The 144179-nt window shown below is 38.6% G+C and overlaps 3 protein-coding genes and 1 long non-coding RNA gene across 7 annotated transcripts; 3 read left to right on the forward strand and 1 right to left on the reverse strand.

The window, feature by feature from the left end:
- The first annotated feature begins 3663 nt into the window (after positions 1-3663).
- Positions 3664-17772, forward strand: kat5b (K(lysine) acetyltransferase 5b). 4 transcript variants are annotated; one of them, XR_013821228.1, is made up of 16 exons: positions 3664-3729; positions 3838-3904; positions 4498-4566; positions 4722-4858; positions 5027-5095; positions 10192-10365; positions 10518-10589; positions 11148-11210; positions 11590-11838; positions 13114-13203; positions 13957-14097; positions 14467-14560; positions 14757-14916; positions 16020-16101; positions 16242-16822; positions 17660-17772. XR_013821228.1 is itself a non-coding variant. In XM_079870967.1 (15 exons), exons 1-15 carry the CDS (start codon positions 3715-3717, stop codon positions 16374-16376), a joined length of 1617 nt encoding a protein of 538 aa, XP_079727093.1. In that variant the 5' UTR covers positions 3664-3714; the 3' UTR covers positions 16377-17772. The 4 variants fall into 4 exon arrangements, 3 of the variants coding, with proteins under 3 accessions (XP_079727093.1, XP_079727094.1, XP_079727095.1); XM_079870967.1 differs by having other exon boundaries at positions 16242-17772; XM_079870968.1 differs by lacking the exon at positions 11148-11210 and having other exon boundaries at positions 16242-17772.
- A 2854-nt stretch (positions 17773-20626) lies between these two features.
- On the forward strand, positions 20627-42466 carry LOC307159408 (phosphatidylinositol transfer protein beta isoform). The gene is made up of 11 exons (XM_079872757.1): positions 20627-20696; positions 24677-24707; positions 25595-25740; positions 25898-25989; positions 26353-26360; positions 27325-27399; positions 28290-28373; positions 30945-31022; positions 33219-33329; positions 33810-33932; positions 40927-42466. Exons 1-11 carry the CDS (start codon positions 20671-20673, stop codon positions 40972-40974), a joined length of 822 nt encoding a protein of 273 aa, XP_079728883.1. The 5' UTR covers positions 20627-20670; the 3' UTR covers positions 40975-42466.
- On the reverse strand, positions 25052-39938 carry LOC307159409. The gene is made up of 3 exons (XR_013821371.1): positions 39857-39938; positions 35554-35683; positions 25052-25183 (listed from the first exon to the last, which is right to left on the reverse strand). It is a non-coding gene; the product is annotated as an uncharacterized lncRNA (long non-coding RNA).
- A 6081-nt stretch (positions 42467-48547) lies between the features above and the next one.
- mn1b (meningioma 1b) lies at positions 48548-63333 on the forward strand. The gene is made up of 2 exons (XM_079872693.1): positions 48548-53225; positions 62030-63333. The coding sequence occupies exons 1-2, from the start codon at positions 49727-49729 to the stop codon at positions 62236-62238; spliced, it is 3708 nt and encodes a 1235-aa protein (XP_079728819.1). The 5' UTR covers positions 48548-49726; the 3' UTR covers positions 62239-63333.
- The last annotated feature ends 80846 nt before the right edge of the window (positions 63334-144179 follow it).

The raw sequence follows: 144179 nt of genomic DNA on the forward strand, positions 1-144179 counted from the left end.
AGAAAATGTGTAAATTACCTAGATAACAGTATATTGGGTAGGTTAAATAAAAACTACAACTCCCACCATTGGACTACAACTTTCCCACCTGGCTTTCACAGGTGTGGTAATCACTCTTGATTGTGTATGAACACAGTTAAGTTGATTGCTACATTCATTGTCTGTATGCCCTGAGGATGGTCTTTTGACCGAAAGCTTGGTGATTAAATTTGCTTAAAGGATTTAAGTGTGCAGACAGTTTATTTTTTGAGATCTTCCGTCTTGTTTGTCTGGCACCTTGGTGATCGTGAGTGCGGTATAACTCCTTCAAATCGTTTATTCTATTGCCATTGTTATTTACTGTTATCTCTTAATTTAATATAGTTATTGTTGCTGCGACATGATGTATGGTGGTGACCTTGAGTGATTTGAAAGACGCCTTAACCAAAATGCATTATTATTATTATTATTAAACAAACAACGTGGGGGGAGCCAGGAGCAGGAGGATCCAGATGTTGGTCCAGAGACCAGCCAGGGTGAAGTCGAGGGAGGGAGGAGCCATTATGAAAACTTGGCAGACAACACCCTGGGGATGACCGGTGGAGATGGAGCTGCTGGAGATGATGAGCCGAAGCACCCAGGGAACTTCGATGGCACTGGAGACCGAGGTGGAGCTGTGGCGACGAGCATCCGAGGTGGAACCAGGGAGCCTGACAACTGCGGCTTAGCCGGTGGGACTGAGGACGAAGGTGGAGCCGGGAGGAAGACGGAGCTGAAGGTGCCGGCATGATATAAATATAAATAAATATTATACATAGGCCATATAATCCATTTCCACAGTGGCGGGGATGTGAGCGGGGCTTGCTTCCTAGCCCTCGAACTCCATAAGCACTCCCTCATCAAAGCACGGTGTTGCGGGCTCATGCATCTGCTGGTGCTGGTATCCTGTGGATCATCTTTCACTGTTGATGACATCACTCCAAACCACTCCACACCACTCCAAACCCAATGCCCAGCCAGAACCCATCGGTCGGGATAATGCATTTTGAGCCCATGGCGGGCATCAGTTGTACACTCATTATAACGGTGCATTGTGGGATTGAATGAGTGCACTCACTCAGTAACGTCCACTATGGTTTCAGACACTACTACAAATGGCTGTCCCCTCAAATAGTGCCCTGTTTAAGGGAACAGGGGGTGATTTCAGACACAGCCTGGGTCAGATGACAGGCACAGGGAAAACAGAACCGCAACACAATCAGAGCATACAAGTTACAATAGTTAGTGTTTTTGTTTTATTATTATTGTTATTATTATTATTATTATTAAGGGGCAAAGCACAGAAGGTGCAAAGACACATATTGTTTCCGTTGGTTGTCGTCCTCTGATTCCTCGGGTCATGTCTTTCTGAAAACCCTACTTTTTCGCACGTGCACTAAACATTTAGTCCGATTTTCACCCAAATTGGATGTGATCATCTTCAGACCATGCTGGCAAGAAGTTGTTCAATTGACCAAACCCACTCGTATAGCACATCAACAAATTTGCGCTGGCATATTGTGACGAAATTTGGTGGTACTTGTCCAACAATCACAATCATGGGTAGGCTACTTGCAGTTTCTGCACAGTGCCACCAGTTGGTGCCACCAGTTGCTACTTTTCTGTGATCACTGTATTGCGGGCTCAGCTCACGCATCTGGTCAGACTCTCCGTGTGCAAATATGTTTAAACTATGATACATTTCAGCATACAGATGTTTAGACTAAAAATGTTTGTAGATGTGAATGCAGCTCAGTAGGAGCAGAGCCATATATAGAGCAAAGAGTATAGAAGCCCTATAATTCTTCTATACTCTTTGTATAGAGAGAGTCTTGCGACAACGGAAGTTCAAAATGCTTGGTTGTCACGTGATTCGCATAGACCTCAGATAGTGGAAGTGCTTCGGCGCCAATTCAAATCAATGGAGTTAGAGAGCAGAACTTCGATTTATGAATTATATGAATTGATTTACAATATGTATATAATACACTGACACGTGAATGTAGTTACAGCAATGTCATTTTTAAAAGACAAAAATCTGCTAATATTTAATGTTTATTGTGGTCAACCAGCGTTGCCTGCCTTTGTTAACATATTTCGGGCTAACTTTTATTGGTTAAAGACCGTGTTACAGTTGTTTTTAAGTATTTTTGTTCTTAAACTTGTATGTTATTTAAGGAATATCACGTAATGTTCACTATGGTTTCACAAGGACAGGAGACTTGCAGGTAACAGGTGATTGTCTTTAAAAATCCATTGCAGACAAGTTAAATGTAGAATTGAATTAAGTGAAATTTCATTAATCATGTTTACAATGATTATGCACCCCTTGCACCTATTACTATATAAATTAATTTATATTATAAATTAATTATATTCAATTTTAAAACAAAACATGATTACACACACACACACACACACACACACACACACACACACAGACAGAGAGAGAGAGAGAGAGAGAGAGAGAGATTATTTCCTAAGTGTCCAAGTGCATTATATCCTTTTAACATAATTTGATAAATTCATGACATGCATCACTTAGAATCTATAAAACCTATTTAGCTTAAATTCATTTTTAGTGCATTTAAAAAATACATATTTTACATTTTGTTATCTTAAACCCCCAAAATGTCAGGTTGTGCAACTGTCCGCACAACTGAACAGTCTAAAAATCTATTTAAAATGGTGTCTTAAGAATAAAAAATTAAAAACGAAATTCTATGGAATCATTTGAACCTTTATAAACAAATTTTATAAATTTCAGTAGTTTTAAAGCTGTTGAGATAATTGAAAAACTTTTGTCCAGCAATTTGCATGTCAGGGTGGCACAACTGCAAACATGGTTCTTTTATTATGGTAATTACAGTATACATGATAATGCATCGTCGAGGAACCTTAATGATGAGTGAAAAGGTTTTTCTCTCAAATAGGCCTACTGGTAAAAACTGCTTTCAAGTATGGGTAGGTTGGTACACTTTCCATGTCAGGCGAATTTAAACTCTTAGAAATGTTTACAACTGAAACTTGTTTAAATTTCAAAAAGTCAAAAATATACATTACATCAGTTTTGAAAAGATTTTTAAAAAACACCTTTTTTGAAGGTTTATTTGTCAATGACCTATAGAGAGAGAGAGAGAGATACTTTTGCACTGATTTAGCACAATGGGATTTATAAATGTCTAATAAACTGCACGTCAAGCATGTTGTCTGTCCTTTCCTCTATGTTGTTCTTGTAGTGTCCAAGGAGAAAATATGCTCAAGTCAGCAGGAGCAAACTAAATAGAACAAAAGATTTTGTGCTAAATTGTGCGCTAATCATACTTAGGTGTATCTGCACTTTTTCACAAAGACCAACACTGGGAAGTTTAATGTTTATTAAAAATAAGGAGCAAGGAAAGTTTTGCAAAATCCAAGGAGCTGAAGGTGAGGGTAGCCTACAGCGTCAATGCAGGGAGTCTTCCACTGAATCCCCTTTGTGCTTCTTGTGTTGAAAGAGATAAAGGAGACAAAAACTGGATAAATTATATACAGTAGTAGTATATAATACAGTTATGGTATTTAGTATCTCTATATGGCTCTGAGTAAGAGCTGTCTATGAGTAGTACGTACGTCAAGCGCCCCCTGGAGCATCAATCCTGCATTCTCCTTTTACCCACAATTCTGTGCGCCGGAGGTGTTCTGTGATTTAACAAGATGGCGGACTCCTCGGTAAGCATCTCCCAGTCAGTGTGGTTTTGTGTATTTTAAGTGATGTTTTAAAACATGTCTCTGTTGCATTTGGTCGCTGTCGTTTATAATGGCATTTTGTCCCAATAGGTGGAAATCATTGAAGGCTGCCGTCTTCCCGTGCTGCGAAAAAATCAAGAAAATGAAGACGAGTGGCGTAAGTAGGATCCGGACAGAATGTAAACAAAAGACTTGCAGTCCATATTAAACTGTTTATTTAATTAGGGACTGTTCTTCTTACCGAACGTTAATCATTTGTTATTAAACGCAATGTGGTGATGGTATTAGCTGATGCTTTACTGTATCTGATATGCAACTGAATGGTGTGTGATTTAACGTACATATTTCAAGATTCACATGCAAAATACCATTGTTGTGCTATAGTACGTTTTGTTAGAGATAGAGGGCAAACGTGTTTTTTTTCTTTTTTTTTTTGGTCTGCTGGTGATGTGAACACATGACATTGTCTAATTCCTTATTATTAAGTTAAAATCTTAATCCAGCAAAAAAAAAAAAAAAAAAAAAAAAACCCAGCCTGTGGTTGTAGCTGGTTTCACATGAGTTCAAGCTGGTCTAGATGTTTGTGTTGCTGGACTATCAGCTGGTGGGGCCAGATAGTTGACATCTAGTCTGAAAAGCAAATTTCTAACGGGATTCTTCTGAAATACAATTTTCCTTGTTTGATATGAGTGGATCTGATTTAAGCTTTCAGCTGTTTGAATGCTCCTTTATCCTTTTATTCCTTCAAAGCATTGGCTGAAATTCTCAGTGTCAAAGACATTCCTGGGAGAAAGCTCTACTATGTCCACTATATCGACTGTGAGTATCAAACATTTACCTGCCAATTAGATAAATCAGTTGTAGCTGCCTTACGAATACAATTATATTTTCATATTACGATTCTATTTGATGCAAGATTTGTTCAGCCTGTTTGCTAACTGCAAAGAAAATATACATTTTTTTTTTTTGGAAAGTCAACAAGCGACTGGATGAATGGGTGACTCCAGACCGGTTGGACTTGAAGAAGCTCCAGTTTCCCAAAAAGGAGGCAAAGACCCCTACGAAGAACGGCCTGCCGGGGTCTCGCCCCAGTTCTCCAGAGAGAGATGTGGTAAGAACGTCATTTCAAATCTGCCTACGATGTTAGGATTTCTGAGATTAAGTGTGACACGCCCCCACCTCAGTGATTGACCTTCATTTTGAAACATTGTGTCTCAAGCAGTTGTTTACATGCCATGTAATCCTTTACCATCCTCTCTTCCTTTCTGTTCAAATTCAGAGGAAGAGTCTAGATCTCAACGTTCAGTCTGCTTCAGCTCCATCAAGAGGCAAAACCCTCCCCACACCGGTACAGACAAACCTGCCTATTTACACTAATAAAACTCAATCTGTCAAACAAGAGCTTTTTATCAATGGGCTGAATTTAGTTCGAAAAAGCTCATATCTCATTTTCCAACAAGTGTGAGGGATGCAATTTTTGCCTCGACTCAATTTACATTGCCGATTATCAAGCAGCTTGAACATTTTATCTAATGATAATGTTACCACTATTAAAAGATTTTCGTTCACAAACATTTCTGTCATCAGTTATCCTCATGCATGTTGTTCCAAACTTTCTTCTGTGGAACACAATAGAAGGTTTTGTGTATGTGTATGTGTGTGTGTGTGTATGTGTGTGTGTGTGTGTGTGTGTATGTGTGTGTGTGTGTGTGTCCATCCATGCAATGAAAGTCAGTGATGTTCATTGTTGTTTTGGATCTTATTGACTTCTTCTATAAGGACAAAACTCTTCAAATTATCGTCTTTTTTGTTTTCTTCAAAATATCTTCCACAGATGAAAGTATTACAGGTTTAGAACAACATGAGAGTAAATGATGACAGAATTTTCATTTTGGGGTGATCTGTTATTTTAATAAGATAATATTTTAAACAGTTTCCATGCCATACAGTTCTAGATATAGTATCTGTTTCAATTCATAGTATCTGTTGTAGAGTTGTTGTTGTTTTTCCCCTCCTAAAGAAAATCTGTTCAGTGTTGTTTTCCAAAATATATGTGCACTAATGGTCAAAAAGTCTCTTATGCTACCAAGACTGCATTTGTTTAAACAAAAATACAGATTTTTTTTTAAATATATTGTGAAATAGCATTACAATTTAAAATAACTTTTGTAATTTAATGTATTTTAAAATGTAATTTATTCCGGTGATGAAAAGCTGAATATTCAGCATCATTACTCCAGTCTTCAGTGTCACATGATCCTTCAGAAATCATTCTAATATGATGATTTGGTGCTCAATGATTAATAATATGTCTTTATATATTATGTATTTATATATTTGTCATTTATTATAAAAGTATTTATATATTTAAAATAGGGATGCACCGATGTGAAAATTGTGACCGATACCGATAACCGATATTAATATTGCTGTTATGGCCGATACCGATATTTACCGATGTCGATATCTCTGTATAGAAAACAAATTTTAATGATTATCAAATAAAGAGCTATTTTCCAAAACACATTTTTTTTACTTTAGAAATTACTGATATTGGGCACCTTTACCTGTGTGCAAAATATGTCACACATAGGACACACATATGCATTATATTGCATATAATGTGTGCTGGTCAACTTGTCTAAAATTAAGAAACCCTTAGAAAACAGTAAAAAATATATATAAAAAAGGAACATGTGTACAATTAAGATAGGCTACTTCATTTATTATTCCAATATCCAAATATGATACTAAAAAATACCACAGGGAAAAGGGCTTCTTGTGACGTGCTGTCTTTGCGTTTGAACATTGCACATTTTAAACAGGACACGCATTAGCTGAATAAATGTTAGCCAATACTAACATATTTATAGAAAACAGTCAACAATGAATAGACAGGAGTCCAATAATAGCATAAGAATCACTTATTCTAAAAATAATAACAAGTAGGCTATAAGACAAATCCGACATATGGGCTGTGTTAACAGTAAAACGTCCGTCATTTAACGAATTTTAAAAACACGGATGGATAATACAAAATGCTTTGACATTTTGACAGAAAAAAAACAAACAAGCAAGAACAAAATTTAAACTTAGCCCGTCAATTTTTCATTTTACAATTATTCTCTCTCTCTCTCTCTCTCTCTCTCTCTCTCTCTCTCTCTCTCTCTCTCTCTCTCTCTCTCTCTCTCTCTCTCTCTCTCTCTCTCTCTCTCTCTCTCTCTCTCTCTCTCTCTCTCTCGGTGCGTGCGTCCGTGTTTGTGAGGGAGAGCTCGCGCAGCACTGATACAACGGTAGCCTACTTTTTTAATCCATAAGTAACGAACGCGCTAGTTTTCATACAAAAATAAATATGTAACATAATTAGGTAGGCTACTTTAGTTATTATTAACACAATAACACATGAAGTCTACATTTCTCAACACTGAGAATGAATAAATAAACGCCTGTTTCTCACTCGCGCTTATCAGCCTAATCCACAAATCACACGTGCTGTCACTTTTGAGAAAAACAAAATTCGAACGGGTATCAAATATCAAGCAATATATTCAAATATCCACGAGTCAAAAAACGATCAGTCAAAAATGTGCCATGAAGAGGAAAAAAACATAAGTCGCACAGGACTGCATTAACAATGTACGGACGGGCGGCGGGCCAGTTCTCCGTTACAGACGTGAGCGCTCTGAAAGCGGCACTTAAAAACTGCTTTAAAACTTTCACAGAGACCTCAAGCAGAAAGCACAAAGCCTGTCTTTAAATTTAATTTCGTTTTGTATTAATTGTATCTTAATTTTGATCAATGTTTCATCAACGAATTGCCTGGATTAAGTAAATATAGTAGAAAATATTTAATCAGGACAGAGGCGACGGCGCGTGAACCTGGAGCAGCGCGTCTCATAAATGAACCGAAACCTACCTGCCTCACAGAACCGGGAACATATAGAAAGCTTGAAACTTCTATTTTTAAACAGAACAATTCAAAAGGAAAGAAAACAGACTGTTCTCTGCTTATGTCATCTGTATGAAATGTGTATTTCTCTCAGGCGCATTCTCTACATCAACTTCATCTTCAGCTTCACACGTCAAATATCGGCCTGTTCACATCGGCCATATTTTGACATCGGAACGATACCGATGTGTAAAAAAAATGTCCATATCGGCCGATATTATATCGCGGCCGATATATCGTGCACCCCTAATTTAAAAATTTTACTGTAACTTTTGATCCATTTTATGTGTCCTTACTGAATAAGTGTTTTCTTTTCTTTTTTCTTTTGTTATTTGGTTAAAAAATATTAAGCAGCAAAAAAAAAAAAAAAAAAAAAAAAAAAAAAATAATATCAACATTGGTAATAAGAATATTTCTTGAGCACCAAAACACTGAACCACATATTAGAATATTTTACGAAATATAATGTGAGACTAAAGACTGGAGTAATTATGCTGGAAAAAATTGCTTTGCCATCACAGGAATAACATTTTAAAATAAATTTAAAAAGAAAATTGTTTTAAATTGTAATGATATTTAACTATGTTACTGTTTATACAGCATTTGATCAAATTCTTTGCAGCCTTGGTGAGCATAAGATGCTTCTTTGAACAATAGTAAAAAAACCTTAATTTAAATTTTAACTGGTAGTGAATATGTAAGCATTTTCCATATTTATCATATATTCTCATCACTCATTACCAACATACTCATTAATTCCTGTAATGTCTCTTCAGGTAAGTGACTGAAATTTACTCGCATCAGCTGTTAGTTGTGATTATTGGTATTCATACTTGGGTTTAAAGGTTTGTTCAAGTCCGTAAACCTAAGTATAAATAACAGTTGGTGAATACAATCCCATAGATTTACACTAAAGGAGAGACCCAAGCCATATCCAGGGACCAGAATATATGATAATATCAGGTTCGGCGCTCCTACTGGTTTTTGATTTGACTGTTGTCGTAGGAGAGGTCACACTACAGGACTGTGCATCTAATCTTCTGACACTGACAGAATTTTGTCGGAAGTAAAATTTGATTAATTTGTTTTGGTGAACATGTCAGACTAACGATTTACAAAATTAGTCTCTGACGGCCAAATTGTGGTCAAAATCGTACCGTGTGAACCCAGCCTAATGATGTGTTCAAGTCCTGGGAAGTTCATCTTTACGAGTTGGGAAGTTGTTTACGACGTCAGGTGCGTTCAAGTCACTTTCGTCAGAGCAAGATGGTGGCGTACCTTCTCTTATTTAACTACACAGAAATACAGCCAGGTTTTTAAGCTCTACTTCTAGAAAAAGTTCTTGAAGAACAAATAATGTGCATCAGGTGTGTTTTGCTCTTTTATGTTTTGAATTAGTTTATGAAACCAATGTTAACTTTGTTACATATTATTTTGTTATATTACAATGCTATTATATTTTGTGCAGGCTATTAGCTTATTTTGTTATAAATCAAACAGCCCGACAATGTCTCTGCTAAATACCTATAAATATTGTGGTATTCCTCCATGTTTCTCACTGACACACCTCCAACTCGTAAAGATCGGGGCTTGAAGAAAATCCAGAGCTTCCCACTCGTATTTACGACTTTGTGGTGGCGTTCATGTGCGTTCAACTTGTAAATACGACCTTTCTGACATGTCTCGAACGCACCATAATTCTGCCTTCACGTGCTGTTGGAAACTTCTGAAGTTGTGATTACGAGCTTGTCGCGTTCAAGTGCTTTGTTGTTGGACATAAATCAAGGAGGACACCAGGTACAGTCTTGGGGGACTATTTCCTATTTCTTGGGGAAATCTTATTAAAGCCAAAATGATTTGAAGATATTTAATTTTAAATAAAATGTAGTGCCCCCTTCTTTGTCAACCATATAAACATTGACTGTGCTATCTAGAGAGTTAGCCTGCTGACAATTCTGGATTTTCGGTCAAGTACATGCTATTTTTTACTGTGTATTAAACACAATATGCTTCAAATGGTTATTCATATGTAAATATGAATTACTGCAAATGACAAGACAAGGCGATGTAGCTGTTGTGGAAAAAAAACAAATAAAGAATACCAGTCAAGCAGCAATCGTTCTCACCTTGGCTATGTTTAAAATTTATGGCCAACTTGGAAACTCAAAATTGTCAGATTTTTCCAGTTAGTAAATATGACTTGAGAGGGCATTGATGTCCAAATTCTGACTAGGAAACTCGTATTTACGATAATTCCGATAGCACATGAAGGCAGCATAAATGTGTCAGATAAGAGACATGCAAATGTGCAGAGTGGTGAGTTTCCAGGAACAGAGTTGAAAACCACTGATCTAGAACAACCTAGCGCATCTTAGATAACATATAGAAATGACATTTTTCTTTGTTTTTTTATTATTATGGTGTTATTTTAAGAATTTTGTGTTTCATTTTCTTTGCAGAGAAAAAGTGATTTGTCTTTCTGATTGCTCTTTCAGAAGAGAAAAGCAGAATCTGTGTCTTTGGCAACACAAGTTACAGCAGCGATTCCAGTGCCTTCACTTCCTAGCTCTGCAGAGGCAAGTCAGGCCTCGGTCTATCCCGCCATGAGGGACTCCTCCTTCAGCATTAAATCCAGAGAAGAACATGAGCCGCTCGCCTCTCTCACCACGGTAAAAAAAGACCTTTTTTTTGCGTTGAAATGAATCATGGTGTTTGTTGGGTTAGTCTGTCACAAGAGTTAAATAGCTGTTATTTAATTATCACAATACAAAGAACTTGTTGAGAGCTTATTCATTTTGACTTTGCTTTTTTCTTCTTGAAGAATGGAACAACACGTCGTCTTATTCCTTCTCAGCCAGGGAGAAAAAGGAAAAGTTGTGGAGGAACGGATGAGGTAGTACCGGCAACTCGATTTAAAGATTTTTTTTTTTAGCACTGCATTTTTTTAATCTCTATCAAATCTTAAAATGGCTGAATCCCTTGATGTTCATCAAGTTTTGAATCAATGTTTTGATTATCACTCATTTTTAATACATTCTTACAAAAATCACACATTTTATTTTTATTTGCCTAGAAGTTGCTAGCATGAAGTTATCATATCTTGTTGGTTAGCATGAATCTGGGGATGTGTGTGTGTCTTCAAAAGAAGGTATACAAGTAAATATAAAGTGATCTAAAAAATGTTGAATGTGAGGGTTTTGGTTCTTTTTTCTTTCTTTCTACTTGGGATTTAAAACGCTACATTTCTGGACTGTTAAAAGAAAATTAAAACATAAGGCCGCAAGTCCCATCGTCCCCTAATCATCAAATATATAAAATGTTTTGTCTAGCCTACTCATAATTGTCTTTTTTTTCTTTTTCCTTGTTTTTTTTTTTGTTGCTATCACCTGTTTTCCTCCACTTTCAAGTAAAATGTCCCAAAGCTTTGCCTCCACTTGTGTTTTTCTGTTAGATGGTAAAGGTGTTCCAGAATAACAACCCTCGCTGCTCCACCGTCTATTTGCCACCAGGAGAGGTCCGGCTCCTTTACTTCCCATTGCCTTGATTGTGTGTCTGTTAAAGTGGAGGCATTTAGGAGAGGCTTTTTAGAGAAAAGTATGAAACTCAAACTATAGAAATTTAGCTAAAAAGCCATTGGATCTCATAAATGCCAGAGTCAGTTATACTTAGGCTATGGAAGATAATAGTATTTCTTTTCCTTTTTCAGTTAATTGGGTAATAATAAACGAGTAATTCCTGATATTTACAGTGATAGCAAGATTTCCCTAGAGATATGATAAAGTTCAGAGTTTTTTTTTATTTTTATTTTTTTTATGCACAGGACATCTGCTTTTGTCATTGACTGCTGTTAGATGCCGTCCCACTATCTCTCTAACTCTACTCTCTGCTATCAGGATTCGCAGGACAGTTCTGATGGTATCCCCTCTGCCCCTCGCATGACTGGTAGTTTGGTTTCGGACCGCAGTCACGATGACATCGTCACGCGAATGAAGAACATAGACTGTATTGAGCTGGGCCGGCACAGGCTAAAGCCGTGGTACTTTTCTCCATACCCACAGGAGCTCACCACCCTCCCCATCCTCTACCTTTGTGAATTTTGTCTTAAGTACCTCAAGAGCCTCAAGTGTCTCCAGAGGCATCTGGTAAGAGCTTAAGGACTGTAGTTAGACTGCTTTAGATAAAATGTCAAACCCTCTTACAGCGTCATATGAGAGTCTGTTTCCATCTCAGTAAAACTGCACCAAAAGAAAACATACACTACTGTTCAAAAGATTTTGAAAAAAATATATAATAATACTTTTATTCAGCAAGAACACAGTTAATCAATTAAATTGATCAAAAGTGATAATTTATGTTACAAAAGATTTCTATTTCAAATAAATGCTGCTATTTTAAACTATATTCATCAAATAATCCTGAAAAATATATCCCAGTTTCCACAAAAACATGAAGCAGCAAAACTGTTTTCAACATTGATAATAATACATGTTTCTTGAGCACCAAATCAGCTTATTAGAATGATTTCTGAAGGATCATGTGACACTGAAGACTGAAGTAATGATGCTGAAAATTCAGCTTTGATCACAGGAATACATTACATTTTAAAATGTATTCAAAAAGAAAACTGCTATTTTAAATTGTTATAATATTTCACTCACAATATTATTTTTTTAACTGTATTTTTTATCAAATAAATGCAGTCTTGGTGAGAAGAGACTTCTTATTAAAATGTTAAAAAAATCTTTTGAACAGAAGTGTATCTTTTGTAATAAAAAAATAATCCATCATATTTTTGTTTTGATGGTTTAATGCAAGGAATATTGCACATGAGTATCATAACGTGGGGAAAAAACACACGGCATATAGTCTACCTAATTTGGTTCTAAGGTAATGTTAATGTTGAACAGTCACAACAAATGTTTTATAGACTGTTCCTTATTTGAATTGCTTATGTCCTTTATTTGTGCAGGTCAAACTATTCTTACAGTTCAATTTGTCAAGCTGTACTTGCATCTGGTGATGTTCTTACATTATTTAGCTGATTACATACAGGTATTATAATTATTTCAGTCTAATGAGATGTTTCAATCACAGTTAATCAAAAATAACATACATATATATATATATATATATATATATATATATATATATATATATATATATATATATATATATATATATATATATATATATTATTTATTTATTTTATTTATTTATTTTATTTATTTATTTATTTATTTATAAGTTTACCATAATCAGTTTAATTTTTTGAAAATTAACCTTATTTGCCACTTACACTTCTTTTTTCTGCTGAAAAGCACCTGAGCACAGACACACTTAAAACAACAAGCTTTAGTGTGCTCTTGGCTTAAGCAACATGCCCTCAGATAATTGTCACCTGTCTATAACTATTACAGACAAAATGCAACCTTCGACACCCTCCAGGAAATGAGATCTATCGCAAAGGAACTATATCATTTTTTGAAATAGATGGCAGGAAAAACAAGGTGGGTAACCTCTAGTTTGTTATAATTTGCTTTGAACTGACTGATCAGGCAGAAGTGACGTGTGTGAGAGAGTGTGTGTGAGAGTGAGCGAGAGAGAATAATCATTGTGTATTTCTATTTGAATGGGTGGAAAGATAACCATTTTAACTGAACACATAAATGTCAGGGAATAGAAATATATTCATGAATATGAGACAATTGCCATTTTGTCTAAAATCTAGCGCGAAGCGTCAGTTTAACTGTACATTAAAAGAGAGTGAGGTAATGCATGTCAACTGTTTTACGATAGAAATGTGAAACGACCGACAGTAACATCAAGTGATGCAAACTACTCGACTTTTACTCAAATATGGCCGTTTTGGATTGAAAACGTGATTCATGTAATTCCTTACTGAGTATGACGAGACGAGAAACGTTTTACTTTTCCGGCATGTAAGGCATACAAATAAAAGTATGTGTCCATATTTCATTGCAAATTTATGCAAATATTATTTGCGAATGGTTCAAAATGATAAATATCCCAACTAGAATTAGATCTAGAATTTCCTTCACTGTTCTATTTCTTTATGCTCAATCTTAAAAGATTGTTGACCCTATTAAACCAAGAAACGGTTACGGCCCTAATTTACTGGATCTAGTGTGGTTAAACTAGCATGTTGGTTTAGAGGGTTAGGGTTGTGAGGCACATGTTTATGGAAATATATTTCTTGATGGCCTGTTAAAATCAGTTTTTTTTCTTCTTCCATTGCACAGACATATTCCCAAAATTTGTGTTTATTGGCCAAATGCTTCCTGGACCACAAGACCCTGTACTATGACACGGATCCTTTCCTCTTCTATGTTATGACAGAGTATGACTCGAAGGGTTTCCACATAGTCGGCTACTTCTCCAAGGTATAATATAACTTTGCTTCCATCAATGCGCTGATATTCTAGGGCCCGGTTTCACAGACAGGGCTTAGACTAAGCCAGGATTAGACCATAGATCAATTAGGACATTTAAGTAATTTTTATAAACATGCTTAGAAAAAAACATTACCGTTGTGCATCTTAAAACTAAAAAGGCACTGATATATTTTTAAGATCAGTCAGTGCAAGTTTATTTCAGTGGAAACAGCTCAGACTTACATTTTAGTCTAGGACTAGTCTTAAGCCCTGTCTGTGAAACCAGGGGTAAGTGTTCTACAATTTTGGCCAGTTCCCTTTTTTTGTTTGATAAGCTTGCTTGCATTTCATTGGCTGTGTTTTCCCCTCCCATTAAAGGAAAAGGAATCAACAGAAGACTATAATGTAGCCTGCATTTTGACTTTACCACCTTACCAGAGAAGAGGCTATGGCAAACTACTAATCGAGTTTAGTGAGTAATCATACAGTTATGTCTTTTTACTAAGGAACGTAGAATGTGATCACATAAGGATTTCTTTTTGTTATTGTTTATTTTTACAATGCGTTGAAAGTTATTGCTTGCCATCTTAGAATAATGTGTAGGTTGTATAAGCAAACCTTAAAAATAAATAAAATAATAATATTTCATTTTTGTTCACATCTGTCAGGTTATGAGCTCTCAAAAGTGGAAGGAAAGACAGGGACTCCAGAGAAGCCTCTGTCTGATCTGGGTCTGCTCTCTTATCGCTCTTACTGGTCTCAAACTATTCTGGAGATCCTCATGAACCTCAAATCAGAGAATGGAGAACGGCCGCAGATCACCATCAAGTAAGGATCTTCGTCTTTAACCTCACTATCAAAAATCTGAACCAAAAAGTGTATGTGGGTGAATTTGACTTAATCTCACACTCTTTTTTTTTTTTTTTTTTTTTTTTTTTTTTAAGAAATTTACATGAATATTTTTTGCATTATGACATTATCGGCAAGTAGCATACACCCTAGTGTTCTCTCAGACATCTAGATGAGACTCACTGCACTGTGTATTTTAATTAAACAAGTATATACTCTGTTGCGCTGCGTGTTTCAGAGCGTCACCATATTGTTAAATGCGAGTAGCTTATGATATGGTGTTTTAAGAATCTCAGAGTGGTTTACATTAGATGCATCGCACTCCAACTCTGCAAGTGCTGAGAGTTTAACATGCATTTGGGAGCATAATGTGCTGCAGTTATGCTTTTTCACCTTTCGCATAATTTCCAACTTTTTTTGTAGACATATGATTATAGCAAAGATTTGTAATGAGAAGTGGATGTAAACTTAGCATAGACACTTAAAGATCTCCCTGCAGTTTTCCGCCAAAATAAAGGCTTGAGGGTTTAACTCTTGCAAGTGAAGAAATTCAGTTATAAGTATTGTAATTTTACTAATTAAAGTAGTAATGGTAATATTCTTATGAAATGTATATTTTTTTCATTTTACAATGCAGTTGTATTACAATAGTAATATACAATATTTCTGTCTTAATATAATAATAATAATAATGTTGTGAGGGATATTGTACCAAAGTTCAGTATTGACACCCCACCTCTAATTATCATTACTGTAAGGATTCAAAAATCTTTTTAATTTGAATTTTATCAGAGATATATTCAATTGTAAGTGTACGTACATTATAATATTATTTGTACTGCCTTTAGTTTATGCAGATTTAAAAAAAAAAATAAAAAAAAGTCTTGACCTGATGATTCCCATGATTGTTCTTAAAATAATGAGAATCTAATGCTAAACTTGTTTAATGTGTTTACGATGCGCAATACAACTTTCTTCCAGAGATTTACCACATCCATTATGATGGCTCATTTAAAAAAAGCTTGTAATAAAATTAGTTGGGCTGGTTGTTTTGTTCTTAACGTTATTTGTGATTCTCTCAGTGAAATCAGTGAGATTACCAGCGTCAAGAAAGAGGATGTGATCTCAACACTTCAATACCTCAACCTCATCAATTATTATAAGGTAAGCGATCCCAAGCGGATGTCTGCTTCAGTTTCAGATTTCCCATCCACCCTAATTTGATGTATTGGTGACAATTGGTGGTTTTCTAATTTTTGCTTAAGTCGAGTGTGGTTTGTTGAGCTTGATTGATCTCCTTGCAGGGTCAGTATATCCTCACCCTATCAGAGGACATAGTGGAAGGTCATGAGCGGGCCATGCAGAAGCGTCACCTCCGTATCGACTCCAAATGTTTGCATTTCACTCCTAAAGACTGGAGCAAAAGGGGCAAGTGGTAAAGACTGTAGGAGGACTGCTAGCAGCCGGCTAACATGTCACATCCCGCTCACAGAGGAATTCAGTTCAAGAGACTGTAGCTGTTCCACAAACAGACTTGAGCTGAAAATGTGTCTGTACAAGAAGACAAAAAAGATTCCACTGTCCACATCTGCATGTTATGTGACTGACTTTTACACATTTTTATATGTCTGTTATTTGTCTTAATGTGGAATGGATGATTGTATTTTTAATGTTGTTTTCTCCCACCATTTCAATAGATCCTCTTAGATGCTTATATTTATGGTCTGTGCCATGTTTTATTACTCTGACCAACAACCGTATTCTACACACAGTTATCAGTGCTCTGCAAAGTGACATGACCTTGTTCATTTTCATTGACTTCCGTGATGCAAGCGACAGAAACCATTGGTGACAAGGATATAGGTTTTCCCAGCTATGTGACAAAGTTAAAAGAAACTTTATGTAAATAAGCAGTGATTTTTCAGGAGCAACTTCAAATGGCAGTGAAGACACATGATCCATCTCGTGTGTCAAGACAGAGAAGTTAATCGTATATCAGTTAGTGTATGTAGTTTTTTTTATGTTAAATCAAGGCTACTCGCCACATACAAAATTGCCGGCTTTTGGCTTCCCTCCTGTTTTCACTTTTGCAATCAAACTGAGTTGTTTCCAGAGTACATCAGACAGTCTTCTAGCCTGAATGGTCTCTTGGATCCGGATAGCCCTCGACTTGCTCTTTGGCTGCATATAGATGGGCGCAGTGGCAAAGAGCACACACAGTTTCTTCTTATATATGTTTCATGCACTGATTCCATTTTAAAAATTCTTTTTCTCCAGAAAGTCTTTTACGAGAAAGAAAACCGATTCGATTTCAACAACATGGAAATCTGTTAATGGCTTAAATGTGATTAGGCAACTAATAGTGGAAACACCTACTAGCCAATGTCACATGCAGTAATGGCTATGAATGACATTTACGAATGTTATTCCATGTTGTTAACATGTTTTTTTTTCCGCTAAAGAAAAAACATTTTGGAGAGATAGGGTTATTTAAATGGAATCTGTACATATATAAGATATTAAAAAGAGAAACTGTTTGCAGGCTTTGTCATTGTGGCTATGAATATGCGGCCAAAACAAGCAGAGACGTTTCCTATAAACAACTGACAGTTTGGTTGTGTTGAATAGCCTTTATTTAATATAAATTTAAACTACTACATATGCTTACGCTTAACGTCTCTGTCTTGCCTACACATGAAATTCGCTGCTTGTTTGCATAAAGTTAAAGTTTTGTCAGCTTGTCTTTGCTGGGCAGGCCTTCATCCTGTCGCCGATGGTCACTGTTGCTCGTGTCGCTGGAAGTCGGCAGCTCTCCATGGAAAATGAATCCAATCACTTTATTGCGTGTCACTGGTGGAGTGAACTGGGCTAGAATGGTGCTTTACAATGTCATTGTGTCTGTACATAATACACTACACTTAAAATAAATGTCTTTTCTACACTGGTATGGTATGTATCTAGGATCAAATGCGCATGGATGTATTTGGATACCTGCACATTTATTTTTTTTATTTTTTTTTACTGAATGTAAACTGGCAAACTGCACAAAATTGTTTTATTTTAGGTAAATATTTATTTTTAAAATCTTGTGTATTGTAAGATATTTTACTTAAAAGATGTTTACATTTAGTCCACAAGACAAAAAATAGCAGAATTTATAAAATTGACTCTGTTCAAAAGTTATGTACCCTTGATTCTTAGTACTGCGTGTCCTTACCTGGATGATCCACGATGGTTGTTCTTGAGTCCCTTGTTTGTCCTGAGCAGTTAAACTGCCCAATGTTCTTCAGAAAAGTCCTCCAGGTCCTGAAAATTCTTCAGTTTTCCAGCATCTTTTGCAAATTTGAACCCTTTCTAGCAGTGACTGTATGATTCTGAGATCCATCTTTTCACATTGAGGACAATTGAGGGACTCAAACACAACTATTAAAAAAAGTTTCCCTGATTCTAAAAACATTCACAAGAAATATTTGGACATTTTCATCCTGTTCAAAAGTTTTCACCCCCCGGCTCTTAATGCATCACGTTTCCTTTTGGAGCATCAGTGAATTTTTAAACCTTTTTTAATAGTTGTGTTTGAGTCCCTCAGTTGTTCTCAGGGGATTTTTCTGAAGAACATTGGGCAGTTTAAATTCTCAGGACAAACAAGGGACTCAAGAACAACTATCGTATAACAAAAAAACAGTTGTGGATCAACCAGGTAACGACAGTGTTAAGAATCAAGGGTAGGCCTACATAAACTTTTGAACGGGGTCAATTTTATATGCTATTTTTTGTGGTTGTTGTCTTGTGTACTATATGTAAACATCTTTTATGTAAAATATCTTATTCAGGACAGTACTAAATAAAAAAAGAATCCTCTTTTATTCCTCACATTTTCACAGATTCTGCAAGGGGTGTGTAAACTTTTGAGCAGCACTGTGTAAATGATACACAGATAACAAAATGGAGCTATACTTTCTTCTTAATTTTGAACTTTGTGCCCTGCAAAAGTATTCAGATCCCTTAATTTTTCACATTTTGTTATGCTAAACGGCTTTAAATTCCCTTTCACTTTCTATGAAACCTTGTTAATGCATTATAAGGGTATTCTTAAGGCATTATAATGCATAAAAACCTTCACGTATCATCTCATCGTAACAGCAGTTTAAATACATTCTAAAACTTAGTAATGTGTGCTTATAACTTTTAACAATATGATGTTTTATAACACAAACACATTATATCTTCTTAAATTAGACTGGATTATCATTCCCAGAGCATTTCTATATTCTAGGTGAGCTATTCCTCTAACTTACATAAGTGTAAGTCTCCACTGCCTGCGTAGTAACAGCAAATCCTACTGTGAATGTTGCACAGAATCAGAAAAGCTGATAATTCTGTTAATTCCAGGTTGCAATAGCTCTGCCCTTACGTGACTTCATGGGGTTATGAGACCTTTTACACTTTAGACTTTTAGTTCATTATCAGGACTGAAGTGAAGGACCTGGACTCGCTATCAGGTGATTTAAGTGTTTTCTCATAACCACAAAAGAAGACATTTAGTTTGTTCTGTTCCATCTTAAAATGTATCATCAGTAATTTAAGTTAATTTAAATCTCATAAAACTCATAACTTTACATTATAATAGTGCAGTATTTTGTCCTGTCAAAGGTTTAGACTTTTAAATTATAGAGAGATATATATTAGATATTTCCTCCATGAAAAAGATTACACAATGGGAAAAAACAAAACAAAACACTTTTTCAAAGCCACACGTGACGTGTCCATTCACAAAGGCTTTTCTGTTTCATGCTCACAATAATCTTCTTAACAACAGCAGCTTGTTTGTCAGAGTCCCACATCCAACAGAAACTTTCAAACACACGCTGTAAAGGAATTCAAGGAGCTGCAATCTTTGATAACAACCATATTCCTTAGTTGTCTATCACAACACAGGACAACATTTAATAATAATAAGAAGAAGCCATGCGTTTTTGAGAACTTGAATATTCACACTAAACCCACGCAGTGGTGATTTGATGATGGTATTTGAGCATTTAGTTTTCTTTTCTTGCATGTATAATACATTTAATCTCTTTTGATCACAAAATGGATTCAACTCTATAAAACACGACCATAGTGATGCACAAACTTGCGTTTATTTAATTTGTCAGTGTCCAACAGTGCATATACATACATCACAAGACAATACTGTCATTTTTGTTTTCTCTAAATCATGAATATTTTCACCACAGTGTCATTTTTCTATAACATCTCATTCTGTGGTGAAGTAGCCATCAGTGGTGGAAATGACATAAAATCATGGAATAAAATGGCAGACTCATCCTTTTTGCTAAGGTTTCTACAAATCCCACCTTGACTGTAAATGACACACTATAAAGACATTTGGTTTACATAGACTATCTCATATCTCACCTCAAGTATATCATCTTTACTGACACTGTTGTCTTTTAAGTAAACGTAAAAATAAATAAATAAAAACTTTATTGGGGGCAAAATAGTTGTTGAAATTATAGTGCAGCTGAGAGACACCCATAACTTGTGTAAAACTTGACGTAATAAATGTTTTTGTTTTTACAGTCTACTCTCTCTCTCTCTCTCTCTCTCTCTCTCTCTCTCTCTCTCTCTCTCTCTCTCTCTCTCTCTCTCTCTCTCTCTCTCTCTCTCTCTCTCTCTGAACAGCGCCTTTATAAACGCATGTGACGTCAGTCGAGCGGCTCAGCCGCGGGGATGAAGATGGTTCTCATCAAAGAATAGTGAGTTACATTTATTTTACTTATTTATTTTATAGATGTTTATGTTGCCTTATTTCATATTGAATAGTTTGTTTTCCAATTTACCTATGCTGCTAGAGTCTCTACATAGTTTGCGTGACTTTTACATGTTTTGTGAACAGTGATGATGATGATGATGATGATGTGTGTGTTGCGGGTGAACTCGGGTCTGGCCTACCGGCTCTGACAGCAACTAACCGCACGCAGTTGATCATTTACCGTAACGTTCCTCTATCACATGAAGTCATTTACATACCTCACGTGATCACAATAAAAGTGTCGCCGTGTAATTATGACATTACAATTAGCTCATTTGTAACTTTGTCTACTCTGAAGTTTTGTTTTAAGGTGGACCGAGGCTAGTTGTCACAGGGATTATAGGCTAAACTAGCTATGATGGTTTGAGTCAGTCTGCAAATTCTTGTTTTCTCTTGCAGTGGTTTGTTAAGTAAGTAATTTTTTTTAATAAATTCTGAACCAAATGCATGTATATAGCTCGTTCAACTGAGTCAACAAAATATCAACTGAGTGAGTCTATCAGATGTATCGAAGTTGGCCATTTTAAATTTCCTTTTTTTTTCTTTTTTTTTAAATTACCTTTAGTATTGGTATTGGAAAACTACCCTTTTGTAATGGTACACAAAAATTATAAATTAAAATTATATATTATAGAACTGTATATAATTACATAGATTATACTTATATGTTTACGTAAACATCAGTATCTCAGGATAGTTCTGGCTCCTTGGGACCAACAATTATCTCTAGAGTACAATACAACAAGACATATGTACACATATAAACACTTTGTACATTCTTGTTCCTTAAAGGAATAGTGCACCCAAAAATGAAAATTCTCTCATCATTTATTTACCCTCATGCCATCCCATTAGGGATGCACGATATATCGGCCACCATATCGGTATCGGACGATATGTGTTACTGATATCTTAAAGCCGATAAATAATGGATTATTTCCTTCAGATTAGACACTTCAGATACACACTGTTCGCCTTGAATTGCTTGAAATGTGATTGAAATCACTTCAAAAAAAGGGAAAAACAGTTAAGTGCAACATGCGCAGCCAGCGCAAGTCTGTCATATAGGCTACATAACATTATAATGAGAACATTATAACTGTGTGCTTGGGACATGGCTTTTCAGGGTGAGACTTTTATTTTTGCAATCAGGCTCTCTAAAATTATATAAAAATTTGGATTTAGATTTATAGGCCAATGTATTGGTTATCAGCTTTCAAATATAAAGAATTATCGGTTATCGGCCAAAATCTTCATAGTGGTGCATCCCTGAATATTACATTGAATATTACAGGTGTTATTTTTAAACAAACTGAATATTTTGTAAATGAAGTCTGGAAGGTGAATGTGGATTATTGAATTTTTAATAATGATATTGTGTGTGAAATATTTTCAGTTTAAATATTCACAGCTTAAATGTGTAGAATTTCAGCCCCCCTAAATGCAGGCTTTGTCATTTCAGGAAAGTAACCATTAAAATCCTAAGTAAAAAAGAAATGACTGAAATTACGACTCATAGGGAATAACAGTTCATTTTATACATTTTCTGAAATGAGACATTCTCAATGATTCGGCCGACAGCCTTTAATATGAGATACAGCTACTGGAGTTGCACACCTGACACGTCAACAAACAAAAAAATATGGTCCAATATGATAGTTCTATAATATATCTCTCTATACACATATACATACAGTCATGTGAAAAAGAAAGAAAACCTTTAGAATTTTAAGGTTTTACATATCAGAACATAATAACAATCATCTAGTCATTAGCAGGTCTTAAAATTAGGTAAATAAAACCTCAGATGAACAACAACAAATAACATTACACTGTGTCATTATTTATTTAACAAAAACTAGGCCAAAATGAAAAAGCCATGGGTGACATACGAAGTACACCCTATGATTCAATTGCTTGTAGAGACACTAGAAGGACCTGCGCCTGGACCCGATTCCCGAATCCCTTTCCCACTCTACAGATAAAGCGTCGTCGGGAAACTCAATTTGCGTATCTACCCCGAATTGATAAAATAAAATAAAATTCTGTATCAAAAATTATAAGGAAACACCAGTAATTTGTTTAGGCTTGGTTTCTAGGGAATAACAAACCTGCGCACATATATTCAAACGCACATAACTACAGAACCAATTCTTAATGCGCATATGAACGCCATCAGCGTTTCTCACAGGATCGCGTTTAAAGTCTGTGTAGAGAGAATGGTGTCGTCTTAGCGGCCCCTAATTTAATAACAAATGATCGTTGCAACGGAAGCGAATCAATCAAAACAAACTTTAGCTGTAAAATAACTTAATTAAAGAACCGCTATAAAGTCAAAACAATCTTACCTTAAATTATACGTTTATCTCTGTAAAGCTGCTTTGAAACAATCTACATTGTTAAAAGCGCTATATAAATGAAGATGACTTGACTTGATTTGACACTTTTAGCAGCAATAAGTTGAAGTTATTGTGTTCTGTATGACAGTATCAGTCTCTCGCATCGTTCTGGAGGAATTTTGTCCCGCTCTTCTTTACAACGTTGCTTCAGTTCATTGAGGTTTATGGGCATCTGTTTATGCACAGCTCTCTTAAGGTCCCGCCTCAACATTTCAGTCGGTATAAGGTCTGGACTTTGACTGAGCCAGCCATTCTGTTGTAGATTTGCTGGTGTGCTTGGGATCATTGTTCTGTTGCTTTTAGGCCAAGCTTTAGCTGTCAGACAGATGGCTTCACAGTTGACTCTAGAATACTTTGGAATACAGAAGAGTTTATGGTCGACTCAATGATTGCAAGGTGCCCGGGTCCTGTGGCTGCAAAACAAGCCAAAAATCATCAACCCTCCATCAGCGTTTTGCTGATTTGCTGTGTTTAGTTTTCACCTAACTTGGCGCTGTGCATTATGGCCAAACATCTCCACCTCAGTCTCGTCTGTCCAAAGGACATTGTTCCAGAAGTCTTGAGGTTTGTTCAGATTCAACTTTGCAAACTAAGCCGTGCTGCCATGTTCTTTTCAGAGAGAAGAGGCTTCCTCATGGCAACCCTTCCAAACATGCCATACTGGTCCCTTCTTTTTCTAATTGTACCGTCATGAACTTTAACATTTAAAGTTAACTGAGGCCTGTAGAGTTTGAGGTGTAGTTCTTGGGTGTTTTGCCATTTCTCTGAGCATTGCACAGTCTGACCTTGGGGTGAATTTGCTGGGACGTCCACTCCTGGGAATGTATTCCACTTGTGAATAATCTTACTTGCTGTAGAATAATGGACTTCAAATTGTTTGGAAATGGCCGTATAACCCTTCTGAGATTGATGGCAGCAACAATTGCTTCTCTAAGATCATTGCTGACATCTTTCCTCCTTGTTATTGTGTTAACACACACTTGAATTCTCCAGACCAGTAAGCTGCCCAAACTTCTGCTTTTATAGAGGTGGTCACACTGATGATCAGTAAATCAAAGACATTTGATTATCAGTGCCAGGCTACTACTCACCCTCTTGATTCCTATGGAAGTTTAGTTTGTCACCTATTGCTTTTCAATTTTGGCTTAATATTTGTTAAATAAATAATGACACAGTGTAATATGTCAATACATAAAATGTAACGCATTTTTAGTTTGCTATTGGTGGATCTCATGTGAGTGACAGGTTGTCCCACCCTCGCACCGATAAACACGTCATTAGAGAAGAACCAATTTTTGGAAAAAAAAAAACCTTTGTGTTCCATAGATGAAAGAACATAGAGGTTTGGAACAACATGAGGGTAAATGGTGAGTAAAAAGACAGAATTTTCATTCTGGGTAAACTATAGCATCCCCTGTGCCTGTCATGTTCTTTCCTCACCAAGAATATTATGTATAAATTATGTTGCATTGTCTTTTTTTGTGTGTATGTAAGTCTCACTTCAGTATCTCTCGGTGTGTTTCAGCCACATTGTTTTGCCATGCACTGTTGAAGAGGTGAGTTTATTATTGCTTTTCATTTTTTTTTTAAAGCAGCTGAATATAAATCTATACTGTCACATTATACATTCTTTAACTCATGCCTCTTTGAAAGACTGTGAACATAGGTTGTGGTTTTACTACAGCAGCATATGGAAGTATTTACAGTAGCACACAGTCAACAGTTTGGACACCTACTCTTTTATTTGTACAATTTTCCATATTTTAGATTCATAGTAAAGTCATCAAATCTAAGAAATGACACAAACTGAAGTATGGGAATTATGCAGTGACCAACAAATGCTAAACAAACCTAAGCAATCTTATATGTTAAAATAAAAATATGGTATAGTTCAGTGGTTCTCAACCCCACAAGGGGGCCTCAGCAAACTTCCACGTTGTTGGAGCCAGACGGGCTGGTCTGAGTGTTTCAGAAACTGCTGATCTCCTGGGATTTTCAGGCACAGCCATCACTAGGGTTTACAGAGAATGGTCTGAAAAGAGAAAATATCCAGTTAGTGGCAGTTCTGTGGGTGAAAATGCCTTGTTGATGCCAGAGTTCAGAGGAGAATGACCAGACTGGATTGAGCTGATAGAAAGGCAACAGTAACTCATATAAGCACTTGTTACAACAGAGGTCTGCAGAAGAGCATATCAGAACGCACAACACATCGCATCTTAAAGATGGGCTACATGTCCATCCCTTTTTGACCACAGTCTACCGCCTTCCGATGGTTATTTCCACCACGTCTCAAAGGTCAAATCATCTCAAACTGGTTTCTTGAACATGGCAATGAGTTGACTATCCTCAAATGGCCTCCACAGTCACCAGATGCAGTAAGCAGTGTGGTAGAATTCATTCTGAACATAGCCTAAATGTTGTTGGCTATTATGATTTGTTTCAGTATCAAGTAGGGCAGCTGTACTCTGTGGCAGAAGCCAGCAAGAATGAGACCGGCGGAGGAGAGGGCATAGAGATATTGAAGAATGAGCCCTACGAAAAGGATGGCGAGAAAGGACAGTACACGCACAAAATCTACCATCTCAAAAGGTATGCAGATGTGGACCTGTATGCATACCAGTCAAGACTGCATGAGAAGCCTGGCTTTCAATACAATTTGACAGCATATTTATATAACACGTTTTAGGAACATTTAAGTAATTGAAACATCATTTGTGTTTTTCGTTTTGTATGTTCTGCTGCCCAGCAAAGTACCAGGCTTTCTAAAGGTGATCGCTCCTGAAGGTTCGCTTGTGTTCCACGAAAAGGCCTGGAATGCCTACCCTTACTGCAGAACAAGTGGGTGGAAAACTTTGAAACAAGCTTATCGGTTATGCATCACAGACTGTCAGGTTAGAGATGTGTACAGGAAACATATGCACCAACCAGTGAAATAAATGCTTTAAAATGGTTCATTATAAAATCATATGTATTTCTTGGCTTCATCGGTTAATTTCTATTCTAAACATTCAACCTAAGTAAGTTGCACTTTCATTATGTATGATTAATCATGTTTAAATTTTTTAGGTTTTAAGAATTTAAATGAACATGAAGTTTACTTTTAATATGTAGAGACTTTATTAGGATAACCGGTTGTAATTCATTGGTGTAACGTCTAATCGTATCTGTGTTTTTCTCTTATTTGACATACGTTTGCCACAGTTGTAACGGTAAGTGCACTGAAAACTTTGTTGGTTCTATTAAATTAAAAGACCTCTTTTTGTTTATCACGTGTAAGAAATGCCAGTTTTCAAGAACCTGTGAAGTGATAAAACGACAAACACAGTTTTCTTGAAAAAGTGCTTATGTAAATGTCATAGTCTGACATACCCTTAATTTGCTGTTTGCTATTGCTAGTCGATGACTGGTCATTCTAAAAGGCATTTTATTGGACAAAGATTTGGCAAGCATGCATACAAGATTATTTGGCCATTTTCCTGAAAGACTTTAAGTTTTAGATTTGCTACAAGTTTATTTAATCAACTTTTAGAAAGTGCATTACCATTTAGAATGCCACAAAGTTAATAGATATTGACTAAAAGTCACAAAGCCTGTTCTTGATCTTGATTTCACTGGGTCTTTAATGCTGTCAATGGTATACGGTTGCCAACTGATAAATCACATTAAATGTTGATTAATCAGACACAATTGCATAATAATCTATCTCTCTATTATACAAGTTATTTTTTGGATAGTAGTCATGTACACTAGTAGTCATGTACACTAATCTGTAAGATTAAATGTTTTTTGAAACACGTTTCCTGTGCTCAACAAGTCTGCATCTATTTGATTTAAAATACAGTAAAAAACATGTAATATTGTAAAATATGATTTAAAATAACTTTTTTTTTTTTTCAAAGCTGAATTTCCACTCTTTAGTGTCACATGATCCTGTGATATTAGACTGATTAGGATTAAATCAATTCTTACTGACCCCAACCTTCAGAATGATAGCTGATATAGATCTCATTAATTCACCACTTTTGAAATTGAACCTTTTAGAAATGAGATCTTTTAGAAATGTATCTGTTTTGAAATATTAGCCTGTATGTTATTTCATATTGTATGCACATAACCTACCACATGTTCATTTACTGTAAAGACAATACAATGCTCTGATTTTTGTTCTACCAGAATGAGTACATGAAGGATGATTTTTTCATCAAGATTGAGACATGGCACAAACCTGACCTTGGAACACTAGAGAATGTGAGTGCATTTGTATATATTCTGTGTTTTCATTAAAAAACATGCTATCTATGAATTTAATAGGCTCATGAGAGGGAATACCTATTAAACCGGATACATCCAGAGGTTGGGTAAGAGTCAGTGTAAAATTATGATATCAGATCAAATTCCATTTTAACTTTATTATTAAGGTGAACGATATACCAGTAGACACATGAAACTGGTAGAAAACGTAAACAATTGTTTTTGGGATTATTGTCACGTTTTCACAAAGTGTCACAAAGGTTTATCCTTTGAATGTGTTTTTAAGGCTTGTCAGATTAACTCCCGGTTTCAAAGACAAGGTTTAAGATAGTCCCAGATGTTTGAGCTGTTTGAACTGACAGTGCATTGTTTTGTCTCAAGATACACACCAGTCATGTTTTTTTTTTTTTTTCTTCTAAGGAACATTTATAAAATCTACTTAAATGTTGTAATTAAACTAAGGCCTAATCCTGGCTTAATCTAAGCCCTGTCTGTGAAACCAGGCCTAATGGCTTATTGGACTTAAAGGGTCAAATACACACAAAGTAAAATGCAGAAAAGAAAGTCGGATGTATTATAATTATTCCAATAATTATAATAATTTAAATGTATTCGTTTGAAGAATGCTGGGCAAAATTACATTGATGTAATATACATTCCATGTACATTCATTTTTTTTTAACGCACAAACCTCACAAAGGGAACAAGAGTTTTGATTAGATAAACTCTCAATGTTACAATCAAGATAATTACATCCCAGGATGTAACAACCGCACTTTTTTATTGAATGGTTAAGGGACACAAACAGTATAGCTTTGAAATATTTGTTGTGAGCATTGTTGTACTGTTTTGTTGTGATCATAAATCCTCTAAATTATGAATAACAGGTTCACAAATTGGACAGTTCTACATGGAGGTCTGTGGAGGTCACACCCATTGACATTGCAGACAAAGAACAAGTAGCCCCTGGTGTAAGTACCCTGTTCTATTGAGCTGCTAAACTCAATACAGACTCAAATGAATCTTCCTCTTTGTACACCTATTACATATTTAATCACCAGGGTTCCCATGAGCAAAGAAAACCTTGGATTAACAAGGAATTTCACAGGTGTATTTTCCAGAAAAGGTTGTCAAAACTAATAAATTCTCTATTAATACTTTGTAGATGATGCAATATTGTAGACTACAATGAAATTTGCTTGCAAGCCAGCCAGCATGATAACATCAGTCGATCTGTTGAGCGGAAAAGACATATCAGTTGGCAAATGTTGTTATAACGGGTTCCAGTGGGACACATATCCTTCACTGAGTGACAAGATGTTTTTTGTCTTTATTAGTGTTCAAATGTTTTTAATTAGTCTGATAGATAAAATACTATGGTGTATTATTTACATGTATGCATTTGGCAGACCTTTTGGCAGACCTTTCATATTCAAATATATCTTATTGCATTGAAGGTATACATTTTTTCAGTTCATGTAATCCTTGGGAAACAAACTCGTGACACTGATGACACTAACACAATCTAAAAAAAACAATTTTCTTTTTTTTCCCCCCCATATTTCTCATTCGTTTACTATGCAGCAATACAAGTATGACCTTTTAAAGTAAAATTTAGCCTTTTCCAATCTTGTTTTTCCCAATATTTTTTGTCAAGTGCGACTAAATTAATCACCAAGTTTTGTACCATTCTGATGAAGTAAAAAAAGTTATAAAATAAAAAAACGTACCTTTTGTTTGGTCGCTGACAACCAAAGAATACCCGAGGTTAAAACCATGTGTCTATTGTGCATTGTTTTCCAAAAAGCCACTTGGTGGTACTGTAGTGCTTGGGCCTGTCATTGCTGCATGCAACTATATTTATTATACTTGTTTCAAGGTTTCAGAGGCTTTTGAGGCCCTTAACATGCTCAAAAACTCATGAAATTTTGCACGCACATCAAAGCAAAAGGTAGCACACGTAAGTGGCAGATAATCTGACATCAGTTTACTGCATGCAAATGTCTTGCAGGATTCTGCAAAGAGCCACAGGGAATGAAATGCAAACCACGCCAAAAGCTGTCAAAAATGCTTGTGCTTGAAGCAAGACACTTTTTTTCTTTTTACACACGAGAAGCTTCTGATCTTGTGTTTTCAGTGTCTAGGAACAGCTCAGTCTGCTTTAGTGGTGCTCCATCTCTGCAAGTGCACACCAACTATCATTTCAAATTTGTAAATTATTAATAGTACTGTTGTTGTTGTTGTTGTATAGTCATATTGAATGTGTTCATAAACAAATTAGAGGTAGGTTTTTCCATACATCTTATTTATCAACTGTAAAGCCACATTTTAAAACTGATATAAAAAAAGTCTGTCTATTTATTTATACATTTACATATGTATATATGTATATGTATATATATATATATATATATATACACACACACACACACACACATACACACACATATATACAGTATATATATATATATTCTTTTATGCCATTTTATTACTTCAGATTTAGCTTAATGACGTATATGAGAAAGCAAGACCAATTTAACAAGGTCTGCGGTTTCAAAAATCATGCGTATAGGATGGAAAATAACTGTAATGTAATGCTCCTCTCTGGCATTGATTAGCTAGTTAAGAGTGTTTGTGTGAGGGGAAGGAGGGATTATGGTCTAATGAAGCAGTTTTCTCTGGTGTCCTGGCTGTCCGTGTCTTTGGGCCCTATCAGACTCTGGCCTCAGGCATGGCTGCAGGCGTTGTGCTGAGAACCGTGACTTGGGTTCGAGTAATTAAGGGCTTATATAGCCTGGCACACAAACAAACCTCTGCTTTACATGAATTCACACCAAGCATTGTTACCGTATCATCACGCTTTGGCCTCCAGACAGCACACTTGGTATTAAACAGGTCGGTTTGTTCTCAGTGTGACAGTGGTGTGTGTATTTGTGTGTGTGTGTGTGCGCGCACACACAAGCCCTCAATGCCTGTTTGCCTCACTAACTGTACAGAAACTGAGAAGTTGTTATTTTGCCGGAGGCGTATCATGATTTATTTACAATTGCGAGGCCCTGGAGGTCCAGTTAAAATTAAATGCTTTTCGTCCATTTATTTTACCAGCAGCTGTTTTTCTCACCATCTCTCCCAGTTTCCACCATCTCTGGTTTATTAAGTCTATTCTTTTTTTGTTCCGTGTTTTTTTTCTTAACCTCTCCTTACCTCACTGCATCTGTCCTTGAATACTTTTTAATGACTTGGGCTCTATTAGGCATAACCTCAGTCTATAAGGGTGTACCTGACTCAAGTTTTGACATATATTCCCTGATGAATCTGCTTACTAAGGGTTTAAATTTGGCAGTTTCGAAGTGTAAATAAGCTCTAAAAAAAAAAAAAAAATCCAGCAGCTTTCCAAATGTTATATTGGTTAAGAATGTGAGTATCCACAAAATGAAGGTTTATAGTTATTCACTGATGATGATGAGCAAGTCTAATTCACAAAATTTTTGCATACAGTATACATTTTAAACTAAGGTTGATTTTTATCTGTTAATATGCAGGACTACAAGGTAGATGAGGATCCAGCTATTTTTAAGTCAGTCAAGACCGGCAGAGGACCACTAGGACCCAATTGGATGGTAGGGACCCTTTTTCTCACCCTTCATTCTACTTTTCCATCAAAGGAATGAAACATTTTGAAGAATTTTTTTTTCCCCAAGCAGTTACAATGAATGAATACCAGAGCGTTTAAACCATCATATAAACCAGATGCTCTATTTGACTCATGTATATACTCAGATTCTTCTAAAGTCTTTCAATATTTTAGTGTGAGGACTGAAGTTTATGTTGTTATTTACTGATACTGATTTACTTGTGGCCTGGTAATCTCTGCATCTGGATCGATTTAGCAAACTAAACTCAACAACCAGGGCTGCGTTTCCCAAAATCATCATGAGCTCAGTTGATCGTAGAGACCGTTGGTGGAAATGGTTCTATGATGTACTTAGGCTTACAGTGATTTTAGGAAAGTGTCTTCCAGATCAGTCTGCACTCTTCAAATAAAGGTTTTCGAAATGATGCCATAGAAGAACCATTTTGGCTTCCCGTAAAAGCCTTTTAGTGAACAGTTCTTAAAAGAATCATGTTGTTCTTGGTTTAAAGAACATTATACTAATATAAAGAGCCTTTTTTTGCAATGGAAATGCTCCATGGCTGTTTAAAGTTCTACGTGGAACTGTCAATGCCAATAAAGAACTAACTTATGATTTCAACTGTTAATCATTTTCAAACATTTAAACCAGGCAGGGTTAACCTTACAGTAGCGCTCAACACTGATTACTGTCAGACTTTCAAAATCCTTTATCACTTGAATTAAGATTAGAATAATTTACAGTGTCCTTGTTACATATGTTACATGTACTTACTATAGTAATAACAGTAAATTAAATCCAACTAACTCTTAACCAAAACCCAACCCTAAATATGAAATAAAACAGTTATCAAATAAGCATGTGCCCTATTCTGTGTCCTAAACTCCTGAAACATTAGTGTCTCATATTTTAGAGCAGTCAGTGCAATTTGGGAAATAAATAAATTAAATGTGTGTGTGTGTGTGTGTGTGTCTGTTTGATTAAATTAATATTATTCAACATATCCTAGCTTTTTACAGAAAATATTCAGATGTAATCCCTTTGCAATCGTTAAGATTTTCAAGAAATAAATAATTACAATTATTTAAAAAAAAATTCTCAGTAACTAACGAATTACAGTTACATTTATGTACATGCACACACGCACGCATGCTTGCACACACACACACACACACACACACACACACACACACACACACACACACACACACACACACACACACACACACACACACACACGTCTGGTTCACTATCTTTGTGGGGACTCTCCATAGACGTAATGGTTTTTATACCGTACAAACTGTACATTCTATCCCTTTACACTGCCCCTGCCCCTAAACCTACCCATCACAGGAAACATTCTGCATTTTTACTTTCTCAAAACAACTCATCCTGTGTGATTTATAAGCCTTTTGAAAAGTGGGGACTGCTGGCTGGTCCCCACAATGTAGGTGATCTCAGGTTTTACTATTCTTATGGGGACATTTGGTCCCCAAAATGTAATATAAACAAGGGCACACACACACACACACACACACACACACACACACACACACACACACACACACACACACACACACACACACACACACACACACACACACACACACACACACACACACATACACACACACACAACAGGGAGAGATGGGCTGAATATCAAGGTTTTCAGTGAATAATGATTTCAGTCTGTTTTTTGTCCTGGCCTTGTGAATTTAAACAGCAGCACAATCTCAAAAGATACAATCTAACATAACAGTTCAGTAAAAATGTACAGTGCTATTTCTACAATGACCTCTGAGTAAGTTACCTCTGAGTGTATTAGTGGAAGTGTTTTGCAGTTAAGAGCTAATGAAGATGAATCACTCCGCTTTGATGGACCGTAAAAGGCATCACAGTGATTGGCACAAACTAAGACATGTGCGTGTCCACATGAATATGAATTAGAGATGTCTTCATTTGTGTGTATTGAAGACTAGATTAACCTTCCTAAGGCTTGTTAGATTGTGGCGCACCTAAAATGCTTTTTTACCGATTATTACCGCATCTATTCTGGAGATCTTCTAAGAAAGGCATCTGCATAATTTGATTTTAGGACCTCTGTACTGTATTAGTGTTTTACGTTAAGATTTAATTTCTGCATGGCCGACATAGCTTCATTAATTTATGTTTGAAACCTCACAGAAAGAACTGGTTAATAACCCTGACTGCCCACGAATGTGTGCTTACAAGCTTGTCACGGTCAAGTTTAAGTGGTGGGGCCTGCAGAACAGAATAGAAAGCTTCCTTCACAAGGTAAGATCTCCAGAAATGCATTAACTCAGATATATTAGAAATGGTTTTAATTTAACTCCATCTAAAGTGAATTTTTATTGTATATTAGGAATAAAACTGCAGAATTTCACCTTTCTGAGATATTTGTTATAAGTGATTTGGTTACATTTTATTTTAAGGTGACGTCGTTACATTGTACTTACTCTGAGTAATATTAATTAACTACATGGACTTACTATAGAGTTATGGTTAGGGTTTGGTTTAGGTTAGTTACTTGTAATTATGCATAATTTACTGTTATTACTATAGTAAGTACATGTAAGTGCACGTCACCAACTATAAAGTGTTACCAATAATTGTAACATTTTAATGTTGACATTCATATTTAATATTTTGCTATGTAATTAGAGCAGGTGTAATTCCATCCTGTAAATGTACGGTGTTATAATTCTGTGGAATGGTTTGAGATTTATGTGCTTTGTTTTTTGGTCATTTACTAAGCAAGAGAAGAGAATCTTCACCAACTTCCACCGGCAGCTGTTCTGCTGGATTGATAAGTGGGTAGAGCTCAACATGGAGGATATCAGAAGGATGGAAGAGGAGACACAGAAAGAGCTGGAGGAGGTGCGTACACTCATACACATTACACAGATTGTGCTGAATCTGTAGTCAAACCCCAACTTAGCTGTCAGGAAGAAAAGCACTTGTTAGTGTGAATTTAAAAAAAAATATTTTAATTAGTTCCCTGAGGTTTACTTATAATGCTGATAAAGTTTTTATCACACAAAAAAATATATGTAGAAGAATAATTTTCAAGCATCGTCTATGAATGTTTTGAAGGGGTGGCACTTTCCTTTAAGGTGAACATCATTTCACAAAGCACAGCCTGTTCCTGGATTAACATCTTTGTTGATCCTGGAACAATATTCCAATCAACCAATCAGATATGAGAGACAAATTTACCGTTTATGTCAAATTTAGGCTTATAACCAGGGTTAGGTGCTTCTACATCAGTGTTATTCACCTATCATATCCCTCTGATTTTAGGGGTTACTTATGGATAGGGTTAGGTTTAGGGGTAGGGAAAGGGTTGGGACAACATTTTTGGACAGGAATGTTGTTCCAGGATCAACAAAATATGTCTGACTTGGCAAATTCTCATGACCTTTTCTTTAACTATCAACTTGACAAAATAATCTTCATTTTTTTTTTTTTAAAGAAATGTATATGTAAACAGTTTTTCTGAAAATCTAATTTCAGCATCTAAAGGTTTTTTAATTCACTCCAGCATGTCAAAACTTGTAACTATTAGTGTATTAGTTGAACACATCTGCAAACTGTAACTGCTTAGTGGCCCTTGGCTTTGAATCCGCAGTGTTGGGGAAAGTTACTTTTAAAAGTAATGCTTTACAATATTGCGTTACTCCCCCCCCCCCCCCCCCCCCAAAGTAACTAAATGCATAACTTAGTTACTTTTTATGAAAAGTAATGCGTTACATTACTTTTGTGTTACTTTTTTCTCACCTGGGCTTGGCTTGTTTGTTTTTTAATAATAACAAAAAAAGTTATATTTTTGGCAAATGTTAAGGCCCTTTCACACCAAAAGTGAAGTGAATAAGCCTCAGGCTGAAGGAAATGCATATTTACTCCTGTACAATAGAGGGCGCCACTCAAACAAACCTTTCAGCCATTCTGGATTAAAGAACTAAAGGATACAGGAGAAGAAAGTTCAACACTGCTATTTTTAAATCTAATCTAAAGTCATTTTTGCTTATTAATGATGCTTATGGTTGGATTAGATCATTGAAGGTCAGCAGCAAAGACATTGGTTAATAAAGTGAGATTAAATACGTAAAGTATATTTGTGTAATTTAATATAGTTAATTATAAAAGTTTTGCGTAAAAACATTTTACTAATTTTATTCATTTTGAGGAATACTGAATGTTTTCGTGCAAGTGAGATGAATGAATGCATGTTCACGTATAGTCTAGAACTAAAATAGCCTAACACACACACACACACACACACACCAGCTCACTTTATTTCTCTCAACATGAGGACAGGAGAGCTGTCAGTCAATAAATGTGAAAAAGTAATGTGTTACTTTACTAGTTACTTGAAAAAGTAATCTGATTACGTAACTCAAGTTACTTGTAATGAGTTACCCCCAACACTGCGTATGACGCTAGTAAAAAGTCAGATTTTGTGCACTGGCCTGTAATCGTTTGCCTAGAGACCACCCACCCTTCAGAATGATTCCAGACAGAACAAAAATATCATTGTCTCGTGGCGCTTCCAATCCTAGAGTGCTTGCAGAGTTTCTTTGGAGTGCAGTCCAAATACAGTTCTTCTGCCATCCACTGACGAATAATGGCTAGAAGAAAGCAGAAGAGAGAGGGAAAGAAAAGAATTTGGAAACAAAGGATGCGATGAAATTGAGCAGATGGAGGCGTTTGGAGATGTCCAAATAATTGACAGACTCTGTTTTGAATTTCAGATTAGTTAATATTCAGATATATTTTGCAAATTCATTTATTTATTCAAATTTATGTATGCGGTGTTTATAAAAGGATTCAGCACAGTGTATTGTTGGGTCATTCTAAAATTGGTGGCACATGCTGTCACTCGCTTTAAAAATGGCGACAAGTTAAACAATGTACACAATTCCTTTAGAAACCTATTCCACACAATGAAGGAGTCTATGAAATACGTTTGTAAGAGGTTTGTGTAGACATTGTGATCACCATTTATGTCCATCTGAAAGTTTCACAGATATAACTAACATTCATATATAAGCACAATTACATATTTCAGATTATTTACTTCAGAGTGTATATATAACTCTGCATATCTTTACAGAGATATAACTCTGCATATCTTTCTATGATGTTACATTATATCATTAAGTGTCAGATGTAGCGGCTGACTCTTGAATATTGCTTTAAAAAAAACAACTAATCTGGGATGCACTTCCCAAAGGCATCGTTAGCCAACTATGGTTGCAAGTTCATTTGTTACCAGCATGGTTAAAAAATTATGTTTCCCGAAAGCATGGTTTCAACAAACATTCACAAACCGCATCGCAAAGTTGTGTGATTTGAACTACACATCTCGACTTGTGGTTAGAAGCATAGGGCCAGATTTACTAACAGCTTGCTCCAGCGCAAACACTCTTTTGGCATTAAAAAACTGTCAGGATTTACTAAAGACACGCAGTGAAAAATTAGCGCGCTGAAAAGGCGTGGGCACAGTTATTTTTGTGGCCTCATTGCCTTTGCATTTGTAGGAGTTTCTCTTTCAGATGCAACATTTTCGGGAGGAGAGTATTTAAATTAATCATGAAAGGTGATTTACTAAGGTTGGCGCTCATCAATTTACTGGTGGTTTGCACCATTATTTACCGCCCAAAAAAAGCACGTCTTAAACCAGATGCTAACTCGTAGATTGCATTGGTCATTAGGGAAATTATCCAGAGCTTTCCACTCACATTGCGCTTTTTTGGAATTCCGCTCTCACGATAAATTGCCCTGTTTCGTAAATCTGGCACATAGTTTCTTGTTATGATGTCAATACATAGATCATGCTCTTGAGAAATATAAGAATTAAAGTGCTGTTTCTGAAGAGCGCGCATTCGCGTACGTGCTCTGGTATGTTGGGGGAACCCCGGAGTGAGGTAAGGGGGAATTTGCCATTGATTGAAGCATCTGGAAATAAAGCAAAGTGGTCTTCAGATGCCATGTTCGATATTTACAGTCAGCAATAATCGGACATTAATTCAACCTAGAATGGATTAATTAGTAGACGTTTTTACTCCACCACCTGTGTGACGTCTTTATATTGTTGAACCAACGTGGTTTGAAAGACGGATGTGCGACAAAGTTATGGTTTCGGGAAACCGTTGTGACTTTCTCCAACAATGGTGATTAAGAAGCGAGTCATGTCGTATTCAAAATGTACCCCTGATTGGATGTTATAATCTTTGAAAAGCTATAATCCTATTTGTGCGTGCAATCAGATGTTCTTTGAATAGGTGATTGTGTGTTATTGACCACTGTTAAAGGGTTAGTTCACCCAAAAATTTAAATTCTGTCTTCGTTTACTCACTCTCATGCCATCTTTTTGATGAAATCCGAGAGATTTCTGTCCCTCCATTGACAGCTACGCAACTACCACTTTGATGCTTCAAAAAGATCATAAAGAGATTGTAAAACTAATCCATATGAATCAATCAGGGGTGCGTTTCTTGTACAATGATGTAACTCACTGCTTAACTACCATAGTACGACGCATTGTTGAAGAAATCACCTAGTTACAGAGAGTTAAACAGTTTGGATTGACCTGGGACCTATACCATGAAGCTGGTTTAGGTGGCTAGCCAGGTATGATTCAGTTTAGTTTGCACCAACCCTGGTTTTTAGGCACCATGAAAGTTCATAGCTTCACTGCTTATATCTTCTGTGTACAAGATGTCAAACCGAAATTGAATCAGCTGTGAGCAAAGTTTATTCTTGTTGTGTAAATGCATTTATGTTCTTCATATTCTTCAATCTCTTAACTTTTTCCCCAATTTTATTCTAGCTTTATGCATTCCTTTTTGTTTAATCAACACTTGAATGTGGGTAAGTTTCATTAACGAAAAAGCAACATTTTGAGCAAAAAGCTGAGAAAATATTTTTTTTTAGTCAAATACTACATCTGGGTCAGATTCAGAACGATGATCAAAACACAGATGGAGTAGATAGAGTCCATCAACAGCCCCAAAGCTTCACAGTCCTATAGCTCATCCTGGGTCGAAATTTCATGCAGAGTTCACACTTACATATAATTTGAAGGGGTAAAGTTTAATGCGTATTTGGCGTGCTGTCCGGAGGGAGGGCTCTGAGCTCGGAGTTCGGCCCGAACCCAGAGTACTCCCCCCCTATGTAAGTGCTTAGGACTAGAAGCGTGGAGAAGGGGTGGTGGAGGGATGCTGCAAAAAACTGTCAATGGAATGAGGTGAGACTGCTGAGTGTATATACACCTCTTACCATTGATTGCTGAGTGCTCTCCACTTGTGTTAATTATCTGAACGTGCTCCTCCCGAACTTTGTTAATAAAACATCATTTAATATTGATGATCCCGTTATTTTACATATGCATCTGCTTACATGTGATATTGTTTATTTCTGCTTCTTTTTTTGTCTGTGTTTTGATCAGGAGATTCTGTACTCTTTCAGAAGATGCATAATAGCGGTCCCTATACCATATAACAGTGAAAACACGGAAAGCCGGAAATTTCCGTCAATGGTGGGGAAAGTGTTCATCTTTGGCAGAAGATAGAAATGAATGTTGCTGATTCTCTCACGAGAATTGAATTGCAGTTTCTTTATGATTCAAGGTGTAACCGGTCCTATTGACCCACTCCGAGCGGGATTCGAATTGTGGTCTTGAGATCAGGGGAGTGAGGTTTACACGCACAGCTCTTACTGGCCTACGACAGTTACACTCACCCCCCTAAACCTCACTCCCACCCGGGTCACGGCACGCGCTCTAACAAGGAGGCTAAAGACTGCAGCCGCTAGCGTCAGTCGCTAGAGTGCCTCTTTAGATCAGGGGAGTGAGGTTTACACGCACAGATCTTACTGGCCTACGACAGTTACAAAGGCATGCGATTTCGCAACTGATGTCACACTTTCATGTGCACATGCTCTATGAACTCAGGATCAAAGCCTGAGGTGACAGAGAAAGTTGATGCTCAGCGTCATGGTACAATCAAAGCTTGATTGAATTGGTTTGGTTTTGTCAACTTGAAACTAATCCCATAACCCTTTTTCAAGAGTTTATTCAACTACCATCATAATTTAGGCCCCTGGGGAGACCAGCCCCCAAATTCGATACTTTTACAAGGGGAGATAAAACATGGTGAAATAGTTTTGTGATTTTGTCCCTTTTCAAGTTCAAAGCAATCCTCCCACGAACACGCAGTACAATTAATTTGGCGAGAAGGAATTTCTATATAAACAAATGCTAGTTCGATGTAAAAGATGTCTGATAATATGTAGACCTTAAAATATTATTCTATGTTAAATGTAAGCATGGTTTTTGGCAGAGGGGTTGCCAAAGTATATTTATTCAGTCAGTCAAATCAAACTGTCTAAAAGAAAACATTTGTTGTGTTGTGAGCACAGTGGGACATCAGAAATTCATCTAGGATGCGTAAAGGATTTTTTGACAAATGTTTAAGAATTCTTGCATTGTCACCAAAACAGATCAATGAGGAACAAAATCACAATGGCTCCATGGCACATTCTCACTAATGTGCAAGTCAAAGAAAATGATTAAATAATGCAACTGCCCTTCAGACAAAAATATATTTTTAATCAAAACAATAACTGCAAAGTACAGTTTCATGGCCAGCAAGAAATATTTATGCCCAGTAAATTTTTCCAATTCACTCTGCATTGGCAATAAATAAATAACATTTTTATATACTTCACGTTTAATCGTGGAATTAATTTATCACAGTAGAAATGTATATCCAGCATGCTTTCAACAAGAAGAAACTCACCCATATCAAGTAATAGAATTTCTTCAGAGAGCATTTTCGTCTGGAGAGGGTCAATGGATAAAAGGTAGAATATCTGGTCCGTTGCCTGGGAAAGAAATGTCTGTTATTGACTAACATTGACTCGTCCAACCTCTGACAAAACTCTCTGACTGTGTGACATAACAGCCTCTGTCTGTGGTTTTCTGGGGCTCTAACAGTCTGTGTGTGCTTGATGTGTGTTGAGCATGTGTGGCATGCTTCAACTTCCTTGAGGGCTCATTAACATACAAATGGATTTCTGCGCTTGAAAAGCACCTGTGCCATGATTCCAAATGAGGAATGGACGGGTTAGTTCCCACTGCTATCTGCTCAGGTGATATTAACGTTTGTCTGTTTAAGAATTCTTGCCGAGCTCCACCAATTTCAGCCACTAATTGGCTTTGTCACGACTTGAGCTCAATGTCCTGAGACCTGAACTCAAGTCTGTTCTTGCTATACGTCATTTACACAGCAATACACAGGGGGAAAAGTCTCTTATGCTCATTAAAGCTGCATGCATTTGATCAAAAATACAGTAAAACAGTAATATTGTGAAATATCATTCCAATGTAGGGGAACTGCTTTGTATTTTAATGTTTAAAATGTAATTTATTCCTGTGATCAAAGCTGAATTTTCAGCATCATTACTTCAGTCTTATGATCCACCAGAAATCATTCTAATATGCTGATTTGGTGCTCAAGAAACATTTAATTCCAATGTTGAAAACAGTTGTGCTGAATTATTTATTTATTTATTTATTTATTTTTGGAAACTGTGATACAATACCATTCAAAAGTTTGGGCTAAGTAGCCTATGATTTAAAAAAAGAAGAAATAAATTAATACTTTTATTCATCAAGGATGCATTAACTTGTTGCATTAACTTGTTGAGCATATAACTTCTTTCAAAAACATTGAAAATCATAATTATTCCGCAACATTTGAATAAGTAATATACTGTATATGTTAAAGTTTTTTTGTGGCGACTACATAAGCCATAATCCATGACTCTGTCCAAACACAAACATCTCTTTCTGCAATTTCTTTTTTAGCTTCGCAAGCAAGGTCAAGTGCGAGGAACCAGCGCTGCTGATGAATGAGACCAACCACGACCACAATGGCTGAGGACAGCAAAGCTTTCCTCAAGAAGAGAGACCACATCGGCCTGTCCAAATCAAACCAACGGAGCCAATCTCATTAGGAGCTCTACATTTAGATTTGTTACTGATATTTTAGATATAAACCTCTCATCCCCACAGTGCCTTTATCACAAATGCTGAAGCACAAAAACAGAGTTTTTCTTGTTCATTCACTTGCTCATTTAAAGCAGTTTCCCAGACGTTTCCCTCAGGGCAGGGCCAGGCTTTACATTTCACTTCCTTCACTCTTGTCTTGTCCTGCCTGGGCTTTATTAAGAACAAACTTTGGGAACAGATCATTTACAAACACTTTTGTCAATTGTACAAGCATATATATGCACACACACTCCCAGGTGTGAATTCCCATGTGTTGATTTCCCACGAGGCCTTTAAGGTTGAAGGTTGCTTTCAGAGCGTTTAATCGCATGCTTCTTTTCAAAATCTTTTATAACAATAGCCTTTATGGAATATTGCAGGTAGTGCTCAAAGTGCTCAAAGATTATGTGCTATGCTAAAGAAAAGGATCAACCAAAAATGAAAATTTCTGTCGTTGGAATTTTTTTTTTTTTTCTTTTTTTTCTTTCAGGGAGCTGTATTACATGAATGTTATTAAAGACCCAGTGTTACAGTACATTTGGTACTCTTATACTGTTTTCAGGATATTAACCTCTGAATATGTTCCTCCACACTTGTACTGACTTGTCCTGCCTTACTTTCCCCCTCTGTGCTCTAAAGTGTCCCTTCATACCATTTTACCTCATTGAAAACATCGAAAATCCGTTTTTGTAATGTAATGCTTATTGTTTTACATAATATTCTGAAATGTGTTGCATGGTGGCACATTTAGCATCTTTTGATCAATGTGATGTTGTAGAATACATAAGCAGTATTTTTAAGCTTGTAACAGCATAAATGACTGTTGAATCAAAACATGAAATCCTCCTATAAACTGCCTACAGAGTTTAACTTCCTGTAATGATAGAGCTCTGCGATATTTGCAAACTGCATTGAAATGTAGTTGAATTTTGTTATGAAGATTAATTGACTTTCAGAGGTGCACCTTTAATAACAATTCCTGCCTATGTGATGGTTATATTTCAATTTCGCAAGCGCTTGCTGTCAGATATGCCTGCTTGGATAATCATTTCTCTGCTTGTTGATGGCTTTTACATTCCTACTGGTCAGAGAACAAGCAGTAACTTTTCACTCTCACAAACTCTGAGTACTGTATTTCCTGACTTCAGGCAAATGTGTTATCAGTGTATTGGGAGTGTATAAAATCAAGTGTTTAATTCGAATTTCGGGAATTTTAATGCTTATATAAAAGTGATTTTAAATGCATGTGTGTAAATTCATCTGAAATTCAAAATAGTGAGAATGTTCTGTGTGTGTGTGTGTGTGTGTGTGTGTTTAAACATTAAAATACAGTTGAATAAATTTCAGCCTAATTTTGCCTCGTCGTCTCATTAGTAATTTTTGTGAAGCCAAACATCACTATTATTGCTCACACAGAGTTACAGACTTGAACAAACCACACAACCAAAGTTATAGTTTAGATGATTTCTGGAGCATTTGCTTGGGTCTCTTTGCCATTTATTCTAGACAGAATGTTCCACATTCCAATTTTTCTGAACTTCCGAATTTAAAAATATAAATTACCTTGATCTATTCTAGACTAAAGCCTCTAGCTGTTCTGACAGATCGAGCCCTTTACATGACCAAATCCGCTGTGCTAATTCTGGCCTTGTATTAGAGCTGTGATGTTCTTCTTGCGGTCTCATGCAGGATGAGCCCAGGTCCCAGAGAACATTTCCTGTGTGACATGGGATGAGGAAATACCATAAAGTGCCAAAAAAACAAAACAAAAAAACTTTGTCTTAATTTTGAATAGTATAAGAAAAAAAGGGTTCAATTTCATTCTATATAGAACCTTAGAGTTCTTGACTCAAAGAACCCTTTACGTCAAAAATGTTCTATAAGGAGAAATGTTGGTTACACTTTATTTCAATGGTCCACTTTAGACATTCTACTAATTATAAATAACTTTGCAACTATACAAAGTAGTAACTATGTCTACTAACTCTATTAGTAGACTGTCAGGTTTGGGTTCAGGTTGATGTAGTTGCAAAGTTACTTAAAGTCAGAAGAATGTCTGTTGGGGAGCATCAAAATAGCAGATATTAAACAGAAAGACTAGTAATACTCTAATGACTTAGTTATAACAAAGTTACTTATAGTTAGTAGAATGTCTAAAGTGGACCATTGAAATAACCATGTTACCAAAATGTCTTACATGATTGCATAATACTTTCAAGTTTCAAGGTTATTTCATATTTTCTTGTGATAATGTATTTACAAGCTGTTTAATTCATAAAAAAAAATAATTTACATTTTTTTTATTAATTAATCAATTAAAACAAAATTAATAAAATGATCCTATGATGGGAATAGCTTTAGGTTCTAAAAGGCTCTATATATGAAGCGTCTGACGGAACATTTAAGGTTCTATATAGAAACTTTTCTTCTAAGAGTGTATATGGTGTATATTTTTATTAAATATTTTTGAATAATTTACTTAAAGTGTGTTTGTGCTATTTTATTCTTGCCGCTTGGTTTGATATTCTGTAGACTCAATGGTAGGTACATTTACCTATCAGGTCTATAGGTAAATAATTAGAAGAAAGTGCTGTAGATGGTAAAAAATATTTGCGCTACACACCAGATAATGAAATGAAATATGATAACAAATAACATTTGGCAATTTTAAGCAGTATAATGGACTGTTTTTGGACAGATAAAATAGCTGGAAGCGAATGACAACGGAAGCCTCACACATTCAAGTTTCAAATGGCTGCACACGCTCTTACATAAAAAAAAAAAGGTGGATATGTTTGGGGCTACTTTATAATCATTTTACTGTAAAAAAAAAAAGGATGCTTTCAAAAGTATACATTTTAATTGTTTGCATTTATCAATTAGCAATATAGAAACTGTGTAAACAGAAAGACAAACTTATATAAATATTGTGACCACTTTCAGTGAACTGCCTTTTGTTTCTGTTAATGTGTTTGGTCTTGACAGATCTGCTACGCTGCTGCTGACTTGCTAATGCTGATAGATACATAAACACACTGCTGTGAGCATGTAAGATATACGCTTCTGCAGATCTAGGCAGGTGGAGCTGGGGGAGGTGGAGGGGTTCAGAGAAAGCAGGACTAGAATCTCATTGGCTGCAGGATCCAATCAGCTTGTATCATGTGGTAATGATGTGATTGCTTGCAGATTGCATGTAAAGGACCTATCAACTAAATATACAGCCTAAGTGTTCTATCACTTTTGCTGCACCTCATTTTTTTCCCTCTTTGAACAATTGCTTTCCTTTGGATGACAGATGATGCTTAAACCCTTGACCTGCAGCTCTAAACGGACCACTACTGACTGACAGGACTGGATATTCTTCAGAGAAAGGGTTGCGTCGCACTACTTCCCCTCCACAAAGGAAGGACAACTGTGAGCAAAATAATAATAAAAAACTGAAAGAATCTTTGGATGTCATCAGTTTTAAAAACAGCCAGTTTCAAAACAATGTGTTAAGCTTTGCTTTATACCACGGCCAACTTCTCTGTTCTAAGAGTCATTGCCGATTCAGAGTTGTATTTGTATTGGTCCCACCTATAAACTGCCAGAGAGATACATTATTTTACCAGCTTATATTTGATCCTTGTTATTTTAAAGAAAGTTACTTTTGCAAGAAATAAATTAAGGAAATTACTGGTCTATTTCTTTTTCACCACAGTTTTATTATCTGTTAAAGTAAGCATGGTATGTCCCATTTATTAGACTATACACACTTTTTTTCCCAATTGTCTTTTTTTGCAATGTATGTGTATTATCCAAAAATAAATAAATGATAATAATACAAAATTACTATTTAGTGCAATTCAGAATGAAAAGAAGCATGGAGAAGCATTAAGGCTTTCAACCAGATGCAAAATTGAAACAAATACATGTGATAAACTGTTTAAACGTTTCAGTCCATAATAATCACTGATGATAGTCTTTATAGACTTGGATATTAGACTCAAAACCTTAAATTCTCCTCCTTTTGCATTCAACATTTACAATACAATTATTTTGTCACAGTTTTCAACCTATATTTAAAAAAAACTGGTGATTTGTTATGGAATTCTATTATATTCCATTCTATTCTATTCTATTCTATTCTATTCTATTCTATTCTATTCTATTCTATTCCACTTCATTTTATTACATTTCAGTTCTTATGTTTCATTTTTGTGCACTGCTTTTCTTCATTCTATTGTCATACTCTTTCTGTGCTTTCCATTTTTTGCCAAATTCTTTGCAGTCAACTGTGAAAAAAAAGAAGAAGATATAGTTGTGTTGTTCCAGCTAGTGTTTCCGACTTCATCATGTTCTCTTCAAGTCTTTCTTCCACACCCCTCCCACTCGTGCCCACCCCTGCCTTCCTCTTTATTTTCTCAACAGCTTGTAACATTGCCTTTGACTGCCTTGTCATTTGGCACTGATTAAATTCTGGGACAAAACAACAATCTCAATTCCAAGTACCCTTCCAGACACCGAATGGTGATCATTTAATTTCATTTAATTTAATTTAACGATTTATTTATTTATTATCTCTCTGTTTTGCTGCTATGTTTCTAATACTCAAATAGCAATTAAGCATTTTTGATTCAGTCATTGATAATATTCTCACGACCAAACTTAAATATAATACACAAATGTAAACAATAAACTAATCAGTATATATATATATATATATTTTTTTTTTGATCTTTCACTTAACCATTTTGTATAGCTCACAGTGCAATAAGATATCAAATTTAACAGAAGAATGTTATGGGTTGCAAAAAAAAAAAAAAATTACCATTAACAACCCAGTGTGCAGTTTTACTCAGCGTTCTGAAGATGCTCACTGCACCGACCTAAATTAAATATTTATAAAAAAATATTAACAATAAACAGCATTTTAATAGTTATGATTATTTTATTTGTATTTCATCATACTTTAACCCACGCTACCCAACAGAGGATAGGTGGTTTGGAGAATGGATGGATGGATAGAAGGAAGAAAGGAAGGAAAGAAGGAAGGATTAACCATTAGCTAGTGAGACTCGTCTCACCTACAGACTAACAGAGTGTTTGGGGCTTGAAAGGATCATGCGAGCTGGTTTAAAAGTAGCCTACTTTTTTTGTTCTCAACCATAACTGTTATGAACACATACTGTTTTGTACAGTTGCATGTTGTTTATTAATCGCTAGATGGCACTGTGTCTTTTTCACCGAATTTCCACAGCGAAAGCAGTTCACAGAAAAATACATTACCATGGCTTCTCATTTTTGTTCTCCTTTAGGAGAAAAATGTATTTCTTTAGAAAAGTCAATCTGTTCAACCCAAGTATTTGTTGCTGAGACGCCTATGCACGGCATTACATCGAGATTTCATAGTTGTGTTATGTTAGGGGGCAGACGATGTTTTAAATTGACACTTTTGATGTCACTTAACACTCATTTATTTACATTGTGTGTGTTTTTCCTCATGCATGATTAACAAAGAAAATTACAAATGCTTGTAGTAAATGATTAGGTCTGTGGTTAGGCCTACTCATCTCGGCAAAATGATTTGCTTTAATTAGGCTATTATTAGGCCATTATGATTATGAATGTTATTATTAGTATTATTATTATATTAGAGGGGACAGGAGGCGATGTTGTAAATTGTCATTTAACAATAATTTATTTACACTGTGAGTTAGCCTAAATGTAGCCTACAGGTCATTTGGGTGGAATAACAAAAGCTTACTAAATGGGTGGTTTCTCATCTCGGCAAATCGTTAGTCTTAATTAATTAATAATTATTATTATAAAGCAGCTGTGTTTAACATGCGTCTAGGGTCATATACAGAAAGAAAAATAATAATAATAGGCCTACTATAGGCTACCTAACATGTTCACTTCCGTTAGGTAAAGAAAGAAAGAAAGAAAAAACTCTGCTGCTTACAAGCTCCTGATTTAGGCCTATTAGTGTATTTCGTAATTAAAACGAGAGAAATAGACAATAATAGGCTACTCTGAATAGACACTCTCTGATTCTACGAGTCGTGTACGTTCAAATCTTTACTTTAACGGTGATCGTGAAGTTAGGCTAATATAAATCAGTCGATGTAACAACAGCACCGACGGACGGGTTTCTCTCCTCTTCTGGAATAATATTATTAGGGGAACTGAAATGCATGCAGTTTTACACACAAGCGTGACAGTAGCTAGCTAAAGAGAATAATCAGTTTTCACACTTTATCCATTATTACTGTGGGCAGCAGCAATGCTTTACATAGGGTTCATGAGGCTTTGATACATTCAAAGCTTACTTCATCGTTTGATAGATAGATACTGTAGATAGATAGATAGATAGATAGATAGATAGATAGATAGATAGATAGATAGATAGATAGATAGATAGATAGATAGATAGATAGAATGTAAACAGAATTATGTTAATTGGTCAATTAATTTGAATGGAAATGTTAATTCGCAGTTTGAAGTGCACTAACAATGCAAACTCCGGGTGGTAATTATGCCGCGCATTTGCGCTTTTGTTAAGCATTTGCATAGGGATAGACTGAGGCTCCCTACAAATGGATTTTTTTCAATGCTTTTCCATTCCACAGTATCCAGGTTTTCACTACGCTATATTATCGAAAATTCTACAATAAATGTAAAAGCATCACAAAACTCTCATAGAGCTGTTCAGTTATCAGCAGGCGTAAATCAAGATATTAAATGCAAAAGAATCAGCCTAGCCTACCAGCTGTGGTTGACAACGATTTGATTACAAGATGCCATTTTTTATGTTATCTACTGCACTTTCTATGTTTTAAAACTGTATGTTTTACAGATCATAGAATTATATAATGACAATAGCCTATACCAAGCTACTAAAATCTGTAGAATGTGCTTAATGACTGTAAAGCCAAAACAACAGTGTTAGACTCATGACACAAAAGCAATGCATTATTTTGCTACACTAACAACATGAAAGCCAATACAAAGCACTCAAATTTACATAACTAAAACAACATAAGAAAATAAATGTTTAAATAGGCTACCTACAATCCCAACAAACTGCATGGATGTTCTTCGTGGGAATTCTGGAATGCTCCTTTCTCCATAAAAAAGCTAGCCCCTTTTACTTATGGAAACATTGTTTTAACAATTTGACCACCTTGTTAAAATTTCAAAAATGATTATCATAATTAGGCTATATCATTATGAAGTAAAATTACATCATTATTACAGTAAAATTAAATGCATTGTACCATTTTTAGTTAAAAGAAGTTTTTTTTTTTTTTTTTTAAATACAATGAGTGGATTTGGATCCAAAAAACCAAACAAATAGGCCTACTTTCTCTGAAGCACCTGAAAACCCTTTCTCGTAAGGCAAACAGACAAATCCTGGACTACCTTAAGAGATCGTCCCTCCCTCGGCACGTAAGCCATTGGCTGATGTTTGCAGCGGAGGACCTTGCTGAAATGCAAAACTTGTTGCTGGTCCTTGCGGTCGTTGCGCGCTGTGCTGAGCGTCTCATACATCAGTATGTGATCTATCGGTGAATCGTTTCCAGCTGGAGTGGAGCAAATCTCAGAACTGGTGCTATTAGAACAGGACTCCCTGAATGTGCAAGTGTTGACTGTAATTGAAATTGCAGTCAAGCTGTTCGATTGTGCGGAAAATGAGCAGGACCGATGGGACTGTGTTGCCCAGCAGCTCTGTGGTGGCGGGCTTTGGATAGCGCGTGTGCTGCCTATCCCTCGGAGCTCCAAAAGACGGGCGCACAAAGACGGGAGTTCGGGGTTCACCCCCTAATTCACGGGACTTTCTTCTTGCCTTTACTTTTGTGTCATCGCTTGTGTAGCTCAGCCCAAGGGAACTATTTCTTTACAACTTATGCAATTTGAAAGAATCTCACCCATTTCTAAAAGAAAGTGGATACCAAATACGCTGTTCTGGATTCATATGGACTTGGATATTTTTGTGGTACCTTGGAAAGTGTTGTAATATGCGTTCAAAATGGATTTTTAAATAGAACATGTACCTCACTCTGGACATTTGACAGCACATTGGAATTATAGTCTGTGGAGGATGATTTGACGGAACATGTTTTCTATATTTTTTTCTATATGTGTTGTAGCTGTCGTCAGATCGTCAGGTGAGGCTGTTTTTGTGGTAAGAGAGTAGTTTTTATAGCAGTCGTGTTTAGAAAATTTCGGCAAAAAATTTGTTTTTTGTTTGTTCAGTCCAAATATTCCACATAGTAAATAATTGTATTTCTTTTATATTTTATGTAATACTTTTAAAGCAGTGAAGAAACAACATGGAACAGATTATGGAATAGACCTTGAACTTTAAAGTTTTTGTAGAGCATTTCGTATTACAATTTCAAGTTCATTTACAATATCATAGACTTTCTCAGTAATTAATTATTCATTACTGTGGTTTACAACTACAAACATAGTTTTTTATTGATGGCAATACCACATTTGAAATTTACCCCTGTATTATACAACTTGTTGTTGATATTACTTGAGTTTGCCAAAGAAAGAAAATAAAGGAGACAGTAGACACTGCAGTGGAGCCAGGGAAGCTGGTTGTCATGCGGGATTGATTGTGGGAAGTATGTTTGGGCTGGAACAGTTTGGTCCACAGATTAATAACAGAAATTTTGGCCCCACTGAGAAAAACTTTAACCAGCCAAGAGTAAGCATGAACTCTCATTACAAGAGCCCAGGTTTTCATGCTGGAGGCCCACAGGGGACAGTTGAGCCTGGTATGGGCCCACTTAACGAGCCTCCAGTGATTGAGATGAACATTAACATGAATGGAGGTGAACAGTATGGTGGATTCCAACGAGGACATTCTGAATTGCATGTGGGGAATCTCCAACAGCAACAACAGGCCTCAATGCATGGATTTTTTAACCCTCAGCGACCTCATAATAATCCCCATGGACATCAAACCCATTCACACCAACACCATCAGCACTTTGCTGGAAATTTTGGACCTGAACCTGGGTCCTCTTGCTTACACAGCGGAAGGATAATGGGTTACAACAGCGGTATGGGGCTCCAGCAAGGATTTACGGAGGGGTTTGACCCACTCTCTGAGGGGCAGTCAGCAGATGGCTTCTCTCAGCAGCAGTCCCAGCAGCAGCAAAGGACAGGCTCCATGCCTGATTTTCAGCACCATGGACCCCCCAGCGGAAATCACCCTGTACCTGCCCCATGTCTCCCATTGGACCAATCACCTAATCGTGCTGCCTCCATCCATGGCCTGTCTTCTTCATCCTCTTCATCAGAAAGTCACAATCTAGAGCCCAGACGAATGCCCCCACCAGGTGGTGTTGATGGACTGGACTACAACTATTCCAATGAGCCCTCATCTGGACATTTTGAAGTGTCTGTGTACTCCCCCTCTGAATCTGATTCTCAGCTTTCTCATTATGGGCCTGGGCGTCAGGTGCCAGGGCCCAATTTTCCTGGAAACCCAGGGTTGTCTCGTGCTCCTGGAATGCAGGGCATCTCTAAAGAACACCCCCATGCCCCCCCTCAACAGCAGCAGCCCTCAGCCCAGCACAATGTGTTCTTTGAACGTTTTGGGGGTGGACGCAAAATACCAGTGGGGATAGAGCCTGGATCCAGGCATCCTCTCTTGCAACAGCAGCCAGGCTTGATTGGCAGACAGAACACTTGCCCACCATCTCTCCCACAGCCCCCACAATCAGAGACGAGTTCCGCAAATGCCAGCATGCAGGAGGGAGGCGTCATGATGCCTGGCCAGCATAATCAGTTTGAATACCCTATTCACAGACCAGAGAACAGACGGATGCATAGTTATGGCGACCCCATGTTCAACATGCAACAGCAGCCACCCCCTCCTCAGCAGCCTTCCAATCAGAGGCTGCAACACTTTGATTCTCCTTATTTAAATATGGCTAAGAGGCCCAGGTTTGATTTTCCAAATGCCACTCATGGTGGGGAGAGTTGCGGCAGTTGGAACAGTGGTATGCATAACCCGCCTGGTATGGAGAATAATCTCTCTCCAGCAGCCTACCCTGGCCTGCCAGGAGAGTTCACCCCCCCTGTGACGGATGGCTTTTCAACAGGCCCATCACTGCAGCTTACAGGGCCTGAGCAGCAGTCAATGCAGCAGCAACAAAATGCAGCATCGATGATCAAGCAAATGGCCTCTCGGAGTCAGCAGCAGAGGATGAGACAACCGAATCTACAGCAGCTGGGTCACCACAGTGATGTTCCTCAAGGGCCCCTGGGGCATGGGGGCCCGGTGGGAGGCATGCCTCAGTCAAGCTTCGAGAGAGAAAATGGTGGGAGGATGGTGAACTTTGATGGACGAAACCCACACATTACTTTGGAGAGTGGCTGGTTTCCCGGGCCGCATCCACCTGGGGAAATGCTGGGCCATCGCATGGGTCCAGGTAGAGAGGTGGGGGCTCATGAAATGCAGCAAAACGGTCCTGGCATGATGTTCAGACCTGGTGTGAATGGAATGGGCATGCAGGAGCCGATGAGGATACCGGGGGAGGGCCATGTGCAGCCCTTACTTTCACCCAACGTCCACTCACAATTCAACAGTGGCATGGGAAACCTCTCACAGATGCAGTCACCCAGTACAGGTGTTGGATTGCCCAATACACCATCAGAAAGGCGCCCTAATGACTTTCCGGGACCACCCATGGGTGGTCCGTCCTCTTTTCCCTATGGAGGGTCTAATCGACAGGGAGCCTCTCTCTGTAACTCTCAAGGGGTGAGCACCTCACCAGGGAGTTTTACATCCCAATCAGACTTTCCCACTAACCAACGTTCCTCAGTCAGCAAACTTGGTGGACTCTCCTTAGGGAATTTTAGCAAAACGACTGGCAAGGACAATGTTTTTGGACAGAGCTGCCTGGCAGCCCTCTCTACTGCCTGTCAGAACATGATTGCCAGCCTGGGGGCCCCTAACCTCAATGTGACATTCAACAAGAAGACTCAGGGAGAAGGGAAACGAAAGCTGAGTCAGACAGAACAGGACCTAAATAATAGTGCAGTTAATGGCACTGGGAATGCTGGGACTGAATATTTCCCAAGCATTACTTCCCCCCAAAATGGGCAAATGCCTCCAGCTGGAAATAGCAACACTAAACCACCAGGTCAAAATCAAATGGTGCAGGGGGAAGCCAGCACCCTCTCCCCAAATTACAATATGGACACTACCCCTTGCAGTGAGGGGAAGGCAGCGACAGGGAGTGGGAGAGGGAGAGGGAGGAGAAAAAAAGACAGTGGCCATGTGAGCCCTGGGATATTTTTCCCCTCTGAAAACAGTAACCCTGTTGTAAGTCCCGGCCAGCAGGTGGCCTCAGCAGCTGGTGCCGGGGAGAGATGTACAGGCACACCTCAAGAAAAGTCCCACACCTCTCCCTCATGGGGGAAAGGGGGTGACCTGCTGCTGGCAGATCAGGCTGATCTTATGTCATCTCTTGACAGTGGCATTCAAAGTGTATCAAAGTCTGAAGTCTGTTCCCCTCGCATGGATTTTACAGATGACTTGGGCACACATTATAGCAATGAGGATGAGGTATCATCAAGCTCAGATGCTCCATCCACTGTGAAGGCTGGCCGCAGCACTTTGTTAGGCTCGCCCAAGTTGCAGAGAGACAACGGACTAATAGGTGGGCAGAAAGGGCAAGGCGTGGGCCTCTCCAACCACACTACCTCAACATTGGATGGCTTTGGTGGAGTGAGCCATCCGGGTACACCAGGCATGGAGCAAGCCCGTACGCCCTCTAGCACCTCTGGCCAAGATGAAATTCACCCACTAGAAATTTTGCAGGCTCAGATCCAGCTCCAACGGCAGCAGTTCAGCATTTCAGAAGACCAGCCTTTAGCTGGAAAAAATAAGAAAAAAAGCAGTGACTGCAGTGGTCAAAATGGAGATGGAGAGCTTTCTAGCTGTAGCCCGGATGCTGGGAAGGGCTCCGTGGACACCATTGATCTGGACACACTCATGGCTGAGCAGCATGCCACCTGGTATGTGCCCAGTGACAAGTCTCTGCTTGAGGATTCAGAGGAGGAGAAGTCTGTTTGGGAAAAAAATAAAGTCCAGGGAACCATCAAAGAAGGTAAATATTTAAAATTTTACTACAGTATATATTTGAATTTATGCAAGTAAAAACACTGCATAAAATGTATGATGTGGCAATATTTGTAACCCCTCCCCCCAAGTTTTAAATGTATAGCCTTTAAAAAAAAAATATATTTTCACTTTCTCTCTCTGTCTTGCTCACACACACAAACACACTAATGTAGGCCTACATGCAAAAAAATGCTCTCCTTTACATTATAGTGTTTTTGAGCAATGATGTGACTCTTTCTTGAGTTTTTCTCTCTGTTACATTTTTATTAAAAGGAAAATTACATATAGATCGTTTGGATCATTTTAAAAAATATATATTTTTTTAAATAAATTTAAATTTAGTAAACCAAATTTAACAGAACACACATAGTTCGTCACAAATAGAATGTATCATATAAAATGGCTTTGTGAGAAAAAAATATGAAAGCTTCATAAAAGTACAACTAAAAGAAAAATGAGGTCATGATTTCTATGTATTAAATGCATTTCATTTAATAAAGTACCTACCTATTTTCTTAAGGAAAAACAAAAGCAAGTGGCTCTCTAAGCATTTGTAAAATCCAAGTATTTATTTAAGGATTTCGTCAGTTATATTACATTAAAAGCTACATTAAATAACAGAGGCAAAATATGTCCTGTTGATCTTTATCTCGATCTTCACTCACAACAATACTCTATTAATCATCTTGATATGTTCTAGCCACATGGTTTTAATCTTTCCATTATTATTATTATTATTATTATTATTATTATTATTATTATTATTATTATTATTAATAAATTAATTAAACGAACTCTGCTCAGAAGTCTTTAATTGAGTTCTTAGTTTAGGCCACTGTTCTGACACACTCTATGATGGGTAGAATAGTTTAAGAATTTTTCTTATATGCTCTATAAAAAAAAACTCGAATTGCCAATATTTTTACTAAATATGTTTTTTTTAAAACTGTAATGTATTTTTGTATACATGTTCCATGTGTGTGAAACCTAAAGACCATTAGAACAACTAATGAAGGTTGGAGCTGTGTAATAATACTAATACCAATAATAATAATAATAATTATTATTAGTAGAAGTACTTTTATTATTATTACTACTATATTAATAATAATTATTAATAATAATTTCTTATACATCAACATTAAGCGGCATAATTATGTAAACCATAAGCTCATATATTTGATGTGTGCATCCTTCATTTGGCACTTGTCCTTTAGTTTAATCAGTATATAAAACGGTAATTGTCTTTACTGAAAAGGCAGCGGGACGGACACGCATAATTGAATTGCCACAGCCGGAGTGCGCTTTCACACGTGTTAATAGTTCGCCCCCGGTGTGCATTATGTGCCCCTTTGTTTGGGCTAACTGCAGGTGGGAGGGTGCAGGGGGGAGCTTTCAGAGAAGGCAACCTTAAGTCAAGGTCCATTGTTTAACGTGCAGTGTTGTCAAGTGCACCATCCCCATCTCTTGCAAACGCATCCACCACCACACAGCCAAACGGATTCGTTGCGCATCTGTCTATGCACTCAGTGTAAACCAAATGCAAAACATTGTATTTTCTTCTCAGTATTTCCCACCTTTCTTTTCCCCCACCAACTATGCATTGCTGTCCTCATTCTGCAGTCTCCTTCTCTCCTTTTTTCCCCCTCCTCCTTTCATTCAGCCCCCCGAGCTGTAAACGCAAGTTGTGCTGGTGCGATCGATAGCTAGTTAGCACAAATCACCAGCCTTGACAGATTTTCATTTGAGTGGCGTAGACAGCAGAGATGAGAGAAGGGTTACAAAGTGTTTGCGGCTTGTGAAATTGCATCGGATGCATTGCACGCCAGCACACAAGGGGACTGTTAAATTCTATAAGAGGTTCATTCACACCATCATTTTTATAGGCCTTTATAACACTTAACTTTTAAAGCATATGAATGCTTCTAGTAATTTTAATTAGGTGACTAAGGTGCTTATAGGACATTGTTAATATGGATTTATAGGAAGCAGTAATTTATTTACGAGTCTCAGGATCATTTTAAGGCGCCTTGGAATTAATTGCACTGTGCTGTACGAAGTGAAAATGTGTAGTTGTGAACCTAAGGAGCTATTTCTTGCAGATATGACCACTACCATTTTTGCTTGGCGTAACCTAATGTACAGTCATATTAGATCATATTTTTGACTTAATAAAACCAGTTTATTTCAGTGTTAGGTGCTGAAGCAGTGTTAGGTGTTTTTATTTCTATATAAGAGTAAACACATTTCCTGTGAGTAATTAGTATTAGCTCACAATTTATCTCTCAGGAATATATCCTTAATATATATATTTATATGTTTGATTATATAAATAGTCTGTCTTTTTTGTTAGGTCTTCATCAAATAACCACAAATACAGATCACCTTATGAATATACACAGATTCAGCTGTCAGCAGCAGCGCAATGCGGCAGTGTTGTGTGCATCAATGTGTAATTTTACACATTTAAAAAATAAGACTGTAAGAACAATTTGAGTTAAAGATCTTAACAGGTTACATCATTTTTTGATAATGTGCAAAAAAGAATTTTAACATAAAATTTTAGATTTTTATTACATTTTCATGTAATATTGTTTTATGTTAGAAAATGATCTAAACAAAACATCCTTCTTAACCTTTCTTAAATCCTCAGCCCTTACAGGCGTCAAACACACACACACACACACACACACGCACACACGCACATGCACACACACTAAAATTTCACTACACCTTTAATAGCCAAGTATGCATAACACATACCAGCACACTTTTTGGATTTGATTTTGGATTGGACCTTTGAATTTGAAATTGGACATCTTTGACTGGGTTGCAGGATATTCATATTTGTTCTTTGTTCTGTATTCTGTGCTGTCAAACACCAGTAGTGTTGAGTCCTCTGATTTCAAAATCACAATGCAACTTAGTCACTATTATGTATACAAACTCCATAAGTGCTTTGATAGAGTTATTTTCGGGTCATTTAGTGGCCCAGCTGGTGTCCCTGTGCTTCTGTGGTTGTCGCCGTCTCTCTGGCTTCTCTCTCGGGTCTCCTTCTTGTTAGTGCAGACTAACCTTTGTGCAGACGACCTTTGCTCGTTAGATGGAGCTGAGAATTAAAAATGCTGGGCCCATCGGATATCTTGGATATGTTTTGTACAATCTAAAATATATATTTATTATCAGAAAATGTAATTACATTTTTGGGTTCATATTTCAGTAAAAAAAAATTGTTTAAGTAGATATAAACTTGTAACTAATATAATTTCTTAATATTAAGTTTTTTTGTGACAGGTTTTCTTGAGCAGCAAGTGTGAATACATTGTACATTAATGTTGTGTGTGAGGTTTTGGTTGTCATCAGTCATTACTGGTGAGGATTTCCTTGTGGCCCCCTGAAGTGTTTACTGCAAATGGTACTAATGACCCCCACTGGACTCTTTGTGGACATGATAAATGACAGAGCAAGTTAGGCAAGGTTTTATTACGCCTTTCTAAGATGCGGACAATATTTCTGCATTTAAATGGATCAGTTCTATACAAGGTAAAATCAGCTGTGTTTGTTTGTGCACCTTACGTGCCCACACGCTTTTGTGGGGAATGGCTTAATATATTGGTGGAGTGTACCGACTGGTCACCAAACACCCAGTACACTTATTTTTGTAGACAAATGGAAAGAGTGAATTTTCCTTTTCTAACTCATGGCAGAGTATAAGCATACCACTTTACTATTTCATTTGTGACAAGTTGCAAAACATGAATGATTTTAATTACTTTCCCTGGCTTGCTTTTTTGTTTCTTTCGTTCCATTCCTAACACCCAAAACAAAGCTGTGATTCACATTTAGTGTAAAATGGAAAAACAGCTCAGGGCAACCCATGCTCTCATTCTGTCACTAGCTTGCTTCTTATTGACTTTCTCCAGAACTTATTCATTCGCCAATTTTTCAATCATTTTATCAGTGGTTGAAAATAAGAAATGCTCTTGCACTAATATTACAACCCATACACCAATACATACACACATACATGTACATACATACATATATTTAAACAAAAACATATATATTTTTAAAAATGTATTTGCCCTCCATATTTTTCAAACCAAGAAAAAACATTATTTCACATTTAAAGAAAAACTTTATTTGTTATCTACAGTACATGAACATATAAGACATCTGAATAAAAATCAGTAATTAACATACTTATTATATAATGTAAAAAATAAATAATATAATTCTAATTGTCATAAAATCTAATCGTGGCTGATCAGTGGATTTTAAAATGTAATTTTAAATGGTGGATACAAAGTTTAGTACTATTCCATTCACATTTGCATACAGCCTAAATGCAGGCTACTGTAAGATTGGAAATGTAATATCTTGCCCCTGAAATAAATTTTACATTTTGAATTTCAAAAATATATTTAATTTAGCTTCCCTGTGTACAACATATATTTAGCACATATTTAAATATATTTTAGACAGATTTATTTATTCATTCATTTATTTATTTATTTATTTGCAATATGGCAAAGAAATTATAAGCAAAGCAATATTAATATTAAATACAGCAGGATTTTAAAGGAGAAGTGTGTATTTTGTTCCCCAACGGTGTGACCAAATGGAATTGCAAAAATTACAACTGTTTTCCTGAACTGTTTGCTTCCAATATATCCCCAAATTCACACCATTGGTAAATAATTGTTCCTGTTTTGGGCATGTTGGAAGCCTCAAATAAACCAAACAATACTTTTATAGCCCTTCAGTATTTATGCCTTTCGGTGGAATTAACCTTCAGATGACTTACTTGTCCTAGTCTCTGAAAATTAAGATGGGACAGGAGAGAGTATTTTGATTTGATGATTTTTATACTGTACAAACTGTATAGTCTAACCCTAACCTACTGATCACGGAAAACTTTCTGCATTTTTATATTTTCAAAAAACATCACTTGGTATGATGTATAAGCTGCTTTCCTTATGGGGACCAAAAAATACACACACATACACACACACACACACACACACAGATAAAAATACCTTTAAGGTTTTTAAAAGCTTTTTGGATATCCAGTAATAGCAGGACACATACTACAGCAGAGCACATACTGACTCATGTGACAGTTAGACTTAAAGCCTGCCTTTATAAGCTGTATACTTCAGTTTACTTCTAGAAACTTCCTCATTATACAAGCTTACATTTTGTTTTCTTCTATGTTTTCCAAATCTTGTTCCGATGCTCTGACTTCAGCCCTCTTACTGCATGTGTGTGTGTGTTTAAAGATGTTACCAGGCAGCTAGAGGGAGTTATGTCGTTTGGGATGCAGGTTGTTGTCTGGGAATCATACTTCATTTTTGGGAAAAATAGCAAATGGGTTGTGATTTTAGAGCAGCTAACTATTAGGAGAGAGAAAAAGAGAGAAGAAGAAGTAAATGGCCATTAGATGGTTCATTGGGTGCGTCTCAATCAGCTCCCGAGGTCGTCAATTCATATATCTTACACATTCGGGCACTGGTAAGGACAGTAAGGAACCAGGGTCGCTATATATTGGGACACTGATAGTGACATGATGACAACATGTACAACGTCACTACTGGTTTTTATGAACAACAGCAGAACTGATATTTTTCGGACATTTATTTTTTAATGTTAATTTTAAGTATATTATGATAAATACTTTGTTACATATACCTATAAATGTTATCTAGATTATGTTCTGTACCTGTCTATGAATTTATGTGCTAACATGAACATTATAAGTACATTGTACCTTACATTTTTTATTTTTTGATGTAAGTACATAGTTGTTAAAGACACCTAATATAAAGTGCGACCACAAATGTTTTAAAATATAAACATAAGACCAGACAGTTATGTCATTTCCTCTACTGAGGAGTAGAGGAAGCCGGACTTGCTGAAGATTTATTATTGCAGCAGTAAATCATGTATTAGTTTCTCAAGTATGTGTTCTCGAGGAGGGGGAGGGTGGGGAGAGAGAGAGAGAGAGAGAGAGAGAGAGAGAGAGAGAGAGAGAGAGAGAGAGAGAGAGAGAGAGAGAGAGAAAGAGAGAGCCTGTGCCTGCCTGAACTCAGAATCCTGCAGGAAGGGGAATATAAGCTTTCAAACCTTCAAATATAAGTCTTTTGCAAATTCTCTTGTGGATAGCAATTAAAAGATCCAGCATGTAGATCAAAATTAGCATATTTTCAGTGGAATCCCAAGGTCCTTGAATCAGTGCATTACGCTGTGAACAGAAGTAATTCCTGATCAGAAATTAATGGGACCATGTGTGGGGAGTAAAATGTAGATTTTTTTTTTTTGCAAACTCACAATCTGGAGTAATTCTAAACAACAACAACAACAACAACAATAAAGGAATAGAAGTTAGAAGAAAACATTTAGATGCACTTAAAATTTGTGTGTGTGTCTGAACAAACTGAACAAAATTAAAAATGTATCTTTCATAATTGTGATATTTTAGATCTTTAGATTTGCATTTTGTGTAGGACATACCAGTAAAAAGTATTATATAGTTTTAGGTAAGCATTTTGTTTGAGACTAATGACGATTGTGATTGTGACCAATCACAATTCATGCAAATATCGCTGATGTCATCTCTGTAAGGTTTCTGAGACAAAAACTGATTTTCTGAGGATTGAGGAAAATTAATACAGCATTGTAATAATATAAATTACAGATTTTAAAAACATTATTAAGGGTTATGATATGTGTGGATTTAATGTTGAAAGTGCTGTGTCAGGTTATGTGTGTGCTGTGTTTGTTATGTTGCAGTGTTTTGGGATAGACACCGAGTCTCTTAAATGTGTGACTGTGTTTTGGGGTTGCACAGTTCTCACATTGCTGTGTGTGTGTTGGGGGTAGCAGCAGGAAGCTTGATGGCTGCTGAGCAGTTTGTGTGTGTGTGTGTGTGTGTGTGTGTGTGTGTGTGTGTGTGTGTGTGTGTGTGTGTGTGTGTGTGTGTGTGTGTGTGTGTGTGGAGAATGCTTGGTTGCTTATCCAGGCCGTAGCCCAGCCTGCTGTGCCCAGCTACCACGGACTATTGGCAGACTCTGCAGGGCGTAAGACAAGAGAATAGGACTATGTGCGTGCATAAGTGTGTGTGTATGTGTTATTGCCTTAGGCGTGTGAAGATGTGGGGGAGATGTTTATATATTTCACACCATATAATAGATTAAGACTTCATATAAAGATATGATGATCTTTTGTTTGTCATCATTTATGCAGTCCCACCGTTGTCTTTTCTTTTTACCACTAATGTCTTTCCCTCCTCTCTGGATTCCGTTTCCCTTTATTTTTGTTCCTCTATCCTTAGGGTTTGGGGGATGGGGTCGGGTTATTGACCTTTCCCTACACCTTACCATTTTTTTTTTCTGCAGTACTGGTCCAGACAGGCTCGAGGGCGAGACCAGGCGCCCGTCTCTCAAAATGGCTGACACACAGCATGTGTGTGTGTGTGTGTGTGTGCGTGTATAGGTGTTTCTCTGTAGGGGGTAGAGCAGGGATAATTGTAACACATTTGAGTTTTTTGCAGATTTATTCAGAAGCCTAAAAATGATTATCCTAAATATTTGATATTTTACCTCAAATGTCTTTGGCGTGTCAGTAGTCATTATCCATGTCAGTTAAATTTATAACATAATCAGTTCATATACCGTTAAACTGGAAGTGCATGAAGGACAGGTGTTACATTCCTAACACTGTAGCGTAATTATATATATATATATATATTTTTTTTTTACATTAAATGAAAAAGAGCTTGTCCATATCTGATTTAAAATTTGATTTTATTTGTTATAAATAAAATTACAACACTAAAAACTAAAATGTCTAAAGATGTTTTTACTTGCTTTTTTATATCCATTTTTATGTACATCTGATTAAAGATGTGAACTGGGTACAAAACTGATACAATTATAGTGTTTTGAAATGCCATTTTCTCTATTTCTCTGTCTATCAATCACTTCTTCTCTTGTATTGACATTTCAAATGCAACCCTTATAAACCTTTGTATGGATTTTGTTTTGTGCAGTAAATGAGATGGGGGCAGGGGGTTGACTTGTGTGTCAGTGCTTTAGAAGGGTCATTATGCAGGTAAATTAGGTCAAACAGAGTCAAAGGTCAGTTTTCCCAGAGCTTTGTGACTCCTTTACTGAAGGGTCACTTTGTTTTTGTGCAGTGGAACGGGGTGAATGGGTCCTAAAGCCAATGCTAATGCATGTGGTTCGATGGATTTTAAGATCACACTTCTCAAATACACAGTCTCAAACCATTCACACAATTGCCTGGAAAAGACAAGGGCTTTCTTACTTTTGACACTTAAAAAAAGAAGAATGACCAGCGCCTACACACACACACACACACACACACACACACACACACACACACACACACACACACACCTGTGTAGGCCAATCACGAAACACTTACTGTACACAATATTTACTCAACAAAAAGGTACATTAAAGGCTTTTTATTTGTTGACAGGCATTTTGAAATTGATACACTACCACTTAATCGGCAAAATCTGGGACAGTGATCTACCAATATTGGCCAATGCGAGTACTTGAATTAATTTGGGATGGATTATATATGGTTCAAAATTTCAAACATTTAAATATTGTGGTGGCCAAAAATCACTTGATTAATTGGCCTATCACAACACAAGACACTTAAAAAATGCTGTATATAAATTAATACATAGATTGCAATGACCAAATGTAATGGTTACATCAACATATTACATTTCTTCCCCCTGTGTTTTTCTTTCAGAAGTAGACCTGTCTCAAAGTAAAGGCACAGGAGGAGCAGGTTCCTCGGGGACCACTGGAGGTATGGGTTCTCATCTCCAGTGCCTGTCAGTCCACTGCACAGATGAACTTGGGGAGTCTAAGGGGCGCGGGGGACCTGTTCCTTCCTGGCGTTCCCTTCACTCGGACATCTCAAACCGTTTCGGAACATTCGTAGCTGCGTTGACTTGAAGAAACAAGAGCAAGAGAAAAGAAGACCTTTTGACTACCAGGATGAGGATAAGAAACCAAGACTTCTTTTTTTATATATGGAGGAAGGATAAATCAGTGTTTCTTTGTCAGGAAAATTTGTGCCATTTTTGTAGAAAAAACAAAACAAGAAAAAACATGTTACACTGAACTTACTGTAGGATGATATTAAAAGACAAGATGATGGTATACCAGTACTGATCCAGACCTCAACATTTCTTTATACGTCTATGCATTCTGATGGCTTTTCTGTTCATCCATTGTTGTGTATTCTATGCTTTTCTCATACCCAATTTTTTGCCCTGTCTGGAGGTCTCTTTTTTTTTTTTTTCATCTTTGAAATAATTATTGTTCCTTCTTATAAAAAAAAACCCTGATTCTGAATAAGATCTAGGGTCTTTTCCTGACCCTCTAGCCCTCAGGGCAGGTAATTCTATTGTCATCAAGAGACACAAGAGGGCTTTGAAATATGTGGTCCTTGCAGGCGTGCTGCTTGCTGCCTTCTTTGGAACCAAAAGGGAGTGGTCAGGGGAATCCTATTAGAACATGATTCATAGAAATTCAATGATGTGCCATGTCTTTTCATGCTGTCTTAAAATGCTTTAATGCGGATCACTGGCCCTCCCCCAGAATTTCTCCACTGCTTTTGGTTACTCTAACCCTCTTTACTTGTATATTAGGTTTACAGCATTCTCCATGTTTCGGTTTAAATAGCCCATAGCCCATCGGATTGTTTCTTGAACACCCAACACTGGTATGCCGCACAGCTAGAGGAAACCTTTTGATGTTAAATGGATATCAAATAGAAACCAGAATATTGGTATTGCACATGTAATTTTTTTAGGCAATCTTATACTCTTTAGAATAATGTTACAGTTGACCTTAAATACCTGAAAAAGGTTCGATGGAAGGTCATAATGGCAACGTGGAGATTTACAGAGGTCCTTTTTCTTTGTTTCTTTTCATTTTTTAAAGTAATATGTAAAGTGCAGTTGTCTGTTTTCCTGCATATTGTATATATATGTATATGTTTTATTGAGTATCTAAATAACAATAAATATGATGTTAATGGTGGCAGTTGCGCTTTGAAGAATTCTGTTTGCATTACTTTTGCTGCGAGCAGCAAGTAACATTTATCGCTATATAAAATGTTTTTACACGTCCAATTTTTCTATTTAAATTTAATGCAGTAACTGACCTTGACATGACATGACATGACACTGAATTGTATTTAAGTTTTTAAAATTAGAATTATACTGGCTTTTTTAGATTGCACTTGCAATGAACGACCTGTTGTTCCCAAAACCTTGGTAAACATTTAAATAATAGGACACTTTTTTTTTAACTTAAATGTATCAATATAAATGTAAAACAAATGTAAAATTAAGGCTTTGGGCATTTGGTTTGATATGTTTAACACCTATTTACATGTTTTATGCTTATCTGCCATCCTCTGTCAAACAGATAAAAAATCATTAACATTTTATAATAACATTCATTAATAATATTAACAAGCAGTATTAAATTAAATAATTATTGACAGATCATTTGTCAGTGTAATTCTAATAGTTATGATTGTCATTAAACTTTAATATATTTTTATATACACTCATAAATGAACTACTTCACTGTCAATTACAAATCTGTTCATCTCTCATTAAAGAAGTTTATTATAAAGTGTTTCCCATGTGCTTTAGCTTTAAGCTGTTGTTATTTTTATCAATAGGCACATCTCCCATTAAGCCTAACTAAGTGTAAACCATTTAATTAAAAACCCCCATTGAGCTTTGCAGCACAAATACTGTAGAAAAAGCCAATTGGCCCCATGCTGCTTGAGCTGGATCCTGAATTCCTATAAATACACAGCATGTTTGTTCAGGGCAGATATGCATCTTTAAGAAAATACCACAATGTTGACCTAAGTCTGCTTCCTCCCCCTCCGAAAACCACCCTGCTTATGAACGCACCCCTCCACCCACCCTTTACAAAGATCCAGAGGTGAATGTCTCAGAAAGGAGAGAAAAAGAGAATGTGCGTCAGTAACGTAGGTGCTAAATTTGCTTTTACAGGGTTAATTTGACAGATTTTACATTTAATTGGCTCCCTATTAAACATCGTATACATTTTAAAATAGAGCTAATTACTTACAAAGCATTCAATCGCTTAGCTCCTCAGTACTTGAGCGAGCTCTTATCGCATTATAGTCCTTCACGTCTATTACGATCTCAAAATTCTGTCCAGTTGATAATACCTAGAATATCAAAGTCAACTGTAAGCGGTAGATCCTTTTCCCCTTTAGCACCTAAACTCTGGAACAGTCTTCCAAACATTGTTCGGGAAACAGACACACTCTGTCAGCATCTCTTTAACCTAACACATTATCAATTTCTATCATTCAAATCATGTAAAATGACTAAAACGACTAAAAATGCTGTAGCCATATTATGCATGCCAGACAAGTAATTTAGTGATGTCACTTTGTAAAGAAAGACTACGTGCCGCGCACATGCATTCAAACGCTCATGCCTATAGACCCCTTTTGCGCCGACGTCACAGTTAAGTCACGGCGCTAGCTGGAGGCAAAACAAACGGAAAACTGGAGGCGGCCAATACAAACCAGCACAGATTCGGCTACATAATAAGGAGCTTAAATTATTATTTTTATTATTAAATGTCATCTTGTTGTGTTATTTGGTGAAAGAATCGATGAAAAATGAGTATGCTGTATCTGGAATTTTTATTTCTAGAAAATATCCACATCTTTAAAATTGCACCGTAATATGTCACTCTTTACATTGCCGTCTTCTTGGCGCTGGTTAGGCAGAACTGCGGATCGTACACACAAATCTTTACATGACCATTCAGCACATAGTTATAGGCATCTAAAGATTTATATGTCCTCAGTATCTCTATCGGGCAGGTGTAGAAGTCAGGCCACTCAACTGTTGGTAACGTTAGCGTTAACGTTAATCCTGTCAGATCGTCCATCCATTGACTGAACGTGTACGGGTCGGCCAGTCTGGTTCCGTCCGTTAAAATTAACTTTTGCAAATAACAATCGCGGTCCTGGACAGTGAGTGACCTTGCACATTAAGATAAAACTGGATTTTCTCCAGTCATTGTTAAAAAAACAAGCTAACAAACTGGCAAACTAGCGTTAGTGAAGCGGCCAGAGGGATCTTTCTGCCTCCAGCTAAGCCCCGCCCACACAAATACGTCACCATGTTTACCAACTTTAAAAGGGTCTATAGACCTTATGCGCCAGAGAAATGAGGGCGCCGCCATCTTTAGAATATTGTCTTTTAATTTCCGTTTTTGGGGTCGCTCTGTATATTTCTATGGCGCTGCTGTCCAGGAGTAATTCGTTTTTGAAGAGGATTTACTTAATGTAAAGTTAACGAAAGTTATCATGAGGACTGTAATGTTTAAAGCAGATGACTTAACCATGTCAGTCGACCGGGAAGATTTTAAAACGAGCCGTTCATTAATAAACACGCAAAATCGTTGTGAAAATACAGACCGGAAGTCAAAAGACAACGAGCGCAGCGCTGAAAAGGGGCGGGGCTACATAAGGTCTATAGACTAAACACGTAATACGCATGTGCACGTCGTCACCGTTTTCACAGATTCACGATTTTTTTTAAGTTTACATGGAGATCATAACGATATATTTTTTATTTCAAAGTTTGCGTTCTCAGGCCACCAAAACGTCGTTGACGTGTATGACAGAGTCATATAATGAACGGCCAGAATGCATTAAAAGTTTTCTGTTTTCATTTGAAAATGGTGTAGTGTAAGTTAGGCTAATAACTAATGATTTTTAAAACGGAAATAAATCAATCAAAAACTTACTTAAGCTGGACAATGTCTTTCTTCTAGAGCTGCTGGACAGACGAAACAATCTTTGTTGCATTCATTTCCTTCTATCACTGTAAAGCTGCTTTGAAACAATCTGTATTGTAGCCTAAAAAGCGCTATATAAATGAAGGTGACGACTTTACATTTAAAATGGGTGGGCAGAAGAAAGATAGAAACAAGAAGAGAAGTCTGAGTTAAAAATAAAGGTAAAAAATAAAAATAAGAGACTTTAAGGACAATGAACAAAGACAAATCACAGAGTACTTCAATATGCTTAAAGGATTAGTTCACTTCAGAATTAAAATTTCCTGATAATTTACTCCCACGTCATCCAAGATTTCAGGAAGACATTTCAGGATTTTTCTCCATATAGTGGACTTTAATGGGGTACAATGGTTTTAAGGTCCAAATTGCAGTTTCTGTGCAGCTTCAAAGGACTCGACACGATGCGAAAAAACTCCATCTCATTTTCTCCTCCAACTTCAAAATTGTCCATCATCGTTGCTTTCCCTTTTTTTTTTTGGTAAATGCAGTTTGACGTAGTCTTTGCACGTTCACTTTGTAAGCACTAGGTTGGCACTTCCGCTATGTCACGTGTGACCTTTCAATGTGATTACGTAATGCATGGCGCATCGCAGAACTAGTGCAAGACTAGCATTCGTGGTTAAAAAGTATAGAAACTTTTTTTTTATTTTTTAGAAAATGGCAGATGGTTTGGCTAGATAAGACCCTTATCCCTTGGCTCGGATCGTGTAGAGCCCTTTGAAGCTGCATTGAAGTCCAACTATATGGAGACAAATCCTGGAATGTTTTCCTCAAAAACCTTCATTTCTTTTCGACTGAAGAAAGAAAAACATGAACATCTTGGATGACGTGGGGGTGAGTAAATTATCAGGACATTTTAATTCTGAAGTGAACTAATCCTTTAAACCCTGAATAAAAGTTATTCCCACTTCACGAGAGAAACTGAAGAATAGTTGTGGTTGTAATCCCTTGATTGCAAGTTATCTAACCCTAGAGAGACTTTAAGTAAGGTTTATCAAAGACTTGAGACATTGAGCCGCAGAAAAATGACTGAAATTATATGACAACATGGCATCACTTGATTTTCAGCAGGCCTAGCAGAGGGGTTGAACACATCTGTATTCATTCAGAGAAAGCTGTACTCTTTCTAAAGCTTACAACAATGGGTCTCATTCACTAACCGTGTGTACACAAGGATTTGTGCGTGAAATCTGCGTACAAATCTGTGTTTTTGTGAACAAATCATGATTCATCAATAATTTTCGTTCTAAATTTTATTCTAAATTTACGAAACAATTTAGGAACAACTGAAATCACACACATGCACAACAATCACATACTCTGAGTGGTCCTGTAAAATTATTAAGTTGAAATTTCATGACATTTCATAAACGTTAACAAAGATTGACAAATACTGTAACAAATGTATTGCTAGTTCATGTTAGTTAATATATAACTAATGAACCTTATTGTAAAGTGTTACCGAAAAGGACAGCGATATCAGCAATCCTATAAGATCATTACAAATCACACTGTACGATATGGATCTAATAAACTTGGGTACAACATGTACGTATGTAGACTGTAGCTACGATGATGACACCTATTGAATCATAGACTATGACGCAAGTTAGTATAGAAGAATAAAAGTCATCAGCAAGTGCTAGTGTAGACAAATAGAGCAAGATGAATCACACTTTGGCAGTTGTGGTTTTTATGTGCGCTGAAAAAAGAGGATGAAGGGAAAGAGGAGAATATGGATGCAGTCATAGTTGGGAAAAGAGGCCAACTTGGCAAGCCAATTTTGCAAACTGAGCTTGAAGTAAGTAGGTTAAGTTTTAGCGCCATGTCGCGTTGATCAATACGCCATTTCATGTTGCTTGGCTAGTCAGTAGACGTAGGTCATAGCATCAAAGACACTGACATGATCATTCTAAATTTCTGACACTCTCAGAAAATTATTGCATGCTATCTTTGGTCACAAGACTTCTTTGAATCTCTCTCACTGTACGACGTAGGGCCACCGTTTAGGAGCCACGACCACAGAAATCACCACAATTGGTCATCTTCAGTCTGGGACAGCCCAAAATAGTACAGCGTGTACCGGGCATTAGAGAGATTCATGTTTGCTGAGAGCAACAAAAGGAGAGGTTGTGGGAAAAGCACTTACATGGACATGGTTTGTGCGTGTTTTATGCAAATACTAACTGACCTCGTGCATTCAGTCGCTCATTTAGAATACTCCAAATTCATTAACGTTCAATCAAGGGTAAGAACAAATCCAAATCCAAAACGCACATTTGGTGAATTTGGCAGATTTTATTTCGTGAGAAGTTCTCCTTTTTGTATAAATAGCGTAATCCATGCAATAATTAGTGAATGAGACCCAATGTTTTACACAAAATATCAGAAAAAGATAAGAAGAGTTAAATAGTTGACCCAAATTTTTTTTAATTGTATTATTTACTCACCTTTATGTTTACAGTAAAGGTCTGTTCACACCAAGAACAATAACTATAAGGTTAACTACTGTAACCATATTTTTTTCAAAATCGTTCTAATGACGTATAATGAATAGCATCCACATCAGGGATGGGCAACTTCGGTCCTGGAGGGCCACTGTCCTACAGAGTTTAGCTCCAACCCTGAAAAAATCACCTGCCTGTAATTTTCTAGTAATCCTGAGGACCTTGATTAGCTTGTTCAGGTGTGTTTGATTAGGGTTGAAGCTAAACTCTGTAGGACAGTGGCCCTCCAGGACCGAAGTTGCCCATCCCTGATCCACATCATAACAATAACCAATAAACTCCCAATAGAGAGCACATTTTTGAGAGCAGTATGGTAAGCAATAAACTCTACAGTTTCATAAAAGGTCTAAACAATGTCTCATTTTTTGCTTAGATCAGAAACCCAAGTGTGCAGTCAAGACTCTAATAAATTCAATCCACTAAATTTGAAAATTGCTGTTTTGAATTGAATGCTGTATTTCAGGGGTGCCCAACCCTGCTCCTGCTGATCGACTGTCCTGCAGAGTTTATCTCCAACCCTAATCAAACACACCTGAAGCAACCAATTAAATTCTTCAGGATCACATGAAAATTAAAGGCAGGTGTGTTTGATTAGGGTTGGAGATGAACTGTGCAGGACAGTCGATCGGCAGGAGCAGGGTTGGGCACCCCTGCTGTATTTCATGTATTTCATCACATGTTCCTGGATTAACATCTTTGTTGATCCTGGAACAACATTCCAATCAACCAATCAGATTTGATGGACAAGTTAGGGTTAGGGTTAGGGTTACAGTTTATGTCAAGTTTATAACCAGGGTTAGGTGCTTCTACATCAGTGTTATTCACCTATCGTTTCCCTCTGATTTTAGGGGTTAGTTATGGGTAGGGTTAGGTTTTAAATTTATGGAAAGGAATGTTGTTCCAAGAGCAACAAAATATGTTGATCCAGAAACATGTCTTACTTGGCAAAATCACGTTTTTTGTTTTTTTTTGTTGGTACTGTAGTGATTAGTAGAGATCCAAAGATACTTCAGAACTTTTATCCTCAGTTTGGCCACTTGTCTGGTATTTCTTTCTCCATTTCTTTCTCCAGTTTTTGAGACATGTCCTTTCTGTTCAAGAACGCCTAGCCTTTGTAATAAATCAAATACAGAGTTACCTGTTTTAATCATATTGGAAGATGGATCAAAGATTGAGTGTTGCTAATGATCTACAGCAGGTGTGCAAGTGAGAAAGTGGAAATGTACTGCCAACAGCACAGTAGTCTTCCATTCATTCTTCCCCAAAAGACACACACGCACACACACACATTCCTTCACATGCTCTTAACTCTCACCTCTGCTCCAGTGCAATCTTTTACCCATTTATTTTTAAACGTGTGCCAAATACACTCTTAAAGCCACATTTGACAGGATGTCTCTCAGTGTGGATCTTCAAAGTGTTTCCTCTCAAACCATAGTTCTAAAAGTACTATCTAAACAGTTTAGAGTTCAAGACAGATATTTAAGTGCTAATCCTAAATTATTTTATGTTACAATGTGTCTGAGACTCATCCAGAACTCCAAACCCGCAGCACCATCAAATCTTCTGGTTCATTCCCTCATGACTCATTCGCACACATAGCACTTCTACACACATGGGAGTATAAGGATATGCTTACACTACAATGATGTATTAAAAACGGAAAAGTTTATCCACATACAGACGACAACATTGTCAAAACGATCCCCATTTACGCAGATCCACGAAAATGACTAAAACGCTGTTTTCTAGCCAGTAGTTGGCCAGTAGTTCAGGCCAGTAGCTGGCGATGTCACTTTGTAAAGAAACACTACACACCTTTTGGGCCCTATCTTGCACCCAGCGCAATTGACTTTGTACACCGACGCATGTATCATTCCTATTTTGCACCCGCGCACAGCGGACTTTTCCCTCCACAGACGCACGTCGGTTAACTAAGAAATACACTTGCGCTCCCCGGGGCGGTTCAGCGCAAAGAGGAGGCGTGTTCCGGCGCAAACGTTCCCTCATGCTATTTTGCAGGTTTAGAAAACAATTCCGCCACTGACCGAAAAAAACTAGTCTAAAGTCAGTGGCGCATTGTGCATGTTATTCATGTGCTATTTTAAGGGCGCATGCTTGGCCAAAATCAATGTAGCGTGTGCACAACGTGCATACACTTTGATTCTCTCATCTACACACAGACGAGGCAGGTTTAATTTTTGCAAATCATAGCCTACATTAATACGATACATAGATAGATCATTTATCCCGCCGGTATAATAACAACAGCGCCCAAGACCCGCCCACAAAGTTACTTGTGTTTTGCGCTTGATACTTGCGTTTCAGATCGTTAAAATAGGGCCCATAGAGTGAATGCGTAATACACATGCGCATGATGTTTTCACAAATTTGCGCTTTTGTAGTTTACACAGAGGCAATAACAGTATTGTTTTTGAAACCTGTTTTCAAAAGTTTGCCATTTCTGTGTAAATGAATAGTCAAAACACATACATTTTTTCCCATTTTTAGTTGAAAACGGTGTTGTGTAAATGGCCCCTAAAAGCCACTAAGCCGTTTAGCTCCTACTATCCACAAGAAGTATTCTGTTCCCTTCTGCTGGCTTGGGGTTTTTAACCAGCATTTAACCACAGGGGAATATGTGTGTTTGGCAGCCTAGTAGAGGTCAGGCTCATGAAAATTCAGTGGTGAGTCTTAGTTATTTTTTAAAACAAGCATTGGTCAAAACTTGTCAAAATTCTTCACATAGTCAGAGAAACATAAGTATGTGTGCACCAGACTGTGAAATATTTCAATGCTCTCACACGAAATGCATTCAACAACCACATCTTCCAAACTCTTTTGTCATTCATACTCCACGACCTGTGGAACACTATGGGCCCTATCATACACCCGGCGCAATGCAGCGCCAAGCGCAACGTAAGTGTTTTTTGCTAGTTTCAGCCCGACGCCGTTATTCATGTCCTGCGCCACGTTGTTTAAATAGCAAATGCAATTTGTGCGCCCATGGACGTGCTGGTTTGAAAACGAGGTGTGTTCAGGCGCATTGTTGGCGCATTGCTATTTTGAGGCAACTGAAATAGACTGCGCCATTAACCAACAAAAACCTGGTCTAAAGTCAATGGCACAATATATATATTTTTTTATTTAAAGAGCACGTTAATATTTAAAGGTCCCATTGCATGAAAATTTCACTTTATGAGGTTTTTAACCTTAATATGAGTTTTCCTATGATATGGTCCCCCAGTGGCTAGACGTTTTGATGGGTGTAAACCAAGCCCTGGGTATTTTTGAGAAAATGAAAGCTCAGGCGGGCGAATCTAGAAATCTTCCCCTTATGTCGTCATAAGGGGAAAGGTTACCTCCCCTTTCTCTTCTTTGCCCGCAAAGAGAATTTGGCCCGCCCATGAGAAAATGAGCTGCGCGAGCACGATATTGTTTTTTCCTCGAGAGACATCATGGCTTGCAAATGAGCAAAGCATGGCAGTTGCTCAGTGTTTGGATGTACAAATGAACACAAAAGTATTTTTTTAGTTCCTTCATCCGAGCCTCTGAAGAACCAGTGGGTTATGTGAATTTCTGATGTGTAATTGTTCAAGTTCAGACAGATAATCTTTCTCTCAAAGTCGTTCAATACTGTTTATGCATCAGTAAATCAAGCCAGTGACTAAACGATCAACTTCACGTCGTTTCTCTTAGTAGGATGAAAATAATCTTACTTAAACTGTGATTAATATATATACAGAAAGCGATCAAAGAACAATCCCTTTCCAATCGCCCAAGCTGTCAATCACACAGTGCGAGTTTATCTGGACACTTGCCAAAACTCGTTATGAAATCAATGACGCTGTTACGCTGCACAACAAAGCTCTTACTGTACTTCCCTCATGTTTGCATTGGTGAAAGCATTAATGAGAGTACAGAAACTGCGTTGCAATGATAAGACCTTCATTCACGCGATCAACAGGCTGTCATCTGCTCAATGCTCATCACTGCAACCTTTTATGTGATGGGAATAGATCTAAATACTTAAAAAACTTATCACGATTCGTTAATCCCGATAGCTGTAATAGTAAAAGTTTTCGAGAGAGTTCCACATGTAATGCTAGATATTTCATATGCAAGCATGTCAGCCAATCACAGCAGTGGGCGTTTACACTGAAGTCTCACAGCAGACACGCCCCTTCAAACAGAGTGTTCAGAGGCTAAAATCAGGCTAGGAAATATGCCTTTTATTTCTAAATTGTAACATCTTTTGATCTAAAAAACATACTAACATTATAAGGGCACCCCTGGAAACATTCTAAAATAATAAAATAATCCATGCAATGGGACCTTTAATTACTACAAAAGTAAAAAGAAGTGGAAAACATTGGTCAAAAACATACATTTACACACAAACTGACCACCAACGGCAACTTTCAGACTCCATCTTTATTTGACCAAAAATCGATCAAATGAAGGATGATACTTGAGATCATTAGCAGATTAGATATATTAACTTATATATTAACTTTGAGTCTTTGTCTTACAGAAATGTTGAAGCACAGGTGGATGATGGGAAATGTAGTCTGTGACATGAGGGTATTCTAATGGTAAAGACACACAGTAATAAGAATCAGTACTAAATTAAAAAACACAACATGCAATTTTCATGAAACCCTTTTTTTTTATTTACCATTTTGCTGATTCTACAAAGTGTATGTAAACTTTTGGCCACAACTGTATTTGTATGGGCTTGATATGTCAATATATAAAATTTTTCAATTTCTTATAGCTTTCATAGAAGTTTTTACTTCATATGACAATATATTTAATATATGGAAATTTAATATATGAACATTACATGAACATTTGTAATCTACTTTGTAAAAATGGTTGTTTGATCAACCGAGGACAGATCCTCTAACTGAAAGAAAAAGAAAAAAAGATTTTAACAATCCAAAAATTTCAGAGGAAATAACTATTGAAGTAAGCTATATATATATATATATATATATATATATATATATATATATATATATATATATATATATATATATATATATATGTATATGTATGTATATCATCCTATATTGCCCCAGCAATACCCTTGGTATTTATGGTATATGTTACTCTTAAAACTAACATGTTAAATTATTTTGTTACTCGTAAAATGCTAAATGATTTTACGGACAGTAATGTGTTGGTTACTTTTGTTCTTACCATCAGTTGTGACTGTCTTCCAAAGCTATAGTACTTGGCTTGACATTGTTTACACACACACACACGCACGCACGCACGCACGCACGCACGCACGCACGCACGCACACACACACACACACACACACACACACACGGGGACATTCCATAGACATAAAGTGTGAGTGGTGTTCTTGTATGTGTGTAGCTGTCCTAGTCCTCTTCTCTAAATCTCTCTACCCTGTGGGGGGCTAATTCAGGAAGGAGCCCCAGGTTGTAAGATAGTGCTCAGGGTGGGATGGGGGTGGTTTGCACTCTTTCTACCCCATGGCATGTTGCCATCCCTGTCTGACTGAGCAAAGATGACTGCCCGCCCCCTGGGTGTCTATGTGTGTTTGTCTGGGATGTCTGAGACGGATTTATGTGACGCTTTCAGAACCATTTTAATTCATTGGTCACCATCTGTACCAGCCAACACGCTTTCCGATAAATATCATTATTTTCTTCATTTTCATCCAACAGAAGTATAATTCCTTTGACCGGCATATGAGGCAAAAAAGAGGGCAATAAATTGGCATCAACAAGGCATCAACATACCATGCTGTTAAAACTGGGTAGAAAACAAAAACAAACAAAAAACACACAGGTATTCTGTGCTGACAGGCATTATGTGTTAGCTACTATGTCCCTTTAAGCAGGACCCTACAGGTGTAATCAAGGGCTGCGTTTAAGTCCACTGTTTTTATGCCCTTCCCTTGCTAACTTCCCTCCATCTCGTTCCCTTGGATGTATGTCATTGCTTACATTGCACAAGTGCCAGAACCCTTGCAGTGGGTTGAAATAGAACACCCTAAGCCCTTGTGGGTAAAGTGTATGGGTAAAATGTATGTTCTTCTACTTCTCTCTATTAATGTATATGTCTGTGTGTGTTTTTGGAGGAGATACATATCGTCCATTTTGTTTGATTATCTTTCATTTCGTACTCACACTTATAGTACAAAAACAAATAAGAGAGCACAAAAGAGAAATTCTTATATTTACTTTACCAGTATGACTTTATTATGTACAACTCCATGAAAGTTTGTAAGACAACTTTTAACATAAAAAAAGCTCAAAGAGAAACAAATTCACAGTTGCGAGTCACATTGCAAGATTTAAAGTCATACTTGAAAACGTAAATTCACAATTTTATAAAGTTGCAAATTACAAGCAATTTCCAACTGTTTGATATTGATTGTCAGTAAGATGTGACATGTAAAGTCACACTGTAACCTATTAAGTCATATTGCCAAATATAAAGTCAAAGTTATCTTTTTTAACAGCCTTCCATAGATTTGAGAGCAATGATGTAGGAGAAGATTATTAATGAATAACTCTTTGTAAATTAACTTAATTATGTAGTTCTTTAGGAAATATTTTTTTCCCAGTGTTTGAAAGGTACAAATACCTTAAGAACCTAAAATGTAACATTAACTTTCAACTCATAGAACTTTTCATAGCTTCAAAAGTGGACACCAAGGAGACCGCCCTGCATGCTGAAACTCTTCGGCTGTTCATCTGAAATCATCTGTTCTTATTATGGAGGGATAGAAAGCTCTCAGATTTAATCAAAAAGATGTTCATTTGTGTTCCAAAGATGAACTGAGGGTGAGTAATTAATGACATAATTTTATTGTTTGGAATAACTATCCCTTTAAGTGAGAGAATTATTATTATTTTTTATAGTGGTTTAATCGAAGTCTTCAGAGGTGATACAATCGCCTCGCATGATGAAGAGTTTTAAATGAAATCAAATCAGATCAAATAAAGTCATTGCTCAACTTTTGTTTGCATGCCAAAATCAAATATGGTATACCACAACTGTTTTGTTGGAAATCACAACTCTTTTTGCATGTCTGCAAAATGTAGTAACTAACCCAAAACATTTTAATACCACCAACATTTTTGTCATCATCTTTAGAAAATGTTAGTTTTTTCACCATGGTAATCAACCCTGAACATGTTTGTTATATATACAGATACAGATTTTTGAAAAAGTGACCTAAGTATTTAGAAATGTGACTCGGCGATTGTAAAAACGGTAAAAATAAATATCAGTGAAATTTATACTGCCAGCTCACCAAACCACTTCTATTTACTGTTGATTTTCTAAAAGAAAAAAAAAAGAAAAGAAAGCTCACATAAATGCACACCGTTTTTCTCTTTTTATCCCTGTGTGTTTTTTGCCTCTGGTAGGTGATACTATTGGGAAAATACTCTTTCTCTCTCTAACTCCTCCTATTGTTACTTCTCCCTCTCCTGGGTGACACACATGTCACTGTACAGTCACGACATCACAGGCTGCTGCTGAAGACAAGCAACACCCTCCCTCTGCACTTTCCCTCCATCCATCTCTATGAGTCCCACTCAAACACAAATGCATAAACAAACCTAATTAGAGAATGACAGCAAGCTGGCCATTGGAAGAGCCTCATTAAGGCTTACAAACTGTTTCACGTCAACTACTCTGGCAATGATTTATCATGTCTGGCCACTAAGTCGACAGTGTGTATTTGTCTGTGTGGCATTGCTGAATCCCCTTTCCCTGAATGCAAGGCATTCTGTGGCTGTATCTCAGTTCCCTGGAAACATCTTCTCTCAGTTCCCTAATGGTCATACAAATTTGAACAAGTCACATTAGACTACCAGTGCTTTGGCAGTGAACTTAAAACAAAGCCGACGCACAAATTCCATCACTTGGCAGTCTCTGCTGTTGGTCACTGCTCAAGTAGTCCTAAAAACGTATTAACACCCGATGAGAGTTTGTATTGTTCTTCGTTTCTAACCTTACAACCTTGATGCAGTGAAAAACTTTTCTGCTGCATTTTCTCTCCATTATGTCACCACAGACACATTTAGGCAAAGTTATCAAACAACACAGTTTTGCAGGCTGAATAGAAGTAATATAACAAAAATATTTAATGGTTGTTTGCTTATTTACTTGAAGCATATCAACAATATCTTTGTCAAATCAATGTCTGTAATCATATCAAACATACCACACAGCAACTATAAATTGATATGCATATAGATTACAATTTCAATCTCAGTTTAACTTTGTTCTGTGCTGGAACGTAATTATCTGTCCAACAAACCTGTTTCTGTGTCAAGGAATTTATTACAAGATATCAGATACTCAAACTGATCAACAGATGAATCAAGGAGGACACTTAACTTGAGAGTAACAATTTGTCTTACAGGATATTGTCAAAGAGAGAGTTAAACATAGGAGAACACAACCAGAGAACAATAAGGGAGATAAAAGATGTAAAGTCAAGAATAGAAATCGATGAGGGAAAAAGTTGGAACTTTCATTGGCTGTCCTGACCTGGGAAACAGGGGCAGCTGGAAACCAAGTTTACACTGGAATGGTGTCTGATTGATGGAAGGAGCTCTTTGCATTCTCACCTCAGGGAAGGAATTGGCTCCAGCTGTGCTGATGTTTGTGACAGAATGTCTGCAGGAAGTGTCCTCCTGGTGGGGCTTCCAAGAAGCTTGTGCGTGGAAGATGAAGACATTCCTGGAAGCAGTTAATTCCAGGGATTATCCAGGGGTGTCCTAGGATGATGTCTGCCAGGGATGTCCTAGGGTGATGTCTGCTGTGGGGACCACCAGAACCAAGAAGGAAAGAGTTTCTTGGTGAGTCAATCCTGTGTGGTTGATCGGCATTGATTGCAGCGTTGAATGATCACGCAGATAGGATTTCATGTGATGAGAAACCCGGATGGAGAGTTGTATGAATCGTTCAAGCCCCATGGCCCCATTGAATTTCCTGTTGCAATGTTCACTCATGTTAGAGATGCAGCAGCAGGGCTTTTCCATGGACATAGTTAAGATTATGGTCATCTCTCTGCTCTCGGGATGAGCACTGCAGTTGTCTAACACCATCTGGGAGCAGGCCAGCTCAGTCACGTAATCCTTGGATGCATTCCTCTCTCTCTCTTTTGTGAGGTATTTGGTCATCCTGCTGGAGATTCTTCCATGAATGAACAGCTCAATCACCATCATTAAGGCAAGCCAACTAATACTAATTATGCACAATAGTTTTGTACTCCAGTTTTGGATGGGACGAGTCGGCCCTCTTGATGAATTACTGCTAGAGGCTGGAACCATCTCTTCAGCTGCATATCTCAGTCTAGGACGACACCATGGGGCTGGCTTGCATTGTGGGAGATGGCGGTTACCAGTGTGGATGGTGTCAGCATAGAGGTGGATGAGGAACTGAAAACATGTGCTTCGGAGCTGTGTGGAGCAGTGAGTGCCTGACAAAGCTGGTCCATCATTTCCTCAATGGGATCAGAATTGGAAGATGACAAGGTCATCAATGAGTTCAGGATGGCAGTGTTGTCTTCTGTCAGGGAATCACAGACTCGTGGATATGAGTCAAGTCAATTGCAGGACTTTATTGCAGGTTTGAGATACAATGGAATCAGGTACATAAACAGATCAACAGATGAATCAAGGTGGAAATTAAAATTGAGAGTAGCAGTTTGTATTTTAGGTGATGTTAAGAGAGGGAGAAAAACATGTAGGAAAACACAAACAGAGAACAACAAGTGAGATCAATGATAAAGATTCAGTGAATAAGATCAATGAGGGAAAACAGCAAGTAAGTGTAGAGGACTCTGCAATGACTTTATCTGAAGATTGACAAGACTAGATGCTGACTGATGGTTGAGCATGCAAGGACTGCACTCCCCACCCAGTGCAACCAATTATCTTAGACATCAAGTATTTCAGTACATTGGTTATTTCAGACCATCGGCTGGTAAAGTGTTAACCCTTCTACACTCCTCTATGCTCTATGCTCCCAAGGAGGAAAAGGGGACTAACTGTAACAGCCCAGCCAAACTCTTGTCAACCTGCTACATCCCAAGACAGCGCCAGCATTTTCTTTGGCCAGCAACCCACATTTTTGTTCTTGTTTTTCCATTTTACCTTTACTATTGCCTGATGATTTCGGGACTTGGAAATTGTGGAGGAATTTATTACAGGGGATACATAGGCAATTACAAGCAGAACGGGACCAGTTAAATGGTTTTGCCCATTTTTTTGAACAAAATATTAAACTACAGCCTTATGAATAGTTTACTTTTCACTTGTCCTCCACTCACATCTTATAATGTACTGCAATTTACTGAAATTGTGATTATATACTGAAGTTCTCAGATTTACCCTTAAATGAAGAGTGTGGTAACATTTTTTTGCTTATCAAGCTCTTTGTGTGCATGTAAATGTGTGATTCTCGCATCCATTCACTCTTTCATTAATTCATTCCAACTCCCTATTCACATGTTCTTGAGAGGGAGGAGTAAAGAAGTGATCCATGCAGAATGGGTGAGGGAGAGAGAAATAAAAGGAGGGGAATGAGGCGGACCCCTTCTGTCTTTCTGCCTTCACAGAAAAGAAAAGAAAAAAAACAAAACAATTGGTGTGCAAATGGTTTGTTTGGCAAAACTCAAAGTGTATTCGATCTTTTTACTCAGTGTGTTTGTGTGTGTGTGTGTGTGTGTGTGTGTGAGAGAGAGAGAGAGAGAGAGAGAGAGAGAGAGAGAGAGAGAGAGAGAGAGAGAGAGAGAGAGAGAGAGAGAGAGAGAGAGAGAGGGAGGGAGAGAGGGAGAGAGGGAGGGAGGGAGAGAGGGAGGGAGGGAGGAGAGAGAGGGAGGGAGGGAGGGAGGGAGGGAGGAACTTGGAAAATCTGAGCACAGATTTCATCTCTTCTGAGATGATTTCTTCTCCATTACTGTCAAGGACAAACAATTGAGATAAGAGATCTCATTGTGTTTTTTTTTTTTTGTTTTGTTTTTGTTTTTGTTTTTCCTATGCTATTTGCAAAGACAAGTGGTGCCAAAAATCTATGAACAGGATTTAGGCAATTATGAACAGTGGTAATAACACTTTCATTAGTGAATTGTTAGAAGTAAATTGGGTCATTGGGACTGTTTGTAATTTGTGTAATTTAAGTCTCCCTTAAAATCAGTATAATCTATTTAGCATGCTCAGGCTTAATGCAGTGATCCAATTTTTTTTTTTTGGACAAAAGTCCATAGTTCATTAATGGCAACCATTTTATTTTAGGTATGCCCTTGTCAGGTTTGTTAAAAACGGAGGAAGAAAGTTAAAGCAATAGTTTACCTAAAAATGAATACTTTCAAAAACATAGTCGAAAGAGTGCATTCTTTGCATTCCACCACATGCATTTTGGTTGCCTACCAACACATAAGGAAAATATGTCAGTAAAAAAAACCTTTCACATGTACACACTGAAAGAGCATGAGAGCATCTTCTGTGCTGAACACCGTGATGAGTTTAACAACACTCACAGAGCGGATCACAGTTCATATCCGGACCGGAGCTTGCATGAACATGCGTGTGATATGCTAAATATTTACTGTATGTGCAATGCTACAGGACATACGGTTTCCCTGGGTTTCATTCATGGGACTATATCAGTTCATATAATGGGTTATCAGTTTAAATAATTTTTAAATATTCACATGTTGGCAAATACTTTGAAAAAGTTAGGTTCTGCAATAATTAATGTGTTTAGTAAATTCATATTAGGTTAAAAAGCAAAAAGTTAATAGGTTTAAAATGGGTGCATCTGACTGGTTAAGTGTGTGTCAATCTTCTCATTATCGGGGTAGTTCTTGCTATGTGCTTTTTGAGTCGTTTTGAGTATTTACAGATAAACATACTCCCCTACATGCGCACATATTCAATTACATCTTTTCCAACAAAATAAAAGCTTCATGGTTGTTTTAATGTCTGTAAATGAGGAAATTAAAATGACTCCTTGTTCAGCAAAGACGAGTGCTAACTTATTTCATCAATGCCTCAACGACTGCACAATAAATAGCGATATCCAGATAAATGTTGATAATCACGCCCAATCTTTGCTTTACACTGTATCTTTGTTGCTGTGTCTGTGTTGCTTGGCAACCACTTTGTTGAAAACTAATTTGCTTGGCAGAAGAATAAATGTGTTATCATTATCATTATATTTTTTTGTTGCTCTGCATCTTGCTTAACAACACCCCTTAGCTGTTCTTATTTCACTGTAAACCACGACTTTACTGCTTATTACTTTAGTAAATGGTGACTGAACCCTTTCTTTTAATATCTGGATTCTGGATTGAAGTTTTGGGGTTTTATTTTGTATCTGTTGTAATTTAGTGGGTGGAATTGGCTTTAATTGTTTTCAACATGTCAAAAACTTCCATATGAACTTCAAAAAGCCCATAAAGTTCAGTGTCTAGTCATCTGAAGGGGTCTGTCTTGCCACAGGCTCAAGTTGTTCAGACACTGTTTGTAAGCCAGCTGTGGCCCATGTGAACTGTCATGTTTGCTGTATATTGGACTGAGATTATTTGTGTGTCTGGGTTTATTAATATCAAATGCCAAAGTTTCATGGACATGTCTTGTTTGAAGATTGATTACTGCTTAAAGGAGCATATTGAACAAGTTTATGAAAGTATAGATGAAAAATAAATGTGAAAACAAGTATCAAACGCGAAAAGCAAGTAACTTTGTGGGTGGATCTTGGGCACTGTTGCTATTATACCGGCGGGATAAATGACTCTTGCCCCCGACGCAAATCTAAAATGGGTTGGTCTGAAGTAGCTTCATTATGCCCCTCAAAGTGCCACAAAGGAAACAAGTTATTAGTGGGTGTCTCCCCAAATATACTCCACTCAAAGGGACGTGGTAAGCAGCTAGTGCCAGCACGTACACCTTCAGTGTGAAGAGGGATAACCCTGGGGAGAAGTGCTCCTGCAGGAACTCCAGCAATGCACCCATGGGTCCAGCTGGTGCTCTCAACACCAGGAAGTGAAAAGTCTCCACTTCAAGGCATACAGTTTCCTTGTAGATGGAGCTCTGGAATGGAGAATGAACTTATGAGCTGGGCCCCCTCAGAGGCCAAGCCCACAGTTTCCACAGTTCTGGGCGGAGGTGTATGGATCGACCCACTCACCTGAGAGAGTAGGTCCCTACTGATCGGAATCTCCAGAGGAGAGCTGTCAAGGAGAGATACTAGGTCTGCAAACTATACTTGGGCTGGCCAGAAGGGGGCTACTAGCAGTAGAGTGACCCCATTCTGGCGAACCCTTTCCAGAACTCCTGGGAGCAGAGCAATCAGGGGAAGTGCGTACAGACGTGACCTCGGCCACGTCTGCACCATAGCGTCCAACCCCAGAGGGGCTGGATGGCTGAGTGAGAACCACAGTGGACAATGTGTGGCTCTTGGGATGCGAACAGGTCGGCCTCAGCTCGACTGAAGTTCTCCCAAAGGAGCTCCACCACCTTGGAGTGGAGTCTCAACTCACCGGGCCTCAGCCCCTGCCTCAACAGGATGTCTACCCCCTGATTTATATCGCTCTCAATGAAAGTAGCTTCCCCTGGGCCCACAGGAGGATCTGGTGAGCCAGCTTGTATAAGGGGTGCGATTGCCGACCACCCGATGGTTTATATAGGAGACTATATATATTGTCTGACCGAACAAGCACATGAAGGCCCCTCAGGTCTGGGAGGAAGTGTTTCAGAGCCTGGAACACCGCAGACATTTCTAGACAGTTGATATGCCACAAGAGATGATGGTCCTGCCACAAACCTTGGGCTGGGCGACCACTCATGATCGCCCCCCAACCCGTGAGGGAAGCATCTGTCATTAGCGTGACGCGATGTCAAGGAGCTCCCAGCACGGGCCCTTGGGACATGAACCAAGGTTCTTTCCACATAACTAAGGCACGAAGGCATCGCCGCATGACCTTGATCATTTGGAGCGGGTTTCTCCTCGGGGAGAACCCCTTGGTACTAAGACACCACTGCAACAGTCTCATGTACAACAGGCCGCAAGGTATAACGTTGGTCGCTGCTGCCATCAGACCTAACAGTTTTTGAAACTGCTTTACAGTGGCTGGCCTACGAAAGGAAGAACACAATATTGGCACTCCTCACCCCCGAAAGCGAACCTCAGGAACTTTCTGTGTTGTGGAAGGATGGATATGTGGAACCTTTAGATCTAACTTGACAAATCAGTTCTTGGACTTGATTTGTGACACGACTTGCTTGAGAGTAAGCATCTTGATTTTTTTGTTGAGTTTTCCTACAGCGCAGACCTAAAAACGGACGTAACCCCCCCATCATTCCTTGGGACCATGAAGTACCGGCTGTAAAACCCAGACTCCCTACTGGACGGAGGAACCTGTTCTAAAGCTTCCTTTTGCAGAAGAGCTTTTACTTAGATCCATAACCATAGCCTGCTCAGGGCCAACCACTGTCGGTAGGACCCCGCCTGCTGGACCCAGCGAGATATATTTGGTAGATGTTTCCAATCTACCAGAAAATCTACTAAGGATACCAGTCTCTCGAGACTGGCCTCTGGTGTATTTCGAACAGCAGGCACAGTGCTCTAAAGCGGCGCACCGGCATGGAACAACTGGCCTGACCGCTCTAGAGCCCTCCTCAGAGGGAGCGAGCAACCCTTGGGTAAAAACTCGCTGGGACCCTCTGCGCCACGGCATGAAGGCAGGGTTGGCAGGCCGGCCCCCTGAGGGCACCATGGGGAGACGGGCACCTTATAAGGACGTGGAAACTGTCTTCCCCACGGAAGGGTGTACCCTCAGAAGCCCGACACCACTGGCGTCAGGGCTTCTTGGCCTACTTGGAGATAATAATGGTCCTCAGATCCGTTTTACCATAAGCATGGATTTTAGAAAGGGCACAAAGCATTCGGCGCATGCCCTTAACATAAACATGGATTTAGAAAGTGCATAGTATTTTATGCAGCTAATAAGCCAGAAAGATATTTCATTTAATTTCTCAAATTTAAATGCAGCCAATAACAATCAGACAAGTATTTCATAGTCTGAATTACAGGCTGAATATTCATATTTGAATCATAGCTTGCAAACACATTTTAGTTATGATAATGGGAAAAAGAAAGAAAGGGGAACTCCTTGAGCTCAGTTTCCTCCGCATTATAAATATATTGCGGACCCATAATCTACGATCTGAGCCGTAGATTCTTTATATTGACCCATAATCCACGCGCTGCCAAAGCAAGCGCGAGATCTGAGCTAATTAAGACTCAACAGGGGAGGAGCTAAAAAAGGAGCTGTGTTTTTCTACACATAGGGAACATTTTTATGAATTAAACTGTCAGCCCACATTAACGTGCATGCACCGTCCCCAAACAAACAATTTACCTACAACATTCAGCTCCTCAGAACTGGATAATTGCAGTACCGGTGCCTCATTCGGGGTGGATGTAACCGCAAAGCGTACTTCCGAACCCCAAGATGAGACACTGGACCTGGCAGGTGAAGGCAGAGAAAGGGCGAGGCCCATCTCTAACCCCTCTGCCAGATCCATTTGCGAACCCCACGACTCGAGCCACTGCTCTGCCTCAGCAGAGGAGGGACGCGAGCTGCGAAGAACACGAGTCGAGGCGCCCTCCTCAAAGAGTGATCAGCGGGAGCACAGCGTTCTCAACTGTCTCACAACAATGCTCAAATTCAGCGCCTTCGAGGGCTGACTGAGCATGCTGCGCTCCCAAACAAACAACATACAATACATGTGTATCCCCACCCATGATGTAGATAGGGTAGGGATGAACACACTATTGAAAAGTTGTTTGCTCGCCATTATGAAGTTTATATATACACACAGACATATATATACAGTGAAGAAAATAAGTATTTGAACACCCTGCTATTTTGCAAGTTCTCCCACTTAGAAATCATGGAGGGGTCTGAAATTGTCATCGTAGGTGCATGTCCACTGTGAGAGACATAATCAAAAAAAAAAAAAAAAAAATCCAGAAATCACAATGTATGATTTTTTAACTATTTATTTGTATGATACAGCTGCAAATAAGTATTTGAACACCTGAGAAAATCAATGTTAATATTTGGTACAGTAGCCTTTGTTTGCAATTACAGAGGTCAAACGTTTCCTGTAGTTTTTCACCAGGTTTGCACACGCTGCAGGAGGGATTTTGGCCCACTCCTCCACGCAGATCTTCTCTAGATCAGTCAGGTTTCTGGGCTGTCGCTGAGAAACACGGAGTTTGAGCTCCCTCCAAAGATTCTCTATTGGGTTTAGGTCTGGAGACTGGCTAGGCCACGCCAGAACCTTGATATGCTTCTTACAGAGCCACTCCTTGGTTATCCTGGCTGTGTGCTTCGGGTCATTGTCATGTTGGAAGACCCAGCCTCGACCCATCTTCAATGCTCTAACTGAGGGAAAGAGGTTGTTCCCTAAAATCTCGCAATACATGGCCCCCAAAGCATGATGCTACCACTCCCATGCTTCACAGTAGGGATGGTGTTCTTGGGATGGTACTCATCATTCTTCTTCCTCCAAACACGTTTAGTGGAATTATGACCAAAAAGTTCTATTTTGGTCTCATCTGACCACATGACTTTCTCCCATGACTCCTCTGGATCATCCAAATGGTCATTGGCAAACTTAAGACGGGCCTTGACATGTGCTGGTTTAAGCAGGGGAACCTTCCGTGCCATGCATGATTTCAAACCATGACGTCTTAGTGTATTACCAACAGTAACCTTGGAAACGGTGGTCCCAGCTCTTTTCAGGTCATTGACCAGCTCCTCCCGTGTAGTTCTGGGCTGATTTCTCACCTTTCTTAGGATCATTGAGACCCCACGAGGTGAGATCTTGCATGGAGCCCCAGTCCGAGGGAGATTGACAGTCATGTTTAGCTTCTTCCATTTTCTAATGATTGCTCCAACAGTGGACCTTTTTTCACCAAGCTGCTTGGCAATTTCCCCGTAGCCCTTTCCAGCCTTGTGGAGGTGTACAATTTTGTCTCTAGTGTCTTTGGACAGCTCTTTGGTCTTGGCCATGTTAGTAGTTGGATTCTTACTGATTGTATGGGGTGGACAGGTGTCTTTATGCAGCTAACGATATCAAACAGGTGCATCTAATTTAGGATAATAAATGGAGTGGAGGTGGACATTTTAAAGGCAGACTAACAGGTCTTTGAGGGTCAGAATTGTAGCTGATAGACAGGTGTTCAAATACTTATTTGCAGCTGTATCATACAAATAAATAGTTAAAAAATCATATATTGTGATTTCTGGATTTTTTTTTTAGATTATGTCTCTCACAGTGGACATGCACCTACGATGACAATTTCAGACCCCTCCATGATTTCCAAGTGGGAGAACTTGCAAAATAGCAGGGTGTTCAAATACTTATTTTCCTCACAATATATATATATATATATATATGAATATGTCTGTGTGTATATATATATATATATATATATATATATATAAATGATATAAACTCCTGCCTAGCAAATTCTAAGACAGACTAAAAGCACCAGGGACATAGATTCACATAGAGCACTTGCTGAAGACACAGAAGCTGTCGCTGTTTGGTTCAGGTGTACTTTATAGTTTTCTGGTTGATGAAGTCACATGACGTTCTGTCACCCCATTGGACTGGTTTCATACGTGCTTCATGACGCAATCATGCAGAGGCATTCCCACAGCGCTTCGACGCAGCTCGAGTTCCCTTGAAAGGGAATATGTTATTCACATGTCATTCTCACATTCTAAAAGTGCTTATAGCCAATCAAATCTCGTTCATGTTGATGAACATGATAGATTTTATGTTATATTCATAATCATAATCAATGTGTGGTATTGAGACTTCATACAGATTAATGTCTCAAATATTGGCCTGTTCTTCTATTTTACGGCTTCAGAACACATGGAATTTACAGAATGACTTCTATGGACTCCTTTATAACACTGTTATGGTGCTTTTGCAGTCTTTTTTTTTTTTTTTAAGGTGAGTAAATCATTTAAAAAGATTTTTTGGCCAAACTATTCCTTTAATACTGTGAGGCATGCATGTATACACACATTCCAGACCCACTGCTGTTCTGTAGAGATAAATTGCACACAAACTCACAGCACAACTCTTTGTTCTGCCTGACAGATCATTCAGTTCATTTTCAATGCTGTACCAGACCTAAATGAAAAACTGCCAGCAGCTAATTAAAAATCAAGCTTTTGCCAACATCTCAAAGTGCTTCAAATGATTTCCCGTCGCATACTAAATAATAGTGACCTGAGTACTTTGCAAGAGTTTCCATGTTTTATGTATCCATACTACTACTACTAACAACAACAACAACAGCAGCAACAACAACAACAACAACAACAGCAACAACAACAAAAGTAGCGGAAATTACTATATTTCTTTGACTAGTGAGATCCAATGAATAGATCCCCAAGACCCATTGAATACCCCCACTGTCGTTCATAAAACAAAAGCTAACAAAGGAAAGAGTTACACTGCAGTTCTTCTGCATTATTGTTTTAACATAAATAGTCCGGCTTAAAGTGCTTAAGGGGGGTGTTTGGTCTGTCCTTATTGTTGCCTGCAGAGAAACAGATAGGACCCAGTAGTTGATTAATGGCCTGGGTGTAAACAAAGACCTTGAAACAAAAGCGTGAGTGTAAAGAATTAAGATAAGGGGAAACTGCAGTCAAGTTTACCTTCATCCCTCTTCTGCTAATGACCTCAACTGTCGCTTGCCATCTTCTAGAGCACAGGCAGAGAACGAGAGAGTAGAAACAAGTGTGAGAGGTAGAAAAGAGATTCGTTCATTCTTCAATTATCTTCAAAAATTGAAATACGTTCAAGGTGTCATGGTTATGGACTCTTATTTTTATATTCTGTTCTGGTCCCTTTAGTTCATGTTTTCCCTCTCTGTTTAGTTTCGGTTATGTTCCTGTTTGTTCCTGTGATTATCATCAGCTGTATCTTATTTAGTTCCTTACCCCCTGCATATATATATTCCCTGTTCAGTTTTGTCCTTTGTCGGTTATTGTTTGTGTTTAATGTGGTTGTTTTTCTCCTGAGTTTGCTATTGTATTAAAGACTGTGTATTTCTAATAATCTCCTTCGTCGAGCGCATCATTATATCAGCCACTGTGTTACACAAGGCCATTTGGGCTGTAATTTAGTTCAAATAGTCATTAGGGTCTGGTCATTCAATTGCAAGCCCTAAGCAGTCACGCGTCCTGATTTTGCTGAGTTAGACACATTTCTGGATCAACATATTTTGTACAATTTAATGCTAACCATATCCCTAAACCTAACCCCACCCATAAGTTACCCCTAAAATCAGAGGGATATGATAGGTGAATAACACTGATGTAGAAGCACCTAACCCTGGTTGTAAGCCTAAACCTGACATAAACTGTAAACTTGTCACTCAAATCTGATTGGTTGATTGGAATGTTGTTCTAGGATCAACAAAGATTTTAATCCAGGAACATGTGTTCAGCGCACATGCTCAGAAGTCATTTTTAACTTGTGACACTTCTTTTCTCATGAGTCAAAGTAAAGTCTCAAATCAATTTTGTTAATGGTTTTCTATATTTTGCAGGTTCATTTTATAAACCTTGTTGAGGTCTTATAGTCAGATAATAATATTTCAAGGGAATCCACACCATACTTATCTAAAGGTTTTATTTGAATGTAATTTACTATTTTTTCAGTCACTGTGCATCACCTCATTATGTACTGGCTGTTGTGAATAATTATATTAGAGAATAGAGGCAGTAAAATGAAATTGTTTAAATTGTGCCCAAGACATATAAATTCATTTAATTACATGACTGTTACATATATTACCGTTTAAATGTTTGGAAAACTAAGACATTTGTATAAAGAAAGTGATGCTTTTTCACCACTGTAGCATTCAACTGACCCCAAATACGGTCAGTAATATTTTTAATTATTATAACTTTTTGAAATGTTTTCTATTTTCATATATCTTGTTAAAAGGCAGATTTTCAACATTCATTACTTCAGTCTACAAATAAACCTTTGTGTTACATAAGAAACCTTTTTTTACTATTCAAATAATTATATCGTTATTTGGTGTTCAATCCTCACAATACCTTCAAATTCTGAGAATATATTTGTTCAAGATTTGATCATGTGGTAGGTAACACTTTTCTAGCCCTACTATTTATCTTTCAGTTCCCAAGAAAACCATTTGCTTATGGCAAGGTTTAAATCTGATGAATTATCGGTTTCAGGAGTAGCTCCCTGAGTCTCCTAGCAACACATGAGGAGCCTGTGGTAAACTGTTACCTTTCCATCCCACGACCAGGATTCTTCCTCCTTTAAGTGAGAAAGCTTTCATCTTGGGAAATATGAATTTGAAAGGCCAGTACCCTGCCCACCACCACTTCATTCCCAACAACAACAACACACACACACACACACACACACACACACACACACACACACACACACACACACACACACACACACACACACACACACACACACACACACAGTCTCCTCAAATCCCCCAAAGCAATGTCAAGCACACCCCTATCCCCCACCCCGTCGAAGGGCATTGGCCTCACGCGTTTTACCCCAGCAGCAACTGTTCTTTGAATGGTAGCCAACATAAAAAAAGGCAGATCAGAGTGACTGCTCTCTGCCGCTAGTGAACACGAGGAAAAACTGTGAAGCATGTAAAGATCAGGGAGATTTGAAGAGAGGGAGACAGAGATAGAGGGAGGGCGAGAGAGGGAGGTACAGCCCCTATTCAACTGAAATAAGCCATTCTCTTGTGTCTAACTGGAATTACAGATCAGAATTGTGAATGAAGATGTTCGGGACCTTGATACTGGGGTTTCATCCCCTTCTTACAATATGGGTCATACCCCATGAGCAGGTCCAGACGTTTGATCTCACGGATTTAGCACTGATTTTCTGAAAATCTTTAGAATTCTGTCTCTGTCAATTGAAAGAGATGAACTCGAGGCGTTGGGCTCCACAAGACCTCTGAACATGTCCTGTATATCCGGCAGCAAGACATTAGCTGCAGATTAAGTCCTGCAAGTTGTGAGGTGGGGCCTCCATGAATCTGATTTGTTGGTCCAACACATCCCATAGATGCTCAATCGGATTGGGATTTAGGGAATTTGGAGGACAAGGCAACATCTTGAACCCTGTCATATTCCTCAAACCATTCCTGAACAAATTTTGCAGTGTGGCAAGCTGCATTATCCTGCTGAAAGAGGCCACTGCCATCAGGGAACACCATTACAATGAAGGGTTGTACGTGGTCGGTAGCAATCTTTAGGCAGGTGGTATACGTGTCAAAGTAACATCCGCATGAATTGCCCAGAGCATTGCTGATGCTTCTGGTCTGCCTTCTTCCCATAGTGCATCCTGCTGCCATCTCTTCCACAGGTAAACAAGGCACATGCACCTGACCATCCACTTGATCTAAAAGAAAACATGATTTATCAGACCAGGCAATCTTCTTCCATTGCTCCATGGTCCAGTTCTGACCCTCACATGCCCATTGTGGGTGCTTTTGGTGGTGGACAGGGGTCATCGTGGACACTCTAGAAGATGATCTGCAGCTTCATAATAACAACACTTTGCATATATTTCATGTATACTAATGAGATCATGTAATCATTCACATTGAATATATTCTGATTGACTCTCTCTAATAATTTTTATAGCCAGTATAGCCAGTTTTAGTCAGAATAAGCAACAATGTGAACCAGACTTTATGACAGTATCAACGTTTGGCTAAATTTGTCCACCTAGTTTGTCGTGGTAAGTTGTAGCACCCAGCTGATATAGATAGGTAACTCTGGTGGGAACCACATGCCATGGTTTTTCATCTTGCTCTCCACTTGTTATTAGCAGCTACATCTCTGCCAGACTGGAGAGATGAAGAGGCCACTTTCTACAGTAATACACTTCTAGCTCATTTTATCTGTTGTATCAGTATCTCTGGCGTCCTGTCAATTTTATGCCAAGGTTGCTGGTCTGCTGACCTAGCTATCTAGTTAACCAGATCATTTTCAATTTCTAGAATGTGCACATTTTCCTTTGACTCGCAGAAGATTTCTGTGCTGGCATGTAAATAAATTGTGATGATGACTCTTGTTCTTCCTCTCGTATTTCTTGCAGTAGTTCCAAAAAGGTGGGAGGATGATCTCTACGACGCAGAGGAACAGTTTACATGTCAGTCACTAAAGACCCCCACAACAACTGCTCTGGCTTAGCTAAATTAACAATTTATGGATTGTCACTTCTTCTCTCTAAATCATTTCTATGCATAATAGAAAGTCAGGCATCTTTAATTTAAATGTTGCCTGTAAACACACATAAAGGGGTTCCTGAATGCTCCAACCCTAATCAAACACACCTGATCCAGCTAATCAAGTCTTCAGGATTACTAGAAACTTCCTTGCAGGTGTGAGTTGGAGCTGGTTGGAGCTAAACTGTGCAGAGCTGTGGCCCTCCAGGAATTGATTTTGAGACCGCTGATCTTTATAATCTCCAAAACCGGGCTCATGAGACTTAAGTTATCTTCTTCTATGTGTCCAATGTGTAACCATTAACCTAGTTGTGCAACCTGTTTTTGAATAATCACCCGTGTTAATTTTGTTAACGAAAACTATGACGAAAAATGTTCGTTGACGACCTTTTTTTCCCTGACTAAGACAAGACGATGAGAGACGACACCCACGTCATTAAACGATAACTGTGACTATATCAACACATGCAAATTATACTTTGCACGTGACATCACAAGTAGCCTACTGGCTGGCAGGCAAGAACGTCGTTCTCCAGCAACGAAACCCAGTAAACTAATAAAGGATCTTGCCAGGACGTAGCCAGTTTTACTATACAAAAGTTGGTGTTTTGACGTGTAAACGATATACCAGATAGTTGTTGTGCAATTGGATGCACTAACCGCAGATGAGATAAGCAACCTTCACAGTATACACACGTCTGTGCAAATTACCATCAAAGGTAATTTCAACATTTGTTTGAATACAATGGGTGTATGATCATGTAATTAATCGTGTCTTTAAGTTACTGTAGTTTTGTCAATCAACACCACCAGCTGGTTCGGCGAGTCAGCTGTTTGTGTTATGAGTCTAAGCTAGGCTAACTGTACGTTCACACCGCCGCCGGCGAGAGCGGCAAAATTCATTGAAAATGAATGACTTCCAGGCACTTTGACGCTCTCTTTTGCTAACAATAACAGAAGTGTGTGATAGGTTGTTTTGAGGTTTGCGATATCTATGGTTTTCAATGAGAACCAGAGATGACCCAACAGTAGAGCTAACGTTAGATTATTTACGGAGGAATTATTACTGCTCGATTATCTTAAAAAAACTTGTCTGCTTTACACAATTTAGCTACCTTGGAGTTAATCCTAGTCCATAGTTATGCAGCTAGCTCGCTAATAGACTTGATAGCTACTAGAAAGACCTGGAACTACAGGACTCAACGTTGAAAATACCCGTTTGTTGCCCGCCAGGTATCCGTGGTAGTCACGTGACTGCAAAGTATGAATATCGTTGACTAAAAAAGACGAGACTGAAATGTGTTTAAACATTTTTTTTTTTTTTGTTGAACTTGACCAAAACCACTTGTTTGTGTCAAATAAAGGAGACGACAACACATTGAGTGATTTTACGAGCGTTCGGCTTACGGTTGCCAGATTTGAATAATTTAACCCCCCAGTCAGAGCTTTTCTGTTAAAATAACACGTTTTCTACCCGATATTCTCAATAGTATCTGGCAACCATGCGCGCGCGCTCTCTGCACTGCTGAAGAAGCGCGGATGATCTGAAAACACAGACAAGTAAGCTGGAGTTCAGCGATCTTCATTTGAGATTTTCTACTTAAATTAAAGTGTCATTCTGTGTTCTGCCATGAGCTACTTGCGCTAGCTGTGCGACTAAATCTGCGATCAAAATGCAGGCTGATATCCAGCAGTGTTTTTAATGTTGATCATATTATACGAGCAAGAATGCAATGTTTCCGGAATATCCACGATTTCAAATGTGACATTGACTTTATACAACAGTTCAACAAACAGAAGGGTAAAATTAAGTGATGTAGGCCTGCTACATAAACAGTAGGCTATTGTCACTTAGGCTTATTGCTCTATTTCGCAACGAAAGCCATAGCAGAACTGCAGCACACAGCTGTGATTCGTGAACGAATGGCTTTGAACGAATCGTTAGATTCAATGACCCATTCATAAATATCGTAACTTGCTTCGTTACTGAATGAATGAATGACTCCATGACTCACTCATAAAGACAGTGACTTACCGCCACCTACTGGCGATTTTAATTTAATATTTAAAAGTATCACTCCGTTTTTACCATCATTGCATATTTATTGAACATTGTTTAATTTAAAGCATTATTTATTTTATAAAGGTACTTATAAAGGTAAAAAATGAACTGGAAAAATCGATTAAAGGGGGCAAATATTGTCCCTTAATGGAAAAGGTGTGACTGCAGTCTAAGTGGAAGAGGGGGGGGGGGAGGGGAGGGGGGGGGGGAGGGGGTAGGCTACCAGGGGGTACGGCACTCTAAAAACCACTGAACCTCTGAACTAAGGAAAAGGGGTAGGCCTATGTATAATTGCACAAGTGCTACTGCTAAAGAGTGCAATGTTAATACAGCCTGTTACCTTAATTTAAATTTCTCATAAGCTTAATTGAATTGGCCTAGACAGAAAAATTGTAATGAATTTTTTTGTCTAAAGACTGCATACAAATTAATGTCGGTAACTGCAGTTTGACTAAAAGTTGACAAAAAATACAATGACATTTCGTCAACTAAAACTAGACTAAATCTATGAAAGACAAAATGACACTAAGACCAATAAGCATTTTCGTCTGAAGACTAAGACTAAATCAAAAATGTCAAAATTAACACTGGTAATCACATTTCTGTGCATTTGTGTTTTAAATGTCGTATCATTTCAGTTCAAAGGTGACAGAATTATAGTTATGCATGTTAATTCTACTCCGCTCCTTTTGGAAAACTGGCTCATCTTATCCCACTCACTCCTATAATTATTGTAATTGGACAAAACTGCACCTCTCAACATCATCACACACCCACAGAAGCTCTACGCACTTCACTGTGACAAACACACATGCACAACTTGGTCTCGCAGATTCACAGAATACATGCTATTATTTATGAATGTAGAGAGCAGGGTTACGTGTTTTGTATGTTCTCTGTACGTGTATTTCTCTGTTAGCCCCATGGCAGACTGTTAAATCATTCAGTCTACAATCTGAATCAACAGCTCATGTTTCACTTTGCTTGCAAGTCTTTGCTGGCCCAACACGCACAGTGTAGTGTACACACATACACACACATGGTGATTTGAGTCTTCTGGGGAAGTTGAGTGTCAACAGTGCAGTCAGAGGAATGGAAACAGTGGGGACAGGTTTGAGGTTTGTACAGTGATATATAGGAAGCTTTGAGCTTTGTGTTGTTGAAATTTTGTAATCCTAAAGCATCATTCTGCATTGAATCCTTTATCATGTAATGCTTTATGGTGAAACTACAACTTTCTATATCAATCTAGGTTTATTTTGACCATTGAATTCGATATAGCATGAGCAGCGCAGCATATATGGACTTGATCTGCCGCAAAATGAACACAGCTCTGCTGCTTCTGCTCTATGGCAAGACAATATGGTCAAAATTAGTTGAATTGTGTTTACATTCAAAATGCTGCATTTTGATAGTGTTTTAAACCCCATTAGCTCTGTCACACACACCATCATGATCCCAAACACCCCCAAAAAACTGTCAAAACCAGTGATGCTTTTTTGTTGTTGTTTGGTTTCCCATATGCCACTCTTAAAGGTTTAATTGTACAAAAGTGTGCATTATTTTCTGCATTTGTAGTGTAATGAGCCACCCCCACTGATTTCCACAGCCAGTAATTTATAATAATAATAATAATAATAATAATAATGATTTATTAATAATAACGTTTATTTTATATAGCGCCTTTCGGGAAACTCAAGGTTGCTTTACAATAAAGTACAAAAATTTTAACTGTTCTCACTCAATCAATGATTACCTGCGACAGTCCAGACCAATTTACAGTTGATCTGTAGGCCTATATTTTCTCTTTTATATATTTTCTGTCTTGTTCTGTTTTTATGTGTTAGGTAAAATATTGCATTATTTGGTATTTTTACTGTGACATTGTCAACATGACTTTTTTTTTTTTTTATCTGCTCATGCATTGTGAAACAACAGACACTGCACTCTTGCGATCTGTTTACAAGATTTAATAATCAATATAAATGAATACAGATATTTCTAAAGTAGTACAATGTGATAGACCAGGCACCTTATATTTCAAAATTACTAAATCATTAAATTATTCATCAAAATTACTCACATACTGTTTCAGTGGACCTTCTTTGGGTTGTTTATTTTGTTAACCTTGATAGCCATAAAAAAACCTTTTGAAAAATATTTTTCTTGTCTCTCAAATTTTCTGTGGAGCCCCTAGCACTTCCTTGTGTGATATGATTACTCTCAGCTACACGCAGTGTGCATGAGAATAGGCAGTGATCTGTGTTTCATGACATATAATTAACAATGAGTGGGTCTGGTGACATTTTGTTTGACAACGAAAGAGTTTAGTAAGTCTGTAAACCCAAGTCCTAATGCTTCATTTATATTACCTATGCAAATCTTAGTCTCCAACAATCAATGCTCTATCCGTATTAACTAAGAATTACGAAAGAAAATCGGCAAACTAGCAATGTAGGTCTAAGGCAGCAAGAGCAAGAGATATCAGAGTTTATTCTTATATCTGAAAGTGTAACATTTATCACAAACAATTCAAATGAGTCCGGTTCTCTCAGTAACATTTAGGATAATTCTGTAGATCCATTCAAAACCATTCAGATGGGACTTGTGCTTATAACTGAAGGCTGGTGGTGTAACTCATTGAGACCAATGAAATCATCCAGTTTTACCCAGGTTTCAGTCAGAAGAGTGCATCAAAACTATTATCTGTGATGTTTCATCTACAATAACTGCCTTGGGTCAGAGAGATCTAATGTTTAGGAGCCCAAACTTTAAAAAGTTGTTTTTGATTGATAATTTTACTATCTGGTTTGATCACAACAAGATTTTTACCTGTAGAAATGCTATTATTTATTCACATTATTCAGGGAACAGTCGCAGTCTCTATGGAATGGACTACATATTGTATTCCACAGGATCATTTAAGTGGTTTGATCACAGGCCATCATAACTGTAATTGGTGCTTGAAATTTTACTTACTAGTCACATGGTACATAGCGTCCTTGAGATGTCATCCATCACACCGCAAACTTACCTCGGACCTGTGACCATCAGCCCGGAATGTCTCCAGCCCAGTTCTCCTCTCCTGCAATGGGCTTATCTGCTTATTTGGTCGTGAATCTGCTTCTCCGCGACTTCAAGGTATTAACCCCTATATAGTATAGAATTTTCCCTTCCTTTTTTTTTTTTTTTTTTTTTGAAGCATGGTGGTGGCAGCATCATGCTTCAGGGCTGCTTTCCTTCAGGTGGAACTGCGGCTTTAGTGAAGGTGGAGGGAATCACGAATAGTTACTAGTCCATTTTGGCACCGAACATTCTGGCGTCTGCTGGAAAGGTAAAAATGAAGATAACTTTCACCTTTTAGCATGGCAATCTAAGACACATACAGTGCTATGCATAAGTTTAGACACCCATACTAAAGTTGACTAAAAAGAGGAATAAAAAATCATCTTTTGGAAACTGAACTTAATGCCTTAATTAAAAAAATTAGGAAAAATCCAACCTTTAAGGACACCAATTTTCTTTGTGAATGAATAATGTATCGTAAATAAATAAATGTTCTTCCTTAAAATACAGGGTGCATAAGTTTGGACACCCCTATGTTAAATTCCCATAGAGGCAGGCAGATTTTTATTTTTAAGTATTTTTTTTTATTTATTTTTTTAGGATACTATGCATCCTGATAAAGTTCCCTTGGCCTTTGGAATTAAAATAACCCCACATCATCACATAGCCTTCACCATACCTAGAGATTGGCATGGTTTTATTTCAGTTAGCCTAATAGCTAGTTTGATTTGCATTGAGAGATGATCTTATGGAAAGTACCCCATGCCAATCTCTAGGTATGGTGAAGGCTATGTGATGATGTGGGGCTATTTTAATTCCAAAGGCCAAGGGAACTTTATCAGGATGCATAGTATCCTAAAAATAAAAAAATACCTAAAAATAAAAATCTGCCTGCCTCTATGGGAATTTAACATAGGGGTGTCCAAACTTATGCACCCTGTATTTTAAGGAAGAACATTTATTTATTTACGATACATTATTCATTCACAAAGAAAATTGGTGTCCTTAAAGGTTGGATTTTTCCTAATTTTTTAAATTAAGGCATTAAGTTCAATTTCCAAAAGATGATTTTTTATTCCTCTTTTTAGTCAACTTTAGCATGGGTGTCTAAACTTATGCATAGCACTGTATCTAAATCAACCAAAGAATGATTTCAGCAAAGAAAGATCATTGTTTTAGAGTGGCTCAGCTGGAGCCCATACCTGAATTCTATAGAAAAAAATCTGTGTGGGGATCTGGGAGCCCCGACGACCCGATCTCTGGACACGGAAACTGGCTTTAGGGATGTGGAACGTCACCTCGCTGTCGGGGAAGGAGCCTGTGCTTGTGCGGGAGGTTGAGAGGTACCGACTAGAGATAGTCGGGATCACCTCCACACACAGCTTGGGCTCTGGAACCACGCTCCTTGAGAGAGACTCTCTACCATTTTGGAGTTGCCCATGGTGAGAGGTGGCGGGCTGGTGTGGGTTTGCTTATAGCCCCCCAGCTCAGCCGGCATGTGTTGGAGTTCACCCCGGTGAACGAGAGGGTCGCTTCCCTGCGCCTTCGGGTCGGGGACAGGTCTCTCATTGTCGTGTGTGCCTATGGGCCGAACAGCAGTGCACAGTACCCGGCCCTCTTGGAGTCTCTGGGAGGGGTGCTGGAAAGTGCTTCGACTGGGGACTCCGTCGTTCTACTGGGGGACTTCAACGCCCATGTGGGACACCTGGAGGGGCGTGACTGGGAGTAACAGCCCCCCTGTTCTGAATTTCTATGCTAGTCACAGCTTGTCCATAACGAACACCATGTTCAAGCATAAGGGTGACCATCAGTGCACGTGGCACCAGGATGCCCTAGGCTGGTGGTCGATGATCGACTTTGTGTTTGTTGCATCTGACCTGATATGTCTTGGACACTCGGGTGAAGAGAGGGGTGGAGCTGTCAACTGATCACCACCTGGTGGGGAGTTGGATCCGATGGTGGGGGAGGAAGCTGGCAGACTTGGCAGACCCAAACGTACTGTGAGGGTCTGTTGGGAATGTTTGGCCAAGTCCCCTGTCAGAGAGATCTTAAACTCCCACCTCCGGCAGAACTTCGACCAGATCCCGAGGGAGTCTGGAGATATTGAGTCCGAGTGGACCATGTTCTCTACCTCCATTGTCGACGCGGCTGACACGCCTCTACAGCATCGCATGGCGGATGGGGACAGTACCTCTGGACTGGCAGACCAGGGTGGTGGTCCCTCTTTTCAAGAAGGGGGACCAGAGGGTGTGTTCCAACTACAGGGGTGTCACACTTCTCAGCCTCCCCGGAAAAGTCAATGACAGGGTACTGGAGAGGAGAATTCGGCCGGTAGTAGAACCTCAGATTCAGTAGGAACAGTGCGGGTTTCATCCCGGTCATGGAACACTGGACCAGCTCTATTCCCTCTCCAGGGTGCTGGAGGGTTCATGGGAGTTTGCCCAACCAATCCACATGTGCTGTGTAGATTTGGAGAAGGCATTCGACTGTGTCCCAAAGCGGCTGGGATGAGATTCAGCACCTCCAAGTACTCAGTAGTCTGACGTGGTGAAGAAGGAGCTGAGCTGCAAGGCGAAGCTCTCGATTTTCCAGTCGATCTACATTCCTACTCTCACCTATGGTCATGAGCTGTGGATCATGATCGAAAGGACAAGATCCCGGATACAGGCGGCCGAAATGAGCTTTCTCCACAGGGTGGCTGGAGATAGGGTGAGGAGCTCGGTCATTAGGCAGGATATATATGGATATATATATAGATCCCTATATCTGCTGACTCAATTCAGCCCTTCAGCTCATCCTGCATGTGCTGGATCCACCTAGCAGCTTGGATCCACCATGGACTTCCAGCTACGCCCCGGGTGACGGAGTCCCCAGTCGTAGCTGTTTGCCGGCTACGCCCCGGGTGTTTCGACCCTCTATCTCGACCTCAAACCTCCAAGCCCATCATTCCATCTCGCCCTGTCGACCGGTCGGTTCCACCTTGGCTCCTCGCTCCCTCTGCTTCACCTGGAACCATCGTCCTTACGGCTCCACCGGGCTTCCTCGTCCCTCCAGCTTCACCGTGGTCAATCGTTGCTTTCACCATGGACTTCCGGGCCTTCATCTGCAACTCGTCCCTCCACCCCCGAGCTCCTCCTTCCCTCCAGCTTCACCTTAGTCCTCTGTTTCACCGGGTCCGCCTCAGTTCTCCAACACCCTGGGTTCACCTCGGCCACTCGTCCATGCAGTTCCGCTTTCGTCTCCAGGACCTTCAATGTCGCCCGGTCTCTCTGGTTACGCCTGGGCAACTCCACCTTCTCCACCTCAGTCAGTTGTACCCCTGCACCCGGCATCCTCACCAAGGCTCCACCATGGCTCCTCCCTCCTTCGACTCCACCATGGGCCTGCATCCTGGTGCTTCTGCTTGTGGTCACTCCCTGGCTCTTCCCACCATTGTGTCATCCCTGGCTTCTCTCTCTTCCTGGTTTGTGGCACGTGGTCACAGGTTTTTGAGTTTGTATACAGTCCTGACCTTCAGTTGTTATCTGTCTGATCTCGTCTAATGTGGTTGCTTGTTTCCTGTGTTTTTGTTCCTAGATTTCTTGAAGAAGTTTTATTATGAGTTTATTCTGATTAAAATGTATATACTGCTTGCAAATAGATCCAGCTCTTTTATTTCCATGTTTGTTTCAACCAGCACTGACAGCACTCAACCCCTCAACTCAACTTTCTACTCAACTTTCTATATCTATTTTTCAGTTTTTCTGGTCACCATTTAAATACATTATGTACAGTTTTTTCTTTATTGTTGGAACAGATGTTTTTATTAGAGTAGATGATTAGAGTTTATGTCAGGTGTGTCCAATCCTGCTCCCGGGCGGCTACCTTCCTGAGTTTAGCTCTAACACACCTGGTTCAGGTGGATTTAATTGGGGTTGCAACCAAACTCTGCAGGACGATGACCCTCCAAGAGTGAATTGGAGACCCCCAGTCTTTTGTTTTTACACTATAATGCTTTTTAGACATCACAGGCATGTCAATGCCACTCTCTCTCTCTCTCTCTCTCTCTCTCTCTCTCTCTCTCTCTCTCTCTCTCTCTCTCTCTCTCTCTCTCTCTCTCTCTCTCTTTCCTTCTCTCTCTCTCTTTCTCTCTCTCTCTCTCTCTCTCTCTCTCTCTCTCTCTCTCTCTATATATATATATATACACACACATACATATACATATACATATACATATATATAGATGCATTCTTTCTGCTCTCTCTCCCCCACCTCTTCTCCATCTGTGGCCTGACCTCTGTGACTCCTCCCGTCTGCCCTGAGCGTATTCAAAGGCAGTGGGATGCCTGTAATTGGAAGGGATGGGATGGAGCCAGGGGTGAGGAGGAGTGGAATTATAGATAGATAGGAGGGAGGGAGTTATCAGGAAGTGAGGGAGAAATGTACAAATTACTTTTTTTAATATAACAATGGAAAATGTTTATATGGGTAAAATGTCAATTAAAGAACAAATCAACTTTAAAAAATATCTATTGACTATTCAGGTTAGAGAAATGCAAAAATGAAGAGATCTATCTACAAATAACTGAATAGAACAATTTTGCAGCGATTAGCTCTGAGGGAAATATGTATAATTAATTATATCAGCTATAAGAATTAAAAGATGCAGCAGAATTAATATTGCAATTGACTTGTCCACTAAATGCTCAGTGCAATCATATTAGTATAGGTTATTTGACAGAAAAATTATTTTCCTGGCTACAATAAAACAAAAAGTTACTGTATGAAGTACTACTCAAAGCATGTAGTGACACTAGTGGCACCTTGCAGAGTTACAAAAATAAAGCATATTTTCAAACAACTTTGCTAATAAACCCATCCACTGTCTCTGCATTAGGCACATTTTTTACATGCTGTGTAAATGCTGTTTAAGGCTGTCTACACTGGACACGTCAAAATAAACATTGTAAACTGGTACATTTGTCTTACTAAACGGATGGATGATGAAGGTATTAAAGCATTCATTGTTGTGCGTTGCATCGCAATGCCCCATTCGCTTTGACATGTGGGTCTAAATGCAGTGAATTTTGGCTTGCACTTCTCTAACCAAAGATTTTCCCATGTAACATGCCAGACATGTTCCGACACCAGGGCTGCATTCAGCACCGACAAAAAGTTGCAAAACATTTTTTAAACGGAAACGGTGGTGTGTTGAACACCCTGTTCTGATAACGCAAGAGTTGCAACTATGGCAGCTGAGAAGGCCATTCTTTGTGTTCTTTTTGAAGAATTTTCGGAGCCTGATGAAATCGGTATAAATACGTGTTTAATACTGCAAAATACACTCGATGTTACAGTCACTGCCCTTGCCATCCAGAATAAAAGAGAACATTCCAATCGAGTGAAGGGATTTGTGGAAACTGTGGTTCCTAATTATTGTGATCCAACATTTGCCTCGCATTTCAGGATGAAAAGACAAACATTTCAAGTGAAGGATAATCCACCGTTTACCTCCGAGATTGCGTTATGATCTATATGACATTATTATTTTTATTATGATTATTAGGCTTGTCATTATTGCTGATCACTGTTGATATGCTATATTTTTACTATAAAACTCTCATGACAAACATGTCTTCTAATATCTTAAATTGTTGCGTATACCGAGCTGCAGCGGACACATTTGTAAACGACTTTACTTGGACCCACTGTGCGAGCTGTCTCTTTAATACCGCTTGGTTTATATAAATGTTGCTGCTGATTGGGCTTACATTTTTTACACACCCACCAAACAAGAGAAATGTATCTCAAACCCCGTTGCACACTGTTTCCAGGAAACATGTCGTTCAACCCGGAAACCGTAGCAAAACGTTGCGCACCGGTTTGAGCTTGAACGTGCCCCAGCTAATCACCTTCTGGCTCCGCCTGCTCCAGTAGCCACGCCCCAAACTCACACCATAGGTTGAGCTGGGTGTTTTGATGGTGCCAGTGAAGCTCAATGTTTACATTTTTGGAGAGATAAGCCCATGAATGGCATACTGTTTTATTTTTTTTATTTTTTTCTCATTCCAGATACCATTTCATTCAGATATACGTCACAATAGGGAAGAACTGAACATGCAATTTAGCACCAGTTGGAACCCCCATGAAAAGCAACTTGGCGCAAAATTTAGCCACAGGCACGTTGTTTTCATGACACCAGGCTTATATATGGCTTATAGAGAGCCTCTTCTGGACATGTCATCTGAAAAATTCATTGAAATGAACATGGAGCAAAGTTTTTCAGGGCATGCAGAAATGTAGCCAAAGTCGAATACTTACAATGCAATTTAAAGACATAACAGGAGAGAGACTGAACTTAATGAAATACAAAGACAGTGAAGGGGAGAAGTAAACACAAGTGATAGACGATAGAAAAAGAGATGTGTGTGTGTGTCTTTATTAGCACCTCTCCTTCTCTCATTTCATTTGTTAATTCAACTGGCAGGAGGGTAACACATCATCAGCCTTTTAATTTACTGGATAGCCAGGGGCGCACACACCTTATTATCAGAGGAGATGGGAAAAGGAACAATCATGTATAATTAGATGCAACTTTGATGAGATTTGAGGATAATGCTCAAATCATTTAATACTGCATCAATAAGGTAACACTTCAGTGACACTTTATAATAACAAGTCATTAACAAACATTAGATAATGTTTAAGATATCATAGGTCATGTACAATTTAAAATGAACGATTATAAAATAACAACCATGACTTTTCTAGCTATTTGTATGTAAGGCGCTAAGCGTAATGCTCAAGAAATGTAGAGGTAGTATCAATTATAATTTAATACACAATGGATTCAACCATATCAGATAGAGTCAAGCACAATTCAGTCCTCTTCCTGGAAACAGTTTCATTTAAGCGATATAATGTGAAAATGTCTCTGCTGACATGCCAAATTTCAACATTTTAGTCTATGCATTCTCTGAATAAAAACCAAAAAAGCCTTAAAAAAACGCTACTCTCCTCTGCATTAACTAATGATGTGTGCAATTTAAAAGAGATGTGGTATCTAGGGGGAGGGGAAAGTAATGTTTTTGATGAAAGATTATGAGGGCACTTTATTTATTTATTTCTTTATTTCTTAAGATTTAGGCAACACTTTATAATAACTGCATTCTATGAATCATTAGTTAAGCATTAGCAAATAGTTAATAATTTATAAAGAATGAATAAGCAGTTTATAAATACAGCTAGAAATGCATATCTATAATGAGTTTAATATTTGTATTTTCATACTTTATTAATGATCAATTAATCATTTCTAAATTCAGTATTACATTATTTACAAACCAATTATTTAGGACTTGTCAGTGGTTCATAACATCATTTAGAAAGTGTAAGTAAATGATTAAATGTACATGTATACATATTATTTAGACATATGGTAATTACGCAGTGTGTTAATAATTGCTTTATTAACATGTATTCCTACTGTAATTCATGATTAATTCAGGTAGTTATAAAACATGTAGTAGTTGTCAGTTATCTATTTTTATGAGCTCATCTAAAGTGAGGACAATTTATGCTTCGTAAAGCTTTTACAAAGGAGTCCATATTTCAACCTAAATTTACTCACATTTGTGTGGTTTCACCTATAACATTTAAACTAACTTTATTTTTCTACAACAATCTTTTTACAAAACGTACAGTCTTTCATGAGAAGCAGCATTTACTGTGAACCGAGCCGCTCTGAGATGCAGATAACATTGTAAGCTCTTAACTTTGAAACAAATAAAACACATTTTGCTATATTGCAATTCATTTGAATTATTTCAATTAATTTTGCCGCCACATTTCTTTCTTTCTAATTTTACATTTGATTAATTATTAGCATTTCACCAACTCATGAGTCCTATGCAGTTTGCTCACAGGGGTTCATATTCTAGAAATTAGGGTTAACTTACTGTCCCATAAACCCCGAACTCTTGGGTCATTAACCTAATGTCACTCATATAGTACATCACAACAGTAAAGAAAAGGCATATCTGAATATCCGTTGCAGGCCTTCTTTAAATTAGACACAAGGCAAATGGCCTTACTCATCTCAGTTCTAAAAAAAACAACAACTCATTTTTCACTAATATGCAATTATTTGTTAAATACATATTTAATCTCGCTTTAATAACCAAGGTCTTTGCTGCTTGCCTGTGATGATCCAATTCAACCAAACATGACTTGACTTTACTTTAGCTAAATGTCTGTTTCATTTGTGTTCATCTGTGTTACGCCCTCTACTGTATGGGCGTGAATTTGCATTTCCTTCAGCCTGACGCATATTTCATTTTTGATGTGAAAGGACCATACATCTGCAATTCGTTTTGCTTTTCGCATTGTGTTTGTTGTGAAAGGGACTTTACATTTCAAAAACATAGCCAGAGCCACAGCCAAGTGAGATGAGAAAACGTAATTACTTTTGAATAGTTACTTTTGTTAGGGAGTAACGCAATATTGTAACACATTACTTTTAAAAGTAACTTTCCCCAATACTGTCAATGCCATTACCATGTTTTAATTGATTATGCAACAGAATGCAGAACCAGCATCGCAGTGTAATGCTGATTTTGTATTTATTTATTTATCATTGACGCATCAAGATTGACTTCGTATTGTTTCGATGGTTTCTTGCTATCTGGGACACATGCACATATGCACACACATAGACACACAGCAAAACCCCACACAAAGCTCTTGCTTTTCGTGACTTTTCCCCTCTGCCCTTATGTATTCCAGCATTTCTCTTCAGCCCATCCTCCTCTTTCTGAGCCCTCGCTGCCCCTGATTCACAATCCACCTTGTGCTAGGGCCCCCCAAATCCTCAGTCCAGCCTCTGTCTGTTCATGTCTGGCTCTTTCTGACAAGGGAGGGAAAGAAGGAGAGAAGGAGGGTGGAGAGAGGGACTGTTTTCCTTTGTTTCCTGTCACAACACAAGCTTCATCAGGAGACCCGGCTTCTGACCCCTTCAGATTGTGTGAAACTGTAGGGAGTCAGAGGGAAACGCTTCTCATTGCATTACGGTGTGTGTGCGCACATTTGTGAGTGCATGCATGTGCAAATGTGCAAGCAGATTTATATCAAATATGCTTGGCGTTATAAATGTCTAGATGTTTTGGCGAAGTTACTACCAGAAAAAGTGTCTATCAGTACTAAGCTAACTAGAACATTGTCTAAACCAAAGCTTTTAAATAAGATAATCAGATGATATCAGCATCAAACTCATTTTTAATACAAATGAATATTAATGCAATAAAACTAAATAAAACCCATTCTCGTTTCTATAACTGAATTGAAACACAGTGCTACAGCAGTATTTAACTAAATATTTATTTTGCAACAAAAAGAAGCTATAAATGCCACAGAGGGAGCTCCAGGAACACATAACAATAGCAGTGTAATGCAAGTAACTTGTAACTTTGAAAACCAGGCTTTTTTTTTTTTAAAACAGCTGAGCTACTGTCACAGTGCTGAAAAGATATGTATGTGTGTGTGTGTGTGTGTGTTAAACTCTCGACATGTGCGTGTGTGTGCGTTTGTAAGGGAACGGACCATCTGTGTCTTCCATCAGGGCCGTTGAGATCCTGCTGAGTCTACTGTCAGGCGTTGAGACCCCGGTCACCCGTCACAAAGCCCACTGGGGACGAGCCCGGGAGAAAGAGAGAGCAGAGCAGAACCACTGCATTCCACTGAAGGAAAGAGATGTGGAATCTGAGACAGAAAGGATCAAATCAGACCAACAACTCTACACAGAAAACGTGTATGTTGTACGATACTGGTAGAATAATAATTTCATCACAGACGACATGGTAGAACGTAATAAAAAATGAGGGAATAGTCAAAATAAAAGGCATTTCATGCTTAAAACAGTTTTGAGCTAATTTTGTTTTTGTGTGTCTTATAGATGTCTAAAAATTTATTTTATATAAAGTGCTATATAAATCAAATTGACTCGTCTTTTGCAATGGACTGCTAAAGGAATAGTTCATCTGATAATAAAATAAAAAAATTCATCATTTAGTCATCCTCAAGTTTTTCTAACCTCAAAATAGTGGAAAACAAAATAAGATGTATAGATATTTTGAAGCTGCTAATTCAGTGAAAGCATATTTTGAGTTCTCATAGAAAAATATAGGAATTATAATGGGCCTGACACGACAACAAGTTGGGAAATAGAGATAGAAATTTAATTTTATAGGGTGAACTATTCTTTTAAATGTAGCTTTTATTCCAAATCTTTTCAAGTCCTATGATAGTTTTGTGTGAGGAACAGACCGGACGTTGTTAGTCACTGAAAATCTTGCCCCCTCTGTAATCTCAAATGTCATCGAAGACAACGAAACGAAATGTTTTGTGGACATGTAATATGTTTTTGGACATGTATCCTTGTATTCTTGGAAGTACCTTGGAGCACCATGGAAACACAATGGTATTTGACTATGTTAATTGTTTAGTAATGCCCCATGGTATTACTCAAAACACCACTGGTACCACAACAGTATTAAGAGTGGTAGCACTTTATTTTACAGTCCTGCTCCGCATGTACATTATATGTACTTACTATAGTAATTGCAATAACTGGGTAATAAGTAGGTAATAACCCTGAACATAAACCTAACCTTAACCTATGTAGTTACCTTGTATTACCCTGCACTTTCTACTAAGTACACGGTAAGTACTGTAAAATAAAGCAACCTTAAGAGTGGTTTGGCTGACTCTTTTCTCAGCTCATTGTTTCTCCCTCAAAGGAAGACAGACACATGAGACGTGAGAAAAAGAGACAACACACTACCATCTGAAGTTTAGTTAAATTTAGATAAAAATACTTCCACCAGTATGACTAGAATATTTCCTATGTGCCAGCTTGTCTTGGCAGGCAGACTGCATGAGCAGTTCATGAACTGAGAGAAACCGAGAGAGACAGAGAGAAGGAGATAGGAAAAGGAACAAACGAGGAAAGGAAAGAAACAACAACAAAATCATATTTCAAGTATTACAGCTCTACTTCAAACACAACTGAAAAACTAAAAAGGTTTTAGCCTCTACCTATCCAGTTGCTAGGGTGGTTGCTTACTGGCCCAAGTTTAAAGAAACCGCCTTCTGTCTACATTAATGTGGATACATTTGAAAAAAGGTGTTTTCGTTTCAAAACGTTCCCCGTCCACACTAGTGTTTTCCAAAAGTTGCTCGTCCACACTGAAACGTTTGAAAATGGTAAAATCATCTTATCTCACGTGTATAAAACGTCATAAAAGCTTCATTTTTTAGCCCTCACGCTATTTTTTCGGACACAATCATTTTATTAGTGTAATATCCCACTACTTACTTCAATTGGCATTCCGTGTAGGGTCTAAAATTACATTTTTCATTTTGCAGCAGGTTCTGTCATCTTTTCAGGGATGTAATATAAGATTGCACATTATATAAGTAACATTTATCTTTAGCAACACTACGAAAGTGAATAGCACATAGCAGGCATATTATGGTATAACCATAGATATCTATGGATACAATATGAGTCACAGGACTAAACATGGGTCATCGTTTTCAAATACCACACACTTCAATGCATTTTCAAATTTATCCACTTTGAGTTAGTGTTAGATCGCCTTCAAAAAGTTTAGTTGTTCGCAGGACAAAAGCATTGTCTCAGTGTGGACTGAAGGCCAAACGTATAGAGAAAAAGATGCGTTTTCAAATGTGTCCAGATTAATAGATTAATTCAATGATATTACACTAAATAGGACTCATGTGTCTTTATCATCCATCATACAATAATCATAAACCTGGTCACTATGAAAAGTCATAACACACCTCTCCCCAGCAAACCACATATTTTGAGGCATCATCTATGTCTGTAGCACAAACAGTGTTACAAGTAATGCTTGTTTGGCAAATATGTTTTGTTCAGTAAATGTATGCAAATGCATTCATATAGGTAAAAATATAGGTCAAATTTTTGAATAGACACATAATAAATCAGACATACAAATACAATTGCCTGTACTTGTGCTAAGGTCTGTGTCCCCAGGGCCACTGCAGGATGTCTGTCAGAATGTATGTCGCTGATTGATACGGTGACCCACAGCTCTCGAACACACACGTCACCTCCTGTCTGCACACTGGGCTTGCCTGCTGGCTATAGCACATACAAAACAGACCTAACATGTGCCGTCTTAACACAAAAAACTGTGTGTTTGTGGCTGTCGAAGGGTAAGAGCTGGGGAAGCAACAAAGGATGTATAAATGTACAGGATGTATGTGTGTTTGCATGCGATGGGCTGTCCACTCTAGCATTCGATACATGTCAGAACTGCCATAGCAATCAAACAATTAATTTTATAAGTAATTAATTTTCCATGATGCTAGGCTGTTGTTGGTGGTTGCAAAACAAATAATTCATTATGATTATTATGAAATACTGCTAAAAATGGGTTACTAGACATAAATATAAGAAAATAAGGTTGGTTTAAAGAAACTGAGATATAGATCAAGAATGTGATGTGCCATCAAGAAAGATATTAATTAAGGCTGATTTAGCCTTTTTACTGCGTCTTCAAATGGTGTCCTATGCCAGCCATGCAATGTTTGTGTCAGAATGGGATTTCAGTATTAAAATTGTTCTACCCCATGTTTGTATTTTACTGCAAAATGTACAGCTGACTGCTTGTGTGTGTTCACTCAAAATTTCCACAAATGACTCAAATGCATTGATTGTAGAGCTAACGATTGTAAACTAATTAACCTGTTTCATTGCAGCTATCTGGAGACTACAACTCCAAGAGCAAAAATCTATAAATGCTATGGGCCACGTACAATTATTTACCCCATCTAAATCTCTTTGTTTATGGGTGTGTGTATGTTTTATGGGCTATTTGTTTTTAGTATGACAGTGAATTCTCCAATAACTAACATTCACACTACGGTAGATGTGTGCAATAAAGCTATTATCTTTACAGTATTTGTATTTGTATCTGTTATCTGTTGCAATGACAGAATTATCTGGATTTGGATAGAATCTTAAACTGGACATTCCTTGTTGCCTTCCTACCTTTGTATGTTGGCTGAGGTGGCAGAATTTTTCAGCTTTCTGAACAAGCCATAGCGTGATGGTATTTATTTATTTTTTTACAACAACAATATAAAAGTCTCAGTCACATTAGTCTCATCGTCATTCACTCCCACTAAAGGATGAAATGATTGATAAGGGCTAATGCATCCTTGAATGTGGTCGAGAGAGTGCTTCGAAACACCCATTCACATTAATCTGCATTCATGTTCATGAGACCATAGAAAAGATAAGTTGTCAATATAAGTTCTTTGTTTGGCAGGTGAGACGAGAACACGAGAAGACCAGGTGGGTGGACCGGACACACTGGAATAGACGAAGGAGCAGATGAAGGAGCAATCCAACAGGTAAGTTCGACAAGGGAGTCTGAACAGTCTAAGGCTACGTTCACAGTTTGCTCAGATCAGATTTTTTTTTTTTTTAATATAATAACTTTTTTTATTTATTTATTTAAAATGTATTATATATATATATATATATATATATATATATATATATATATTTCAAGATTCAAGATCACAACACATCACTAAAATATATGTAGGGTCGCCGTAAGTTGAAATAAAACAATATGTAATTCAGTGTCCATCCATCCATTTTCCAAGCTGCTTGTCCAATGTAGGGCCTCAGGAAGCAGGGAAACACCCTGGATGGATAGCCAGCTAACACACAAGTTATTATATAAAAAAAAAAAAATCTGATCTGAGCAAACTGTGAACGTAGCCTTAGACTGTTCAGACTCCCTTGTCGAACTTACCTGTTGGATTGCTCCTTCATCTGCTCCTTCGTCTATTCCAGTGTGTCCGGTCCACCCACCTGGTCTTCTCGTGTTCTCGTCTCACCTAATTTTGAATTATTCAAAATAATTCTATATCCCAGCCTCATTGCATGATCCATGTATACCAGAATCATGCAATGAGGCTGGGATATAGAATTATTTTGAATGTCTCACTCTTGTAAATATGTACTGAACTGAAGATGATTTGAGGAACCAAAAGACTCTGGTGAGAAATAGGAAAATCTTACCAGAGAGAAATGTGTGTGAATAAAAGAGAAAAAAGATTGCCATCATTCCCAGAGAGTGATAGAGAGCAAAGGGCAAGAAAGAGAGGGGATTTTCACTGCATGTTCCCTGAACGACCTTATATTTTCAACACTAGACTCTCAGGTGATGACAGCCTGTTGCAAAGTGTGGTAATAGGCAATTGATTTCATTCTGCTCTCTTAGTGGCAGCCACGAATAAATCAAAGAGTTTGTCAGAAACTGGGCAGAGAATGTGTGTGTGTGTGTGTGTGTGTGTGCGTGGTCCTGGTATTTCCTACGTTATGGGGACCAAATCCCCACAAGGATAGTAATACCGGTAAATTTTGACCTTGTGGGGGCATTTATTGGTCCCCATGAGGAAACAAGCTTATAAATTACACAGAATGATCTTTTTTGAAAATCTAAAATAGCAGAAAGTTTTCTGTGATAGGTAGGTTTAGTGGTAGGGTTAGTGTAAGCTGATAGAATATACAGTTATACAATATACAGTATAAAAACCATTATGCCTATGGAATGTCCAAAAAGTGTGTGTGTGTGTGTGTGTGTGTGTGTTGATGTGTGCCTATCCATATTTGGGCAGACACACATGATATTGAAAATAGGCTCCACTAAATGTATACATCTAACCACATGCAAAAACAAGTATATTTAAAGGAGAACTTGGTAACTTTTTTAACTTAATAAAACTGTCTAGAAATCATTTGGATGGTTAAACAACCTGTTCTGGTGATATTGGTGACTTTTCCCGCTCCCCCCAGCGTTCCCAGGCGGAAAACCAACCTTGCAACTTGGGGACTACTGTCCCGGCAAGATAGAAATTGGAAGTCTCGTGAGAAGCGAGAATGAGAACGAGAACGAGCGTGAAACACGAATTGCTTTACGGCAATTCGACATAAACACACACGCATGTATGATGTATTACCAGATTACCCACCTCGGTAGATATAGCTCCACACGATACAGTTGGCTTGCTCCGATCAAAACAAACGCACATGAGCAGCGGTAGAGAGGGGGAGGAGGCCGCCGCAAGTGAGTTTTTTACGACCGTGTTGTGAAATATACGCCCCCCCACAGCTGTAGGGGGAGCTCGTGAGGAAAACATGCGACAACAAAAGGGAAAATCAGCGAAGAAGTGACTAGAGTTCGCTCAGAGCCCGTCTACGGAGAGCCTTGGCACTTCCTATTAGCCCCATTGTATCGATCTTGGTTGCAGTTCCATTAGAATTCCACTGGAGGTGATCGCGGGCGAGTGCAGACTGAATGGGAGTCTATGGGGCTAGACGGCTAAATGTGTCTCTTTCACCCAATTGCCGTTGAGAAATCTCAGATTTTATTGTAGGTTTTGCAAGTTCAACATGGGTTACAGGTCGAAAGTTGAATGAACGAGTACTTATTTCTTTTCGATTTCTTACAGGTTGAGTTGTTGTTGCCCATAACACGCTAGCATTCTGCTAATGACGTCAGCATTCTGACGTCATTGACATTTTAAAAGACTTTTCAAAGCAAATAAGTGACTCTAAAAAATCTAACACCCAGCAATGTGTAATTTCTTTGCATCTCCTTTCGAATACAACATTCAAATTACTAGACAAAAAATTATATCCTGAATTATAAAATTATAAATTATACCCCCTTTGAGGGGTATTTCACCATAGACCTCCATTCATTCTGCACTCGCCTGCGAGCGCCCCCGCATGGACAGAGACGTGTTACTGCAGCCAGTCCAGAAACCGGAAGTAAGCAGAGAGTGCCAATTCTCTTCCTATTAGACATTCTCTGGTTCGCTAGAGTTGCCGAGTTCTCCTTTAAGAACAATTCTGAAGTTATATTTGAATAAATAGAATAAATATTTATACACACATTTAAAAAGACATATCAACTCAAACTTGTGAGTGTTTAAGTGCCTAAAAAATTAAGTGGGAATCTGTGTGTGTGTGTGTTCTGAAATGAGTCCTAACTTAAATTCATTCAAGTAAATTCATGTTCCAGTTAATAAATAAACATTACTTACACTATTAACAAAACATACCAATATTTTGTATTTTTACATTAACAATGTAATTAATGTTATATTATTAAAAATGAAGTACATTTGTATGTTTATTCAAAATGAACAAAAAGAAATTTCATATTTGATGTATATTTGTTAAATGATGTTCAGCTGTTCTAATTATTTACCGTAATTGTGAGGTGTCTTAAATGTACTTAAAAAGTATGTAGTATGTAAAAGTATGCAGCTTCTGCGACACTAGTGGCACCTAGCAGAATTGTAAAAATAAAGCATATTTTCAAACCTTGTAAACAACCATTTTATGTGTCGCACCTCCCCCAACTCAAACATTACAAACACAGCTCTTGTTCACGGGTGCTTGTGAAGGTACGTCTCAACAGGTGTGACTTTCAATAAAAGTACATATTAGGAATACTTTTAGTTGTGTTGCTGTGTGTCATGAGAAAGCAATTGAGTAGGCTAATAATACTCTGTCTAGATCATCACTCTGTGGCTCACAAGCCACACCTGGTGGTATTCCAGAAAGCAGGTTATGCGTTTATTCAGAGTAACCGGATAACCATCTTAGAATAGGAATAAGACACATTGTCATGTTTTGACAATATGGGAACACCTTCAGCGGGAACCAGTGTCTGAGTCACATGTAGTAAAAGCCAAGTCATTATCCAAGAACAAAGTCAGGTGATGCAACGTAGTGAGTGATCAACTCTATAAGTATTACCTGCACGAGAGCGTTATTAGATTCACTTGTGTGAAGAAGCCACTTAGGCATTCTACAAGAATGGCACCGCAACGCGGTGTCTCGTTCCCATTCACAGGGAACCAGCTTATATACATTACCCAGAGATGTTCCCTTTCGAGGGAACATCCACGCCGCTTCATGGTTTTGACGCTATGGGAAAGATGATACCCACGCAGTCATACTGAGAGGATGCCTAAATACAGATTGTGGAAGTTTGCACAAACACTGTTGTATAGAAAGGACTCACCCCGAGAAGACGTGAAACCCTGGGGTTCACTCCACATCCACACTATAAAACCTTAAGAATGTGTGTGGAGAGGATAAGCCTGCTGCAGCACAGACATCATGTAAAGACACCCCTCTTGCTACCGCCTTAGAAGCAGCAATTCTGTGGGTAGTGTGGGCCCTTACTCCTAGAGCTGTAGCGACCTGCGTCCCGTCCCTCAAAGACCAAAGTGAGTGAATTCGAAAACCAGTGAGAAATAGATTGTTTGGAAGCAGTGGAACCTCGGTTGTGCCCTCCAAAGTAGATTTTCTTTTAATCAGATTTACGCCACTGGTCTGAGCAGTGGATGTAAACCATAAGAGCCCTGCCTGGACATAACGAATTAAGCCTCTCAAGCTCCTCTCTCTGAGGAGAGAAGGCTTGAAGAACGACAGGATGAAATGGTGAAGAAGGCACCTTAGGGACATAATCCGGCCTAGGGTGCAGTATCACCTTGACCAGTCCAGGGGCAAAATCCAGGCAGGAGGAGGCAACAGACAGGGCCTGCAAGTCCCCTCCCCATTTTAGAGAGGTAATGGCCATAAGCAAAGCTACCTTGAGAGTCAGAAGTTTCTCAGAGGCTGATTCTAAAGGTTCAAAGGGAGCACCTGACAACCATTCCAAAACAATAGAGATCCCATGAGGGAATCTGTGGTCTGCAGATAAGCCTCAACCATTTGGCACTGCGCAAAAAAAAAACTGCACAGGATACCGGGACATGTTTCCCCACTGAAGCCCCCTCAATCTGGTTGTGGCAAACTGAAATAGTGGTCACATAAACCTTATGGGTAGCGATGGTCAGTCCAGCTGAAAGACACTCTTGAAGAAACTCCAGAACTGAACCAACCGGGCAGTCAGCTTGGATGGTGTTGCTCACACCATGATGAGAAAAGATGCCCTTTAAGAACATACAGCTTTCTAGTAGAAGGAGCCATAGCGTTGAGAATTGTATCAATAGCATCAGTTGAGAGACCATAGTCTATGAACTGGTACCCCTCAGGGGCCAGACACACAGTTTCCAAATCTCCGATCGCGGGTGAAAGACTGTCCCCCAAGATGGGACAGAAGGTCCCTCCTGGTTGGAATCTCCCAAGGAAAACCTTCCAGGAGAGATACCAGGTTCGCAAACCATACTTGGCCCGGCCAGAACATGGCTATCAATATTAGATGCAACCCCTCCTGAAGGACCCTTGCCAGAATTCCCTGGAGCAGAGCAATCGGGGAAAGACATACAGATGCAGCCTTGGCCACGTCTGTACCATGGTATCTAGTCCCAGATGAGCTGGAGGATTGACAAAAAATCAAAGGGGACAGTGGTTTGACTCCTCAGAGACAAACAAGTCCACTTCTGCCCTGCCAAACTTCTGCTACATGGACTCCATGATTTGAGGATGGAGTCGCCAATCCCCGGGCCTCAGCCCCTGCCTCAAAAGGATGTTTGCTCCCATACTGGGGTGCCTTTGGAGACTGCTCTCATTAGAGTTACAAATAATTTGCTCTTATCATCCGATCATGGTTGTAACTCTCTATTAGTGTTATTGGATCTTAGTGCTGTATTTGATACTATCGACCACAACATTCTTTTGAATAGACTCGAAAATTACGTTGGCATTAGTGGAATTGCATGGGCATGGTTTAAATCATATTTATCTGATCGCTATCGTTTTGTAGCAGTAAATGAAGAGGTGTCACATCGATCACAAGTTCAGAATGGAGTATCACAAGGCTCAGTATTAGAACCATTGCTTTCTACACTGTACAAGCTCCCATTGAGAGATACAATTGGCAGCATGGCGTTAAGTTTCAGTGTTACGCTGATGATACTCAGATCTATATTTCTTTGCAACCTGAAGAAAAAATTGGATGACTAGTCATTTCCTACCACTTAATTCTGAAAAAAAAAAACAGCTACCAAAACCACCACACGTAATAACCTTTTTTACAATTTGCTATTTTTGGCTCCTTAGGAAAAATGCATTAACCAAAATGAAAAAAAAAAAAATCTTTTTTAATATTTTTAAAAAAAGCAAATTGTTTTTTCATGTAACGCATTAACCTTGGTTTATACTTGCCATGTCCACACAAGCGTGAAGTTTTGCGAGGCAAAACTGATGGCATCGCAGAGTGGCTGTCGTGCGTGAGAACACATTTCACATAGCGTTGTGCATGGCTTTTTTTTTTTTTTTTTTTACTTTGTGCTTTAACTTGAGGTGACTCTGGCCCAACAGGTATGTCTGTACCGGCACAGTTTATGTTTGTCCAAATTAATTGCTTACATTTACAAAATGAGCCTACAAAATAAGAAATAAGCCTTTTAAATGAAAATAAAGGTCCATGTTTAATAAAAACGGTCATAAAATTAAATGTAAATGTTTATTGAAATTATAAAATACTTAAAGGTGCAGAAAGCAATTTCAGAGAAACGCTGTTGAAAGTGGATCAGACCGAGCGCTAGACTTCTAGCCAATCAGCAGTAAGAGGGGTATATACACTCAAGGCGAGTACGTTAAGTACTTGCCTCATTCATTTGGGGAGGTGAGCGCACAGTCAGTGGAGGCTCACGGTGCAGAGCCAGGCAAAAGTATAAACTGGACTTCAGCCATGGTCCCACACAGGCAAAATACTCTCTGGCTCTGCCTGCTACAGTAACCACGCCCCAAACTCTCGCTATAGGTTTATCTGGAAAGAGATTGGTGGATCTGAGTGGACCTCTCTCAATGTTTTGATGGTGTGTGGGGGACTCAGTGTTTACACTTTTGGGGAGATAAGCCCATGAATGGCATACTAATAGTTGTCAATGAACAATAAACTGGGTTAAGAGAATGTATGTTAACAAAATAACAGACTTTTACAGTTGCAATTTTACTGTTGCAGTTCTTAAACTACACTATGCTTATAACCTTCTAAAATTAAGTTTCTCTTTAAAATATCTCGCTTCAAAATTTGCCAAACTACATAAGACTTACATAACTCTCCTACTTTAAACTAATTTTCAAAGTGTTTTTTAACTTTCATCCAAGACCTTGTCGAGCCAACTTTAAACATTTTCTTAATTATTTTATTTTATTTAGTGCTAGTAATGGCACAGAAATGACATACTTAATCTCTGATTATTATGTCATAGAACCTTGTAATTGTCACACATGAACTGTTTATTCTACATACCTGTAATAAAGCTTTTCGCAGCTAGGTTCATCCTCAACCAGTTCATCGGGCCAGTTTCTTGACCTGATAGTAATCAATTAATGAAACACTTAAACCATTATATAGCCACACTTGCAGTGAATTGATGAGTCAAGTCAGATTTCAGATTCTTGTATAATATCTGAATGTGATCTTATGGATTTTTCTTATGGAATATGGTTATACATGATTCTTACACATGCTTTATGTTTGAGTAATTGATTTAAATGTACATATTCAAATTTCCATTTTGCAGGTAGTATTTTATGGTCTAGGTTGTGTACTCTCATCTGCTCTGCCAAAATACTTTAGGCCCCTTTCTCACTGTCTTCAGCTACATGAAAACTTACTCACCCCTCCCCCCAGCACAGACTCCTCTGTTGTGGACTCTCAGACTCTTAGTCTCTCAGTTATGGAAGCAGGAGTCCAAATAGACAAAAATGTAAGGGTGCATGTGTTTTTGAAGCAGTCTGTTTTGTTTTGGCCTTAATACAGTAGGTAGGGGAGAAAAAGCAATAATGATGGTGGCCTGTCCTGACAACAGGAGTAGGGGAGAAGGAGAGAAGGAGAGAAGGAGAGAAGGATGGATGGGGAAAGTGAATTTTGGGAGGAGGGCAGGAATCTGGGGATCTAAGGTTCTGTGGGTCTTGATGATTCCCAGATGTTGAAGTAGACCCTCCCCCTCTAATGACTTGTCTGCTTGGGTTAGAGCCACTGAGTCTAGTCAAGATGAGGCCCATCTCTGTATCAATTCTTTCTTTTTCCCCTTTCCTTTCTAAAACTAAAATTTTGTAAATTTGTGACACCAAAAGGTCCAAGCCCTCTGTTTTTAACACACGTGTGTGAAGTTATGTGAAAGTGTACATCTGCAGAAAATGCAGAATGCCCTATATCTGGAATCAACATCTAAATCCATTCAGATCTGCAACATCAACTAAATCTATTTTGATTTTGCAATAAAAAATACAAAAAAATAAAAAAAAGTCATAGAATCTGGTCCATATTGCCAGACTGCTGCATCCCCACTGTTAGAAATTGCTTAGAAGTCAGCCAATCAGAGTGGAATGGCCCATTCTGCAACAATAATTGCCAGTTTTCTGTGCAACATACATCAGACTGTCAGTGAATCAACTGTGGGCAGTCCATAGGTTTTGCTGTCTTAGGTTGAGACTTCCACTTACTAATTCCAGTAGCCAATGTTCCAGGAAAGAGCTTGTGTCTTTGTAGATATTTTTTAAGTGATCAAAATGGGTGTTACATAAATCTGGAGCTTCTTTGTTTGTTGTAGGATTCTGAAGAATGTCTTCATCAGTAGTATCAGCAATCTCCAAGGATATGCAACAACCTTCAACTGAATGAACATGAATACATGAACTAGCACAGTCAAAGCACACGGCGGTTCGGCATCAAGATGTCGTTCTCACACACATGCAAAAGTTGGGGTTGAGATGCCAAGAAGAGTGTGCTTTCTCCAGTACAGATGACCATTTTTTTGGTGTGGTGTGGGATTCAGTGACAATGCAGGCCGTTTTATCGCCTGCTCGTTGTGGCGAGCACGACGAGGTCGAGGGCCGTGGGAGGACGGCGCGAGGCCGGTGGCGTGATTGATAATGAGCGACACGTGCGCGACGCACCGGTCTCGCATCTCTCACGGAGGAGCGGAAGCATAAAGGAGGAGTGACGACAGTGAAGAGCGAGAGAGGAACAGGCCTGTGTTTTATTTGATGTTCTGTGTTGCCAGCAGTCGTCCGTGAGGGGCTGCTGGCTTTTACTTTCATTTTGTATTTGTTTTATTTTTGTCATTAAAAGTCTTTAAATGTTCGCCGGTTCCCGCCTCCTTCTTCCCGTAACAACATACCTCGTTACACTGGTGCCGAAACCCGGGAGGAAGGAGGAACGCGCTGTCAAAGAGCCCTCGCCGCTGTGGTGAATCCGCGGTGCCATCGTGGCGGGCAGTTTCCGTCGCCATGGACGCTCGAGGCGGTGCGCGGGAGGGAGTTGCCGGGGGGGACGGTCAAGCTCGCTGCTGGCCGTCTGGGTGCTGGAGGGGCGGCTGCCGTCCGTGATGGAGCGGTGGAGTCGCCGCCGTTTGCCGTGGGCCTGAGCCTGCTGCCATCCGCCATGACGGGGAGGAGCAGGGAACGGGGGACTCTTGCCGACTGCCCGAACACTGAGGAGCCGTCGCCGTCCACCAGGCGGCGGAGGAGTGTCAAGCCGTCCACCGAGGGCTATCCAGCTCCACCGCCAGGCACCGCGGAGAAGATCGCCCAGCTGGTGTAGGGCCAGATGGCAGCGCGTTATGGGAACCGGACCAAGATTTTTTTTTTTTTTCTCCTCTCTCCCCTCTCTCGTCTCTGTCGCTCCTCATGCTTCCGTCTCCTTTTCCCTCACCTCGTCTATCCATACCCCCAGCCCGGGTACCGCAGCCGCCGTGATCGGTCCCCCCGGGGAGGGGGGAGGGGGAGTAAGCGCAGTCTCGTGGGTGCCCCCCGGCCTGCGAGGGGCGATGGGGGTATGTGGCGAGCACGACGAGGTCGAGGGCCGTGGGAGGACGGCGCGAGGCCGGTGGCGTGATTGATAATGAGCGACATGTGCGCGACGCACCGGTCTCGCATCTCTCACGAAGAAGCGGAAGCATAAAGGAGGAGCGACGACAGTGAAGAGCGAGAGAGGAACAGGCCTGTGTTTTATTTGATGTTCTGTGTTGCCAGCAGCCGTCCGTGAGGGGCTGCTGGCTTTTACTTTCATTTTGTATTTGTTTTATTTTTGTCATTAAAAGTCTTTAAATGTTCGCCGGTTCCCGCCTCCTTCTTCCCGTAACAACATACCTCGTTACACTCGTGTTTCTGCTATCCTCACAGTCATACAAGAGATAAAGCTAGGCCAGTCAATCAATGTGAAACAGTTGCAGAAACTGTTGGGTCTGATGGCAGCTGCGTCCAACGTGATTCCTTTTGGCCTGCTGTACAAGAGGCCCTTGCCGTGGTAGCTCAAGACCAAGGAGTTTTCCCTGAGTGGGAACCCATTTCGTATGAACAAGTTCATGCGCAGGTGGATCCGCACCTTGGTTATGGAGGAAGCCTTGGTTCTTGTTCCAGGCTCCTTTGTTAGGAGCTCAGTTTCATCGAGTCATGCTCATGACAGATGCTTCTCTCACAAGCTGGAGAGCGATAATGGAAGGCCACTCAGCTCAGGGTCTATGGAGGAGTCATCATCTTTCGTGGCACATAAATTGCCTGGAGGTTATGGCTGTCTTCAGGCCATTGTAACACTTCCTCCCAGACCTAAGAGGCCATTATGTGCTTGTCCGCACAGAGAACACATCGGTGGTCTCTTACATAAATCAGCAAGGGCGTTCGCGTCCACTATACAAACTGGCACACCAGATCCTCCTGTGGTCCCTAGGGAAGATGCTCTCCCTGAGAGCAGTGTACATCCCGGGGTACCAAAATGTAGGAGCAGACATCCTGTCGAGACAGGGGCTGAGGCCCAGGGAATGGATCTGTTTTCGTCTCAGGATACGACACACTGTCCACTTTGGTTCTTCCTCACACACCTAGCCCCCCTGGGGTTGGACGCAATGGTGCAGACATGGCCGAGACTAGGTCTGTACGCTTTTCCCCAGTCAGTCAGCAAATGGATAATTGAGGCTATTTCTCTTGCTTATGAGGTTTCTAGCCAGCCGTCACCTTTTGCTGTCAGATCTCATTCTACTAGGAGTATGGCGGCCTCTGAGGCCTTCATTTCGGGTGTCTCCCTTCAAGATGTTTGTGATGCGGCAGTATGGTCCTCTCTGCTCACATTCATAAGGTTTTACAACTTGGACCTAGGCACTACACCAGGTTCACAGGTGCTAATGTCTTAGTTGTGCTCACAGTATTCACATGGACAGGCACTTGTTCCTTCTCTCCATTTGACTAGTTGACACATGCTTCAGACGCAATCACACAGAGGAGTTCCCAAAACGTCCTTAATTCAGCTTCTTATTCCCTTCTCAGGGAACAAGGGTTACAGTTATAACCTGAGACGTTTACCAGTTACCAATATGTCTGCAATCTCTTTTCTAAAACCTGTGTAGGGCCACATTTTTCTTAAGTGGTCCACATCCTATGCCTTGTCTCTGATTCTACATGGTTGCATCTTAAGAACGAGGGCAGCTCATTGGAAAACATCTTGGTTACTGTTGTAACCTGCATTCCCTGATGGAGGGAACAAGATATTGTGCGATGTAGTGATACTAGAGGTCGCACTTGGGAGCTCCAAACACCTCTAATTAAAATTGGTGAGTGGAATTTGCATACCACTCCCCCAGACATAAGATTATAAAAGGAGATGGCTTGTATCCACTCATTCAGGTTTGACACTAGGGGCCCCTATGGAAGACACCACAACCAGCTGAACCTTGTTACGAGTCTTGGCAGTGCAGATATATCACCAAACTGCTGCGTGCCTGGTAAAAAATGCACTCGGCTACGTCGTAACCTTCCCAACACCCCACGTGAACCACATAGTCTATCATACCACGCGAGGACAGAGAGGACTGTGCTGGAAATACTGTACTGGGAGAGGACTGTACTGTAATGGGAATAGGTTGCTTAAGGTCATAAAAAAAATTAATAATGTACAGCTGTGCAGACCAGGAGCTTGCACTGGGGAAAGTGTTCTTTTTCCTATGCAGAAAAAAGGACACTATGGAGATCACATCTTGGAGGTTAGCATGTGGAGAATACATCACATGGACTTACCTAACAAGAAGTACCACACATGGAAAAAAAGTCCCTGTGGTAGGTCCTTCCTGAAGATGGAGGAGCACTGCACAGGGTTTGCCAACAGCTAAAATGAACAGTGTACAATGCATCATACATCAAAAAGTGCACGTTATCACCTCAAGGAGGGGAAAGGTGCTGTGTGCAAGCAAAACACCTAGGCCAGTTGCCCGCAGTTTACCTGTTTGTGCCCCAACCCGCTTGATGGAAGTGAGCACAGTAAGGAAGGCTGTCTTTAAAGAGAGGGTAATTAAGTAACTGACTTAATGGGCTCAAAAGTGGCTCTCTGTAGGCCCAACAAGACTACAGAGATATCCCAAGAGGCTTGGACACAGCCTTGGAGGATTTATTGAGAATACAAACGCTCACTTCCCTTAGCGGGGCATGGGCCACCTCTGCAACGTTTGTAAACATGCGAGGTGACAGGGACAGCCCGCACAGGAGGACCATGTACTGATATGCCTGACCCTCAAAAGCAAACCGAAGAAACGGCTTGTGTAATGGGACAATCGAGACATGAAAGTATGTGTCAGTGTAGGTGACAATATGATATAGAGACATAATGGCTAGCATAGTTCATGTTTGTTAATTGGATTCCCGGTGGCGTTCTTTTAGCGGCTGGAGGTGGTTGGCATGGCCTTGAGCCTTTCCTCTGTATAGATCAGCCCTCCATTTAGCTTGGTTTTGCGCTGCCTATGACCAAGAGTTAGTTGGTTTGCTGAAATCTATCATCTATCTCTATTCAGGACATCGTTATACCTCAGTTTGGGTCTACCAGCAGTGTGGGCACCCTCCTTGAGCACACTGTGCAGAATTTCATGGGGTTTGCGGGAGGGGGGCATTCTGGTGACATGTCCAGTCCACCTGAGGCAAATTAATTTTAGGCGGGGGGAAATTGGTTCACTTTTGGTCACTTTGAACAGATCTTCATTCAACATTTTATCCCTCCAGGTCTTACTAATTATAAACCTGAGGCATCTAGTATGGAAGCACTTAGCCAACTCTCTTGATGCCTGTAGGTGTAGACCGATAGATCTTCATCTCGGCTGGAGGGACAGGCTCTATTGCGTCCTTTGCCAGGAGGACTGTGATTTATGCACGCATGACAGGGGTGTCCTTGCTTGCCACTAAGGTAAAAAGGATGTCACTGAACCTGGGTGGGCACTTGGCAAACTTAATCACCTAGCCAAATCGGATTGTTCTGTTGAGCCAGCGTGATGGCTTGGAAAGTGCTAGCCACGCTCCACACGAGGGCACCTTTATTGAAGCAACTCTTGACTTATATGTCACACACCATTGAGGTATGTGATAAGGTTAGTCTAATTAGATGTTTGACTAGCAGATTAAAGACAGGTAACCTTTTCATCTTATTCTAGCCAAGAATTCTAGCCCTTTGTTGGACATGTATTGATGTGTATTATGTATTATAATTTCACAGATATCATTTAAATGCAAAAACAGTTCCGGCAACACAGTCAATTCATGTGACAATTCAGAAATATATGTTTTTGGCAAATTATTGGTGAATTCATACATTTTAATATGAACTGCTCATGCCCACTAAGGGTTTAGGGGTGGGCTTAGGACTGCAGGATCATGCTTTTATTATTACAAAAATTACGTTTCCTACGAATCACATCTTTGTTCATAAAAAAACAATGTTCAGGTGAGATCGGGTTGGTTAGTTTACTTGCAACTAAGTGCCTGAAACAATTTTTTTTAATTTATTAATAAGATTTTATACCACACAATGTCACAAACTTAATTTGCAAATTCAGTGACTCATCCTCAAAAGCACTTGTTGTATCAATCACCCGTGTACCTTGTAAAAACAACTTTGATATCAGGTGAACTAGAAAACTTTGCACCTTTATTCCCAGGCAACTCAAGCAATTTGATTGGAACTTGGGATTTTGCCAAGTATGTGCCATTTTTGTGTGCAATCAGCAAACAAATTGATTCTATCTGAATAAAAACCTTAACAGACCTTTTTCTCAGGGTGTATCAGAGCAAATCAGTGACTTGTCAAAAATATATTTTTAGAAATGTATTTATGATGTATCCGTGGTCTGCTGTGTGCTCAACTTAAACTTTTTTTTTCTAATAAGGTGTCCCCGCTGAAAATAATACAGTTTAGATCAGCATGCATATTTTCTTTGGTTGCTCAGGCTGGTTTATGTTGATTAATGCTGGCTACATTATCTGCTGGTGTGTCTAGTGGACTAGTATACCCATGCTGTTCACCAACAAAAAGAAGCCTGCTGGGCACACTCTCATACTATCATGCTGTGCAAGGCATCAGCATGCAAAACAACATATGCTGGTGAACAGCTATGCTTGTCTTTTCTGCAGGGGTGTTCATTTGTCCTTTATTTCTGTTTTCTGTTCTCTTCTTGTCTTTGCAATGTATAACACAGTAAAAAATAAAGCTTTATAGCTGTATGCATGTTAGAGCACACACGTAAACATACAATCTCCCTCAACCACCCCAAGCTCCTTCTTGTGCCCAGGACACAGAGTTGCTTACTGCCTCTGCAACATATCAAGCACATCAACACCCAACACATGCTTCACATGCTAACGGGTGCACTGTGCAGTGGAAAGCGGACTGGCATTTAAGAATTTTTAAATCAATTGTAATCTCAGAAACTGCATTATTGGCAGCATTTGTTGATTGCAAAAACATCCAGTAAATTATGTTGCATTATGAGCACCTGTTTCTGTTTGGAGTGACAGTGGTTTAGTCTGCCTCTTTTCTTTAAATGTTGTAAGATAGCAACATTTTTAGTCTGTTTTTCAGATATTTCTCCTGTGAAAAAGACATCTTAAAATCTGACATCATGCTTAGATTTGAGATATAATTATTCAGAGATATAAATATTCATTTTAATGTTGCATTTTAATTTTATATTAGAAACACAAATTAAAATATTTTTAATGTAACCTGAGACATTTATGTCCCTTTTGAGAGACTGAAAGTCCAAGCAAATGTTGATGCTTAAAAAAAGATCATAAAGAGGATGTAAAAGAAATCCATAAGAATTAAACAGTTTTCACATACAGTGACAGGATGATTGAGAGGCTGGTTTATGGTGACAGGATGCATATAGCAACAAAGTTTCAAAACAATATGATAGTATTCCTCAACACTTGCATACTGTAATGGGGTGCGGTTGAGGCAGAGATGAGGCAGGATCCAAATGCAGCACACGCTTTATTTAACAGACCACAAACTACACACATTAGACTGGATACAGGACTCAGGAACTGGATAAGAGAACAGGAAACACCAACACCAACACCAACACCAACACCAACACCAACACCAACACCAACACCAACACCAACACCAACACCAACACCAACACCAACACCAACACCAACACCAACACCAACACCAACACCAACACCAACATGCTACAGCGAACTGTAAGACATACAAGAACTCACAAAGACAAGGCTGAAACACAGGGTTTAAATAATCAGGGACAAACGAGCTAGACAAGATAAGGGGGCGTGGTAAATCAGAAACACCTGGGATAACTAATAGACAAGACAGGGAACCATAGAACCTGACAGGACACAACACCCACATCGTGACACATACAGCTACACGCTCAAAAGTAGTACACAAAGAGTATACTTTTAGGGCATGCATTACAAGTAGGTGCATTTCGGTCATACTAGATCTAACCCAATAACTTAAATGCTAAGCATTAAACATGCCAGATACACTCACAACGCCACACACAATCAAATACAGGCTGTCCAGAGTGAGAGAGGGTGAGAGACTTATTATGAGGCAATTATAAGGCCCGTTCACTTTCTGACTTATCCCATGCACTTGAGTCTGTCGACAACAGGACAAATAGAAGAGTAAATGGAAGCGTAAAAGAAAATTCATTTTGATGCCTCCTGAACAACTCATTTGCTCATTTCTGAAGAGACTTCAGAAGGATACCAGCATCAGGAACAAGTGGGTGGGTTATTTTTAATGGTGTCATGGATCGTGTCTGAGGATTATATTTTTGTTCGGAGCATTTGACTGCGGATCGTTTTGTAAACGAGGCACAGTTTAATGGAGAGTTCGCAAATAAACTTATGTTGAAAGATGAAGCTGTCAGCTGAATTAAGTCTGACAGCAGCAATAACTGTAAGTAAACAATTTCATAATGCTCTGTAAATGATTTTCCACATATATTTGTTTTATGTGCAAAATGTTTTTATTAACATTATAAGTGAACTTCAAGGAAAATATTAAAACAATACAAAAACCCATGTCATGACCCCATTAAACATGTTACATTAACAGTTTTTCCACACATTTTGTTCACTGCATCTGAAATACACAATAATTTCATGGACAGTCTCCCCTGGAGCAAACTGTATTATACACCTTTAAATCAAAATTGCATAAAGGTGAGTGGGTAGTGATGTCAGTATATGGGTAAGATTGCAATCATGAATATTAATTAAACTTGTGCTGACATTGCTAGGCAATCTCCCTAGACAGTTCAGTCATGTAACCTTTTTAATATTCATGAGACATAGAAGTTCCTTGCCGCCTTGGCACTGATACAATATCAAGACAATTTATCTTTTTTTTTTTATGAATTAGCCTTGAAATTAATTCGAGTAGTAGAGGTCATGTTCATGAGGTCAAAACTTAAATGGCTACCATCATTTATGTATAAATTCCGCATGAATATTTTCTTTGACATTATAAACTTTAGAAAAGAATGAAAATGTGTAATTTTGTCTTATTTTGTTTGTAGATCATATATATATATATATATATATATATATATATATATATATATATATATATATATATATATATACACACACACATATTTTTTAATGTAGTACTGCCCTTCAGAAGCTAAATAAGTGAAAAAGATCTATACCAAAATGTATTCAAAATACATTTATTTCATACTAAGTATATAAAAAGCCATTAATATAAAGTCATACTGATATAAATATTATAATTATTTTTTTGAGAAAAAAAGTCAGAATTGTGAGTTTATGTGACGTAATTCTGGCTTTATAACTCGAAATAGCGAGTGTACATATTGCAAGAAAAAAGACAGAATTGTGAGATAAAAAGTCGCAATTACCTTTTTTATTCAGTGGAAACAAGCTTCCATACTAAAAGTGACCAAAAAGCCTTTTTTTGTTTTTGTTAAAAAAATTAATAAAAAATAAATAAATAAAATCCTCAGGAGATGATACCAGACCCCTAAAACCGCTGCTCGGTTTTATATATATATACAATGCTAATAAATTAGCTGTCTGACTCATCTCCATCTCCAAACATACTGAAAAATCTAAAAGACAAGTGTCTCCAAAGAAGAAAGTGTCAGCACCCATGCATCGTGAACCTGCACACACACAAAAAAACTGCTTACCCTTTAAATGTGCACACACAGCAAAGTCTGTCTACTGATAAATCTCAGAGCTTGTTTGATAATCACAAATGTGCTTTCAGAAACTATTTTTGTCCTATCCTCTCCATCACATAAACTAGCACACACACATTCATACTCTTGCAAACAATAAATTGGTGAGAACATCTAACAAGTTGATTTCCAGATGGTGGCAGAAGATGAGTCCTCTAACTTCAGAGTCAGCAGACTGGTGAGAGATCAATGAACAGAGACTGTGAGCCAGGGGCAGGAAATCGAGCCTAGATCTCCAAAAAATCAATCAGCAATTTAAACTCTGTGGGAAGGGGGTGGAAAATGTGTGAAAAGTTGATAGCAGAAAATACAGAAGCGAGCGCCTTCCTTCTTTCAATAAAAAGAACATCCTTAGTAAGTAAAAGCTGATTGAATCAATCATAGTTCAATCTAAAGGTGGATGCCTACTTGTAGCTGCAAAGCTCAAAAACGTATTGTGTAAAAGTGTAGTCATATGGAATACTTTTAAAGTACTTTTCGGTCCTTTTTGGAGCTTGACAGCCAGTGGTCACCATCCACTTTCATATGGAATTGTTTTTCTGTTGAATGCAGAATACACACAATCTTATTAGCATTCATAGTTCTAGCACATTAATATTTTATAGGCTTAATCAGTTGAAAGACACTGATATAATATGCAGTAAAAGGTTTGGTTATAGTATTTATTTTACAGTGTCCTTGTTACATATGATACATACAACTAACCCTCAACCAAACACTAATCCTACCCTAACCCCTTCAGTGAGTACATGTAGTTAATTCATATTACTCAGTACTTAAATGTATAATTACACTGTAACAATGACACCTTAAAAGCGTAACCCACTATTTTAAGATGTGTCTGTTACAGAGTAATTATACATTTAAGTATTATAATTATAATATTAAGTAACTACATGTACTTACTATAGGGTTTAGGATTAGGATTTGGTTTGGTTTAGGTTTAGTTGCATGTAATGTTATACAGTAGTTATTACTTTAGTACTATAGTATTACTATGTTACTACATTTAACAAATGTAACAATGACGCTGTAAAATAAAGTGTTACCAAAGGTTTATTATATTCATAAAATATATGTAAAAATTTTATGCAAAAATTGACTTAAAAAAAATCCCCCCCTGTAGACTCCCACAATGGGATTGTATTTGTGTATTGAACTTGGCTGGAGTAAATTTATTAAATTCCTCCTAAGGTGAAAAAGCTCAGCAGTGAAGTAATGATGGCAGAGGAAGTTGTTGATGTGGTGTTTAGGTCAATGTCTGAGATGCCACATTGACATTATTGAACTGGCGAGTCATCCACTAACAAAATGATTGACAGACACCAGACTTGCGATCGAAGTCATGGATTCATCACTGGAAAAATAAATAAATAATAGAGTCTGCAAGCAAAAGGAAGTCGTAAAAATAACACTAGTCTTCAAATTACCAGTAGATATTTTTGAGTAGGCTATTGATGGTTTCTAGGTTTTTCAGTGTGGTTACTATGACTGTGTCATTTATTTAAAGTGAATTTTTATATTGGTCTAATCAAAAATCATGGTTTCATTCAGTTTGTCTAAAACCAAATATCAAAAAATCAAAAGAAACAATTTTGTTTAAAGAGTAAATTAAATAAAAATCCAGTAAACATTGATTAACATTCTACTTTTTCATATTATAGCTAATTTAGCATTTGTTTATGGTTAAATTAAGTGTATATATATATATATATATATATATATATATTATACTGACATACAACAAGTAACATTGTGGCTTATGTAAAGAAAATATATCAAGTATGGTACACTGAAAAAAAAAAGGAAAACACAGATTGTCCGGTTTACTCATTTGTATTTTTTGTTATATTGTTATTATATTGTGTTTCTCTACTTGATTTCTTTGCTTTCAATTAATATAATTATCTACATTGTGCAATCTACTACGTTAAATTATGCAGGGAGAATGTAAAGCAATTACCTACTGAAAATATTTTTTTATGTTGACAACTGGAAGTGTAGAGTAGTGCTTTGCATGAGACCCTCGACTCTTTTTTCGTCACATTAAACTACATCACCTTCACTATCGATGCATGAATACTATTAAATAAATGATCCTGTGTTGTGTTAGGCGGCTTACGCAAATGTATATAATAGTATAATATAATGTTTTTCTATTATGGGGATGGGAGGTGGAGGGTTTCGGGAACCAGAGATAGGAAGATAGAAAATAGGCCAAATAAGACTTAACAGTAGTGTGTAAATTGTACAAAGTGCTCATTTATTCCACTACTAATCTAACTTGCATATATAGCTGGTTTGCTTTTGAGCCATATATAGAGACCAGAATATGAAATTTCGGGGTGTACTCTTTTGAGCTTAGGCAAGTAAGAACCCACCTACACCCGCATTCAAAAGTACTTTGACAAACACGATCATATTATCATTAAAGGGGGGGGGTGAAATGCTAATTTTCACTCAATCTCCTGTTAATCTTGAGTACCTATAGAGTAATATTGCATCCTTCATATCTCCAAAAAGTATTTTGTTTTATTATATTAATAACAGAAAGATAGACTGTACCGAGTCTTTCCGGAAAAAACCGAGCGGCTGGAGGCGGGCCCTGTGGGCGAAGCTTAGCTGTGCTAACGCGCCGAGCTAGTGACAACACACAGAGACATTTATTCAGTTCAACAGTTTTACTCACCGTCCGGTTCCAACGCACGACCGCGAATCTTTATCATTGCGACTGCTCGATCTGGGCTTTGTTTATAAAACAATCATCGTCGAAATGCAGGGAACAAACAGTCTTACACAACTCCGTTTATGCTCAGGAAAACAAACTCCATCCACGGGTTCCTTAATGCTGGGTTCTTTGGGAATCTGTGCAGGGTTGTCTTGCCCTGGCAACCAAAAACACACTTCTTTGGTGACATTGACTTCCCAAAAGCCGGGCAGGGCGCTTTGATGGCGAACTGCTTTCACTCTCTCGCTCTGGTCTACGAGTGCGCGCGCGGCCGCGATCTTACCGGAGAAGTGCCCTTAGGACCCATATAAGGAAATTCCGTTACATCTGACGTCACACATACCCATACTCGAAAAAAACTTTCCGAAACTTGTGACAAACCGGAAGGAGTATTTTTGGAACAAAAATACTCCTTCAAACGTACAACTTATTTTTGAAACTTTGTCCATGTTTAGCATGGGAATCCAACTCTTTACCAGTGTAAAAAACTCAGTATGCATGAAATAGCATTTCACCCCCCCTTTAAATTACACAGTTTTTGGAGCAAGAAACTTTTTTGAAAATATTTTAAGGGAGAAAACAATCGAGTCCTCAGGTCCATCTCCCAGAATATTTTAGATTCAACACACTAAGAAATTAATGACTTGAATCAGGAGTTTTAATTAGTGAAACATCTAAAACATTCTGGTAGGTCCCCAGGACTGGAGTTGACAAACACTGTCTTAAACCACCCTGTCTTATAGCGGGGCCAAACTAGCTGAGAGACTCATCTGCACAAGCTGTGCCAGGCTAAGCGACAGACCTGGTAGCTGCTCATCCATCACAATATGTCACTGCGCAGAGTGGCTCTGTCAGGCTGTCATTTACTCATGCAAGGCAGTCAGTTGGATTTAGCAATATAGCAGGGGGCAACACCTTTATTACCCGTCACCAGAGTCCAACATTTTTTCCACACATGACGATGGTGAATGCAATGACCAATTTATAGACTTTCTATAGATTTATAGACTTTCTTTCTGGCCATTGTCACACCTACACCAGTCTCCTCCTGGACTTTTAATCACCTAAACCCAGGGCTGGATTTATGCATAGGCATAGGCCTATGCTGTGTTCACGGCGTGTCGTAATAACCATAGTCTCAAGATGACAACATGTGACATTCCATTAGGAGATATTCACATCCTCGGACTGGGATTTATGCATTTCTATGGCATCACTATATAAGTATATTTATATACTGTGGCTGGCGGCTAACGTCAGGCCGTCGGTGCACATCTGTCTGGCTATAGTTTTTGCAGCCACACGTCAACTCCAGTCGGGCTCACGACGAAGCATGCTGAAGCTGTGTTGGGCCATCGGTGAGAGAGAGTTCACTCTGATTGCTGTTCAGTTTAGTGAGCCAGTCAGTGCATGAGAATATAATTTTACGTCATCATACCGAAGCATTCTAATACGCAAATATTTTCATAACAACATGAGACACCTGGAAAGAAGAAACTGAACAGCATGATTGATATTCAAAATGGTAAGCAAGCGCTTCTTTGTTTATGGTTTGTATATCTGCATGCTGGTGCAGAACGCTCATTCTAGTTGGAGTCTTTGCGGTGTGTTCAATCAAAACTTTTTGGCCTAGACACAGCCGTCGAGAGGCGACAACAGAGTCAACTTTTATCACCACTAGTTGGTGTGCCGTGACATTAAGGTATACAGTGCTATGCATAAGTTTAGACACCCATACTAAAGTTGACTAAAAAGAGGAATAAAAAATCATCTTTTGGAAACTGAACTTAATGCCTTAATTTAAAAAATTAGGAAAAATTCAACCTTTAAGGACACCAATTTTCTTTGTGAATGAATAATGTATCGTAAATAAATAAATGTTCTTCCTTAAAATACAGGGTGCAATTTGGACACCCCTATGTTAAATTCCCATAGAGGCAGGCAGATTTTTATTTTTAAGTATTTTTTTTTATTATTTTTTTTAGGATACTATGCATCCTGATAAAGTTCCCTTGGCCTTTGGAATTAAAATAGCCCCACATCATCACACACCCTTCACCATACCTAGAGATTGGCATGGTTTTATTTCAGTTAGCCTAATAGCTAGTTTGATTTGCACTGAGAGATGATCTTATGGAAAGTACCCCATGCCAATCTCTAGGTATGGTGAAGGCTATGTGATGATGTGGGGCTATTTTAATTCCAAAGGCCAAGGGAACTTTATCAGGATGCATAGTATCCTAAAAAAATAAATTAAAAAAAATACTTAAAAATAAAAATCTGCCTGCCTCTATGGGAATTTAACATAGGGGTGTCCAAACTTATGCACCCTGTATTTTAAGGAAGAACATTTATTTATTTACGATACATTATTCATTCACAAAGAAAATTGGTGTCCTTAAAGGTTGGATTTTTCCTAATTTTTTAAATTAAGGCATTAAGTTCAATTTCCAAAAGATGATTTTTATTCCTCTTTTTAGTCAACTTTAGCATGGGTGTCTAAACTTATGCATAGCACTGTAATACACAGTAAACGGTAATTTTTTTACTCCCATCTCATTTTGTTCCAAACTTTATGCAGTTTATTTCAGTAAAACACAAAAGTTGGAATTTGAAGAATCTTTAAATGGCTCTTTTCTATTCAACGACAGCTAACTATTGTGCTGTAAATAGAGTGCACAAGTTTGATTCCAATGGCACACTCAAGCTACACAAAAGAGATTCACATATTAAGAATGAGAAACTAAACACAAACTTTATTGATTGTGTCATGACCTTGGTTTAATACAGGTGTGAATGGAATTAAAAAAAGAGATAGCTATAAGCTTGTTACAGTGACTATGACTGCGTTTACACTTGGCATTAACATGCGATCACCGTGATCCGATCAAGCAGATCAGATCATAAGCCAATCAGGACACGGTGCGTTTACACCCGTCCACATCAAGTAGCTTCTGTATCTGGATAACAGATCGGATCTCGCATTTCCGTGAAAAAAAAAAAGAAAAAAGGATGGCTCCAGTGCAAAGTCGACCTGAAGTGGTGGGTTTTCTTTTAAAAAGTTTCAGTCGGGGGATATTTTACAAATCTCACAAAATGAGGAGGATGAAGAGGCTGCAAGTGCTAATATGCTGTAATGGAAATGATACAGAGAAACGTATGGGTCCGAGAACGTTGCCTGCTGTGGTGGGAAAAATGCACGTTCTTTACAGAAAATGAATGGTTCTGCAACTTTCGGGTGCAAAGCAAACAGTCCAGTATATTAGCAATGTACTTAGCACTCGACTGTATCGCAAAACCACACAGCTCTCAGTTCCGGAGAGAGGAGGGGGAATAATGACAGTGGGCCAGGTTTTGTGTGACGTCCACCCGTGAATGCAGACACGATGGCTGGATTGCGTTTACATTACAATGAGATCCGATCACAATGCGTCCTTGACTACCTCCGAACCTGGACACGCTGATTGGATAACATTCCGATCAGAAGTGCATTTATACTTGTCTTTTCAATGTGTATGTGGACAACATCCGGATACAGGTCGCATGTTAATGCCAAGTGTAAACGAAGCCAATGATTCTTCTGCGCCAGAGACATTTTGTTTGTTTCCCTTTTTTTGTTTTTATGATGTCATTACTTTGCTGTCTTGCCGTCAGCCAGTCACTGCATTACTAATCACTGATAATGGTTTTCGGTTAAACTTAATCTGCAACTTAATCCGCAAATTCATTTAAAGAACCAAAATAGTCAGAGATCAATTATCATGAATAGAGGATCTGGCATCTGTCAAATCATCTCAGATGTGAGTTATGAAGAACAGACTCCTAGACCACTGAAAACCACTGTTCTGTCCATATATTAGCCTTAAATCAGCCATAGGGGTTCAACAGGTTGTCATGCCCATAGACATGGAAATGGCAGTGCAGCTTCTTTTTCTCGTTTGTACCTGACCTAATTGCCTCTTTATGCTTGGAATTCTAACTCGGTGGGGAGGGGTGCACAAATTTGTACACTTGCGCACACACACAAAAATAACATAACATCAATCTTTGCTAGGGCAGTGGTTTCTCAGTAATGCCCCCTAGATCAGTCACAGTGTTCTCTCTCTCTCTCTCTCTCTCTCTCTCTCTCTCTCTCTCTCTCTCTCTCTCTCTCTCTCTCTCTCTCTCTCTCTCTCTCAGTTGCTCTTACTCGAACATCAGGACATAAGCTCTCTTGCCACAACTTTGTTTTCTTGTTTTCTGTGTAGTAGTAGATACTAAACACATTGTCCCAGTTCTTAAAGTAGTGTTACTGTAAATCAATTAAATATATTTAATATAGTTACATGTTTTTTTTCCTTTATTTTTTATGCTTCCAATTCATACAGTGGCCTTTTTATGAATTTACAAAAATACATAAAAAACAAAGGCTTGTAAACAAATGACGCTAGAGCCTTTCTGAGGTATCAATAATCCATTGAGATTCTTATACTGGAGTGAAACAGTATGCATCCTTGCTGGACTCCAGTTGATGTTAAAGAAGTCATAATCCCACTTCAGTCCTGAAGCAACAGCTGTAATTCAGGTAGACCCTAGTGAAAAAAAGTATATTTTATTGTATTTGAAATATATTCCTTTTTTCAATAGTACATTGCAATTATACTAACAAAAAATGTACTATCTTTAAATATATTAAAAGTATATTGGCATCATGCTTTTACCTATTTTCACAATACATCTTTTAACACACTTTAAAATAATTGTGCTTTAGTATTTTTTCTAAAAATATATATTTTAGAAAAATATACTTGAAATTCAGTTTATTTTTTAAAAGTGTATTTATTTGCACTTTATTAAAAATATAGTATTGGAAATGGTAGCTTATGGTAGAGACATACCTACCATAGTGGACATTCCTGCTGTCAGCATGCCAATTGCAAGCTCCCTCAAAACTTGCAACATCTGTGGCATTGTGCTGTGTGATAAAACTGCACATTTTAGAGTGGCCTTTTATTGTGGCCAGCCTAAGGCACACCTGTGCAATAATCAGGCTGTTTAATCAGCATCTTGATATGCCACACCTGTGAGGTGGATGGATTATCTCGGCAAAGGAGAAGTGCTCACTAACAGATTTAGACAGATTTTTGAACAATATTTGAGAGAAATAGGCCTTTTGTGTACATAGAAAAAGTCTTAGAACTTTGAGTTCAGCTCACGAAAAATGGGGGCAAAAACAAAAGTGTTACGTTTTTAAATTTGTTCAGTGTATATCATAACACGATAGTCTCGTGGGCAAGTGCGCTGACATGAGCTTCAGGTGACCTGAGTTTGAGTCCCGGCTCGTGGACCTTTTCTGATCCCATCCCTCCTTTCTCTCTCTCCCACCTCACTTCCTGTCTAGCTACTGTCCTATCCTAATAAAAGGCCAAAATAACTTATATATATATATAAACACTTATGATATATTGCTTGTATGTTTCGAAGACACATAATAAATTTGTAATTTACTTGTAACACAAATAAAGTACACTTTAATATCACTAATCAAGCATGTAATTAGTCCCTACACACATATACTTTAAGTATACTAAACTAATATATAGCGTACTACTATACTTTAGTACACAAAAGTACACTAAATACACTTAAAGCTATGCTTTCCTACAATTTAATTACCACTAAAATATACTTAGTACAAAATGACTTGTTTTAAAATAGCACACTTTAAGTTAACTAATCATTAACACAATTAGTCTGGCTGCAAGTATACTTAGCATATATATTTTTTCACCAGGGGAGGTTCCTGATGATGTTGATGTAGCGGCCTCTGATGCCATCTGATCTCATGTTGTTCCATAGTGATTCCCAGTGAATGGAGTCAAAGGCTTTATTAAAATCTATGATGTTTATCACCATCAGCTTCTAGAATCTGACACTCTGCTCAATGATGTTCCGTAACAATCTGCTCACTGCAAGAGTGTCCATATTGGAATCCTGTCTGCTCTTCAAGTAGCTGCCAGTCTATTTCATTCTGGAACCTCCAAAGAAGGATGATACACAGGACCTTACCAGGAAATGAGAGGGGTGATGCATCTCCAGTTGTTAGTTGCAAAGGTCTCCTTTCTTTGATAGCTTAACAATCACACCTATTTTCCATTCACCTTGCCAGTACTTGTTCAGCATGCCTGTCTGCCTACGTCACTAAAGTTCCTCCCTGTTTCAAGATTTCAGCTGGGATCTGATCCATTCCTGGTGCCTTGTTGTTCTTCAGTAAACTGATGGCCTTCTCCATTCCCGCACTTGTAATGGGACCCAGATTCACAACCATGTCCACAGTTGGTGGGGTGCTGAATTCATGTGGAGATGTTGAGGAGAGTAGAGTCAATTGAAGTGCTCAACCCACCGGGCATCCTGTTCTTCCCTGCTTTGCAGTATCCTACCATCCTTTCCCAAGATTTGGGACATTAAAGCTGCTCTTAACCTCCTTAAGATCTTTAACAGTGTGGTATAGCATCATGGGTTAGTCTCTGTCAGCCGCATCCCAGGCTTCAGCTCCCTTCTGCTCTAGCCAATCCTTCTCATCTTCTTTCACGAGTTCACACTTACATATAATTTTAAGGGGTAAAGTTTAATGCGTATTTGGCGTGCTGTCCGGAGGGAGGGCTCCGAGCTCGGAGTTCGGCCCGAACCCAGAGTACTCCCCCCGTATGTAAGTGTTTAGGACTAGAAGCGTGGAGAAGGGGTGGTGGAGGGATGCTGCAAAACTGTCAATGGAATGAGGTGAGACTGCTGAGTATATATACACCTCTTACCATTGATTGCTGAGTGCTCTCCACTTGTGTTAATTATCTGAACGTGCTCCTCCCGAACCTTGTTAATAAAACATCATTTAAATCTGTGCTTCACTTCACGATCAAGCCTTTGGTATTTTGCAGCTGCCTTCTCCTCCTCATCTGTTTTCGCCAGATCCCTTAGCTCCTTTGCCGCCTTCTGATCATCGACTAACTCCCAGGTCCTGTCCTGCAGCCTCTGCTCATCTCATTGAGGGCGATGCCATCTGGTGATCTCCAGGTCTTCTTATTAATCGTCTTGTGGGCAAAGTAAGTGTTACCAATGCAGAGCCCTTTCATGAATAAATCTAAATCATTGTGGTCTTGGTGTATCTGGAAACGGGCAGTGATGATGCGGTCGTTGACAGCCTTCCATCCTATCAATGCCTGAGTCACTTCTTTTCACAGTACAAGGTCAACTCCATAGAAATGCTGGTTTTGGTGGGCGAATTAGAGAATGGTCATTCTATTATTGTTGATCTTATCGCTTCCTATACACTGCATCTCACTGATTCCGAGGATGGCCAGTCTCTAGTTTTTAAATTTTGCACAGCAATTGTCCCAGTTTGCCACACTGGTACACCGTCTTCACAATCCAGGTTCTGATTCCAGTGGTCTATAGGGCGCTCATAAATTATCGTTGCATCGGCCGTTGGGTCGCTGTTGATCTTTTCAATGATTTCTTCTAGTGTTGTCACGGTACCAAAATTTCAGTATTCGGTACCAATACCAGTGAAAATCCACGGTTCTCGGTACCAATTTCGGTACCAAAGGGCTAGAAATCAATAAATTCTTTGCTGATACTTCCTCGTCATCATGGAGAGCGCAGTTCGCACCGTTTCAAAAATAGTCGATCTCCGAATGCGAATGAACTTACTCTGAATTTTAGTATTGTTTTTATATGAGGATCCTTTTTCAAATACAAGGTCAATATTGATTTTCACTAACGACAAAACAACAAATTATCTGTGAATTTATATGGAACTAATCTTTAAAAGCTTTCCATCTTTACTCTCCTCATGTAACGTTGCATTCGGAGATGACAAGTTTCTCTTTTCCACAAGCGCTCTGTGGCGTCTGTCGTTGCTATGCAACCATGAACATAGGCGCGCCTGGAAAAACAAGCGCGCCGCATCGCTTCTATTATGAGCGCGCTTGCCGCGCGCCTACATTTGGAATAACGAAAAAAACGCGCTTGTGAACGGCCACTTATGGCAACGTGACATTAGCCTAATCCAAAATATTTCCATATGTGTCTCTTTCCTCCTTTCTTATCAACAAGTGGATTTACAGCCACCACATCAGCAGCACTACCAGTCGCCATGTCTCAGCACTTTAATAAAGAGGACGCGCTCAGTGCATGCATGCGCATCAAGGAACCGGGTTTGAACGGGTCCTCGGTACCACCGGTACTTAAGAAAACTTGGTACCGTGACGTTTACATTTTTCTAGTACCGACTTGGTACCGAAGTACTCTGGTCTTTTGACAACACTAATTTCTTCTTGCCATTTCTATAGCAATAAAAGGTTTTACAGGATTGGGTTGCTAGCCCTATGCCAAACCCTCCTCTTTTATCCTGGCTTGGGGAATAAAAATATAAAATAAATTTCAACATGAAATCCTGTACACATTCCTTGAAAATTATTTGACTAGAAAAACTGCATGGCAAAGACATTAGGCATTCATTCTCTCAAACTAATTTAAATTTCAGTGGCATACACAGGTATCATGCCATTGAGGATTTTAAACTTTCCAAATGTTTGACTCATAGCTGCTGGTTGGACTACTGCCTTAGCCTTGACTGTGGCTGTTAAATATGTTACAATTGTATGAAGGTATGGCTCAGCTGCTAATTTTACCCACCTGTGGTAACCATGAATATTGAGTGGACACAATTAAGGTTTAATGACATAAGACTGCCTATTGCCATAAATCCGATTTACACTTCCCATAAATCCTGATGTACTCGTTTTTAAATTTTGCACAGCAATTGTCCCAGTTTGCCACACTGGTACACCGTCTTCACAATCCAGGTTCTGATTCCAGTGGTCTATAGGGCGCTCATAAATTATCGTTGCATCGGCCGTTGGGTCGCTGTTGATCTTTTCAATGATTTCTTCTAGTGTTGTCACGGTACCAAAATTTCAGTATTCGGTACCAATACCAGTGAAAATCCACGGTTCTCGGTACCAATTTCGGTACCAAAGGGCTAGAAATCAATAAATTCTTTGCTGATACTTCCTCGTCATCATGGAGAGCGCAGTTCGCACCGTTTCAAAAATAGTCGATCTCCGAATGCGAATGAACTTACTCTGAATTTTAGTATTGTTTTTATATGAGGATCCTTTTTCAAATACAAGGTCAATATTGATTTTCACTAACGACAAAACAACAAATTATCTGTGAATTTATATGGAACTAATCTTTAAAAGCTTTCCATCTTTACTCTCCTCATGTAACGTTGCATTCGGAGATGACAAGTTTCTCTTTTCCACAAGCGCTCTGTGGCGTCTGTCGTTGCTATGCAACCATGAACATAGGCGCGCCTGGAAAAACAAGCGCGCCGCATCGCTTCTATTATGAGCGCGCTTGCCGCGCGCCTACATTTGGAATAACGAAAAAAACGCGCTTGTGAACGGCCACTTATGGCAACGTGACATTAGCCTAATCCAAAATATTTCCATATGTGTCTCTTTCCTCCTTTCTTATCAACAAGTGGATTTACAGCCACCACATCAGCAGCACTACCAGTCGCCATGTCTCAGCACTTTAATAAAGAGGACGCGCTCAGTGCATGCATGCGCATCAAGGAACCGGGTTTGAACGGGTCCTCGGTACCACCGGTACTTAAGAAAACTTGGTACCGTGACGTTTACATTTTTCTAGTACCGACTTGGTACCGAAGTACTCTGGTCTTTTGACAACACTAATTTCTTCTTGCCATTTCTATAGCAATAAAAGGTTTTACAGGATTGGGTTGCTAGCCCTATGCCCAACCCTCCTCTTTTATCCTGGCTTGGGAAATAAAAATATAAAATAAATTTCAACATGAAATCCTGTACACATTCCTTGAAAATTATTTGACTAGAAAAACTGCATGGCAAAGACATTAGGCATTCATTCTCTCAAACTAATTTAAATTTCAGTGGCATACACAGGTATCATGCCATTGAGGATTTTAAACTTTCCAAATGTTTGACTCATAGCTGCTGGTTGGACTACTGCCTTAGCCTTGACTGTGGCTGTTAAATATGTTACAATTGTATGAAGGTATGGCTCAGCTGCTAATTTTACCCACCTGTGGTAACCATGAATATTGAGTGGACACAATTAAGGTTTAATGACATAAGACTGCCTATTGCCATAAATCCGATTTACACTTCCCATAAATCCTGATGTACTCGTTACATCATAAGAAGAATGGCGTCTACACTAATATTAGTCTATCTGTTTATCCCGAGGTTTACCGCAGTCTGCCAGATCCAGGCTGTACCCAGATCTGATGAAGGACCTGCGCCTGGACGCGACGACAGCGCAGTCCTGAAATGTCAACTAGGCTCTTCCCTGTGAAGGCCTCCCTCCCCTCACCTATCTACAGATAAAGCGTTGTCGGGATAATTCCGGTTCGCGTGGCTACGTGGAAGCGATAACAATTCTGTATTATTAATTTTAAGGCCAGACAAGTTGTACGTTGAGGGTTGATTTGTAGGGAAGGACTACACGCCTGCGCACATATATTCAAACGCATACCTATAGACTGAACTCGTAATACGCATGTGCACGCCATCGGCGTTCTCACTGGTTCGCGTTTTTTGAAGTTTGCGCAGAAAGAACTGAAGAGTTTTCTGTTAAAACAGTGTCGTGTTAGTGGCCCCTAAGTTAATAACTAATGATCGTTGCGACGGAAGTGAATCAATCAAACTAACTTTAGCTGGACAATAACTTTATTCTAGAGCTGCTATAAAGCCAAAACACTTTACTTTAATTTCCTATTATCAATGTAAAGCTGCTTTGGAACAATCTACATTGTTAAAAGCGTTATATAAATGAAGATGACTTGACTTGACTTGACTTGACTATTGATTAGTCAAAATCCATTCATTCATCAATATGAACTATTGCAAGGTATTTAATCAAAAAGTTCTTGAATTAATTAATAAATAATGTATGTTAATAAAAAGCTGCATTAAACCACCGTCTCTCTGATATCCATGTATTTAATATTGTGTTATGATGATTAATCTTTTATTTATTCATATAAATTGTTTGATGTTTCATCCCCTCATTTCCATTAAAGGATAAAACCTAATTGGATAAAACGACTCCTGGATATAAGCCAAAGTGGAGCATGCAAGTGTGCTTGTGTGCATGTTTCATTTAGGTATGTTGTTGCTGGCTCTTTTTAGCCATGGCTTGTTCACCTTTATCACCCTGTTAGCATGCTGTTAACAGATGATTTTTCTCTGGTAAATCAAGCAACCGGCATTAAATCCAGTTGACTGCCCCAAAGGTTTGCAAATTGCTTGCACCCAGTTCAACTCAGTTTACCCTACCTAATTAAAATCAATTTGAGGTAATGGTGTGATCAAGCACATGCAATTATCAACCATTCTTTCCCAACTTCACAGGTATCATGTTGGAAGCTGACTCTAATGGTAATATAGAGATTTCATTTATGAATGCCTTACAGGAAGCAAAAGCTATTCTACTGTTTATATTTTTCAATACATTCCTTTACACATTAAGTACATTGACTACACAGCAGCTCTTTTGCACATGAAATTCCATTGCACTTCACTGACCATCTGCAATCCAGTTTAACCAGACTCTAAATGCACTGAAAATGCACTGTGCTATTACAATTCAAATTGTCCATTGTCTTTCTTTTCCATGAAACCATGCATCATTAAATCTTCTCAACAACGATTTGTCTGTCGCTGTTAATGCTGCGCTATTACTGCCCGTGGAAAGCAGGCTTTCATTCAAAAGAGATGCGTGTGTACATTTTCTATTGATAATTGCAGCAGTAATTCACTAAATGGAGTTCAAATGATGGAGAAAAGTGTCAAAACCAAGCATACTTTCAAGGGCACAGTTTAGAAAACATCACTTACAACGTTCAATTCAAAAGTCAATTCAGGTACCTGAGTTATGGCACAATAAATAAATCACCATTAGCAAAGAAGGCTCCATTGTCATTGAAATTAATATACATTTTAAATGTTTTTTTCCCCAGATAGATCGAACTCTGTGTGATAGCTGGGTAGAAAGTGAAGAGTGCAGCAGCTGTCTTATTTCTAACAGATATTGAGGATAATTATTTACTCTATATCTCAAGCTTATAATAGTGTGCACAAGGAATTTGTGAACTTCATCTGTCTGGGTAAAGTGTATTTAAGTGTGTATTATGTATGTATAAAACAATCAGCAGTATCAATTTCTGACATTTTATTTAAGTAATGTGGATCGGCAACAGCCACAATGAAGACATTAGCAACTAGCAGGATCCAAATAGTCATTGATAAGCTAGTCATCTACTGTTGCTTTCAACATGCCGAACATACTACAACCGTACCAATGTTCTCACCTAATTCTGAATCAGAGAAATCTGAATTTAGGTGGATAATGACACTATTGTCTTTGAAGACATGTCAAAATTGATGATACTGTTAGTGAACTGAAATGAATTAAGATTGAACTGACTTGAACTGAATTATGACACTATTGTCTTCCTTAGAGCTGAACTGAAGTTTCACAATTGATGAAATTTCTAACACTGTTACTGAACTGAATCAACATTGAACTAAATTGAGTGACTTGATTTATACACTTGTGTACATACACTTGTGATTTATACACTTTTATGATTCGTAGTTACACATGGCATGTGAAATACAGTTGTTGTACATGATAATATTGTTAAAGAAAGAGACAAAAATATTTAAATGTAAGAGTAAATCTCTGAACTTATGGTTCCATTTGTGTATGGAATACACAAGTTATTCTGTTGAATTACTGTAATTATGAGTAATTGTCATGTCACTCTAAAAAGTATGATTAGCATACAGTAGCAACATTTTCCAATTTTGATTGTGTCTGTGATAACACTGTGCATGTATCTGATCTGGAATCGAAATCTGATGACCAGGTTGTGCTTTCCCAGTGACCTGCCATCAACAGCATTGTGATGTGCTGCGATGGCGGCGACATTTACCTTCAAGGTGGAGGGGGACAGCCTGTGCACCAAACCCTCTTGAAGGAAGGAAAGTACAGAGCCGATCAGGCATTTCCGGGGGTCTTCCCATTGGGAAGAACACCACTCAGCAAACAGACACTTCAAAGCATGTCGGCATTAGGCACAAAGCGTGCCTCGTAGTGATAGTGTCAACTACTGCTGGAGGTAGGTCACTTAAGTCCTTTGTGTCCTGTCCAGAGACCACACATGGAGGTTCCAGAGGTCTGGACGTGGGTGCCATATGGCACCCCATCCCTGAGAAAGCAGGTCCTTCCTCAGGGGAATCCGCCAGGGAGGGGCTGTCACGAGGAGCATCAGCTCTGGGATCCAGGTTCAGTCGGGCCAGTTCGGCGAAACTAACAAGACCTGCTCCTCATTCTCCCTGACCCTGCACAGTGTCTGTGCGAGAAGGCTCACTGGGGGAAACATATACTTGCGTAGACCCCGGGGCCAGCTGTATGCTAGCGCATCCGTGCTGAGGGTCCCCTCGGTCAGGGAGTAGAACAATTGGCAGTGGGAGGACTCGTGGGAGAAAAACAGGTCTACCTGTGCATCCCCAAATCGACTCCAGATCAGCTGGACCACCTGGGGGTGGAGTCTCCCAGGAATGTGATCTGTCATGAGAGCGCGTCGGCCACACGATTGAGCTCGCCGGGAATATAAATGGCGCGCAGGGACCTGAGCCGCTGCTGACTCCAGAGGAGGAGATGGCGGGCAAGTTGTGATATGCGACTCTTTATAAAAAAAAAAAAAAAAATTGTACTTCATTTTGTAGAGGTGAATGGAAAGAGCGATCGCTGTGCAACCACTCTGCTCCAAAGCAAAATATGAATGGAGTAAGGCCGATCCTATTTATACCCGTATGTCTGGGTAAGTTTGACTCTGTATGCAAATCTCACTGGCCAATGTTCATTAGCTCGTTTTGTTACCACCCCGAGGAGATTGGGCTCCCAGGCAAGACCCCATGGCATCAGTCCGAAGTAACGTCAAATGTGACTGACTGAATGGGAACAGAAATTATTATTTCACCTTTTGAATCTTCAGCACATACCAGATAATATTTTTGATCTTTCTAATGGATTCTAATGGATTAATTAATTTCTGTCATAACAACTCTCAGGAGATTGGTATGTTAATAGAGATTGGCAAACAAGTTTATCTTTGTCTCATCAGGCCACAATACATGGTTCCAGTAATTCATGCTCTTGGACAGGCTGCTTTCAGCAAACTGTTTGCGGGCTTTCTTGTGAGCCAGCTTCAGAAGAGGCTTCCTTCTGGGACGACGGCCATGCAAACCGACCTGTTGCAGTGTATGGCGTATGGTCTAAGCACTGACAAGCCGACCTTCCGCTTCTGCAACCTCTAAATCTGTTTTTTTAAGCCAGCTTCTGCACCTGTCACACACAGCACAAGGACTCGACTTCTTTGATTGACCCTTGCGAGGCCTGTTCCAAGTGGAGGAAAACCTCTGTATGACCTTGGCCTGTACTGTAACTCAGTTTCAGGGTGTTACCAATCTTCTTATAGCCTCAGGCAGGGGTCGGCAACAGGCAGCCCACGTGCCAAAACTGGCCCGACAGCAATATTATCTGGCCCGTGTCAGTGCCCTGAAAAGTTCTGAAAGACATTCAAAAGAGTATGTGGATCGCTAGACACACCTCTAAAATAGCCGTCATGAAATGTCTAATATTATA

The sequence above is a fragment of the Squalius cephalus genome, assembly GCF_949319135.1.
Source record: "Squalius cephalus genome assembly, chromosome: 5".
Lineage (NCBI taxonomy): Eukaryota > Metazoa > Chordata > Actinopteri > Cypriniformes > Leuciscidae > Squalius > Squalius cephalus.

Excerpts from the sequence above, each read along its gene's own strand:
- kat5b (XM_079870967.1), top strand. Across the intron at positions 3,905-4,497 it reads AGAAAATGAAGACGAGTGGC|CATTGGCTGAAATTCTCAGT; the intron begins GTAAGTAGGATC and ends ATTCCTTCAAAG. Across the intron at positions 10,366-10,517 it reads CGCTCGCCTCTCTCACCACG|AATGGAACAACACGTCGTCT; the intron begins GTAAAAAAAGAC and ends TTCTTCTTGAAG.
- LOC307159408 (XM_079872757.1), top strand. The coding sequence starts at position 20,671 with ATGAAGATGGTTCTCATCAAAGAATA. Across the intron at positions 20,697-24,676 it reads ATGGTTCTCATCAAAGAATA|CCACATTGTTTTGCCATGCA; the intron begins GTGAGTTACATT and ends GGTGTGTTTCAG. Across the intron at positions 33,933-40,926 it reads CACAGAAAGAGCTGGAGGAG|CTTCGCAAGCAAGGTCAAGT; the intron begins GTGCGTACACTC and ends TTTCTTTTTTAG.
- mn1b (XM_079872693.1), top strand. The coding sequence starts at position 49,727 with ATGTTTGGGCTGGAACAGTTTGGTCCACAGATTAATAACAGAAATTTT. Across the intron at positions 53,226-62,029 it reads CCAGGGAACCATCAAAGAAG|AAGTAGACCTGTCTCAAAGT; the intron begins GTAAATATTTAA and ends TTTTTCTTTCAG.